General features: G+C 31.3%; 13 protein-coding genes across 18 annotated transcripts; 4 read left to right on the top strand and 9 right to left on the bottom strand.

The window, feature by feature from the left end:
* The first annotated feature begins 2,278 nt into the window (after positions 1–2,278).
* LOC137812748 (3-oxoacyl-[acyl-carrier-protein] synthase I, chloroplastic-like) lies at positions 2,279–5,929 on the top strand. Its single transcript, XM_068614933.1, has 8 exons — positions 2,279–2,890; positions 3,479–3,837; positions 4,230–4,661; positions 4,760–4,933; positions 5,095–5,208; positions 5,287–5,388; positions 5,504–5,570; positions 5,653–5,929. The coding sequence occupies exons 1-8, from the start codon at positions 2,719–2,721 to the stop codon at positions 5,718–5,720; spliced, it is 1,488 nt and encodes a 495-aa protein (XP_068471034.1). The 5' UTR covers positions 2,279–2,718; the 3' UTR covers positions 5,721–5,929.
* Positions 5,930–13,118: 7,189 nt separating this feature from the next.
* LOC137812749 (probable E3 ubiquitin-protein ligase RHA4A) lies at positions 13,119–15,102 on the bottom strand. The gene is made up of 3 exons (XM_068614934.1): positions 14,556–15,102; positions 14,171–14,256; positions 13,119–13,549 (listed from the first exon to the last, which is right to left on the bottom strand). The coding sequence occupies exons 1-3, from the start codon at positions 14,784–14,786 to the stop codon at positions 13,303–13,305; spliced, it is 564 nt and encodes a 187-aa protein (XP_068471035.1). The 5' UTR covers positions 14,787–15,102; the 3' UTR covers positions 13,119–13,302.
* Positions 15,103–17,624: 2,522 nt separating this feature from the next.
* LOC137812750 (small ribosomal subunit protein bS6c) lies at positions 17,625–19,338 on the bottom strand. The gene is made up of 2 exons (XM_068614935.1): positions 18,835–19,338; positions 17,625–18,052 (listed from the first exon to the last, which is right to left on the bottom strand). Exons 1-2 carry the CDS (start codon positions 19,237–19,239, stop codon positions 17,813–17,815), a joined length of 645 nt encoding a protein of 214 aa, XP_068471036.1. The 5' UTR covers positions 19,240–19,338; the 3' UTR covers positions 17,625–17,812.
* A 635-nt stretch (positions 19,339–19,973) lies between these two features.
* LOC137812751 (uncharacterized) lies at positions 19,974–31,548 on the bottom strand. Of its 4 annotated transcripts, none has more exons than XR_011081281.1 (14): positions 31,324–31,548; positions 30,957–31,155; positions 30,785–30,871; positions 30,400–30,474; positions 30,133–30,230; positions 29,447–29,690; positions 28,624–28,721; positions 28,073–28,307; positions 27,384–27,500; positions 26,436–26,498; positions 26,231–26,362; positions 26,028–26,083; positions 21,438–21,633; positions 19,974–20,096 (listed from the first exon to the last, which is right to left on the bottom strand). XR_011081281.1 is itself a non-coding variant. In XM_068614937.1 (13 exons), the coding sequence occupies exons 1-13, from the start codon at positions 31,426–31,428 to the stop codon at positions 21,490–21,492; spliced, it is 1,650 nt and encodes a 549-aa protein (XP_068471038.1). In that variant the 5' UTR covers positions 31,429–31,548; the 3' UTR covers positions 21,143–21,489. The 4 variants fall into 4 exon arrangements, 2 of the variants coding, with proteins under 2 accessions (XP_068471038.1, XP_068471037.1); XR_011081280.1 differs by lacking the exon at positions 19,974–20,096 and adding an exon at positions 20,561–20,725; XM_068614937.1 differs by lacking the exon at positions 19,974–20,096 and having other exon boundaries at positions 21,143–21,633; positions 26,028–26,080.
* A 1,827-nt stretch (positions 31,549–33,375) lies between these two features.
* LOC137809819 (proline dehydrogenase 2, mitochondrial-like) lies at positions 33,376–36,247 on the bottom strand. Its single transcript, XM_068610889.1, has 4 exons — positions 35,666–36,247; positions 34,240–34,885; positions 33,771–34,011; positions 33,376–33,671 (listed from the first exon to the last, which is right to left on the bottom strand). The coding sequence occupies exons 1-4, from the start codon at positions 36,155–36,157 to the stop codon at positions 33,626–33,628; spliced, it is 1,425 nt and encodes a 474-aa protein (XP_068466990.1). The 5' UTR covers positions 36,158–36,247; the 3' UTR covers positions 33,376–33,625.
* A 1,887-nt stretch (positions 36,248–38,134) lies between these two features.
* LOC137812752 (bidirectional sugar transporter SWEET4-like) lies at positions 38,135–41,695 on the bottom strand. Its single transcript, XM_068614938.1, has 5 exons — positions 41,416–41,695; positions 41,281–41,317; positions 39,432–39,810; positions 38,559–38,678; positions 38,135–38,464 (listed from the first exon to the last, which is right to left on the bottom strand). Exons 1-5 carry the CDS (start codon positions 41,459–41,461, stop codon positions 38,297–38,299), a joined length of 750 nt encoding a protein of 249 aa, XP_068471039.1. The 5' UTR covers positions 41,462–41,695; the 3' UTR covers positions 38,135–38,296.
* Positions 41,696–53,323: 11,628 nt separating this feature from the next.
* On the bottom strand, positions 53,324–56,562 carry LOC137812759 (protein KINESIN LIGHT CHAIN-RELATED 1). Its single transcript, XM_068614947.1, has 3 exons — positions 55,584–56,562; positions 54,239–55,147; positions 53,324–53,801 (listed from the first exon to the last, which is right to left on the bottom strand). Exons 1-3 carry the CDS (start codon positions 56,216–56,218, stop codon positions 53,567–53,569), a joined length of 1,779 nt encoding a protein of 592 aa, XP_068471048.1. The 5' UTR covers positions 56,219–56,562; the 3' UTR covers positions 53,324–53,566.
* Positions 56,563–67,131: 10,569 nt separating this feature from the next.
* On the bottom strand, positions 67,132–70,101 carry LOC137812760 (beta-amylase 1, chloroplastic-like). The gene is made up of 4 exons (XM_068614949.1): positions 69,378–70,101; positions 68,560–68,770; positions 68,340–68,453; positions 67,132–68,205 (listed from the first exon to the last, which is right to left on the bottom strand). The coding sequence occupies exons 1-4, from the start codon at positions 69,896–69,898 to the stop codon at positions 67,402–67,404; spliced, it is 1,650 nt and encodes a 549-aa protein (XP_068471050.1). The 5' UTR covers positions 69,899–70,101; the 3' UTR covers positions 67,132–67,401.
* A 2,085-nt stretch (positions 70,102–72,186) lies between these two features.
* Positions 72,187–76,522, bottom strand: LOC137812761 (importin subunit beta-1-like). Of its 2 annotated transcripts, XM_068614951.1 has the most exons (3): positions 76,372–76,522; positions 73,032–75,445; positions 72,187–72,929 (listed from the first exon to the last, which is right to left on the bottom strand). In XM_068614951.1, the coding sequence occupies exons 2-3, from the start codon at positions 75,443–75,445 to the stop codon at positions 72,731–72,733; spliced, it is 2,613 nt and encodes an 870-aa protein (XP_068471052.1). In that variant the 5' UTR covers positions 76,372–76,522; the 3' UTR covers positions 72,187–72,730. The 2 variants fall into 2 exon arrangements, with proteins under 2 accessions (XP_068471052.1, XP_068471051.1); XM_068614950.1 differs by lacking the exon at positions 76,372–76,522 and having other exon boundaries at positions 73,032–75,460.
* A 7,121-nt stretch (positions 76,523–83,643) lies between these two features.
* Positions 83,644–87,401, top strand: LOC137812762 (luminal-binding protein 5). Its single transcript, XM_068614952.1, has 8 exons — positions 83,644–83,907; positions 84,654–84,921; positions 85,001–85,215; positions 85,324–85,566; positions 85,687–86,166; positions 86,274–86,428; positions 86,533–86,615; positions 86,715–87,401. The coding sequence occupies exons 1-8, from the start codon at positions 83,853–83,855 to the stop codon at positions 87,214–87,216; spliced, it is 2,001 nt and encodes a 666-aa protein (XP_068471053.1). The 5' UTR covers positions 83,644–83,852; the 3' UTR covers positions 87,217–87,401.
* A 2,237-nt stretch (positions 87,402–89,638) lies between these two features.
* On the bottom strand, positions 89,639–97,382 carry LOC137812753 (glutamine-dependent NAD(+) synthetase). The gene is made up of 13 exons (XM_068614939.1): positions 96,873–97,382; positions 96,465–96,770; positions 95,513–95,736; positions 95,243–95,346; positions 95,007–95,141; positions 94,701–94,869; positions 94,134–94,269; positions 93,396–93,534; positions 92,960–93,136; positions 92,502–92,669; positions 91,254–91,349; positions 90,152–90,280; positions 89,639–90,037 (listed from the first exon to the last, which is right to left on the bottom strand). The coding sequence occupies exons 1-13, from the start codon at positions 97,064–97,066 to the stop codon at positions 89,819–89,821; spliced, it is 2,196 nt and encodes a 731-aa protein (XP_068471040.1). The 5' UTR covers positions 97,067–97,382; the 3' UTR covers positions 89,639–89,818.
* A 2,836-nt stretch (positions 97,383–100,218) lies between these two features.
* On the top strand, positions 100,219–104,008 carry LOC137812763 (luminal-binding protein 5-like). The gene is made up of 8 exons (XM_068614953.1): positions 100,219–100,463; positions 101,267–101,534; positions 101,614–101,828; positions 101,936–102,178; positions 102,299–102,778; positions 102,886–103,040; positions 103,145–103,227; positions 103,327–104,008. Exons 1-8 carry the CDS (start codon positions 100,409–100,411, stop codon positions 103,826–103,828), a joined length of 2,001 nt encoding a protein of 666 aa, XP_068471054.1. The 5' UTR covers positions 100,219–100,408; the 3' UTR covers positions 103,829–104,008.
* A 7,909-nt stretch (positions 104,009–111,917) lies between these two features.
* On the top strand, positions 111,918–117,933 carry LOC137812754 (trehalase). Of its 2 annotated transcripts, none has more exons than XM_068614942.1 (12): positions 111,918–112,106; positions 112,272–112,791; positions 112,925–113,044; positions 114,180–114,295; positions 114,409–114,509; positions 114,587–114,696; positions 114,956–115,028; positions 115,114–115,275; positions 115,367–115,454; positions 116,125–116,224; positions 116,304–116,517; positions 116,752–117,051. In XM_068614942.1, exons 2-12 carry the CDS (start codon positions 112,304–112,306, stop codon positions 116,833–116,835), a joined length of 1,656 nt encoding a protein of 551 aa, XP_068471043.1. In that variant the 5' UTR covers positions 111,918–112,106; positions 112,272–112,303; the 3' UTR covers positions 116,836–117,051. The 2 variants fall into 2 exon arrangements, with proteins under 2 accessions (XP_068471043.1, XP_068471042.1); XM_068614941.1 differs by lacking the exon at positions 111,918–112,106 and adding an exon at positions 117,679–117,933 and having other exon boundaries at positions 112,120–112,791; positions 116,752–116,853.
* Positions 117,934–122,560: the final 4,627 nt, after the last annotated feature.

Here is a 122,560-nt window from a genome sequence, read left to right on the forward strand (position 1 = left end):
TAAACAAGGTTTGAGTTGCATTTAATCCTAATAATCTTAAACTTCAATATTTTTAAAAAATGGTTTGAGTTGAGTGAGAGAGAAGGGTTAACTTCATTCGCAATGTTAATCACAGAAACATATTTGTCTTAGTGTTGTGTAAAGTTTAATAAAGGGGAGAAAAACCTTTCGGAAGGGATTCATCAACTACTATTTACTCTTTAACATCTATATTATATATATGTTACAGGTATTAAACGGGAAAATAAATTATGTATTGTTAGAATTAATAAATTTGTATTGTTGATAATTTTTTTTTTGTATTGTTTTAATAAATATGATAATTTTGTTCATTTTTTAAATAATATGTTTTTAATGGTAAGTGTATACAAATTTAACACTTACTCGCGGTAGATAAATTATCCATCTCTCCTAAAATGAATAAAAAACAATCCAACAACACAAATGAACACCTTATAAGAACACTAATTATAAGACGTAGAAAATAGTTCTAAATTAGAAGTGATATAATTAAAATAAAGTTAACTATTTTATTATTAAAGTAAAAAATTCATTAAATAAAAAAAAATCGAATAAGGTCTTGATATTTTATTATTAAATTAGAAGTGAATTACATCGATAGATTTCAATGATTTAAGAATTACTTGTATAATAATTTCATTAGTTTTTTTAACTCATATAAATCGAATAAGGATATCAAGACTTATAAACAAAGCACGTAATTCTTCAATTTAAGAACAGTTTAGAAATATCACACACCTTATAAAATAAATTAATAGTTTATTTGCTATATTGATGTTTATACTAAATCTAAATTTAGTCTTAAATTCATTTACGATTTTTGTAAATCTACAATTTTAGTCTCAATAAAATTTGAATTCTAAATTTAGCTTTTCAATTTTAAAAATTAAACAATTTCAATGGAGTGTTAATGTACTATCTAACTGCTAAAAATTATAATATATTTATTATAATAACATGCATTAAAATTTATTTTTAAACTTTATTATTAATATATCGTGCAAATAAATAACTGACACTGTTATTACTTATAGATATATAAGTTTTTATTAGTAATTAAATGACATATTAACATAGACTAAAAATTACTTAATTTATAAATTTAAATTATAAAATTACAATTAAATATTTATTGAAACTAAACGAGGATTTAACTTTAAATTTAATATGCATTACTTTTTTTTTATATCTATAACGAAAATATATTTTAAATATAACACGACAGCCATTTTTGTTCTTTAGTTATTTTGAGGTGAAAAAATTTCTATTATATGCTTCATATATTGACACTTGCTTTATAAAGTTTTACTTGTAATATTGATATATGTTCTTTTCGAGTAAGGAAGGATCCGTTTTAAACTGAAGTTATCAGTATTTTAGAAGTTTTACTCTGAATGTGTTATTGACATATCCTACAATTTTAAATTCCATATTCACGACATTTAAAATTTAAAAAGAAAATGAAAGATATTGAAATTAATACGAGATAAATTAAATTATTAAACATTTTTTTATTAGGATTTTTTAATACGAGAAATCCCTCGTGATCTAACATTTTTTTTAATTGTTCCTGCTCTAACAAATTTCATTTTTATTAATCTGATTGAGCTAAAAAAAAAGTCTTGAGAAGATAATTAATTGCCCAACAAATCTTGAAGATGATGTTTTTGAGTTCATCGAAAATTACAGTGAGCAATCTTTCGATAGTAATATTTATGCTCTTGATGAAAGACAGTAATATTTGTCATGCATCATATTTTTTTGGATTGATTTTCGTAATAATATAATATATTAAAAATTCGGATAATGTATAAACCACTTGAATCAGTATAAGACAAAGGGAAAAATAAAACTATTTTTTTTATCAGATTCAAGTAGTTTTATTTTTGATACTTTCACTATATGCACCATCTCTGTTCTTATTTACAAAACCCAAATTAAAATGACATTTATTTACTTTTTATAAGATTTAATCCATAGTGTCTTCTGTGTTAATTATTTTCAGAATAACATATTTTGAATTAAAGAGAAAAGAAGTACACTAGCAAACAATTAAAAGATAAATAAGAATTAAAAGTAAGAATAATGGAAAAATATATTTACCGTTATCAAGTAAATAAATTATTTTTCTTAATTTAATGAGTTAAATAACAAAATATTATAAATTATGAGTGACACTAGCATTTGTGTTGGTAGAAGAGTTTACATGTGTTGAGAAGGAACTATATGTAGTAAGTATTGAAGTTACACTAAAAAAGAGAGAGAGAGAAGAAAGTAGTGAAGTTACCATAAAAGTGTGTTTGATTCCAAAAAGGTCTCAATTCTGAGGGTTCACCTAAACCGAAGCCGCATGAGTAGTTAGGACAACAAACATGATCCACCAACAAAAGTGCCATGAACATCACTTTTCTTTATTGAAGGTCCAATGGGGTTGTTCAGGTAGTTAAGGGATTAAAAGAGAACACAACATTTTAGAAACAATCACTGTTTTTTTCGCCAAACCCATTGTTTACATACACACACAATCAAGGACAATAGAACAATGGCGGAGTAACCAAACCAAACGTTGGACAATGCTTGTTTTGTTTTATTTTAATTTATTTTTCTATCCCTTTTGCTCTTTCTTCCCCTGACAATCCAAAGTTCCTTCCTTTACTTTAAAACTCAACATCAAGAGAGAAAGAGAGAGAGAAAGAGATGGCAAGCATTGCTGGGACATGTCCTTTAGGAGCATTGCTCAGAAACAGTGTCCCAGAAAACAATAGGAAGATGTCTGTGGTACATTACGAGGGGCTTAGATTGCCACAACGAATGCAAATTCCTTCTTCACTTGCAACCAATCCAAGCCACTACATTTCAGCTTCTTCATGTAAGATCCTTGTACTTTAATACCAACTAGTTGCTTCAATGGTTGCACTGATCTTAGTTAACATATGACATTAAAACGCCTCTCCTTGTTTCTCGGGTTTCAGTTATTGTTTGTTTGAATCGGTTTCACTTTCACTTCATGTCATGTTCTTGCAGAGGTGTGTGTTGTGTGCCATGTTAGGGCTGCCAAAAAATTAGAATCTCATGCAGATTAGATTCTCAAATGCAGATCATATATCATAAGAGTTTTTCTGTATTCTCTTTTTGTCGGATGTATCATAGGAAATCAGACTTGGAATATGCATTCCTAAAGTCACTTTGGTTATATCAAATAATCATGATTTTTCACCAGAAATTTTTACTATTCATATTCTGACATATGTATCATTTATTAGGAAAACACCCAATAATAAAGGTGGATTTTTTCATGAAATCACTTAATTTATTCTCTAAACTGAATTACCCACTTCAGAATACCTAGATCCTAATATGTGATTGGTATCGTTTTCAATATTAGGAAGTAACCTATAATTTATTTCATGTAATCAATCCTTAATTGTTAATTGAAGCTTCACACTTGCAATTGCAGCTCCAAGATGCAGGACAATCAAGGCCATGGCTTCCCCAACCGTTGCAGCACCAAATAGAGAAAAGGATCCAAAAAAGAGGGTAGTTATAACAGGAATGGGTCTTGTTTCAGTCTTTGGCAGTGACATTGATGCCTTTTACAACAAACTCCTTGAGGGAGAAAGTGGGATAAGCCTTATAGATAGGTTTGATGCGTCAAGTTTCTCTGTCCGTTTTGGAGGTCAGATACGTGATTTCTCTTCAGAAGGTTACATTGATGGCAAAAATGATCGGCGCCTTGATGATTGCTGGAGGTATTGCATTGTTGCAGGCAAGAGGGCACTCAATGATGCCAACCTTGGACAACAAGTCCTTGACACTGTAAGTCACAGAATCGTTTGAAGTTGCAATGTGTAGTTGCCAAACTAACAAGGAAAATTCTGATTGTAACTTAATTTAGTTTGTCTGCATCTTTATTGTCAGTATCACTAACCATATTAGCAATAATTGACTTTTTGTGAGGAAAAAACTTAGATGTAGCTACTCAAAAAGGCTATTTCTCTTATCAGAATTAGAGTTTCTTCATGTTAATATGCATAATAAATGTTTGCATTAAAGGATCATGCAGATTATCAAGATGAAATTTATCTAATCGAAGAACAAGACAAACTGTATATTAGTTTTGTCCTTGTTGTAATCACTACTTTTCATTAAGGCAATGATTTAATTAGGAGGATTGATAACAAGCTATAGATTAATTTTCTTTCTATCAGATGGACAAAACAAGAATAGGAGTTCTGGTGGGAACAGGAATGGGAGGTTTGACGGCTTTCTCTTCTGGTGTGCAAGCTCTTATCCAGAAGGGATATAAGAAAATTACTCCATTTTTCATTCCCTACTCCATCACCAACATGGGTTCTGCTTTGTTGGCTATAGACACAGGCCTAATGGGTCCAAATTATTCCATTTCCACTGCTTGTGCAACAGCAAATTACTGCTTTTATGCGGCTGCTAATCACATTAGAAGAGGTGAAGCAGATATAATGGTGGTTGGTGGGACTGAGGCTGCAATCATGCCTACTGGTGTTGGAGGTTTCATTGCTTGCAGGGCTTTGTCTCAGAGGAATGAAGACCCCAAGAAGGCTTCACGACCATGGGACAAAGATCGTGATGGTTTTGTAATGGGTGAAGGCTCTGGTGTGCTGGTAGAAACCTTAAACCCAACATATGGCTAAACAAGTTTTTAGTTTTAACTGACTTTTGTTCACCTAATGAAAACTTGATTCTCTATCACTGAAAAAAGATAATGGAGAGCTTGGAGAGTGCAACCAAGAGGGGAGCCACCATAGTAGCAGAATATTTGGGAGGTGCCATAACATGTGATGCTCATCACATGACTGATCCAAGATCGGATGGACTAGGAGTTTCATCTTGCATAACCAAGAGTTTAGAAGATGCTGGAGTTTCTCCCGAAGAGGTAAGGAATAGAGATTCCTTTCAAGTAATCAGTATCAAAGCTGAACTCATACATGTAACATAAAATGTTCCTTTTGAAAACAGTTCAAAGATCAGACTCTCATGTTCAACTGTTTATGTAAATTAGATGGATTCTAATTGACTAATTTCTAAAATGTATAGGTGAACTATGTGAATGCTCATGCCACATCAACATTGGCTGGTGACCTGGCTGAAGTTAATGCAATCAAAAAGGTTTTTAAGGACACATCAGAGTTGAAAATGAATGCAACTAAGGTAAGAAACTTTTGCTTTTCTGCTGTTTTTTTATACTTCAAAATATTTCATAATCATTATATGTTCTAATCATTTCAGTCAATGATTGGTCATGGTCTTGGGGCTGCTGGCGGTTTGGAAGCCATAGCAACTATCAAAGCCATAACAACTGGTTGGGTGCATCCAACCATTAACCAAGATGTAACATTCTGAACCACAAATTCATCCTATTAATCAAACCAAATATGTTGTTACACTTGTAACTTTTGTTGATTCGCACAATATCTTAATTATGAGCATCTAACTTTTTCCGCAGAACTTGGAGCCTAGTGTTACAATTGACACTGTCCCTTACGTTAAGAAACAGCATGAAGTTAATGTTGGTATGTATGAACTCTTCGATTGAATAGAGTAACAATGTAAAATTCTATGTTTCTGATCTTTAACTGTACTTGCTTTCTGCAGGTATATCCAACTCATTTGGATTCGGTGGACACAATTCAGTAGTTGTCTTTGCCCCATTCAGACCATAAGTAGAATTGAAACTCAACTTGAGTATTTCTTTTTCTTTACACTTTTTGAGAACCAGTGATTTTTGGACACTAATTCATAAGAGTTATGGACAAAGCATAGTTGTTTTATATGTATTGGAATCATAGCAGGGGATATGACTGACTAGCCATTGTCAGATTGTGGTCAAATGTGATGAACCCTGAAGCCAATAAAATGTTATTTTCAGCAATTTTAGTGTTCTTTTGCTATAATTATATTAGAAGAAAAATTCAGCTTGATTTATGTGCTTAAGGGTGTTTGTTTTTCCCTTATTTGATCTTCCATTTTGTTTTTCTTTTCTCACCAAAAGAGACCAACCTTAGGCTCTCATTACTCAACCCCATGTTTCATACTGTGCGAGTTGGAGAAACTTCTCCTGTAAACTTTTAAAAGAAAATAAAACAAAATAAGTATCTCTAAATATTTAATCTCAATCTTTTACTTATTATCTTTTTGAAATACATTGTATATAAAAAGTACTCTTCAAAATTAAATAGAATAAAAAAAATCTCACTTTAATTAAAAAAAAATATCCCAAGACTTAAATATATGTAAAAAAGCAATTAATATAAATTAAAGATTTTACTAATGAATACACTTTCAATATATTAAGTACTCTAAGAGGCTAAATGAACTTTTATTACATAGAGTAGTAGGAAAAATATAGTCTAGGCAATGTTATACAACATAATACAATCAAAAGGAAAGATGAATGAAGATCTCATGATTGATTAGAGATAAAAACATTTAATACTATACATGTGGATTTAAACCTCATTTTATGAGTAAATTTTATAAGGTTAAATTAGTTTAAAGTTCATTTTTTAACATGGCATCAGAGTCACCATTTAGAGTCTATCCTATTGAGGGTTTGTTGGACTTATTAGTCTACTTGTTATCGGACCAATCATCCATACTTTACGAACTGATTTTATAAAATTGAGTTAGACTTAATGTTCACTTCTTAGTACTTTTAAGAAGAAAAAAAAAGATAAATGTGAGCAACTCTTCAATATTTATGCCACCAACAAATCAGTCAACAAAATCAATAGAACATGTACTCTGCTTATCGATGTCACAATTTTAATGTTATGCGTTTAATCCATTACTTAATGTTATGTGCTTAATCCATTACTTAATTAAAGAAAAGTTTGTATTGGGTTTTGACAATTTTTATTAAAGAAAAATTGAATTGAGTTCGATCAAGTAAGTTATACATTTTAAATTCTTCTTTTGCAAAAAAATTATAATTTAAAAATATTTTATCTAGATACTTTAGAATCTTTTTTTAAAAATAAACTATATTATTTAATATTTAAAAATAAATAAAACAATAAATAAAATTGGATAATAACTATATATTATTGGAAAATTTTAATCGAATTGAATTGAGTTAGATCAAGTTTATTCTAATAAAAAAAAAAACTAAGTGTAACATGTTAAGTAGGATTGGGTAATGTTGTTCTACTTAATTAACACCTATATCACCAATCACCTTCCACATACCACAGTCAATAAATGATTAAAGAAAGAGTTTCTTTATTAAATATTTACTTAAATGTAGTTTTGATATTGATTAAAATTAAATTTTGGTCGTCCTTTAATTTTGTAAAATCAAGCAATTATAGTTATGATTGAAAGGGCCATCCCAAATCTGCAATGGAGGCTATTTACTAGGTTTTGACTGAGACCAAATCCATGGGCCATAATTTATAAATGTACACGTAAGCAAGACCTATTTTTGTTCTCTCATTATTGTTATTCATGATGAAGACCATACTCTTGTCCACCTCCTAAGACTAATATCATCCTACTCCTCCTCATATCTTTAGAACTAATTAATTGATTAATTAATCATTGGTAATTGGTTCTATAATTAATATTAATCATCAATATGTTAGTATTACACTTTCAAAACAATTATTATAAAAAAAATAATTAATGTGTATGATGATTTATTATTAGATGATAATATATTTGTTAGTACATAAAAATCATTTAATAACAAATAATTTAAAGACAAAAAAAAATGCTTACTCACTACAGTTACTATAATGACTAAGTTAGATATTATTTTATAAATTAAAAAATGTTTGACGTCTAAAATAATTTTTATAACAAGAAAATCATTAAATAACAATTAAATTTAAAGATAAAAAATAATTAGTCACTATATTATCTAAATTGATACTATTTTATAGACTAGAAAATTATTGGTATCTAGAATGATTTTTGTTATTAATAAAAATTTATAAATTGATATCTAAATTAGCTATTAAGGTTTTAACTACTAATATTTTAGATTTTAAATTAATTTTTAAGAGACTAACAAAGACTAATTTAAAATATAAGGTATTAAGTATTTAATTTAGAAACTATTTTATAAAATTTTATTAATAATAAAATTACTTTATATATCAATATTTTTTTTAGTTTTTAGTTTATAAAATAGTCTTTAATTTAGTCAAATATTATGGTTTCAAAAAGATTAGTTTCTATTTAATAATTTTTTTATAGTGTTCTATTATTAAAAAAAAACTTATTTATAGTGGCTAAGATTTTAGCTACTACCTACTCTAAACTTTAAATTAAAAACTAATTTAGAATCTAAAATAATTTTACTTTTAAATGTTTTTAAAAATATTATAAAAAATGCCTTTAAAAGTATAAATGTATTTTCTCATAGTAGTTAGGTGTATTAATTACAATTCGAGGCAACTACATGTATAGCTTGAACAATTTTTTTTACCAACTTTAATAATGAACCCTATTTCTTTTCTCGACCCAATAATCAAAGTAGCTAGATCCTGTATAGAATGAACATCAGTTTCGTTTAATGAGAAAAGTTTTGTTGATAGCATGAATAATATAATAATATTTTTAAATTAAAAAAATATTAATTTATTAAGATATGAAGGGTATATTTTTACTTGTAGAGCATCCTATAATTGAATTGAATGAATGTGAAAGTTATGAAAACAATTTGGTAAAGCAAGGTTATTGAGTAGTTGGATTCTGGGCATTATTCAGTTCAATGAACGTAAATGCTTTCTGTCCTTATCTGCCTACACCCAATTCTTTTATCGTTATGGACTTGTTACCCAAGTTAGGTTACCAGAATTCACCTTTTTTCAGGGAATAATAACCTAAGAATGTGGTTGCCATGCATGCATGTATATGTTGTGTCTCTTTTGGAAATCATTGACTATTTTTGAATCACAGAAACTTCATTTGAGATTGAATTGAAGTATAGCCAAAGAGATAAGATATTGTATGCTATGATGTCTATAGTTTTGGAATTTAATTGGAGGCAGTAGCAATGGCAACCCTACTCAATGGTTCCCTTGCTTTATTCCAATGCCTTTTATTCCTTTTACCCAAACCTTTCTTTTTAGAGGAATGATATATTGATGTGTTCGGTATACGACCTCTAATTGATGATATAAAAAAAAATCTCTATTTCATATAAAAATTGAAATTTTAGACAAAGAAAGAATGTTGTATACTGAAACAAGAGTGTTAATGTATTATTTTTCTTCATTTTATGATTATCAAATGTTTTATAGTTTATTTTATACCTTTTATATATACTAATATCTATTATTTTTATGGTTTGTCTTTCGTTGTTTTGTGTTTGTCTTGTTATTTATCTAGTTTTCTTGATTGTGATAACATTTTAATGTGGGATTGCCTATTTATAACTATAATTTTGGATCTCAAGACATACGAATCGATGAATATAATTCAATAAAATCCAATTATCTGATAATTAAAGTTTTCATAATGATTATCTAATAATGTTAACTAATATTTGAAATATGATACCTAATGATTGAAAAGTAAATTAGTTGAGTGTTTATTTATATATACGGTGTTCGACCTCCCGATAATACATCTATCATACTTTTCGACCTCCCAATAATACATCTATCATACTTTAGTGAAAACAACCTTTTACCCAAAATTATAAAATCCCAAGGTTTAATCATTCATTTAATGTCAGATAAAAGTGAAGATAAACCGTTTTAGTATTCTTAGACATACAAATATTAAAAAGCATAATACTTCATTAAAGATGGTGAGTGATAAACATATATTTATTCACACTCACTAGCCTTAATCATAGATTATTGGACTATAATAAAAAATAAATTCATTGTTTTAATTAATATTCTTATAATTGAGTTTATTTGGGTCTTAATTATTATTTTTGGTAATTTTGTGTTTTTAGGGTAAATGATATGAAGTTGTCTACCTTTGTGAATGAACAAAATATGCAAAAGTTTAAGTTGCTTTAAGAAGTATGGAGGGGTAGTTATTGCTTCCAAAGCCTAAAACACAGTGTTGTCTTGGTCAACAAGGAATCAAGTAGTGTTGGTTTGTGTGGACGAGTAAGAGAGCAATCGTTGAAAAGTAGAGAAGAATATGAGAAAGTTTAGAGCATTTTTATAGTTGGAGAAATGGAACATGATTTGTCAGATAATATTATCTAAATGGTTACAACTTACACTTACATGTGTGTTCTTCTAATGTTCCTTTTCAACAGTCTTGAGCATAAAGGTAGATACTGTGGGAAGATTGTTTAGTTTTGTTTGGATGTTGTGGTGATATGTTAACACCATAAACAATAGAAAACAAATATTTCATAAATGAATAAAATAATATTTTGAATTTATTTTCATTTTAAATATTATAATATTATTATAATATGATGTTAATATATGTTTTTATGTGGTGTCAAGAAAATCTTTTCCATCACAGAAATGGGAGCCGAGAAAGTTTTGTTATATCATCATAATATAAGTAAATATTAACATGCATGCATTTATTTAAAAGAAAGTTGCATTTACTTGTGCAACTGCCCTGAACTAAAGCGAGTAATAAATTTGTTTGAAAATAAAAACATACATAATTCGTTAACATGTTAAGTATAATTAATTATTGTTTCACTAATAATCGATTGTGTAAATATTTTGAATAATCATCCACCTTTTATTTTAAAATTATTTTTTTTTTCTATTTATGGTTAACAATATATTTAAAAAATTAATATATAACTCAATATATTTATACATAAAATTACTGACCTTTCAAATACAGTATGCACACATCATATATATATATATATAATCCAAGAACATATTAATCATCTTTATTATATTTATATTTTTATATTTTTTTTGTCATATCAATCTAACTCACTATAAACTTACATACCATTTTCTACTCAAAACCATTCACTTCCTCTAAATCCAACACATTCCCACTTTTCACTCTGAACCTCACCTATAGGGTTTATCATTAAAAGTTGGATTTTGAAATGAAATTCCACTTCTCATGAATTAAATTTGAATGCATGTCATTTCAAATTGTTTTATTTTTAATTTGTATAAGTCAGATGTTTATTACATAACAAATATTCAATAATCAATTTTATTATTTTTTATTTAAAATATATTTTTAATACTTTAATCGTTATCCAAAGAGCTTATAAATACATATCAATCTCACTCAAATTTCACATTTACTTACAATCATAATTTTTTTTTCTTATCGACTTGAAAATATCTCCACGTGACAATCTCATGAATCATATGTTAAAGTGATAAATCAACTACTTAAACAAATAGTCTTCCTCCATCTCAAAAAAATTGTGCTCTTTTAAGAGACATTAATTGAAAAATAACTCAGATCTAATTCAATAATTAAATAAACTTAACCTTAACTATGAGAATTGAAAAATAAATATTATCAATTTTAGTTTGAAAAAAACCTTTACCAATATTTATAAAAAAATAATGTTAAAATTGTGGTACACAAACCTTCGTCAAGTTCTTTTTAGTTAAATCAATAACAACTTAACTAAAATTGTGTTAAAGAAAAATACGAATAGAATATATATTAATTAGAAAATTTTCAAATTCTTACATTCTAACTGAAATAAAAAATTACCTTATTTTAAATAATTCAATTATTTTCATAAAATTCTAAATTTTTAATTGTTTTACCTAAATAACATATTTTATCATAAAATATTTTAAACTTTTAATAAAAATAAATTATATTATTAAAATTCCTTATCCAAACTGATGGCTAATGCTAATATCTTGATCCTAAACATAAAATAGCCATCATTTGGAAAGTGGTTTCTTGGGATGAACCTAGCCCAATTGCAAGTAGATTTCACCAATTTTCTGCAATGGATTTACTCCAAACATGTTGAAGAATTTTGATGCTTGAGCTCTGTTACTTTGATCAAAATTAAAGCCTTTAAGAGGAATCAATGTATATAGTATCAAATTCTTCACACTTATGTCTACTTTGAACAATTTTCAGTCATTAGTGATACACTGAACCAAAACAAGAGATAAGGTCTACTACTTCCAACAAATCTTTGTCCTTCCCTACAAGTAATCAACTTATGAAAGAATATGAACATTATTCTTATCCCAAATATATTCTTTTAACAAGTGGATAATTAGTGATGTTTTTTATTGTTACATAATGAAACCATTCTTTTTAATTCAAAAGAAGTTTGTGTATGATTAAAAAAACATTAGTTTTTTCAAGTCAACTTTTGTTTTCCTATTAATTGTTTCAAATAAAAAAAAGTTAAGTGCAAATTATTCCATATATTTTTTAATTTGAATATAAGAATTGTTTTAAACAATTTAAATTAAATAAATTATTTAAAATACTCTTTTACTTAAAATATCTAAAAAATATATATTAAACTATTTAACTATATGTTTTTTACTTGTATAATTTTTTTATATCAAATAAAAGTTATTAGTTTGCTAACTTTACTGATAATTACTTTTAAAACTATATATGAAATAGTTTCTGTCTAATTATTAAGATAACAATCTTCTTAGTGCATTACAACAACAATAATAAAATTATAAACACAATCATTCAAATAATCTCTTTTTAGTAAGAATTATATATACACTAAAGAGGCAAAAGAAAGGTCTGCTTTCCTTTGAATCAATCATTTGATGTTGTTCTTAGGTGCACACAACTATTACCTTATTATTATATTATTCTTCTAACTTCTTCTCAACCAAATTCAGTGAGATACTTTCCCCACTTTCTTCCTAATAATGCACATCACCATGATTGTCTAATGTACGATCATTCAGGCTCCATTCAATGATAGGGTACTATTGCACATGAATGTTGTGCTTTCAAAAATGAAAATCACTGTCCTTAAGGAATCAAAACTATTGTGGTGGACTCTTATATAAGTATAATTTGTTCAAAGTTTATCAGAGGAGTATTAACAATTCAGATAAAGAAAAGCTCATATAGTTTATTTAATGATTAAATATGTTTCTTCTTTGTTTGGAAATTAGTTTTTTTCTTAGTAAAACTTTAAATTATATGAGTATTTTTAATAAAAAAAGCTATTAAAATAAATTATTGGTTTTGAATTTACAGGACTCTTGGCTCATGAGGGCCACTTGAATCTCTTCTTTCAATTCAAAAATATGATAATCTAACTAATACACCATTTTCTTGGAAAATGGTGGTATTTGTGTAATCACCAAGTTCATCTTGTTGTTACTGAGGCATTGAGATGATGTGTGATGAAGAGGTTGAAGTTCCACCTTGGTGTGGTGGGTCTGATACAATAGTTGGGGCTGGATTAAGGAACTTGGTAGAGGGAATGATGCAACATCTACAAAGTGGACACGTGGAGTTTGATTGCAACCAGTTGCATATGCAGCTTATATGAAACACATGCTTGCAGTAAGGAATTTGTAGCAGCTCTTCCTTCAGTTCAAATTCTCCAAGGCAAACACAACATCTGTTTTTTTTCAGAAAAAAAATTAGCAACCCTTTTGCCTTCAGTTTATGAATTGATATATAGTTATTAGAATATTGGCACAATCATATATCAACACAGGACAAGATTTCAGATGCATGAGAAAGCAAAACTTGCTAAAGTGTTAATCCACCACTTGCCCAGTAGAAATTCTCAAGCAGATGCAACCAATATCTATCTATTTTTGAAATTTGTCTTTTTTACTATTTATTTGAGTTATTCGTCTAGGAATTAGATACATATATTATTCTTCACACCTTTTACTTCTTTTTTACCGAATAACTTTTATGAAAATAATGGATGTCATGAAAGGTTCTAAGAACTTTGGAAACCGAATATTGTGCTAAAAAAGACTTCAGTTTTTGAAGAACAACAATCATTTGAGTATGATTTGAAAGATGGGAAATTGAAGTATTGCAAACTAACAATTTAGCTCTAAAGCACATACCCTGTGTAATAGATAGAGATTAAAGCACATGAAGCAAATTTCAAAACATGATGAAAAAGAAACGAATAACTACCATTCAAAGATAATGCAAACAAAAAGATGAGTTAATCTTAGGCATACGAAAGACCAAGAAGAATAGACAAGAAAAGGCTTACACTGAATCTCTTGTTCCAAAATCCTCATCAAACAAAATTCTTGGAAGTTTGTCAAGAAATTGTACTGTCAGATCTAATCGGCAAGGCTGTGATATAGTGGCTATTATTAGTTTTTCAATTCAATTACTGATAATAGATGCATGATGGTCAGTGCAGAAAGCAAGCAAGCAAGCCATTCATCTAAGTTTAGCTCTTAAAATTTGAGTTTTACCTTACTCAATCCAAAAACTAGTTCTCAAAAGTAAGAAGTGTGCATCATTTATATATTTCATTGCTCTCATATGCTAATCAATGTATGATTTCAACACTAGCCATAGCATCTAAATCCATGTAGTGTGTTATGCAGTTATGAGTTCAAATCACAGAAAAAGAAAATCCTACTTACTTGTGAAGGGTAAGGATAGGTAGTTTGAGGATTAGCAGTGGTGGTAAGTATGTGGAGAGGTGGTGATGAGAGAGATGCAGCTCTCTTTTTGAGGTAGAACAAGTAAAACAAGAGAACCAGAATGATGGAAAAGAGTATGGGAATGGAGAATATGAAGGCTTGGTAAAGTTTAAGTTGAAGTTGTTGTGGATACAAATGAGGAGAGGGGGTTGGAGTTTGTGGCACATCCATCACCAATTCACCACACCCTCTCTTCTTCCCTAACACTCACAACAAACCTTCTGCCACTGCACCATATTCAATACAGATACAAAAGTGTGGAACATGTTAATAGAAATTTGTTGAATAGGAATAGACAGAGAGGGTTGAAAATGTTAAGCAATAGCTTTAGTTGAGCATGCACTAGTTGTGATATGTTGATGGAAGGGTGGTTTGCAGTTCTAAGTGAATGGGGTTTGTTTGGTTCTTTTCTTTGTTTAGGTGGGAGAGAGATGCATAAAAAATAAATATTTGTTAGAATTGGTGAATGGGGTAAGGAAGATATATACCAAAATGTTTAAAAATTGTCTTTTTATAGTCATTGATAAAGTTGAGATGTTGCATTAGCAATTTACTGATATATAATTATTATGTGTGATGTGTGTGAAGATGATAATGGCATTAGTACATATTCCATGTTTTGCAGAGGTGGAACAGGCCCATATGATCCTCCACTACTACTCAGATATGGACCCCAATGTCATCTATACTTACAAGGTGTGCTTGGTTTACCATTTCAGACCTTCAAAATGTCATTTTATACATGTTGAAGAAACATGATTTTGAAAACAATGGTTACATATTTGATAAGGAAGAAGAAAAAGAAAATATATTCTAGTCTCAAATTTTTTTTAAGATTTTTGACTGTTTTATAAGATTGGCATAGACTTAAAAGTTCACTTGTTAATATCTAATATATCATGTATGACTAGATTTTTTTTTTTAATTTCCACAGAGTCCATCTATTCTAAAATAGGGATCTATCTCATCCTATGAATGAGCATAATGCATTTTGACTATGACTATGACACAATATGTGCACTCTTGTTGGTGGAACGTGATTAATTGAAGAAATTAAGTTATTTTCTATGAGTGGGTTTAGAATCAGATCTGAATGTGAAAATCACAGCAGATTCTCTCTGTTTCAGTGGATACAAAGAACTAATGTTGCTGCTTTATCATTTTAGTCATTTGCTTTAATTATCAAAACAAAGTGCAACCACTGATGTTGGTGATTATGTATACCCAGAAGTAGCATCTTAGAGATAAATGTCTGGTTCTTGAAGTGAAAAGAAAAACTTGCAAAAACATGAGTATGACCCACTTGAAACAAATGAACTTTTAACATGACATGACATTTCTTTTCCTAGTTAACACAACATCACTACTTCATACGATAAACGTTCGGTCGCATGTAATTCAACAACGTAATCACGAGATTTAGAACCAAAAAATTATGAAAGATTAGAAAGTAATAAGCATTCTACAGAATGCAGTGCTGCAAATTCTACGATTAGGTAATAATCAAATAAAAAGGAGACTAAACAAACCAGATCTTGGCCCATAATTGTGTTAAATAATAGGGTTGTCCTTCAATAATATCATGCTATTGTTGACTTTCTATCAACAATCTCATACAATACAGCACCACATTCGCATTGTAAAGCAATGGTAACTAGTAACTCCAAAAGGTTTTTGAATAAATTTCTTTGTAAGTATTTATAACTTTTTTTATAATTTACATTTAGTTTATCAACAAGTTCAAAAATAAAAATTTAGAAAAATTAAATGAGTCCTTCTACAGATTGACTTATGCAGAAATTAATAACTTTTGAAGAAGTTTATTTAATTATTTTCTCTGTAAATTTGTGCGAACATATCCTAAAATTTGATCACATGGCTTGCTGAATCACACTACACGGTCTTGCTAAGTTATTCTTCAATTTCTCATTGTGAACACTAACACTGCTACAGTAGAGGCTGAAGTGGAAAGGCTTAGTGTGTGAATCAGAACCAAGGAGTTGTGAGTGAATTTGGTGAAGAGACCTTTAAAAAAGTATGTGGTTGATGACAATGAATACAAATGGTTTGACAGAGGGTGCACATGGAATAGAGGAGAGGGGAGGAAAGTTTATTAAATAGTATCTTAAAATCTACAATGATTCAGAGCAAAAGTGTTGGAGTTATATATTGGGTAAAAATATACAATAGTAATATAAAGAGGAAAAAAACTATAAATTTAGGATGAACTTTATAAAATTAATCTAAAAAATAAGGTTTGCACTCACTTATATATTATAAAATATTTTAATTTCTAGTCGATGTGAGACCTATTATCGATCAAAAGATAGAAAACGGTGAATAGTTTGAAGAGAATATCTTTGGTTGGTAATCTTGGATGGGTCCTGTGGTGATAGTTAGGCATGGTAATTGCAGTAAAATTATACTTTATGTAAATGGAATGTGGGGGTTGGTTATACATACGTTGTTATTCTTGTTAGGTTTTGTATGTAGGAAAACACCACTAATCCAGCACTGCCATAAATATTTTTTATTAGAAAGTGAAAACATCACTTTCAACTAAAAATATCAAAACAATTCTTTAAGTGAGTGTTCTGTGGAGTGATGCTGATGCAATAGGATGTGGAAACTAGTATGAATTTCTTTGCTCTATATGCGTGTAGCTTTTGTTGAGTTATCCTGCTTATATTGTATGTTATGTTAGTGTTGATCCTCTCATTAACAAACTAAGATTTTGTTATAGAGAAATCTTGATTTAGTGCAAGACATAGGTTTGGTGTCCCTTTGGGTTCTAAAATAGGTGTTTGAACATCATGTGATGGTTTTATCGTATCTATTTGAGGTCAAGTAAAGTATTTGAGAATTTTTCTCCAAATTCAAATGTCTAAATCTCAAACTCGAATTCTATTCCTTTGAATGGTGCTACCAATAGACTTGAATACATTTTAGTTGGTAAAAAAATTTACAGCTTAATTGTGAACAATAGCAAAACTGCATTGGGCATGGTAATTCTGCAGACTGCAAGTGATAGATAGCACCTACATGATACATCTCTCTTTTAATAAAACTCAATCATGTTACAAAATTACTTGAAACCAAATGACACTGAAAAAGGAAAAACAATAACAAATGATAAATGCAACATTACTTTTTATAAACCATCTCTTTGAAGGAGCTACCTGAGACCTGAAAAGAAACTAATATTTCCTCTTCCTAACTTTGAAACTAATTGATCGGAAAACATTATCATCCGTTAACACTGTCTCCTCGAGAGGCTTTACGGATTCAGGCTTGGTGAAGTAGGTGAACAGCAGGTAGATGCCATCCAAATAGGTATTGGTCTCCCCAGCTTTGTTTTTCTTCTTGATGGCATATGCTAAGGGAATAACTCCTCTGTTAAAAACCTCTACATACATGCCACCTCCAGCAACAAGAATCTGCAAGGAAAATCATTGGAATAGAGTAAAGGAGACGCACAACAACACACTTATCAAACCAAGGTTATCAAATTGAGATTCAAATCATGAATCATAATTCTTATCAAACCATTTTCAAACATATAAAGTGTGCAGCCACTTAATCACAAGGCTCATAAACAAAATTGTTACTTATATCTGAGTTTGTAAAACCTCTATTTAAGAAATATGGAATTGAAGCAATAAAATAGCTGAAAAAGTGCATCCAATGAAGTAGTGAAATAATCAAAATAGGATAAGTTGAGAAATGTTCCTTCAGTTCCTTTACAATAAGCTTATATGAATTTTCAATTTCTTTCTCAAGAATTGGTGAAAGAAAACTAACCAAAACGTATAGTTGAATAGTGTGATTTGTATCAACTATAGGAAATTGTCGATGGTCGTTTGAAATACTAATGGAGAACTTAAGATTCTTAACAGCTATGCATCAAAAAAGAACAATCGGTTTATTATTCAAATTGAGCCACCCTGCATTTCACCCCAATAAATAACCAAAAACAACATCATACGAATTCACTGAGCAGATACAACTGTCACTGCTGCAGTCCCCCCCAAAATGAAGTATAAATCATTGAGCACAATCACATCCGGGTGTAATTTCCCAATCATAAACAGAAACAGAGTCGCGGCACACGAAACAAAAACAAATTGCAAACCTAACTATTATACATAATAAAGTTCAATTTGATTATCTTAATGCTTATCATATGTATGCAAAACAAGTAAAAGTCACAGAATTTAACCTCCTCGTACTTCTGGGTGAGTGCAAGTCGCTCATCCTCGGTCATGTCGGGCCTTAAAACCATCATTGTCTCGTACTGTCGAAGGCCGGGTGGGCAGGGGGGCTCCTCCTTTTCCTCGACGGCCGTGAAGCCGGTTCCGCCTGGTGAATTGGGGTCGTCTTCGGAGCCAAAACCCCCTTCGAAGAAGGAATCGGAGAAATCTAGGGTTTGGGCAGTGATGGAAAACTTAGAACCGCTTCCCTTTGGGTGAAAATGGTATCTTGATTCCGCAGAGAGAAATTTGGGACCACGAGAGAATGCGGCAATGGGAGAAGATGGAAAAGTGGAAGGAAGTTTGGAAGAAGAATGAGGAACATTGAGGGAAGAAGAAGAGAGAGGAACCGAAGTGAGTGCAGAAGAAGCCATTGCTTTGCCCTGCTAAGATTAGAGGGCTTTGCAGGTGAAGCTGTTCTATCCTATGCGGATAAGGCGAACTCAGCGCACACATGCGCACTCTAGAATTTCTGTTTATAAAGCTTTTTCTTTTCTTTTCTACTAAAGCTTCATAAAAAGAACTATTTTTATTTTAAATTACTCTAGTTAAAAGTAGATTTTGAAGAATTCAGTCATGAAAATAACATATTTTCTACTTGGTGAATTTTCTGGACATCCTTTACTTGAATCCTACTCTAATTTGTCAAATTGTAAGTATTAATAATTTTAATATCTGACAAAGTTATCACTTTAACAATGGAAAATGTCATTCATTTCAGTCATTTTCTACTTCATTTCTATTGTAATTTTGCACCAACGGAGAGTTTAATGAGTAACAAATTGTGAATTAGAGATTTGTTAAGGGTTTAAAATCACGAGTAATAATTTATTGATAACTCTAATTTTTTATATAACCACATTATTCTAAATATTATTATTTTTTATATATCCTTTTTATTATTTAATTATAAATTTATCTTTGTTATATATATTTATTTTTAAACTTATTATATCAATAATTATATACCACTCTAAGAATTGTGAAACTATTATTTTCATAAAATCACTAAACAGTTGAGATTAAAAGAATTAGAATGGGAATTTACTATCTCTTTGTAATTCCAGTAGGTTCTGTTTTGATTAATAAGTATTGATTTTGCTTTAGACCACTCAACAAAATCAGGCCTTAGTACAACTAAGCCTGAAACAGAATGCCAAAAAATGTTTAATAGAAGAATCCAAGTGGTTTTGAAATTTCTATACAACAACCAGTAAGTGTAAGGCCAGGCCTGCAATTAACAAAATAGAAGCTGAAGCTTGCATATATGAAAAAGTAAGGCTTGTTAAAATATATGGAAAGAATATTTTAATATAATTATACTAGATTTTAAATCCTTGCGTGGCATGTTCAAATTAATCTTTTTATAATTATACATATAAACTATTACATCTAATGATATGATTGCTAAAAAATAATGGGAAGTTTTGCTTTTCATATATTTTTAATTTCATAATGTTATGGTGAATTGGTACGAAAAATTATTTTATAAAGATGTTATTTGAAATAATTATATTTATCAATGTTTATAATATGTTTTTACTGTAATTGTTTGTTTTGAATGGAAAAAAGTTATTGTAATTTGATGGATATTTTAAGTCATGAAATATCATAATTATAACTTGTGAAAGATGAATAAAAATTTAGATCAAATGGTTAAATTTTATAAAATTATATGATTTAATCAAATGGCAATCAGATTAAAAATGTAGTTTTCCTCCCAAGAAGATAATCCTTGTGTTTGAGTGTCCCATTATAATTTGTTTACAAGTATCGTTGAATGATATAACTCTTTCTCACCACTCTTCCCTTCTCATAACTAAGGTCCACTGTTGCATTTGTGCACATTATATTTACCATCTGCTTCATGTGCAACAAAGTTAGATTTAGAAATAAGAACATCCATATTGGTTATGTCTTACATCATATTAAACATGACGTGGTTTGTTCAGGTTCTTTATTGGATAAGAACAGTGCAAATAATATTGAAGATTTGTTCCTTTTCATCTTACCTTCTTCATTTAATTACAATCTGAATAAACATCTGCATTTTTAATTTTAAAGTGTATTAAAATTTGTATATTACAACTAAATAGTATTACGTAAAAATAATAGTATGCACAGGGATTATTTTTCATTACAAAACAATAATTAAATATAGTAATTTGTCTTTCCCTATTTTTAGCTTTTTAAAACCTTTTGATCATTTTTAACTGATTCCGTCTCATCTTAAAAACAACTTAAAACCGAAAATGGACAAAATACATATTTTAACACTTTTATGCTAAAAGTGTGTTGAAATTTTATATTTACATTAGAACAACCAACTGACTTTATACTATGTTTAGGGTTCAACACATTCTTTCAGATTCAACATTCGAAATGAATATACTACATAAGAAAGCTATTATGTTCCAGATAAAGAACAGAACATATATAGTATATAACAAGGCACGTGCAAATGATAATAATGGCATCATGACATATCCAACACATTCCTTAAGAAAATACATACCCAACTACATGAGGATTGCAGCAAGAATATAGAAGATATCTAGGACGAGTGACTTACCAGAAGTAATGGGGAAATTAAGCGTAGCATGCCTTTAAGATTGCATTACTTGTTAAAATCCAAGGTCAAAACTTGGGATTGTTTCCCTTTCGCACGGAAACTCCTCATCGCTCTTTTCTTCATTGATTACGAGGCAAGATTCACAACCAAAATCTTTCTCAATCGTATTTGTCTGGGCATCCTTTTGAGAGTAGGACTACATATATAATTTGAAAACACAAAATTTGAGACAGATGAAGATTTCTCTTACATAAAATGTGGTCAACCGTGTTATATTTCAGGAAATTATAAGTAATATGTTTTAGTTAGCGCAGTTTTGACTGATTATGGAAATCTCATCCCATGAAATTAGAAATTCTAGCCTCTAAAGTAGAGTGGAGATATACTTTATGTTCTAAAATAGATGCATCTTTCACACTTATTTCGTCAAAATGCAATGAAATGAATTCATTTAATCGTAATTTTGCAAATATGCAATAAAAAAAATACCTACCAAAAAAAATGCAAACAAAGAATAGTTGATGAAATACATGCAGAACAGATCATACAAAATAATATTATAACAAAAACACAAACGTAACATTTACTGTATGTACTATACGTACCTGCCTTGGAACACCGAACATGTGTCTTTCTCTCCTCTCTTTTTCATATTCTCTTTTTTTTTTTTTTTAACTTTTCTCATTCCATATCTCATATCTCATCTATTTCAGTATTTGATAACACCTCACACTAACTAAAGAATTAGATCAAATTTTTAAATAAAGTAAATTCTTATTTACCGTAAAGAATTCTTTGTATTTTTTTAAGTCATTAGTCCTACTGGAATCATTCGAGATAAATAATTCTCTTACTTATTTTATTCTTAGATCTTTCAATAATCCGGTTGCTTGACTTTAGGTCAGAAAAATTACTTATGTTTTTTTATAGAATTTTAGAACAATTGATTTTTGATAAGAACATAATTTATTAATTGGATTATGCATCTTAAAGTATAGAGTTAGCTAATATAAGTTTAGATTATGGTTTGATGTAGGGTGGTCATCGATTCGATTGAATTTTTCAAAATCCAATTTAGATTCAATCCAAATTCAAATAAATGGATTGGATTTAAAATTCATATTCATTTTAACTAGATCAAATTTAAATAGAAGTTTCAATCCATTTTGTTAATTAGATTAAATCCACTTGTCAATTACACTAAATCTATTTTGATATGGACACAAACTAACTTGGCTCGAACCGGGCCTAAGCCGACTCAACTTGAACACGGACCAACTCGGTTCGACATCGGCCCGGGCCCGGATGACTCGACAATGGCCTGAGCCTGGATGATTCGACATCAGCCCGAGCCTGTTCGACTCGACATCGGCTCGGGCACGCTCAGCTCAACATTAGTTAGGGCCCAATCAACTCGAATTTAGCCAATGCCCAATCGACATCGGCTCGAGCCCGGACGACTCGACATCAACTTGGGCCCACTCAACTTGACATCGGCTCGACCCCGCTCCACTCGACATCAGCTCGGGCCCAATCAACTCGACATACACCCAGGCCCGCTCTGCTCGACATTGGCTCGGGCCCAGACTCAACAATGGCTCAGCTCGACATCAACCCAAGCTTGGACGATTCAACATGGGCTCGGGCCTAGACGACTAAACAATGGCCTGAGCCTGGATGATTCAACATCGACCTGGGTCCGCTCAGCTTGACATCAGTCTGGGCTCGCTCAGCTCAACATCAGCCAGAGCCCAATCGACTTGACATCGACCCGGGCCCGCTCCACTCAACATCGGCCCGAACGACTCGACATCAGCTCGGGCTCGCTCGGCTTGACATCGGCCCGCGCTCGCTCAACTCTACATTGACCAAGGCCAAATCGACTCGACATAAAACCAGGCCCGCTCCACTCAACATCAACCCAGGCCCGTTCGACTGCCATCAACCCGAGCCCAGGAGACTTGACATTGGCCCAGGCCCGGACAACTCAACAATGGCCCGAGCCAGGATGATTTGACATCACCCCAAGCCTGTTCGACTTGACATTGGCCCAGGCATGCTCGACATTAGATAGGGCCCAATCAACTTGACATCGACCCGGGCCCGCTCCAATCGACATCGGCTCGAGCTCGTACGACTCGACATCGGCCTGAACCCAGATGACTCGGCGACCGGCCTGGACGACTCGATAATGGCCTGGGCTCAGATGACTTGACATTGATCGGGCTCGCTCGACTTGACATCGCCTCGAGCCCAATCAAGTCGACATAGACCCAGGCCCACTCCGCTCGACAATGGCTCGAATCGACTCGGCCCGAACCCGGACGATTCAACATGGGCCCGAGACCAAACGACTCGACATGGGCTCGAGTCCAGACGACTCAACAATGGCCCAAGCCTAGATGATTCAACATCAACCTGGCTCGCTAGACTCAACATTAGCCAGGGCCCAATCGACTCGACATCGACTTGGGCCCGCTCCAATCAACATCGACTCGAGCCCTGACAACTCGACATTGGCCTGAACCCAAATGACTCGACAACTATTCGGGCCCAGACGACTAGACAATGGCCTGGGCCAAGAAGACTTGACATCGGCTCGGGCTCGCTCGATTTGACATAGACCTAAGCCTGCTCCGCTCGACATTGGCCCAGGCCCAGACTCAACAATGGCTTGGATCGACTCGACTCGACATCAACTCAAGCCCAAACGACACACCATGGGCTCGGGCCCAGACGACTCAACAATGGCCCAAGCCTGGATGATTCAACATCAACTTGGCTCGCTCTGCTTGACATCGGCCCGAGCCTGCTCGACTCACCATTAGCTAAGGCCCAATTGACTCGACATCGATCCGGGCCCACTCCACTCGACATCGGCTTGATCCCAGACGACTAGACATCGGCCCGAACCCGAACGACTCAACATTGGTCTTGGCCCGAACGACTCGACAATGGCTTGGGCTCAGGCGACTTGACATCGGCTCAGGCTCGCTCGACTTGACATCGACCCGGGCCAACTCAGCTCTACATTGGCCAGGGCCCAATCGGCTCTACATAGACCCAGGCCCGCTCCACTCAACATCGGCCCAGGCCCGTTCAGCTGACATCAACCCGGGCCTAGGAGACTTGACATTGTCTCAAGCTGCCTCGGCTCGACATTGGCTCAGGCCCAATCGACTCAACATTTGCCCGAGCCCGGGAGACTCGACATTGACCGGGCCCGCTCCACTCTACATCAACCTGGGCCCATTCGGCTTGACATCCGCCTGAGCCTGGGAGACTCAATATTGACTCAGGCTCGGTCGACTCAACATTGGCCCAGGCCCAATCGACTCGACATTAACTTGGGCTCGTTCGGCTCGACATCAGCTCGGGCTTGCTCTACTCGATATTGGCTTGGGCTTGTTTGACTTGACAACGACCCAGGCTCGGGAGACTCGACATTGGCTCGGGCCCATTCGGCTTGACATTGGCTCAGGCCCAATCAAATCAACATTGAATAGGGCCCGCTCCACTCAACAACAACCCGGGCCCGAGAGACTAGACATTGGCCCGGGCCCGTTCGATTGGACATCGCCCTGAGCCTTCTTAACTCGACATTGGCCTGGCCCGTTCGACTTGACATCAGCGCGATCAGCTCGGGCTTGCTTGACTCCATATTGGCCCAGGCCAGCTCGACTCGTCAATGACTCGGGAATGCTCGGCTCAAAATCAACTCGGACTCACTCGACTCGATATGGGCCCGGGACTGCTCAATTAGACATCAGCCCAGGCCCGCTCGACTCAACATCGGCTGGATTGTCTTGGCTTAACTTGGATCGGGCCAAGTCAAAATCCATCCCAAAATGCAATTTGGATAATCCAATAATGTATCCAATCTAAATGGATTGAATTTAAAATTCAAAAAATGGATTTGGATTTGAAATAAATCCATTTAAATGGATTAAAACTAATATGGATATGGATAATTATGAATTGGATTTTGTAATTTGGAATTTGAATGATTTATAGTGTATTAAAGAATAATGTTTAAACAAACCTTACTTTGGATTGATCATCTTGAACTATTTCCAAGTTGTATTATTATAAAAAAAATTAAAAATCCTTGAAAAAAATTCTCATCCAAACAAACATAGTTTTGCACTCAAATTTGTGTACAACACTATTTTCATTTAAGTTTAAATTATTTTCGCTCGAGCTAAAACAAAAAGATTTATTTTTCCTTTTATTTTTTCTCTTTAATTAATTGGATTCACTATCAATGATTTTATAAATGTAAAGTAAAATTGATTTGTGAAATGATTTAATAGATATATATTCTATGAATTTGAGTTCATATATTTAAAATAATGTATAAACCTCTTTGATTTGTTTAATAAAAAATTATACATATGTTGTAAGAGATCCTCTTACTTCAACTGATTTGTGAAATGATTTAAAAGATATATATTAAATGAATTTGAGATAAATATTAAGATAATGTATAAACCTCTGATTTGTTTAATAAAAATTGATACATAAGTCACATAGACTTACACAAAAATATTATCAATTTTTGTTCTTAGCAAACAAAGAGGGAGATTATACCTGGTGAGACAAGCTGACATTCTCGGTAGATTGGAAACTGTCACCACTACATGCTGCTGCAAAACCCATTTCAAGCAAAGTCAACCAAGAATTACAAATATCTCTATCTCAACAAGCAAAACAAGAACAACTATTAAGAAATATCTCCTAAAATCATAATTATTGCGCTAGAAATCCAATAATTCCATCAATTTTAGGCTTACCTCCAGACAACGTAATATCAAGGGATTTCGCAATCGCAGCTGATTCCTTATCCACAATATTTTGACATGATTTCGCAGCCATAGCTGATACCTTGTCCCCAATATTTTGACCCCTATTGGGCGATAGGCCTCCTGTAGAAATCCCATATAATCACGACATCAGACCGTAAGGGACATTTGTAGCTACTTCGGTTACATGTCTAACCTGTTACATAACTCTCCCGGGGCTTCAGGTTAGGATTCTGTAAAATGGACAGTATTTGATCCGCTGCAAAGTAGCAGAAATCAGTTGCATGAAGAAATGACGAAGTAATATATTAAAATCAGTAAACCCACGTCTCATCCTGGGCTATGTCATGACAGGGTCTTTTATGACCATTCAATTTTACATATATCAATAGGACGTCTTATTTATCTACTTAGCAAATGTCCACGCAATAGTATTAACTACTTATCTCTTCCCTCTATTGTTCCCATAATTCAAAGTTAGGGATGCCGATGCTAGTATACAATGATAGAAAAATTATCAATCAAGTACATTTGATGATTTGAAAGTCGTTGTTTGAATTAGAAATCTTGAATCAACTTAAACCTAATGTCGGATATTCTATTTATGAGGAAAACCATTATCATTATTTTACAAAAATATGTATAAATGCATGCAAATTTCATCTTATGATTAATTTTATAAGGTTGAGTTGGATTTAAAGTTTACTTTTTTAATATAGTATCACAGTCATATAAAATTTATCCTACCGAGATTGTTGGACTTATCAAGTCATACTCTATCGAGTCACTTTAGAATAATTTATTATATAGTCTCATACAAAAATTGACAGGTCTAAACATAAAACTGTGTTGGATATCTCACATCAACTAAAAAAACATTTCATGAACCTCATATTCCGAATTGATTTTATAAAATTGAATTAAACGTAAAATTCACTTAATTAATAAAAAAGAATTAACTTCATCCTAATGTATGTAGGATGTTCATATTTATGAAGAAAACCGTTATCGCTATTCTATAAAATGCTTGCAAATGAATAAAACTGAACCAGCTTCACATTGAAGACGGGAGGAAAAAGTAATGCAAATGAAGCATGAAGATGAGTGTTAACACTAAAGACTGCAGACAATTAATAAGTAATACCATCACGTAAAGGCTTGATTGGTGGGGTTATCCTATTTGATTTTATATCTTCTCGTTCGGTAATCCGACAGTCCATTCCAGATCCTTTCCCCGGACAAAGTTTACTCGGAGGTTGGCCTGCAATGCATAACCATAAACATTTGAAAAAGAGAAATCGACAGCTCATTCCGGATATGCTGTCTGCTTATTTTATAGGGGTCTGTTTATGAAATTTTGTTGTGATTCATTTTCAATTATTTCTCGATTCCTAGCTTCTTTATTGTCTTTACAATTTTACTTATGTGGAGTTTATAAGAACTTTGTGAAAATAGCTTACCACTCCCGTAAAGTCCCTCCACTCTTATTTCAATAAGATTCTTGGCATTAAAATAAGATCTTGTTGCAGTAAGTTGTATAGTCAAATAAGCACTGAATAAGTTATTCATCCAAACACTCATATATAAGCATAACGGAATTTCTTCTCCGCTCCTGAATCATCATTTTTCAATAATTAAACTTTGCAACAAACTTCTGATATAAACGGAAGTCGTAAACTCATAAAAATTTAAATCATGTATAAACTTAAAAGGCAAAAGCAAACTAAATGAGCAAGGATAATAATATCTTTAGATTCAAATGGCATGCACATAACTAAATAGTATAGAACTACACGGATTAAAAAATATACATTTAATTAGTCCAGGACTAACCTTTAGCAAAAGATGGATTGACGTTGTTGCAACCATTTTGTCCATGCCCTCTCCCGTCAACATTATTACCATTCCTTCTTTCACTTAACTTCGTTGGAGAGTGGTTACTTCCTTCAGGTTCTCCGACTTCAACAAAATATCTATCCAAATGTACCGATTCACCTCTCGTTATAATTTCATCTTTCTTTAGGAACCTGCGTTCTAAAGGTCTTTTGCTCAAGTCATACAGAACAACCTAAAAAGAGAACATTAAATTAGAGAAAGCATATTAATAATGTAACTCTATGTCACACACGCATAATGAAAGGGGGTGTTTAAGTAAACAGCTTAGCTAAGTGCCTAATTTTAAGCTTCTAATACATGAAAACTAATACAGAAATTTAACCATTAAACTCATTGAATTAATAAGAGCACATAGGAATAAAAAAAACCAAATAAACTCTATAGAAGATCATCCAAGGATTCAGATTCAAAGTAAAAGTGATACACACAGGACAGATCGAAGAGGTAAAAAATAAAATTGTAGCATGTGTAAAAAGCCGAAAATTAACCTGCTTCCCAAAGGATCCACAAGGTTCAATGTGTAAAAAACCATCATGATACTTCTTGTTTTTTTTAGTTAACTCGGAAGTGTATAGGACCTGCCATTCTAAATTGAAAGGAAACACATATACACAAGTGAAAACTAAATGAAGGTAAAAACAATGAAGATAATCAAAACAGAAAACATCTACAAACTCTGACATAATGGACTGCGGATGAAATTCATCATATTTTTCAAGAAAGAACGTGCTCATGATTCTATAATTGTTTTCAGTAAATTGATAGCAAATTATATAAGAAATAATTGTCAGGCATATATACATGTGAATGACATGCTGCACATCAGAGTTTATGAATTCTTACAACTGTTTGTTAAATTTATATTTGTTTTTCTTACAACTTCCTGTTCTGCTAATCAAAAGTATGAATTATGTAATCTATATTCAGTTAACCACTATATTAGATTAAAATGGTCTCATCCACTATATTAGATTAACATGGCCGACTAATAGAATAATTGCATTCAACAATGTGATTTTATTTGTAAATAATTATCAGCTTATTAGTGCGAATCATGTGAAGCATTGGCATGCACAGACTTCAGACTTTACATCTGCCTCTATCTCTTTTACCATTTCCTCCTTCAATTTTAAAACAGATATGATAGCAAAATTTATCTATAACCATTGGTTGAGATATAAAAGGCAAATGATATAAATAAGCATCCAATATTAAAAAATCAATAAATAAATAAACAGGAAAAGTAACCAATGTGTCAAATAATAGCAGGCCATATATAACCTTTTAATATCACAATAATTGTGTGTTTACCCCTTTTTCCAACAGTTTCATGGGTATCAGTGTGGAGATAAGTTTTCTGTCTGTCCATCTTCGTTCCCTTAAAATTAGTAAACTTGTCTCCTGGAGCTTTGGAATCTGGTGAGCAACCACCTTGATGCTCACCAATGTCAATCAAATATGAATCAAATGCAATTGTTTCACCGGGTTTTATTACATCATCTTTCTTAAGGAATCTGCTATCTAAGACTTTCTTACTTGTGTCAAACAGCATAATCTGAAAAAATATTCACACAAGGAGGTATTAAGCATTCATTAAAACAATTCTTACACGAGAGCAAGGTTTATATTTTAGGGACAATCACTCAGAAGGTTAACATATATCAAAAATATTCACACAAGGAATATATCTGTGCCTTTTGCCTGCAGAAACCATGTTCATTCAATAATTGCTCCATTCACTGTCCTTCATTGAATCTTGACTAAACTAATACGTGACCACTCAGGGATATTTATTTACTGTGTACTTTGACCAGCTTGTTTTTATTCAAAACAACTTGCAATCAAAATCTTATGAATTAATTGCTAAAAATCATATTATCAGAAAGATATCAAATGAAATGGGTTAGAAAGCGTATCTATTAAAATGACCTCACCAATCATACCCTCAGAAGAACTTAAATTGACTTTTTGATAAATGAAATATGTCTAAAGCTCACCTGTGACCCACAGGACCCACGAAGAACTAATCGTAAAAAACCATCATGGTACTTCTTTGCCTTTTGACTCACTTGTGTAGTGTATAGAACATGCCACTCTAATTGGAAATTGAAAATTTTAACATAGTTAGAAGATTAAAAATAATGCAAGTTGCTTACACAAAATTACAATGTATCTGGCTTTGAAAAAACTGCATTCCCATGTTGTACACAAGTATGAGAAATTGAAAGAGGAAGCAAAGCAGAATGAGCCCATTAAACACTAACCTTCGGTACCATGATTTTGTGCTTGCTGACTGATCTCTGGTGATTTATACTTAAGCAGTTCTCTCTTCTTAAACTCTGTAATTTTTACAACTATTATACATGAACAACTAAACCGTGCTGCAAACCATACAAGCAACTACAGCTAATAAACTATCGACATTACTTGAAGGTTGTAGCTCTCTAGATCAATGGCACAACATTGAATAAGCAAAAACACACAATGAGACTCAATAATTATAGGAATGAAGAATAAATGTCTCCTCTATTCCTTTACAATGTAGAAGCCAAATTGTGACAGTTTTAGTTTAAATTTAAAAGGATACTCTAAAGGCATAAACATACATTCACAAAGTGTTAGAGAGCTGATAATTTTGTCACTGTTTACCTCTGATAATTTTTTGTGACGGACTGAGAGGACTCCGCATACGTCCGACATTCTCCTTCTCATTCACTCTTGTATGTTTTGCACGATCTCGTAAACAAAGACATAAGCGCAGCAAATAAGATTAAGGACTTGAAATGCTTAACAAGAAAAATAATGTAATCAGAGTTCAAACCAGAAGGAGTCCTGAATCTTGAAAAACTCCTGTTTCTCCTATCAACATTCAAATCAGAATCAGGTTTTTTGTCTCCCTCCTGATCGCCTATGTCCACAAGGTAACCGTTGAAAACCAACGATTCACCAGAAATTACAGTTTCGTCATTTTTCAAGAGCCGACACTCCAACAACGTCTCGCACTCATCGTACAGAGCAACCTGCACAGCGATTGAGCGAAGAGATTACATATCCCTTCCAAAATCGATTTCCGTGTCCGCAGTTCGCGATAATTGCAATTGAACGAAATTAACATCACTGACCAATCCTATCCAACTTTTGCTTTCGAAAACTTTCGATAATTAACTGAGAAAGAGTGGATACAATACCTTGCTGGTGGAAATGTGGAGTTTCAGGAATCCATCTTGATACACCTTGCGTTTCTGTTTTATGTGTTTTGTGTAGGTCACCGTCCAACGTTTTGAGTCCTCCATTCATGCCGATGGACTGAGTCTAGATGCAAAGCACAGAGGAAAATGACGGTGTTTTACACTCTTTGTTCTCTAAAGACCCTAACCCCTTCAATCTTTCACTGCAAGAATTCGCGAAATGGGAGCGCGGGAACTCAGAGGATCTAACATCTATTTATACTTTTCAAAAATATATTAATCCTAAATTGTTTAATAATTAAATTAGTAGTTTATTTTTCATCTATCAATTCTGTAAATTTATTCAATACCGCCCTTTTTATTCAAAAATTATTTATATTTAGAATAAATATATCAAAAATCATAATTTCTCAAATTATTATAATTATCAAACTACATATTTGATCAATTAAAAATAAAATAAAAATTCGATAATATTTTACAAGGAAGAACAATGCCATTATTAACTTGAGTATCACAAGAGTTTTTTTTATGAGTAGATCTTTGTTTGATGCTTATATATCATCTATCAATGTTCATTTCTTCATAAATCACAATTAAAAAAATATTATACATTTTCCAATAACTCTTTCATAGATTCTCTACACTTTGAACAATTAAGAGATAGTGCAAGAATAAGATATTATCAACAGATTCAACATATCCACAACTATTAATAAGATATCAACAAAGTATGATGATTAACATGCTCAAAAAATTTACAAAATCAGACTCGCAGTAGTATTGTTGGAATCACTGATAATACCATTCGTTGAGTTTATAAACAAATATAAACTTTTTCTATAATTAAAAAGTATTATTTACATTTCAAATTGACAGTGTAATTTTTTTTAATGATATTTGCGGTGATTAAATTTTTCTAGTTATACGAAGGTGAAATTATATGAATATGAATACTAATATTTTAAATAAATGTAACGTTAATGGTTTGATAAAAAAATAAAAAGGTAATTTTCCTCCTTAGTCATGAATTTTATCCATTTAAGAAATAATTATGCGATCAAAACCAGGAATAATGGTTGGCCTTTTGTCTTCAATAAATGTCAACAGTTATTTTAACACATTAGTCAGGAAACTAAAAGTAGAAAAAAAATTATAAGAAACTGTTATTTCTAATTCATATTTATTTTAATTTTCAAATAAATAAAAAATTCCCACTTAATACAGTATTTTCTCAGTGAGAACTATAATCTGAATTTTGTGTTACTTAACCGCCTTCCATCCACGGGGATGACATTATTTCTTACAACCCAATTTGAAGTCTTTTGAGTAATGGTGTTGGGTTAAAATTAAATGAATAGACCAATTTGAATTAAAGTTATATTTAAAAATTAGTTTTTTTTAATATCTAGTATTTTCTTTAATTTAACACTTAACTAATTATAACGTTATAGGTTGGGCTGATTTAATAGATATGTAGACTTGTTGGAGATCGTCAGAGTAAATTTGACTTTTAGTTTTATTGGTTTATGCATGAGACTATGAGGTTGTAACATCATGGATCGAGCCCGATATTACATATAAACAGGTCGTCTATCGATATTCATATTTAAAAACATTAATGTTGTATCAGCATATCAAGGGATCATAATAACCCGTCTTAAATAGGAGACAACATTTATTACTGAATTAAGTCATTAATAAAACGAGATACCAGGGAAAGGAAAAAATACTTTCCTATATAAAAGAAAGAAAACAACTCATATGACAACAACACAAAAAGTACTTTCAACTCACATTTTACACTATAATTATTATATTTTATATTTTTACTGACTTGATCGTTGGAGTATCTTTTGCGGGTGAACACCTCATCTGAATGTTCTAAGTTTGAGATCTTCAATACTCTTGTCTGAAACATTACACGTAATCATTAATATCCCTCTATTGTATTTTTAATTTAAAAAATTAATCTTTGAACACGTGTTATTCAATACGAATTAAGTTGAAGTCTTTGACCAGGCGTTAATGGAACAAATGGAACCAACTCCATTTCAAGCTAGTCGGACAAACTTGTCCAACTCAAAAAAATATTCTTAATTTTTTTCTCAATTTTCCAACTTTGACACTTGACACTTTCCCAATTTATGCAAACGAGCATTGCTTAATTGCAAAAGCTCAGTTGCATTTCCAACAAAAATACCAATACAATGCAGATTTCATTTGACTGCACAATTCCATCAAATTATAAAACTTTCTAACTTGTACTAAGTCAATGAGTCCTGCGACATGGCTTCATGCATTAGAATTTAGAACATAAAGCTTTTAGTCTCCTTCCCAACTCCTTCCTGTTCATGAAGAAATGATCACTGTCGTTAGTTCAATATCAAAGAAAATATTTGTCATTTCACGGGTGTAGAGATTAATGAATAGAAGTTTTAGCTTACCTAGTCATTTGCCTATCAAAACCTGAAGCAGCCAAGACCCCTCTATTCTCTTCAGCCCTTCTAATGAGGTAAGGCATCACCATTTCTAGTGGCCCAAATGGCATATACTTGCTTACCTGAAACCCTGCATTGCTCAAACCGTAGGAAAGTGCATCTGACATTCCATATAGCTGTGCAAATTCTACCTTCTGGTTCACCTTTTCAACTCCCAATTCATGTGCTTTTGCCACAGCCAATTTGCCTGCACAGCATTGTCACAAACACTTGATGTGCTAAGTTTTCTTACATTATAGTTCAATTCTTTATTTTTATTCAGTTACAAATGGATCTGTAAAATAAATTTGTTTACTTTTATGATAATTATCTTCGGAGTCACAACAAATATTTTCTAATTAGTTGATGAAACTTTTATATATATTAAAATTGCATATAAATTTAACTTTATAGGTTATAAGAAATTGAATGATACCAGATTCAATATTGTGGGTTGCAAGAACAAGTGAACCAGGTCCATTGGCAACCTTCTGAAGGAGAAATGAAGAGCAATCATTGAAGGAATTGTGTGTGTCTTGAATGGTATTGTGAATTGGTGAGGCAAATCCAAAAGACTGGGCCAATTTACTCTCTGTGGACATGTAAGCACCCCTCACCAATTTGAACCCCATTGGAACTCCCATTTTTTGTGCTGCCTCTGTTGTCAGCAACAACCTCTCCTTGGCATCTTTCAAGTAAGTTTGAATGGTTCCAAAGACAATGGGGTTGTTATCCTTGTTGTACTTGATTGCAGAAGAGTATGTGAAGTAATCAATGGCTGGCTGAACAGTAGTGTGTTCAGCATCAACCAACAAAGGCATATTAGCTTCCTCACATTTTTGGCAAAGTTCAAGGAGTCTTTGGTTGGCAAGTTCAAGATCACTCTCTTCTCCTGGGGTTAGAGGCTCTGGTCTATTCTGTGTGTGGTACAAAGGGCTAGATTCTGCAAAAATTGGGAGGGAATCTTGCTTCCATGGCAAAACGAATGAAGGGTCTTTCTTTTGCCACCGTAGAAGATCACTAAGTCTTTCTAGCAATGCCATGGGGCATATTGCAGTGATTTTCAGAATAACAAAGCTCACCTATCGCATCCATCCGTAAATTAAACATTAGAAGGAATAAAGAAAAACCAATGAAAAAGACATTTATGTGTTACCTGAATATTGATTAGACCATAAATAATAAATGATTGTTTTAAGCAGTTTTTTTCAAGAGAGAAAGAAAAAGAAATGTAATTCAAGTAAATTTATCAATCACGAGTCTCCAGAAAAACATGGTTGCAGAGGGACTTATTACTTTACACGAATAAGGTGAGTCACAAATCGTGTTTTTATGGAAGATAATAGAAAAAAAAAAATCAATTGTATATTTTATCCTTGTCATGTAACTATTATTAATTCGTTAATTTCACTTTTAAATTTGTTTCTCACGCTTTTTAATATTACATTTTTCATTTTGTGACACATTCTAGTAGTAATTTAAATTTCAATGGAGTAGCTAGGTGACATAAGAAAAAAGTTATAAAAAAATAAAACAAAATGTGGTTTTTGAAAAAGTGTTACCAAAATAAAACAGGTCATCACTCCTTTATAAATTTAACAAATTTAAAGGAAAAACATGGTTTCATGATTTTAGAAAAAAAAATATATAGTAAAATTAAATTTGTAATTAAATTATATAAAAATATTAAAATAATATTATTATTGGTTGTAGACTCAACAACCTGCAATTCATAATATAATAAAAATTGTATTTTCGTCATTTTATGAAAAAAAAAATTGAACGTTTAGACAAAAATAAAATTGTAAACTAAATATATCACTTTTCATAAAAAAAGTTGGTTAAAAAATAAAGGAACTTACTGAGGATGGTGGAAGGGATTTGCTAAGATCAACATTGTGAAGGAAACCTTGAAGGTTCTTATCACACCCCTCATTGTCGTGAGCATCTTCAACCCCATAAGCCAGCATGCTACGCAGCCCCGTATCGTTCAGTGCTAGTATGCTCCTTCCGGCAGCCGCAGCATCCTCGCCGCCGCAAAAGTGGGCGTAGACCGTCTGCCGCATGGTGCTCATCATAACATCTTTCATCATTCCACTCTCAAACACCTTCGACTTCATCGCCCACATTCCCAAGTCCACCATGGACTCCACTGCCATTGCATGTTGTATAGCAGAGGATCGGAGCAACTGTTTCGTCGACACCAACCCAAACAGCTGCTCTGCGTCCTCTAAGCTTAGTGTCGACGACGACATAATGGCGGCGGAGAGGGAGCGGTGGCAAGTATTCAGGGGCCTCATTGTGGTGCTGCAACGAATGTTCTTGAGGATTCCACGAGACACGCGGAAGGCCATTTTTTATGATGTTGTTTTTTTGTTGGTGAAGAGATTAACGTCTTGTGTGTTTCTTTGTTGGGTTGTGTCTCTCTTCTTCTCAGGTGTGGAAATGATGGAAGAAGGAGTGTGGTGTTTTATAAGTGCCGTAACATGAGAAATTATGGGTCCGATTAAAGAAAACTACAACACTAAAACGATAAGTTGGGTAAGTTGCATGGTGTTCATGCGATAAGATTAGGGTAGTCAACTAGGTTTATGTTTTCATTTTTAGTAAACTAATAATTTCTTCTTTCAAAACCTTAAATAGTCAAATGCCAACAAGACTTGATCGATGTAATCACTCCTTCAAATATATGGAGTACTATAAATATATGTATTAACACATTTTCCACATTTTCTATTGTTAGTTAATTGACTTTTTTTGCTAGACATGTCATTGAAATAAAAAATTAGATAGATAATGAAAAAAATTGTGCATTAAAAAGGGTGTTAGAAAAATAATATATATATATATATATATATATATATGTGAAAAAAGAGTTTAGAAATACATGTTGTTAACTTTTCTGTGTTTCACATATTTAGTGCGTTTATATGAAGATTGGCTAATTCATATATATTCTAAGTTTGACTTCAACCAAGATTAAAAAAAAAATATGAGTGTTGTGATATTTTATATGATGATTTCAAATTATTGATTGTATTAATGCATATAAAAGTGAGACAAAACGCATCTTTATGACCTTAATTTAATGATTTAAAATAGGTCCTAATTTAAAACAAACTAGTTCAAAACTTAGAGAACTACAGTACAATAATTTTATAAAAAAATTATTAAAGATTTTATTTTACTTTAAATATGAAGATTACATGTTACATTGTTCTAAGCAACTCTTACAAGTTTTACAAACTTTATTCTACTAATGAAGTTTTGTGAAAGTAACTTTTACAGTTTTTTATTTAAACTTCAATTTTTATAACTTAAAAAATTAATTGAATTATTATGATATAATAATAATAATTTCATACTACTACTCTAAATATATATGATTGATGTTGAAAAAAAAATCTTAATATTTAAGATCATAACTTTGATACTTTTCACTATATCGCCTGAATATGTTTCAATTGAAATTTTTAATAAAATTTAAAATTCTTATATTGTTAGAATAGCAAATCTGTACCTAGAGAGATTATAATAATAATTATTATTATATTTATTGTAGGGTTTATATTTTGTTTCTATTGATAAGAATGTAAAATCTTTGTGTATAATTTTTTTAAGTCCAATTGAATTGGTGTGAAATAACTTTTTTACGCATACGTTTTTTCTTTATTTCGTTGTATGAATGTAATTGAGAAGGAAGAAAATAGAGATGATCAAATAACTTTTTCATGAATTAAAATTTAGATGAGTGGAAATTAAGCACGAAGGTAATTAAGTTTGTAGAACCCGCAATAAAATTAATTCATTCCCCTCATAAAGGCATGAAATAAGAGGGAAAGCATATAATTTTTCCTTTGTTGTAGTTAATTTCCTTTACTATTTATTTCATACACTACCAAAAACAATATATAGCGTCTCAAATAATCCTCATTATTGTCTAGTTATATTTTTTATGCTGAATTAGTACACATTTTTTAAGTCTACGCCCACTTAGTAAACAATGTCATGTTCACTCTTTGAATAACACACATAAATGTAAAAGTTCTATTTTGTAATTTTTACAGGAAATAAAATTAAAAAAGTCCTCTTAACTTAAACTATAACATTGTATTATAGCTTTCACAACAAATAATTGTTTTAAATTCATATATAAGCATTGTTACTTGTATCTGCTCTTTAAAGTTTTATTGAGAATGAAAAAACAGATTTTGGAAAGGGTGAAGGAGATGAAATATGTTGAAAATCTCACTTCGAACTTAATAGTATATAATTGGATTTAAAGTTTAATTATTAATATAAATGATAATTACTAATAAATTAAGAAGAGATTTAACATTTAAACTTTGTTGCAGTTGATGTATTTTGAATACAATTATAGGAGGTTGAATCGACTACAAGCAATGTTGAACTTGCATCTAACAAAACCTCTTATTGGGAGAGAACAGAGTGTAGAAAGGGATGATCTTAATAATGATCAGAATGAACGATGATCAATGATTTGGCTTGGATTGTTCGCTTCCATTACACACCGTCACATGTGACAAATTCACCTCTTTGTTCGCATTTCTTGCTGCTATCTGCCGCTGAGTGGACTTGTAATAGGTGGCGTACAGAACCAGTTGAGCCACCGCTAGCAATGTTCCAAGCCCATTTGGTATCTGAAAATCAACAACAATGCCAACAACTTACTATTCATTCCATTTAAAGTGATTATGTTAATAATTCAAATCATTGAAATTAATTTGTATCTACAGTGATGAACGGGTCGAAACGGATGAGAGCATAAGTGGTCCAAGCCACGCCATTCCCAAAAGAGGCCAGAGAGAAGTAAAAGGGCATGTACTCCACACTCTTAGTCTTGATCACCAGTTTCTGCACAAGTAGTGAACACAATTAACTATGTAACTAATTACCTTCAAAATTACTAATTGATTGGATATAAATCGGGTTTGAGTTAAATATTATAAATTTTTTTAATATCTAGTCGATGAGATCTCCAACGCACTTTCATGATGAGGTTATCACCTCTTGCATGAAATCAACCCACTATAATATCGGACTTAGTTTTTCGTGTATTGACCATTTGGTCTGTATGGAGATGATGTTATAAGTTGAGATGATGTCATAAGTTGTTGGTGGAAGAGTAAGAGGGAGTGTTGTAGGCGTTTTCTTAGTGGTCTTTAAGTAGTGACTTTTTTAGGCGGGGGTGGGGATGAGTCGTGAGGAATAAGTTATTGGTTGTGTGCTTTGTATATGGGTTAGATCACCTCTTAAGTGACCCACATTTATTTATTGTTTATTGCTGATAAAAAAATGAAATTATATATTATAGATGGTCTGATAGCGATCCGATAACGAGTGACCTACAAACAATCGTTAGGATAAGCTTGAAATGACTCTAATATCATATTAAGAAGTGAAATTTAAACCTAACTCAACCATTAATTTACTATATTAATTTCACACTCATTTATATATTATGAAATATTCTAATATCTAATGATATTTTCAACAAATATGAATATAGTATGTCCACGTGCAAACTTTTTCGATCCTTATGGATGCGTTCAAGATAAGGGTAACGTGAATTAATGCATGGAAAAGAAGAGAGAGAAAGAAAATTACCATGACTGATAAGGGTGAAGCATACATCATAACATTGAAGAGAATGGAAATGGTTCCAACAATTTCAGCGCGTTTCTTGATAGTGTGGACTTGAGTTAATGTGACAAAGGTGAGAACAGCAACAAAAGCGAGTTCCAACAAAAGCCAGAGGATAACCTTAAGCCTCTTTTTTCCATCGGAGTAGATCAAAAAGAGTGTGACAAATATGAGTTCAAGAACAGAACCAGAGCCATTAATGGTTACCACCAAAATGCTGTGTGGGTTCACCATGGGTAGACCATAGAGGGTCCAAACCATGCAGTTCAGTAGCGTAGCTAGGTATGGGATGGGTGAATACTGCTCCACTGATCCCTTCTTCCATATTTCGATAAAAGTTGGCCTGTATGAATTTCAAGAAGACAAACAAGTGTGTTCATATTTCGTACTAATAAATGTTCCAATGGACCCAAAATTATTTGGTTAACATACTGTAACAAGGTTAGATATCTGTTTTGTTTTGAGAAATATTCTGATTAAATGTGCATGAGAGAGAGAGAATAAAACCCAGTTTTTGTTTGCTCTTGGTTGAGGTTGAACTATAATTTATTTTTATCAGAAGCTAGAAAAGTTGATTGTAAATACAAAATATTAAAAACAGTTATTTTTTTTACAAGAATAGACAACTATAAATATAAATCATTAGGTAATATTTGAATGGTGAAGATAAAATAAAAATTTTAAAGAAATTTGTCAATCCTTATAATATGTCGGTATTTTAGGAAGAAAGGTAACTTTTTTGTCCTTTTATTGTTTTAGTTGCTATAATATATATAATAAATAAATAATTCCATTGAGCATAACTAAAAAATATATATTATAAAGACAACACACACGTGTATATATATATATATATATATATATATATATATAACTTTTTAATGATAGTATGATAATTGTAATTAACTTTTTGATGTATTAATACCTACTTGTTCCTATATAATATAATCATCGCTTTCTATTATTTAAATTAAAAATATTTTGTTTTCCTACTTTTGATATAAATTTTAAATAAATTACTTATAATATTCTCTTCAAATAGTATTCCATGTATAATAAAACTAAAAAGAACAAATTTTCCTTTAAAGGAAAAAGATGGAATATTTGTAAAGTCTAGATTATGGTCTTACTTTCTGGTATGCAATGTTTTTAGTTTTCATGTCATATACTGAATCATGTGAGTATGGTCAGCCTTGGGATTGTAACTATTCGGTGCACTTGCATTACCTTAATTATAAAAACATTATCTTATTTTAAATGTAAGAAACGGTGAGTAATATAAAAAAATTGTGTTTATCATTTTTATACATTTTTTATAAATAAAGGACACAGGTAGTACTTTTCATTAAAAATAATAAAAAAAGTTATGAAATGAACTAGCACTATATATTTTCTATAGAATTTGAACAATTTGGCATTCAAATGACAAACAAAAAACATAAATACTTTTTTTTACACCAAAATAAAAACTAATTAACATGAAAGGATCTCTTCCTTCCTTTATGAGATTAATAAAGGTCAAAGAGTTATTTTCTTCTCAGGAGAAGCAACTAGTTTTAGTGTGCAATTAAAATACTTTCCAGAGTCAAATCTTTAAAGGTAAAAAAGAATGTCCTCAGCCAGAAAGGTTCTTCAACGGAAAAAATGGCACAAAATAAATGATCAGAATAAATTTTCCTATTTAGAAAAACCCTAAGTAATTATATTTCACAGGCAACCACTGCATATTTTGGAAGGAGTAACGAAATACAGTTTTGTTTTATTTCACCAAAAAGTAAAGAAAAAGGGAAGAGAGAAAGATGAAGAAGCTTACAGTGGGGAGAGAAACATGGCACCAGAGATGATGTTTCCTGAAGTTAAGAAAAACAGGAAATAGAAAAAGATTGTTCAGAAGAGTGAAATGAAAAGAATAAGGAAGTTTAAAAGTGTTTAAAGTTGAAGCAGGAACCTATGATGCCAACCACTGTTCGAGCAATATCTGGTGGTGCTGTCATGGTTGGAATTAGCTGAGAGAATTGTAGGAGAAAGGGAATGGTATATAAAGAGAGAGATAAAGTGGCGTTTGGTTACTGAAACATGACTTGACGAATGAAGTGCAAGAAATGAATTAGGAGGAGTCGGTGAAAGAAGCTGAATATGTAAGTAAAATGAAATTAGGGTAATTGTATAAATGGAGTTTTGGTGGATGAACAAGTGCATGTATTGGATTGCCAAACTCCTCTCTTTCTACACCTGTAAGTTTTCTGCTCCTTAAATAGACCCCGAATGAGACAAGTTTCTCCACAATTTAATACCAGATAAATTCAACAATTTTTTTTTACATTTTTAATATTATATTAAAATATATATTTAAAAACTTTATTCTTTTAATATTTTCTTAATATAATATAAGAGTTATTTTAAATTTATTTTAATACAAAATTATTAAATTTATTAGATTATTTGTTATTAAATGGTTATCATATCACTTAAAAATATATAATTTTATGCATAAATTAGTAATTTTTGTTAAAAAATTTATCTGTCGATTTTGATTTTATAAGATTCAATTAAATTTAAAATTTACTTTTCAATAAATTAATTTAATTTTATAAAATTAACTTATAAAATTTATAGAACTAGTGACTGTTTTGCCTTTGCCTTCTTACCCATGTGAAATATATGGAACAAGGTTTTGTTTCAAAATAGACTATGATGAAAATACAAAAATATTAGTATACATGTAATGTAATGAATAAAAGAAATATAAATGTAATATTTTTAAACAATTAATGAGACAAAAAAGCATCTATCTTAGCATGGGCAAATATCTAACATTTCTTTAAAATGCGTAAGCATCTAGCTTGCCTCTACATAGCTACGGGTATTATTGTACTTATTTTTTATCAATTAAGAAGAATAAAAGTATAAATAAAAAAATAAAAAGTGTTTGTAAAGTCACAAAATTCTAGAAGTGACTGATATATTTTACGCATATAAATAATATACTAATTCTGTTGTATATTATAATATACAATATTATATTATTAATATTAAAATGGATATTACAGTGAACTTTACATTGTTTGGTTATATAATACCTTTCCTTCTTTACATCAAACATTATACAGAATAAAAAAATATTCTTTATTGCAAACATATTTTGTTATTTTTGCTGTGGTTCCTTAGATATCAATGGCACCCAGAGTCTTCTAAGTTGACGCTTTTAACATGATCACTACTCAGCCATCGCTACAGTGATAAAAGAAGGGACAAGAAATTCTTCTGTCATAACTCTAAAATAAACAAATATCATTAAATAAAAACAAAGTAATTTACTAAAGTACTAAATGCATTAATCTTTGAATGAAATACGATCATTTGGAATATGTTTTTAATACTTTTTAAAAAAAATTATTCAGTGAAATATATTGGCTTTATTCAATATAAGTAGGAGTACGTTTTTAATAATTCCACACTTTATTTTATAAAATAGTAATACGCTAAAAGTGGTAAATAGTAAAATGTTAATATTTATTTTGACGAAAATTTCATTCCCACGTATATGTATATATGATGATGTATTGTAAAATATTCAGAGATTTGAGAATAGAGGAAAAAATTTAATTTGTACTAAAAAAAAATCATTAAATATCAAATAGAAATCAATATTTAGATACCAAAATTAGTTATATAGTCTCTAAAATATCTCTAATTTAGTCACTATAACAATTAATTATTTTTTTTCTCTAAAATTGATTTCTATTTCATGATTTTAATGATAGTATCGTAGTGTTTAATTATATTAAATTTATCTAAACAATATTTTATAAACAATTATCTTTTTTAAGAACTCGAAATATGATTAAAAGAGAGTTATTACAAATAAAAACACTTTAAAGTTTATTAAATAAGATAAAATTAATTCATCACTTTTTTTTCTTTCATTTATTTCAAGTGTGTAAAATATTTTAAAATTAAGTAACATTAAGGATACGCTTGAAAAATTAAGATGGTAAAATAACATTATGCTAAACTTCTAAATGGATAAATAAATAAAAACAAAAAATAATTTTAAACGTGGACAGATAAGAAAAATAACCAGGAGTATTTATTATTAATTTAACACTAAACAACTCTTTATATATAATAGAAAAATTTATTAACTAATTTTGTAAATTTTAGGACCAATATTGAGTAAGATGATATGGTCATGTTGAAAAAAGACACATGTTTTTTTTTTATAAAATAAGAACTAAACATTATTATTAGTTGTATACCCTCACTAATTATATTTAATAAAATTTGTCTCTTTCTCTTTTCATCGTTATCACATTAATGTAAAATCCTTAATTTTTTTTACTATTTTTTTGTTGATGAATAATCAAAATACTTAGTCCTCTGTGATACCTAGGTTCACCACTATATTTGATAATTCCACAACCTTCAACTCATTTGGTGAATAAACTGTTGGACAATGAAATTTGCCAACTATTTGAGCTTAATTGCAATAATTAAACAGGAAAAAGTATGAATAATTTTGGAGATTGGTTAAGAAGACAATCGGAAATAGAAAGATACCTAATATAAAGTTTTATTTATGAAACAGAGAGACCCATTTGAAATAATTTGGAAATAACTTGTTTTCTTTTTTGCAATTTTTCACTAATGTATGTAAATCTCCGGGGTTAATTTTTAAACCTCATCAATTTGTAATTAGAGAGTGGTAATTAAGTAAAGTTCTTAAATAGATAGAAACAATTCAAACCTTTATAGAACATATTTTACTTCCTTTGTAATCAATCAATGATAGTGTTAAATTCGACAAAAAAGAGAAAAATATATTGGAACACCACAGAAAAGAAGAAAAAGTACAGGCCATATAATTAATTAAGAAGGAGAAATAGTAAGTTATAAGCATTAAAGTACCAAAAACCAACTTTAGATAAAGTCAAATAGCCATCACCAAATTCTTCATCACTATTAGTTGATTTTAGTTTCTAAAAAGTAACTAATTACTCAGTTGACTAATTAACTCAACTAAAATTAATTAATACAGCATTCACTCTATTCTTTTAATGGTTAAGTTTAATTTGTATAACTTGGATTTTCTATTATATTTAATTATTTATTACCATGATTAGTCTGTCACTGTACCAGTTTAAATTAAATATATTGCAAATTTTTAGCATATTAAAACTCGTTGATTTTGTAAATTGAGTTCTCAAGCATATATAAATGCATATATATGGTTATTATTATTTAAACATAGTATTAGACATTTATCACTGTTTCGATATGTTAACATAGTCTCAAATAGTTCGGAGTTGAGATTAATGTCAGTTTATATATTTTTTCTTCCTCCAATCCACCGAGACGTATTTTAAGAACAAAATCGTGATGAAGTATCAACTTCCAAAACGGACAATACCTCAAATAACACTCAACTGAGCAGACAATACCTCAAATGCCCTCAACTGAACAAACAATACCTCAAATGCACTGATTGACCTAGCGATAGTATCTTTCGAACTTGAGTGTAGAACCACAACAAAATTAGTTAGTTTGAAGAAGTGATATAGTTTTATTTTGGATACCTGAAAGTGAAAGCAACACCAGAGATTATGAAGAGCTGAATTTGATAGGTTCCACTAAGTGAATGCATTCATAGAGATAGATGTGTTTTTGCCTATAAAATAAAAGGGGAGGTGTGTGCGCCATGGCATTCATGCATAAGCTTGTGTTTGTGTTGATATAGTATCTGAAACTGACGTCTAATTCCACCTCTGCAAGTAGAAAATTCTCTTTCAACAATTCCACCTACAAACAGAAATTCCTTAGCCTCCACTAACCAAAGCATCGATTCTTCGAACCTTCTTGTCTACGAGGGTAGAGGGGATGAAAAAATTACTCTATTTTTAATTCTTTGATACACACAAAATTAAAACTGGAAGAAGACAAAAAGAGAATGAAGTCTATTCATCTCACTTTTTTTCTTCAAATTTACTGGATTTAAAGTAATTAAACGTTCTATATCGGTGAATTTTGTTAACAAGCGTCCAAATTAGACTTGAACTCTAAATGTCTTGTGCGTGTTCTTTCTACTCTCATTTTTGTTATGAACCTTGGTTATTTCCCACCACTTTCTCTTGTAGTGTTGTTTTTTTGACAATGATGGTTGCATGTTGTTTCACCATTAATTTTTTTCCTTTAGATAATGTACATACCTTGGTTGGGTATTAATGCTTTTCCCAATGGAAGAAGGCCATGGATCCGAGTACAAGCTATTTGGGAGTAAGTGTCTTAACCTATAACCTAATCTATATACTTCTTTAACTTTTGGTTTGGTTGAATGGACCACGCTATGAACTTTTTTTTGTTACAAATACTTTCTTTTGAATCATATCTTTTCTACTTGATTTTCTTTTTCAAGAAATTTCCTCGATCTTTTGAATATATGTTTCGGTATCTAATTTAGTCAATATAATAAAAATATATATATTTTGAAATTAGTTAAAATTTATTAATATTTTAAAAATAAGAGTAATATGAAAGTTAAGTTACAATTATTTTGCTTTCTCACCCCGTATTTCTAACTGTATAGAAGTTATGAATGTAATAGGATGTTGTGTTCTGATAATAGTGCTTAACCCATATAAAATTAGTGGTTTTTTTTTACTCTTTAAATAAATTATCACCACAAATAATATAGAAAAGTATTTTTTTTATTAAATTGTGCTGAAACAGACACCTATCCTTACATAACACACCTACCAGCCCAATTTGACAGCCAATGAAACACACTATGACAGAACTACACTTTGATAGAGCAATTGAAATAGGTAGAATGACTTGTAATACATTTACAATATAGTTGTAACATTATAAAAAAAGTGCATTATCTTCTTTACTCATTATAAAAAAGTGCATTGCCTTCTTTTTTTCAAAATGCAAAGGTGTCTAGAATGGGAATATTTGCACAATTTTATTGAATAATGTTATGTTAAATGCTTCTTCTTTGGATATGCAAACTGAATTATGCTTGAATTGTGAAATGTAAATATGTATTTAAGTGTCATTCATAAATATTTTTAGGAGTTTTTATGTAAGTGAATCATTTAAATGTGATAAAAATAAACGAATCATATTTGTTATTAAATGGGATGATGGATGGAGTTTATTATTTTTATTTCCTTGTGTTACCTATTTTATTTTATTTTATTTATTATGCTGTGTCATTTGGGTTAGGATGATCTTATTATGATCCAGAAGGTTCTCTTAATACCCAGTCCTGTAAACATCATTTTAATGTGTTTAGTCACCATCAATTTTGCTATCAAATACATTTTCAGATTAATTTTAACATTATGTTTCGAAAGTGAGTTATTTCAAAATTAAAATTTATTAAAATAAATTGTAGATCTTTCTCCAAGTTTTCTATTGACTTGCAGCTCAAACAAATAATATAAGTACAATTCTAGATATATGAAAAACTTTTATGATATTCACATCAAATTTGACTTTATATCTCTTCTTAATCAAATGATGATTGATATTAAGTAATTTATATTTTTAATATTATTATTATAAGGTTATAAAGTGAACTTTAAGTTTAATTCAATCGTAATTTATATGTTGAAGTTTACACTCATTTATATATTATAAAATATTTTTATTTTCAGTCGATATGAGATATTAATACTCTTCACATCAAGATTTTCTATATATTTATGCATTATGTGATATGACCTAATAATAAATTCAATAATTCTCTCTATGCTAAAATCTAGTTGATTTTAATATTAACTTAAAACTAACTCAATTTTACAAAAATACTCATAAATTATAACATCAAATATTATTATCTGACAAAATTGTTTTAAAACACACTCTGGATGCTTCTAAAAAGAGAATGGACAACTAATGTTGACATCAACAAGAATCTTAAACAATATTTTGATATGAAAATCAAAAGAACAATATAAATCAAATCAAAATTGAAGTCTCTCCTAACTATAAGGAAAGCAGCTGAAAAGGTGAATGTACTAACAAAATGGATGCATGAATGAATGATATTTGTGCTTATTCCCTTAAATTATTGCATCCGATTATGAAGGATTAGTATGAATAATAAGATAATTTTATTGTAAAAGAGGAAAAATAGAGGATGATTACATAGGTTAGTGAGAAAGATGTGAAAATGCAGAATCTATCTATTAGGCACATTGGGTGTCCCATCTAATTTATTTGATTTTGATTTTGATTTGGCTTTATTAGGTATTCTTTATCCAAACAAATAAAACCTAACTCTGTTATTAGGTATTCTCATATACACACACTCACATTCTCATTCCCATCAACAAAAATAGATGCGTTAATTCTTAATTCTATGCATAAAATCTAAAAGTGGGTTAAGAGTATATTCCAAAATAAATTACTATTTTCGTTACAATTCATTATAAAAACTAGTCAGTTTTTTTTTACAAAGACATATTTCAACGTTCAATTGTAGATGTTGCAAAATTCATTCAATTGTTTAAATACTTATATAGTGAAAAATGAATTTTATATATTAAATAAAAATATTCCTTTATATATTATATACAACAAGTAATGGTAAAAAAATCTTGATACTATCAATGCATAATAATTAGAGAGTTTAGTTTTCTGTAAATGAAAACATCTGTCTTCTATCAATCTATAGAAAATCAATCTGCCTAAGAAATAAAATAATTATCATAATAATTAATAAAATTATTGTTATCGTTAGATATTTGTTAGGTTGCATGTTTTGTCATTATATAACAACATTCAAAAATTTATCCAGTTATTATATTTTATATAATTTCTTATAATACTATAAAAAAATTATTAAATAATATAGTGATTAAATTAGAGAACATTTTATAGATTAAAAAAATTATTAATTTTTTTATTAATAAATAATTTCTAAATTTGTATTAATTAGTTAAAAAAAAAAATTCTACCAAATTTAATTAAAAAATAATCTAGAAATCAATAATATTTTTTATATCTAAAATAATTTATAATTTAGTCAATATAACAACTAATTAATTTTTATCTTTAAAATAAGTTTTTATTTAATAATTTTTTTCAGTTTAATTATTAAAATATTATATATATATATATATATATTTTGTAGGATATTTTTTATTTGCCTTACAATTAGATGCATAGCATATGAATGCTTTTTTTTCTGTCTTTATATTCAGAGTGCCTTTATTTTTAGCCTGAGAGCTTATTAATTAATTTATTATATTAAAAGTATTGGGTAAATTAATGTTAAATTACTAATTGATAGATGTAAAATAAATAATATAAAAGTTATGTGTTAATTAAATGTAATTTTTCTTTATTTTTAGAAATTTTAAATTTTTATTTTTTAGTTTAAAGTTTTGCTTTGTTGAATTTATTTTTCATAATTTTTATTATGTTTAATTTTCAAACACAATCGCGTATGAAAGATTAATTATTTTAATTTATAATGTTAATTTTTTAAAATTTAAAATACATAAAAATATTTAAAATAATATAACAAATATTAAAATAATACAATGATTGTTTCTATAAAATTAAAATCCATAGCAATAGGCAAAAATAAAATATTAATAAAAGGAAAAAAATACGAGTAATTAATTTAAATGAATTTAAAAAGTTGATGAGAACAAAAATTAAAACTGTATCATTAAAAAATAGAAAATGTGTATCCATTTTCAGAATTGATAAATTAAAAATTATTATTCTTAAGATAACATGCTTTAATTTAATACAAGTAATTTATCTCTAGAATACTGGTGTAAGAATATATTGAGTTTTACTTTAATTTAGAGATAAAATAAGTTAAAAAGTATTATACTAACCCAATAACGATATGGTGACAGACAAATAAAAGGGAGATAATGTTAGGTGAGATTGTCGGAGAAAAATAATTAAGGAAAAATTAGTGATTGCGATTTAACATGGACGAAAAATAAAAAATAAAATAAGCATTCGAGTTACTTTTCTAATTATTTATAATATTTTAAAAAAAGGCACATTTTATGTGCTTAATGCATGCACACAAAAATACAAGAGAAAATAATTAATATTGCGTAACTCAATCTTAAAAATGTTTTTATTTTTTTTATTGATGTGGAATTTTAACATATTTTCTAATATTATGTAAGACTATATATTTGTATCCGATAGCTATATAATAATAAATATGTTGATAAATTCAACAAATTTTTATTAAAATAGAGTTTATATGATTTTGATTATGACTTTTAAATCATCTCTGACTTTAAATTTAATTTAATTTTGTAAAACTGAATTATAAAATAATATTTATAATTATTTATATATTATAATAAAATATTATTAAAAGATAAAAGAAGACAAAATGAAATTGAATTTTTATCTAAGCATATATTATTTGAAGTTTGAAGTTCCGTAGTCCTTGAGAAAAGTTAACGTAGTAGTAACAACACAACAAAGCATATATAAGAATGTAAGAATATAATCTAACCCTTTATTTGTCAGAATAAAATAGAAAATTATAGGCACCACCAAGATTAATTATAATTTCATTACTTAATAATTGTGGCAGATTTTATTCCATTATATTTAATCATTTTACATATTTTATTCTCCATTTTTGTGTACAGCGACTGCCCCTTCGAATATTCTTCCATGAATTTCACTCTTTTTTTTTCTTTGACTTTGTGCTAAGTAAATAATTAACATGACCCCATAATTAACTCTTCTTAAGAAGTATTCAATTAATTAAAAAGAGAGAATAGTAGTCAAAACCAAAAATATGAATGTGATTCAATCTTGAAGGTGTGATTTAATTGTGTTTCTTTCTTAGTTTGTGTTTATTTATTGTTATGACTAATGATTTGTGGATGTTTCGTAATAAATAAAATATTTGTCTTAATTATTATGAATAAATTAGGTTTATGATTTCTTATATTTTTTGTAAAGAGGATGTGTGTGCTGATAAGTTTGATAATTTATAATTTATTTTTTTCATGTGATGACAAATGATTGATGTTACTTGATATGTAAAGTTACTTAATATGTCAAACTAACTGAAATATCAAGTTGAATAATGATGTTTAACATGAAATTTTTTATAAAAGAAGAAGAAGAAGCAATAAATACAAATTTTAGGAGATGAAATGTGATTTGGATACATGACATGATTATACCATAAGAAGATAAAAGGAAGAAAAAAATTAAAATATTTATTGCATCACATATATATAAATATTTTTCTTTCTTTTTATCAAAAGTTTTAGATTTTGTTAACACTAGGATTTAAGATTGGTATTAACAAAACTATTTCTCTTATAATGTATTCAAAATCGTCCAGGATTTGCCGCCACAGTGTAATTTAACGGCCAAAAAAACATTAATAATTTGTGATAAGATCGTAATGTTTTATAATATCTATACAATTTTTTTCTTGAAAAAGTCTTAATTTTAATTCACGTTTTAATCCTAGCTTTATTGTAATTGTAAAATGAAAAACATAGCAATATTAAATAAGTTTTTTAAGCCCAACTAGCTTCGTAATGTACAATTTTTTAAATAATACCCAACATTTGGGAGAAAAAAAATGACGAACTGAGTTTCATTAATTAATTAGTAATATTTATAAGTATCCTCATTGATGATTAATATTAATATTGTACTCTATGTATGTACGTATTTTATTTTGTATAAAACAAGTTGGAAGTGTAATTCATCTTTTTCATTAATCAATGGCATCGTGGTCTAACATGTTCACCACTCCTTGGTTCAATACTATAATATATGTCAATTGTTTTCTTCATGCAATGTTTTTGAACTTGTACCATGTTTTATGTAAAATGATAATTTTTGTTTTGTTTTTTAAATAAGAGAAATGTACAAATCAAAATACATTATGTATTTTATATTTCTAAATACATTAATGGTTTTAGATTCTGGAATCCCTCTTTCAAAATATATTTTTATAATTCCTTTTTTGAAATATATTTTTATAATTCCTTTTTTGAAATATATTTTTATAATTCCTTTTTTGAAATATATATATACGTCTCCAAATGAAATGTATTTTTTTATTTTAATATTTTTTTTTTAGAATGAGATTCTGGTTTTCTAATTATATTTCATAATAAATGGATTTTATTTTCCAGAATATACTTTTAATTCTGAAATGAAGAGAAAAATTTTAAAATTTAAAAGTTAATTGAGTGCAAGTAAAAATCATTGGGTACAATAAGTAATTGAATTAATCCATCTCAAAACATTTCGAGGTGTCCAAATACGAAAGTATAAACAGAATTCAATAGGATGAGGAGGCCTAATAAAATATTTGTTACATCATGAATACTATTTGATAGAGCAATGATGCCAACCCTTTTGAGGCAAAAATCTTGAGTAGAGAGAATTGCTTCAGATCTCATCTAACTTGTCTCTCTATTCTTCTTAAGATAACTTAGTAAATTTTTCAACTCAGAAGACATTTTCTACCTTAAATTTAAGATATTATTTCCTTAAAAAAAAGGGTAAAATAAAAGAGATCTTTCCCTCAATTGCTTATTAGGTAAACAGTGCAAACACAGTAATTATTGGTTAAAATGATAAAAGCTAAAGTCTTAGCTGCCTTTTGAATTTTAATTTAGCAGCCAATCCATTTTATATTTTTTAAATCATCCATTACAAAGCTAAAGAAAGTAGAGAAGTGTGCCCGAATTTGTTTCTTCAAATACAATTGATCCAAGACAAGTGTATTCCGGAGTCAAAATTGTTATGATAGACTAGTTTTTTTTCTTAAAATTTTATATTTCTGTGATTTATTTTGAGTTTAATTTTGATATATGTAAATATTTTAGAGCATCCACCTATAAAATTTACTCTAAATAGGTATATTAATTTATTTATTTTTATGAAAACCAATGTATTTCATTCATATAGCAATTTAGGATTTTGCGGAAAATTTTATAGTACGGGGTATATTTTATTTTAAATCTTGATATTGGTATGCATCATTCATAATCAAATACAATCACTAATCCGTTGGGCTCCTTGATAGTATAGAACTCCAACATACCTTAAATTTGTCTTTCAAATTTTCAGTGAATTAATTGTAAAAGTTAAACTGCCTACAATATATCGACATGTAAGGGATGGAAAAATTATTAACGTGATAATGTAATAAATAAGTATAATCTAAGACAGATTTTGATGGAAGAAAATAATTTTATTTTAAAATAATTTGTTTAACTCAAATAGTTAGAGGGGAAAAAAAGGATTTGAACTTCTTATCTCTCGTGTTTTTGTTCTTCAACATTATAAGAAACTGAGTTTGAAAAACTTTTGATATGATTAGACTGAATTATCCTTGAGTAAAACATCTTTTTATCTTTCCCTCCCTACATCTGTGAACAGTGCATGGTATCTTTTTTTTCCTTGCTCAGGAGAGAAATAAATGTTTGGTGGATGTTAAATAAAGCAGTCAAAGTAAAAAAAGAATCAAATTAAATAGAGAAAGGAAAAATACCTTCCTCTTTCGATCATTTTTATTGACACTTGACTTTTCTTGGCAAACTGATACTGTTCATAGGATCCCCATACATCCAAACTCAACCAAAAAAAAGTGTAATGACGCAACAAGAATCTAAAGAACCAGATCCAAATCACGGTTCATTTAAGTGGTCTTTCACATGTTGATGTAGTTCATAATCACCATAAATATAGCACGAGAATTTCGCCATGCCCATACTCCTAGATCAGGCACCGACATTGGCGTAACTCGGAAACAAAGAAGAAAGAGAAACAATTTTTCTAGTCCGCTTGCACAAAAAGATAAATAAAACACAATGGCATAAAAAAATATTCACTCGAATAAAAATTTGCTTTCAACATTTTCCGGAAACGGATGGAATTTGGTGGTACAACTAAAAAGATCACAACACAATTGATAGAGCAATTAACCAAAAGAAACAAATGCATGAACAAATATCAAGAAAGGGGAAGCTCCCTCCCAAATTACATATTCAACCCTATACAAGATATCCTATGTTACAGAATGTGCATTCAATATATATAATATTTGAGTAAAAATATGGTTAAATTCTAAACCCCAAACCAGGCCACCTCTTTGTTCCCTCCTTCTTGGTCCTCTTTGAACCAGGATCAATAAGGTTTTCCAGAGATTTTGCTTTTCTGTCCCGTGTCTTGCCTGCTTCTTTCAGAAGCTCAGCCAGACGACGCTTCTCATCTTCAAAATCAGGATTTGCTATTCCAAGCTTTTCCTCCCTCAACTTCAGGACATATTCTAAGATCTCAATCGCATCTCCCACTCTGAACAATGCAATGAAAATAGAATCTTACTTTAAACATAGAAGTGTTACAGCATTGTACAACATAAATAGACATTTGATTAGGTTATATACAGGAAGGCCTTGATTAGTTTATATACAGGAAGGAGCTGGAAAATACATATTGGGTTAGACAAACTATAAGATCAATGCTCTGGGGTGGCCAACCATCCAGTAGCATAGGTTATGGTGGAGGATTTATAGTAAAATTAAATTCAATACAGCTTTCAATCATGCAGTCCAACATATAACCACGGTAATAACTATACTAAGGTGGTCACTGTTAATCTTTAAGTAGAATCTTCTATTTTATGGCTGCTTCGTAAGAAACAAATACTATGAATGGAATCAGGGTACAAAGCAAAATAGGTACTAAATACGAGCCAAAAGTAAACAAGGATGATGAGAAAAGAATTTTACCTTCCCATAGCATCATATGTAGCTGCAAGATTGCTGTACACTCCAAGAGTATCTTGATGACAGGGGCCACACTCCTGTTCAAGAATTCCCCTAGCTTCTTCAAACAATTCAGCAGCCTCATCTATCTTGAACAGTTGAACACACGCCAACCCCATCTGGTTCAGAACAACTCCAAAGAAGGCACTCTTCCGCTCCCCACTGGCCCTGAGTTTAGCAACAGCACTCTCAAATGAGTTCCTTGAGTCTTCATACCTGCCAATCATGTAATACATCACTCCCATACGTGCCTCAATCCCTGCAATAGTGCTCTGCTGCCCTGGCTTATCATCCAACAACTTCATCGCCCGGCTTAACAGCTTCAGTGCCTCCTCTGGCTCATCCACAGATTCAAAAACTGCCGAAACCTCTGTCAAGCCACCAGCAATCTCCTCTGCAGTGGTACCTGGCACCGGCTTTGAGTAAATCCTGAGTGCATTCTCACAGTACGATTTCGACTCACGAAGCTTCCCAGTCCGGTGGTACAAATCAGCCAGACGCACAAAAACAGACGCAACAGAAGGGTGGTTCTCACCCTTGGCAGACTTAAACACAGTAAGTGCCTTCTGATACGAGAAAATGGCCTCATCAAAACGACAAAGTGACATGTAAATGTTCCCAATGCTAACATCAATCGACGCAACCTCACTATCCTGACCATTTGCAATCATAGCCATGCTAGCAAGCACAAGATGCTCCAATGCCGATTCATAATCTCCCTTCGCCTCGCAAATCAGAGCCATAAGCCTCCTATCGGCAGCTTCCTCAAGTGAAGCCGGTTCACTATGCACGCGATGAATCTCCAGAGTTCTCTTACACAGCTCATCCGCTTTGTCAAACTGCATCGCTTGCACATTCGCCTCCGCCAAGTATCTACCACGCACAACACCAACTCAAAAAAGAGTGGTTTTATTCACACAACAATTTAACAACACGACTTGTTTTTTCTCTACCTTCCTTCTTAACCTTATTAATTCCACACATACGTTTCTCTCTTTCTTGTTCAAAACCACCAATAAAACTTCTCATTCAAAAACACAATTATCCAACTACAATCAAGAAAAAATATAGACCCTAGTTTTATAGATGTTCTTATTTTTATCATTAAACAGAAATAGAATTTCGCTTCAGAAATCTGAATATCATTTTCATAATTTTTCACTATCAGGATTATAATTTCGCCTCATTAATTCGCATAGACAGTTAATGAATTGTTTTATTATTAAGAAAAACACCGAGACGAATCTCCAATAATTCTGAATCCCTGCATCTAGGTATTGCATCAAACAACGATAGATCGATACCGTACCGGCAAGTTTCACCGACGCGGGGATCAGTTTCGCCCAGGGCTTGGATCTGGATCTGGAGCCCCTGGTCGTAGCAGGAGATGGATCGGTCGACCTGGCCGAGCATGGAGAAGGTGTCGCCGAGCTGCATATACCCGGAGAAGGCAGCCAGGGCGTGATCAGCGCCGCGCGCGACGTCGGGGACCTGTATGGCGCGTTCGAGGACAGGAACGGCTTCCTCGAAGCGGGCGAGGCTGCAGTAGATGGCAGCGAGGACATGGAGGCTCATTGCGAGGTCGAGGCTGGGCTCGCCCTCGACGGCGCAGCGCTCGAAGGACTTGGAGGCCCGCACCGCGAAGTCGAGGGCCTTGGCGGGCCCGTCACCGGAGGCGATGGTGTCGCGTGCCAGTTTAAGTAGGAATGGGCCGAGATCGGGGTTGTCGAGAGAGGCATCGGAGAGAATCGGATTGGTAGGGGTTTCGGGAGTTTTCTTCTTGGAGGAACGAGAAGGTGATGGAGATGGTGGTTTTTTGGGAAGTGGAGACGGCGTTTTGTTGTTAGCGTTGTTCGCTTCGGATCTCTGCGTCGGAGTGTTTGGTACGGATATTCGGAGCGGTTGAGCTTCCGGTGGGGTTTTAACGGAAACAAGACCCGGCATGGTGGTGGAATTAGGATTCAGAGAGAGAGAGAAAGAGAGAGAGAAAGAGAGAGAGAGAATTGTTGAGTGTTTGGGTGGTGCGAGTGTGAAATTTGTATGGATTGGGCGAAGGATAAGAACTTGGCACCACTCTCAACAAGAATTGGGGAGAAGAAGCGTTGTTTGGGGTTGTGCAGATCAAATGTCTCTTCTATCTTCTGTTTTTCAAACTGTGTCTGTGTGTGAGCTGTGACAGAGGTTTCATTCTTTTCACTTTCACTTCTTTCTTCTTCTTCTTCTCCGTCTTTCTCACGGGTCACTTTGGTAATTCCATAACTCACCCTTCACCCAACGCACATCTTCTCAGATTATTAATTGTTAATTATTAATATTAATTACAGTAATCAATTGCTCACCACCGCATATTAAATTATATTACTTCAAAACTCTTTTGGAACGGGTCTAAAACAAGGTTACTTTTCTTTTCTTTTACTTAAATAATTTTTTTCTTATTTTTCTTGTTGATTTACTCTTCATCTTAGTGAACTTTGAATTTAAATGGTATCGGTAAAAATACTCTAAAGTTTAAGTATGATTTTGGTACTCGACACTAGGTATAATTAGTATTAGATGATGACATGTCTAATTCTTGAAATTTATGTCTATTTATATGATTATCATAGACTTTTAATTATTTGACCGGATTAAGAATTTGAATCGTGATTAAAAGTGTATTTTATATTTAGACGTGATGATTTTAATCATATCAATCGATATTAACTAGATACTTGAACCTCCGGTGTCATACAGATCCTAACCGGTAAAAAAACAAATTAAACTTTTAAATTAATAATTTCTTTTAAAATGTATATGGTGTGGAGGGTTGAGTAAAGTACTATGGATGTTAATTTTTTTTTGTAAACAACTTATTATATCCCTTGCTTAATTTGATTCTATAACTAATTTTTAATTAAAAAATTAGAAAACATTATGTCTAACTAAAATTTATATTAGAATTTACTCTAAATACTGGTTTAATATTTGGTCCCACGTAAACGTTATTATTCTGCATCCGTATTATTGGTCAAACAGAAAATTTTCATTTATTTTTTCCTTTTTTTGTCTTTCCTCTCATTTTCACATTTTCTAAATATGGTCCTGAAAATTATTATTCCTAAAAGTGTAACTGTACACATATCAGTTATGTCAAATATTAAATACGATGGTTTATTTGGTCGTAAAAACAACCGCGATGAAAAAGAAATACAAGTGGGGGAAATTTGAGAGTATGGGCACGAAATTTTTAACTTTTTTTAGTTATTTTTAGTACTGAATAATTTTATGTACCATAAAAGATAAAAATAATAATAGAATTCTGGTGTTTTGGTTGAATTAACTATTGAAGTCTTACTAAATACATATAGCATATTTTTTTTCCTTTATATTTTTTTCTAAGCTTTATCAATTATTAAGGGATATGTAGCCTAATATAATTGATAAATAACTTTATTATTAAGTATGTAATTTATCAATTTTTCGATCTCAGGTTTGTATAGATGAAAAAAATACAGATACTACGATATTTTTTTTGTAAATATTATTTATATATATAACTTACAGATATACATCCGTAAAAAATCTTAAAATTATTCAACATTTATTTTTGTCTATTTAAATTATAAATGATGAAATAATTCATTCATTCTTCATTTATTTAGTAATATAAAGCTAAAGTCATTTATGACAAAAATATATAAGGAATGAATTTAATTCGCCTATTTCATACCACTACTTTTTATAATTTAATCTCTTAAATGTACTTTTTCAAAAAGTATTTTAATTTAAAACTTTTTAAAAATATTTTTTAAAATATACTTTTTAACAATATATTATTTTGTGGATGAATGTTCAATCATGAAAAAAAAAAGGCTAATGGGTGGATTCAATGAAAATTTTATTGAAAAAAATCAATTTTTTATAATGAATCAATTTTTTCAATAACTATTTCTCATTTAATTATTTATAAATTAAAATAAAAATGATCTGATTTATTTGGTTTGTCTCCCGTAATTTAGATGGTACATGTTTGATGATGGAATAGTAAATTTTCTGTTTTTCACTCAACAATTTGTAGTATTCATAAAGTAAAAACAAAAACCAACCTTTGTAGCAGTGCAATAATAGAATTTGCAGTGTGCCATAGATGTTCTGACAATTTACATGATGAAGTAGGTGAAACTATTATTTGACCTATTTATTTCTTCCTCTACCTTGTGAAGAAATGTAGGAGAAGTCATAATTTGAATAATGAGTAAATATATAAAGGAAACAAAAAAGGAGATAATAATGTGAAGTTAATTATTGTTAATTAAAATATAATATTAATATTAATAAATAAAGATTTATACTTTTTTGTTATATTTTTTGTCACCCTTTCCTTGTATCTATGTCTTGTTCTGAATGTTGTGGGAAGCATTTCCAATGGAGGAGAATAATGATAAGGAGCATTTGGAAAACTGATAAAGATATTATTCCCAAAGTCAACTGAAGAAGATTAATGATTGGTTAGCATGATTTTAGTTTCTATCATGGATGCTGCCACTGTGTGCCTCCTCCACCTGTTAATATAAAGCTAAACCCAGGGTGGTTAATTATCTGCATATTATTTGTGGTAGTTAGAGATTGGATTTTGTGTAGGAACTTTTACAAAAAGATGGAGCATTTTTTCTTTTTTTTCTCTTAATTAAAATATGGTTGTTATGTAAGAAAGAAGTTGTGTATGGAAAAAAAAATTGCATTAAGATAACATGAAATTAATTATAATATATGAACTTCAGTGTCTTTGTTAATACATTTATAGCCTAATTGACACTCATATGACATTCATAAGAATGTATTGATTAAATGTTTAATTATATTTCTGACAATTTTAGCACGATTCTAATATTATTTTAAAAATAAAAAAATAGATTATTTTTTAAAAACTTAAATTTATTATATAAATTTTTAGTATGATTATAAAAATAAGGAACAAATTTTTTTAACTAACCATAAAAAAAATTTAGAAAAAAACACTAAAACATATATAATTATATAGTATATAGATCTGTGTCCCATATATTTTAGAGATTATATGTATTTTTGTGTTTGTATTTATATCGTATTAGTGTTAATGTTTGTGTATGTACTGCATATATTATAATAAATTTTGTTTAATATATTAAAAATAATAAATTTTGTTTAATATATTAAAAAATTGTGTTTTTTCATATGATAAGTAATTTTATTTTGATAAAAAAATAGTATTTTTTTTCTTAAAGAAAATAAAGTAAATTATATCTGTACAATTAACTTTTTTAAATTGATTATACTAAAATTGTATCACCTTCAAATATATTAAAAATATCATATCACATTAATATAACTTTTTCTATTCATAATTTAAAAAAAAATGTTTTGATAAAAAAAATCACTCACTTTCTTAAAAAAAATTATATCAAAATTATACTATTTATTTTTCTAATCTACAATTTTTTTTAAAAAAGCAATTTTATTTTGATAAAAGAAAAATCACCCCACTTTCTAGGAAAAAAAAATTGTGTTCAATTTTTCTGTTTTTCTCCCTTCATAGAGCAAGTAAGATATGTGGCATCTTGAGTTTATATATGGTTAGCACCATTTCTTAATTATTAGTGTGTTTGATCCTTGCACAGAGTAATGAACAGTAGATTAAAAGGCAAAAAAACATCAACAGTTCTTGCTCAACTAATAATATCTTGCAGATGAACTCTTTAGGTTGGAGTGTCAAAGTCAATTAATTAAATATAATATCTGTGAGCATAGCATAGTATTGAAGTAGGTGTTGTTATTGCAAAACATGCTTACTCTTATAGTAAAACTCAATGTCAATTGATTAGTGTAACACCAGTAATCTCATTAACAAAGAAAAAAAATGTAAAGATTGTCATAAAATATATTGATAATGAAAGCAAAATTGAGAGGTAGGGAACGTTGAGGGTCACATCATTGAAACCACTGCACTAGCTATGAAGTAGACTTCCTATCTTTGCCCCAATTCTATACTCATCATCATTGCATTTTTCAAGAAGAGGCAAGTACAAGATTAATTATTAGTTAAGTATTATCTATCTACTAATCTTTTCCATCTTATATAATGTTTTTAATACACTTAATCCAAGATAAACTAATGTTTTAGTGTTTATAATTATATATCTCTTATCCGGTTTAGCGGATAGAAAGATAACAACTTTTCGACTAAAATCACAATGTAACAATCTGATTAATTGGGATAATCTAGTTTTAATAATAAATTGCACCAACGTCATTAAGAAAAAAATCTAATAAAAAATTATAAATAAGACAAAAGTTTTATAATAAAAAATAATAACTTTTCAATTTTTAAACGCATAAACATCTCAGCATTCCAGTTGAATTGAGTGTTTTAAGTATCTTTACAAGTATCTCACTCTTCGAACTCAACAGACAGATAACAGAAGACCTAATAGAAAATTATAAATAAGATAGAAGTTTTATGATAAAAAATAATAACTTTTCAATTTTTAAATGCACAAACATCTCAGCATGCCAGTTGAATTGAGCGTTTTAAGTATCTTTATAGGTATCTCATCCGAACTCGACAAACAAATAACAGAAAAAGATATGACATTTCTAACATTGTGAGAAAAATATATATATAAAAAAAAGTATCATTTACATATAATTTACATAACAAATAACAAATTTTCAACCCAACATATAGGTAATTATTAAGATTTTACAAATAAGAGATATTATATGTTTTCTATAATGACTCTCATCTTTACTAGCCTGTGCTGTGGAATCACCTTTGATCCAGTTAAACACTTATTTATAAAGATTATCATTACACTTTATTACTCTTCACCCTCTTAGTTTTTTCTAAGCCTTTGAATAAAGTATAGTTAAATAGCATTTTTTTCCTCATTAACATATAGAGAACAAGAGTTGGGAGAGAGAAATTATCAATAATAAAGAAAAAACCAATGATTTGAAGTAGTATGCAATTATTTTAAAGATCCCATTAATAATTCATGTTTATCTTTATTTCGTTTTTATATATCATATCTACATTTTGCTTTTCTTTTTATCTCTTTTTCACTATTTGAAGTTTTCAAATCAATATTGTATTTTTTATTGTCTTTGGAATTAACTATTAGTCTCATTCACTCTACGCACCTCACCATCTCTTACATATCACACTGGATCTAAAAGACGAGACGAACATTATAATATTATTTTTTAATCTTTGAAATATGAGTAATTTTATTTGTGATCTCTCAAATTAAAACAAAAACTTTTTAGCCTCTTAAAATTGGAAAAAAAAATAGTTCCTAAATATTAAATAAACTTGAGGAATTAAAATGAGTTTTACAGGAATTATAGTTCAAGATTTGGCGTTTAAAATATAAATTTTAGAATTTAAACTTTAAGATTTAGAACATTATTCTAATCTTTAGAGATTAAAAACATAATTAAATCTTATTTTTGTTATCCTGTATCCAATATTTAATGTAAGAATTAATTTATATAAATGAGTCCAAACAATTAGTATTAAGTAAATAATTTAACCACATTTTACACATGTCATTAATCAAAACACACTACTACTTACCAATTAGAGTCTCACCAGAAAACACAGATTATGTCTGCTACATATAATAGCAGTGTAAGACGCTGTGAAAACCAAACAAGGTATATTCATCAACAACCAACAAAGATTAATTAGACCAGAAATGAAGAAAGAGCATAAAGTTTTAGATACAAATTGAAACAGTTGCTGGTATTTAAAGATATTAGAATATAGATATATTTCAGCACTTGATTTTAACACATTACAGAAATATAAAACTCATATTGCAGAAGGAAATCTTCTGCTATATATATATATATTGCTACATATATTTTCTCATATTAATTTCTTCTGCTTTCAGCAAGAAGAAATGTGAGCTGGCTTGAATTATTGGTTCCATTAAAATATATATATATATATATATATATATATAATTAGTATTAAAAGCAACTTAGCATAAGAGGTTAATTAAGTTCAACCGTGAGGCTTGGTTTTGCCTTGATCATTCCGTGGATTAGCACCATATTCTTTGTAGTCGTCAGTGTCAAGGTTCAAAACCTTTCTTCCTTTCATCTGAAAAGAAACCTTCAACAGAAAAGTGTGTTTAATTAATAATTAAAGTAATCACATATTTCCAAATACAGTTGTTTCATGACAGAGACACATATTTATCTGTCTGTCACCATGCATAGCCCTTTCTTTTTTATCTCTCTAATCACTGTCCTTTTGTGTAACTTAAGCACTAATTAAAAAATTATGAAACCTGTCATTATGGATTAATCAACCCTTTTACAAAGTACTTAACTGAGACTCTTGTTTTCTAGCCTCATTACAATAATTGAAAAAACTAAATGCATACTGTGAATACTTTACCTTGTTGGTTGGTGATTTTACTACATCTGCTCTCATGGTCATGCTGTTTACTCTAGCTGCAAAAAAGTTCACAAAAATGAATTTGGTTGGTTATGATTTATGATTTATTGTGGCAGCATATAATATATGTTTGTGCAGAACATGCTTACCTGGATACAGTTCAACAAAGAGCAAAAGGAAGATGATGATAATGGAGAATCTGAGCTTGGGATCCATAAAGTTGGATGCAGAGTTTGAACTTTGAATGATGACAGAAACTGAGAGATTTTTTTCTGTGAGAAAGTGAGAAATGAGAAGAGATGAATGAAGGGTTTTTCTTTTGAAGGGAGAGGGAGGTTAGAATGGGAAAAATGGGGTTGTAAGTTGTAACAAAAGTCAATAAAAGTAATCTCAAGATGCATGTGGATTGTGGCCTGTCATGTGAGCCATTCAACTGTTACAATAGACACAACATATTGCATATTGGCATGTGGGTAAAGTCAACTTTATTTACTGTCTCTTAACTTTATACTTTTATGGAACTCTTTTTCATCAATTTGATTTTGAACAATGGTTCAAGATCCCACATTTATAACAATATTTTACAAAATATAACTAGGTTTGAAACTTGTTTTATAAAGTTAAATTAGATTTAAAGTTTATTTTTAATAAAAATTATTATGATTATTTAAATTTATTTTAACTTCTTTTAGATCATGTAATGTAAAGTGAACCCAAAAAAATAATTCTCTTCATGTCTTGTGTACCATTTCTGACATGATTTTCTGCATCAACAATGAAGGTACCATGGGCAACTTTCACATCCTTTTCCAATGTAAGGATATACTTGAGTTGTAAATGCAAGTGGAAACATTGGTCAGAAAATCAATATATTCATATTAACATAGAAAAATATTTATTTCACTATTTATCCCTATAATAGTTTAGTGTTTACTGTTATAAAATTATTAAATAAAAATTAATTTAAAAAAAATAGTTACTATATTAATTAAATTAGATATTATTTTAAAGACTACAAAAATTATTGGTATCTAAAATATTTTAAGAAGTGAATTTTAAACTTAAATCAACCTTATAGAAGATGAGATTTGCATTCACTTATATATTCACAACTTCTATCAACTTGTGTGTAGAACTATGTAATGAGTGTATGATAAAGACTTGATAAACTCAACAAGTTCTCACTATGATAGATTCTAAAAGACTCTGATATTATATTAAGAAGTTAACTTTAAGCTTAACTTAACTTTATAAATTTGATTTATAAGATGAGATTTACACCCACTTATATACTATGAAATGTCATAATCTCTAGTCAAAGTGAGATATCCAACAAAACTGTTTATATTATTGATAAATTGGTATCTAATTAGCTTTAGCCAATTAGATAAATAACTTTATTAGATTAGCCACTTGAGTATTTATTAGTTAGTCAAAATTACTTTTTAAAGTTTATTATTATAGAAAGAATTGACTTTGACCTTAAAATAAAAAGTGTAAACAAACTTAATATATAGTTGTATTGAGACCTAATAAAAGTAATAACAAAGTGAGTCCTACCAAAAGTAACTCCCAAATTAGCACTTGACATGTGTGTTGCACTAGGTAGCTCTGCTTGGCTCATATTGAACCTTGTATTGTGTACTCAATAGGGATAGATTAAAAAGCTATATTGTCCAATCTAAATGTTTGTTACCGATAATAAGTAATCTCATTCAAGATTGTCAAAATACTTATGGACTGTTATGATGTGTTGTTTTCATGCTAGCTTTTTCCTTTTGAGTTGTGCCATTATAAGTTCTTTCCCCCACAAGACTTTCAATATTTAGTTACAAGTGCCACATTTTTTGGCATTTACAAAGTTGACTTAAAAATACAAATATTTCATACTATATAACTATTTCATATTATATAAGAAGTACATTTTTTACATTTATAAATTGATTTTATAAAATTAAGTTAAACTTAAATATAATTTATGTTAAGCTATATAAAATCTATTATCACAAGAATTTTATTTATTTATCAAATCACCCGCTATCGAACTACCAACTATATAACCTCATATACAAGTTGACAGTCTCAACAAATTGAATTAAACTTAAAATTTGCTTCTTAATACTTAATCATTCATACAAGTCTCTCTGAAAATCAATAAACCTTTCAATTAACTCTAAAACTTGGGATTAACTCTAAAACTTGGGAATGTGTAACTTTTATTTTAACTTGTAATTGTGTAGAATACTACTTTCTTTAATTTTATTTTTTTTAAAAAAATAGAATATTTGATCAGACTTTTCCAATCACAAACCATCAATTTTACAAACTAATCATGCCACATGAGAAAAATAAAAGGAATGATAAAATGAACAAGTTTATTAATTTGTAGAAAATCTATTTCCCACGTTTCATTGTAGCTAGTTTTTCTAGAGTCAAAATGATGAATGATTCCAAGGTCCAAATGAGGTGTCACGCACCAAATAGTACCCACAGACACTAAACCACAACGGCTAATATTGGAATTGGAGATATCAATATATCTAAATAGACACGTCCAAGAAAAAAAAGAAAGTTGACTATGGTTGTGACAATTCCCTCTGTGGCTGAAACCTACCAGAAATAATAATGCTTTTTTCTTTCTTTCATGCAGAGATGTGCAATATCATAAGAAAATGAGGGTGTTTTGGTTTCAAAGGGAACATGATTACTGAGTTGAATTAGGGTTGCTGAAAATCCAATACAATATTGATGGACCAACAATACCCATGGGATTTTGAGAACACATGCAACGCACTCTACTAAGGATGGTTGAATATTTTTTTCTTTTTCTTTTATAACTCAACTCTAATGTAAATCAATTATGATCAAGTTGAATTGCTAAATAAAAAATAAATCTAATTAAATTAAATTAAATGTCATTTAAGTTTAAACTAAATTATTAAATCTTTTAAATTGATTTAACCAATAACCCAAATTTAGTTTAAGCTTTACTTTGTGTTTTTTCATATCCAATATGAGTTTGTTAGCCTCGTTAACCATGTAAAACTAGTGAATGTGTCTGAGTTTAGTAAAAATGAAAAAAAATACCTAAACCCTAAATCATAAATCATACACAGATTTTCCAGTTTAAATGACCCAAAAAAACACTAAAACTGTCACACATGACCAATACTTCTAACTAACACAGAAAGAGTATTTTAAAAATTATTAGAGGTGCGGGTAGTAATTATAGAAAAATTATAAAGGTGCATGTAATAATCATAGAGGTGCAAGAAGCAAAAGCCTACTTTAATTTTTTTTTAAAAAAACTTAATCTCATTTGGCAAGAAAGTTCAAACAATATTTAATATTATTTTTCAATGATTATTTTATGAAAATTGTTTAAAAAATCGTTATTATTTATTAAATTTTTTCAATTGAGCAAGCTTGTAAGTATAGCAAATTAAAAAATTTAATACACCAGTAAACATTATTTAGCAACATATATGTATACGGGAAGGGAATTGTACCCTCCTTCTGGGGCAAGAGGAAAAAAAGTGATAATATAAATAATAATGTAAACATAAATGTGGGTCTTAAAAAATAATATACAAAACTACTACATTGGAAAAAAAACAACTATACAGCAACAAATAATCAATATAATTGAGACATATAAGACCATAAGCTCACAAAATGAGACTATGAATATTATTAAGAGAATCTCATAACTAGTTTAGGATGTAAAATCTTGTATTTTTAAAAATTTAAAAATTGCAGATGATCTTTAGTTTTCTAAAATAAAGTATATTTTATTCACTATTGATATATTATTTAATTATTAATAAAAATATTAAAATAATATATATAATGAAACTTATTGTTAAATCTTATTACTAATGCCTTGCACTAATTGTGATTATTATTACTTAAAATACATTTAACATCCATTAACATTTATATAATTTTGATTATTATCACTTAAAATAAATTTAACATCCATTAGCATTTATATAATTGTGATTATCATCACTTAAAATACATTTAACATCCATTAACATTTATATAACATATTAATCTAAAAAAAATCAAATATACAGTTAAGATTTTGTAAAGATCATTATTGCACTTTCGTGAAAGAAAAATAAAGCTTGATTTTTATAAAAAATAAATTTATGTTACAATACCTAATACCTTTATATAGCATAAACAGCACCAAATCCAAAATTGTCTATCTTGTACAAACACACCGACATATTTCAGATAAAATACAACTCACATAGATCTATGACTATTTACCATAGTCATTGTAACAAGATCAGCGTCAATGTGCACATGTTTGAAAGGAGATCAGTCAAACTGATATCAAGATGCATACTACAGCTATATAAAACCAGCATACCAAGAGTCCATCTCAAGAGAACAGAAAATTAGAAAGAAAAGGCTGTCAAAATTTCAGCAGGAACCAGTCTTAAATTATATCTGTTTGCTTGAAATACAGGTAGGTAAGTGTATAACATGCCACCCATCTAAAAAAAACTTGGAAGGCAATGTGATGTGTTTACCTTAGGGGAAGTAACTTCTTGCCGAAAAGCAATAAAAGAATCATGAAGAATCAGCAGTTACTACATATTTCACAACATTAGACCAGAGGTCATCAGATTTTCTTGCAATGATGGCAGTGATATTAAATAGGCCTAAAGAACAAAGGTCAAGATTGGTTTCAAGAGTACTGATATAGATGGTACAACAATCTCGCCTCCGCCATCACTGGTGCGGCCTTAAACCGTATGTCACCAACAGAATATAATCTGGCTCGGAAGATATTTCCATTAGACATTTGTCTTACAAAACGAGTAAACCGATCCCAATTTCGGGATTCAAACAATCTTTTGTCCATTCTTACAAAGTTGAACGAGAAAGGTCGCTTCTCTATCCCATTCGAGTAAAACTTTGACATCTTCAGCACCTGGGTGAATGCACCATCATCCAAATTAGTTGAAAAATTTTGACCTTCAAGTGATAGGTCACAGAGTCTAGCAGCCAACAAAAGCTGTCTAAGAAAACCTTCAGGGCTGCCATCTGGATTGATCTTCTGCATTATTGCATCTTGCATCTCAAAACAAGAGCAGCACATCGAGAATCCATACTTACTAAACATACGGGCAATGGGTAAGTATCCATCTCGGTTAAAAGTGTTATAATAACCAGCTGTTAACTCTGATGGATGGGATTGTGTGACATAGTGCCAGTGAATGGCAGCCAATTTTGCTGATATATGGACTTCTGTACCCCTAAATATAGTTTCAGCTTCTCTACAAATCCTTTCCCCATGCAGCAGCAACATGTCTGAGTACCATTCAAGGAAAAATTTACCATATGGTCTGTCCCAAGAACCACCATCATTTTTGAAAAAATCAGTATGCTCAGGATTGTGCATCAAACTTCCAGTACCAAATGGACCACCATTTCCCCATTCACGCATTCCAATATTTCTTGCAGAGGCATTCAGAGAAGCAAGCATATACTGGCAGGTGGCAAGCAAGACAAAACAAAAGTTAAACACAATACTAATCCCACTTTTAAGTCTCTCGTGAAACAGAACAACAATAACACTACACAAACAACAAACTAGTGCCTAAATCTGACTCTTCTGCCTACCTTGTCATAGCATTGAAATTCTCCAAGTTCACCAGACCATGCCAAATTTGGCTCTTCTAAAGAGGACAAAGGATACCTTAGTTCACCACCAGGACCCATGCCAATCTGTACACCCTGCAACACGAACAGAATGACATAAATATTTACAACAAGATCTGATAATAATATTTCGAATTTGAACCTTGGATTGTAACAAACCAAAATCATCATAGAACCTTACTGTAATGATAACACCAAGCAAAGCCCTGAAAGTGTCCCTAAAATCTCTCATAAAATCAGCATACACTTGAATAGGAGATCGTCCACACAGCACAGGAAGAATATCACATCCAAGGGAAATGTATTCAATATTTCTTCTTCCGAACCGGTCACAATATGCTAACTCTACATCTTTCTGTATCTCATCAAGCACCCATAGAGGAAGCGGTATCCTACACAAGGGGGACAAACTTCCAGAGTATGAGGCTCATGACTAGGAAACAATTCCTACCTACAAAAATAGTGATAATAATTCAAAATAAACCAAATCAACTGTACTTAGATCATCGCAAAACCCAGGTCAAATGTCAATACATATTGAATGAAAAAATTACACAACCATAGTTATTATTTTCACATGCTATTAAATCACATTAGAAGAAAAAAGAATTTGTAGTTGGACATTGACTCAACTGCAAAAACTAACTTTAAGCTAAAGGTTGTTTCCTGATTATATACACTATTTTAATCCTATCACTACTCAAAGTGAAAGTTCTCAGACACTCCCTCACAGGACAAGACATAATGTTTAGACATTTTGAGCTTGAAGTTTGTAGCACTGATAACTGTTGTAGGTGATCCAATAAGTCCAACAACAATATCAGGACAGGTTTTGACATCATCTAAGAATTTGTCAAAACAACAACATCCATATATTCATATATCATCTTAATATTTGAGTATGAAACTAATTCGGTCACAAAAAGCTAACTTATAAAGTATAAATTATCCTCAGGTTGTAACAGTTTCGGTCATTTTATAGCTAACGTCCCCACATACCAATTGGGATCATCAGGTCCTGCGCCATGCTGATGAAAGGAGAGAACAGCTCGAACCTTGAGGCCACACTTGCATGCCATAGCGACAAGTTCCTCGTACCCTCTCCAATCGTAAACCCTAGGTTTGTTCTTCTCAACCAAGCCCCACCAAATCTCGACCACGACACCTTCAACGCCGGCCGTGGCGAGCGCCTTGAGCGAGAACATCATCGCCTTAGGCCTCAAGACTCGGCCTCCCTCCCGGCTGACGGAATTCACCGGCATCGTGACGAACACCGGCGAGCCGCTGCGGCGGCGCTGCGCCGATAAGTCGTGGTGCAGCTCGTAGGAAACATCACCGCCGTTGTCCGGCGAGAGGAAGCCGCCGGCGCCGGGAGACTTAGAGGAGTTGAAGCATGAGGAAACGGTGAAACGACGGCGGAAGGTGACACGGCAGGGGAAGCGAGTGAGGCGAGTGAAATCGGAGCGAGTGGAGACGAAGGAAGGGGAGAAACTGGCAGTGGATTGAGAGAGGATGGCCATTGATTGGGAATTGAAGCTTTAGGGTTTGAAAGAAAGTGAGAGTGTGTTGTTGTGAGTGAGAGTCACATAGAGAAGAGAGGAAACACAGTGATGAGGTGAGGAATGCATACTACACTCTACTCTTCAACAACCAGGATGTGGAGGAGAGATTATATGTCATTTTTTTCACTTTTTCATTTTCAAAATTACTTTTTCTTTCTTTTTCTTCATTCTTCAACATCTTCAAATAAATAATAATAATAATAATAATAGTTAACATTAACAAATTGTATTATATCTTCAAAAATAATTTTAAGTTATGGGCACTTGACATAAATAAAGGCACCTTGGACATCTTTTTATTATAGTTAAATTCTTATTTAATAAATTAGATTAATTAGTGTGACATTTAGTAGAGAGTGAATTTTTAATGCATAATCTATTCAATTTTTAGATTTTTTTATTAAATATTAATGGATTTTAATAGGATCATTTCCAGATTTTAAATATGTGAATCAATATATCAGAGTCCTCTTCCATTTTATTTACTATACTAAAATTAAAATTAGTGTTTAGTCTTTTATAAGAACAAGTTTAAAATTAATAGTTTAATGAGTAGTAATTGCCATGTATTATTATAGACAGAAAAAACTTCAGGAATTATGCACTTTTTGTATTACCATGTTATCAAAAAAAATTCTATAAGATATTTTTCCTTTATATGTTTATAAAACGTTTGATGCACTATAAAAAATCATTGAAATATACAACTAAGCACACACAAAGTAAATAAATGTTATCCAACTATGTCTTTAGTGAAACTTGTAAAAATATAGATAATAAAAAATTCAAATAAAAATATGCTTATTGTATTAATATATTTTTCTATCAAGTTATTGCATGCAATAAAAATGATAGAGATTAAAAGTATATAAAAAATAGCAGGGACGGGTGAGTTTTTAATTCTTATAATTATAGCTAATTTCAATTTTAGTTTATGGTATTTTAAATAAATTAGTCTTTAAATTTTTTTAAATATGTAACATCAAGTATTCGTCCAACTCAATGAGAATCGGTTAATCGTCAGAAAAGTTAAATTCATATTATGTGTGATTATTAGCTTATTAATCTAATAGTACAGCAAAACTAAGTTTATCTAATAATTATAAAATATAAAATATATTTTCAAAAAATAAGAAATTAAAATTAAAATATATTATATATAATATTAGTATTTTTGTTACTTGATTTAATGTCATTCAATTAAAATATAAGTATTTTTGTTTCTTAAAATGTTTAGGAATTTTTTTTAATGTCATTCAATTAGCAAGAAATAGACAGGTCATTATCATATGCAAGTAATAAGTAGTAATTTTGAATCAAGACTCAATCATTAATTTTATTTTAGAAAACAGTGTACTACAAAATAATACACCACTAATTTTTTTTCTTGAGATAAGGGTTTGGGTCAGAGAAAAAGACACCTAAAGCTTAATCATAATAAGTTACGTGTATAGACTTGTCTGTTTGTTACTAATATAACAATTAGCTTATATTAATCTACTTTACAAAATTCCTTTTTAAAAATAACAAGTAGTTGTCACTAAAACACCTAGTTATTTTTCTGAACTATTATTTCTCTTAACCAAAACACCTAATTTTTTGCTGAAGGATACCAGCAAATTTAACATGTCAAATTATATCGTGAACATTTGATTATCGAGTAGAATTCTTGTAAATCCATCCAAATAAAATGTCCCTTTTACTTAGATTTTTTCTTAGAAGATTCAAACAATTATGCTTAATGATTGAAATGTTTGTTAGATGCTGCCTGTGCAAAACGAAAATCGGGACAAAACTAGCCAATTCCTCTCTTTTTTACCAAATAAAACTATCACAAATCAGAGATTAAATATCATTGAAATGACAAAACAAAATTGTTTAAACCAACGGCTAATCATATAACTAAAATTAAAAAAGTATTATAAGAACAATTAGTTTATCATTTATCGTATTATACACACTCATTCCACAACATCCTAATAAGAAACTAAAATGACATTTGTCTTCTTCAAGCACTTAGTTACAATACGAATCAGAACTGCCTGAACCAACTTGATAGAAGCATATGAAAACACTTAATAACTAATACTGACCCATAAAAAACCATGCACATGTGTGGAGGCAGTGTATATACGAAACTGTGATCTCAATCTCAATACGTTGGTGACACGTTCATTCGTAGATGCCATGCGGCGACATTAATAATATAAATGTAAAAAACTCAGGAATCAAAACTTTGAAGCGGGTGACAAAAAATTATTTGAATAATTTCAAGGAACCGCTAAAATATGTTGCATTACCTATCCCAAACAGATGGATGGACTAAGATGATTGTTTCAACTCTACAGCCAATAAAAGTAAAAGGAAAAGGAAAAGATAAAAAAAAAAAAGTAAAGGACATAATATCTAGACCACCATAGACTCCAAAACACATGCAACTCCAATATTGATGGTATTGGCAGACATCTATCTCTTTTCTTGCTCCTCCTCCCCCATTTAGACTTCCTGTTTCTCCTCCTGTACGTAAAAACCTAGTCTTCTCTGCCAAGGTAGCAGAAAGACTGGTCATCACCCACCGACTTCCACCATAGCAATGCAGAACAATAAATTTAAAAAAGTAAAAATGAAAACGCAGACTCCATGTTGCTGACATGTAATGCAGAAAGCCATAGGACCGAACACCTGTGCCCAAAAATGGTGATGACCCGACTCATGGTATGCAGTTGAGACCCCCACGCAACAAATGCAGATGATGTATGCAAGAAGAACTAGAAAGCCTTAGTAACATCCTCAAAATGAAATTGCTCGACTAATTGCCAACTTGGCCCATTCCGCAGATTCCTTAATCAAATGATCATCAGATGATAAACACTCTTTGAGGAAGTCTTTGCTGGACACAGACTGCTGAATCAAGTGGCCAGCATTACTACCCAAAGTATCAGCTAAATCTCCAAGCACACCAATTGCTGTCTTCGTAACAACATCATCCCTGAAAAGACAAGAAGCACCAATAAATAAATAACAGTTTATAAAATTGAAGATGCAAAATTCACAAATCGGACAGGAACAGAATATGCAGAAATTTACTCACATGTCTTTCTCAATGTACAAACTATCCAAGAATTGCAGCACATGGGGAGCATAAGGCATCAAAAGCTGGGTCTTCGGGGAACCTTTAAACCCTTGGAAGATCCCTGAGTATGCCTCTAGGATTCCATTTCTCAAAGAATTTGTGTATTCTGTCATATCGTCATCAGCATTGGCTGTATGAGCAGAGAGCTCTGCAGCACTTTGAAGCATAGGCATTGCATATAACAGGTACTTCTCAAAGTTTTCTCCAATTGCCAATGCAATGTCTCCAAAACACGAAAAGATAGGAGGCTTAACAGACCTGTGCAGCTGATTGCTGGACAAATCCTTAAGAAGTTGGGTCATTATCCCATCACAATAAGGCAGTATTTTCTCCTCCAAAGCTCTGCATACATCACCAACCACACCCACTGTGATAGCACAAACCTGGTAGTCCTCAAAATTTTGAAGACCCATTTCCAAATACTTGTAAAATTCTGTCATGTATTTTGCAAAATCAGCTCCAGTTGCATAGGCCAAAGCTCCAATAGCAAGCATGGCCTCCTCATGAGCTGTTGCACTTCGTGAAGCAAAAACTCTCAAAAACAAACCCATTATTTGGTCAGCATACTGCATGAAATGATATTTCGTTGGTTCTGAAGATCCCAACTTCTGTATGATAACCTGCAAGCAACCGCATAGAAGTCCTTGTAATTCATTCTGCCTCTCGTCGGATGACAACTTCTGATTCTCAAGAGTCTGATGGAGCTCCAACATGATGACAGGAACAAGCTGTACTACCATTGGAGCTGTTTCATCATTAGAACACCTCACCACTTCATTTAAGGCTTCATAGGCTGCTGTTCTAAGGCGAGATTCTCCAGCATCCTCTCTGTGAGTTACATTGAGGAGAGCTTGAACAATTTCCTGAAAGAAAGGGGTCAAAGGAGAGGATGAAGATCCGGCATCCTCATAGCCTTGGGCAAGAAAATAAAGAGCACCACAAGCCTTCTCGGCAACATTTGGAACATCCTTCATACTCTGAACCAGCACAGTAATGATCTGTTGGCAGTTAGCAGGAGTGATAATGGGAGTATCAAGAGCCGATCCATGCAAAAATTCAAACATCCGTCCAAGAGTCCATGCAGTTGTGTCTTTCACATGATTATTTGGATCCTTCATCAATGCAGAGAGCATGAAATTCAAAGCCATATTAACCAGCGGCACTAGTTTATCAGGGGATGGACCTTCTAAAATAGAGCCAAAGGCATAAGTTGCAGCTTCCCGTTGCCTCCAATCTGGTTTGGTTATATTCTCTTCAATAAAGGGCATGACCAAAGTTACAATATCATCACCCACTGTTCGTGCAACTAATCCCAAACATGTACCTCCAGCCATAGCAATGTTCCACGCTCCTTCATCCTGATCTTGGTCTTCTTCTTGCTTCAGAAGTGTCTCCAATAACATGGGGACCAAAAATGAAAGCGCCTGTTTAATAAAATAAAAGCAGGGAACATCTGAATCCCCACTAAAATCACCTCCATATTCTTCTAATATGTCAATTTCTTCATCACATATTGAACTCCAAAATTCAATGGCCTGAAGTGCAACAGGCTCTTCATCTTCCTTCACAGCCTTGGCAGTGATATTGAAGATATCTTGGATGTAGTGAGCCAACTTCTCATAGTATGTTGAAGAAATGGCTACCAAGCACTCAAATGCTGCTCGTCTAATCTTCAATTCAGGTGATTGGGTGGCCTCACAAACAATTCTCATGATATAATCCCGCTCCATGTCATTAGAAAAATTTGCCTGAGCAAAACCCAAAGCATTATACAATGCTTTTATGGCAGCAAGCCTGACATCATTGTTTTCTTCAGTTGAATTCATTCCCTGAACAACTGCAGTGAGTATCTTATTTACATGTTCCTGGTCTACTACATCCGGGGAAACTTCTTCACAAATGTACCCAAGGGTCTCAAGAGTTGCCTGCCTAGTAGGAGCAGGAAGCTGGTGAACATTCGACAAAAGGGATCCTATCAATTCTGGCCACTGTTTATGAGGCAGCTCAATGCCGGCAACCTTAGCAATAACTTGTGATGCAGTTGATCGAGCCTCAAGAGAAGGAGAAGAAAGTGTCCTCAACAAGAATGCCTTAATCTGGGCTTTCAAAGTTGGGTCCAACGCCAACCATCTTTGCACAAATTCTATTTTCCTGTGCTGCTCTTTGGCGTCCAGAGCATTCTTGAGAATTAAACCTGCTAGCTTCCGACTCTCTGCAGGTTTGTCATCATTTGCCAATTCCCCAGCAAGAGAAAACAAGAAACTTGGAAGGTTTTGTTCCTGAAACTGTTTCAAGTTTTCCTCTGCTTGTTTCCTTAATGCACCATCGACAGCTTGCGCATTTAAAAGGATCTGAGTCACCTCCATGGCCATCTGAAGATAAAACATAAATAAAGGATCTAAGACTAAATACAATACTAATGAAAGAAAAAAAAAGGCAAATTATGTATTCGAATTCAATACTCATTGCAGAGGGTGTAACACAAAGAACAATGCAAAGACTAATAGAGAGGGTACAGCATCAATAGAAAAGATTAACAAAACCATGCGAAAAAACATATTTTTAATGGTACAGTATTTTTTTCATCAGAAAACAAAGCAATGTACAGTGTGCAACAAAATTTAAGAAGGGTTTCTGAGAGAGATATAAATATTAAAAGATAGGAACTATACAATGTATGAGTTTTGGCTATGAGATGTGGCCATAATGCAGACAAAACTACACTCCTAAAGCATAACCTCATAATCTCAATCCAGGCTTATAAAACCATGTTCTCAGCTGACAAGAAATTGACCTAACCCTCTCATAAACCTTAAGTCACCACATAAAGAGAACACAGCAATAATAATGTAAACAATAAGAAATAACCCCAGCAAGATGTAACAAACCGAAACGACAACATTTGAAAATGGAGAACAAAACATTAGTAGTTCAGAAAACACTCTTAACACATTAAAACACCACTTGCAGAAGTCCCAACAGATCGAAAATGCGAAAAGATAATAACCCCACATCCATTTTCCACATTTCCCAACAGTAAAACTAAAAAAATGCATCAAGAATCCCGATTCGAATAAAAATCAGTTCAAATAACGCCCAGACAGAAAACAACACTGACAAAGAAAGTTAAAGAACTGGTTCTGATCGCTAAGCAAAGCAAAACAAAGGAAACCCTAAATACGGTTAATGAAGTGAAGACACAAATAAACTATTGCCAGGGATCAGCAGTGATGTAAAGAACCACAAAGTTCTAATTGGGGATTAGCGAGTAAGAGAAAATGGAGAAAGGATAACTGACCTAGAACGAGTTGGCGAGTTGAATCGGCGATAGAGAGTGAGGTGAACGAGTTGACACAAGTTTAAAGGAGAGAGTGAGGGAAGGAGCGCGGCGACTCTGAAACCCTAGCAGAGTGTGGGAAAAAGCAGAGACGCCAATGTTTTAAGTTTTTTGGGTGTTCAATACTTGCTTTTTTATATTCGCTGTACGACACACTTGGAGAGACGTGAGGCAATATCAGCCGCTGATTCAAATAGGGCTGATCTGGACGCTACGATCTTCTCATCAACGGCTCTATTTTGAAATGCCTGCATGATCTGATTTTTTATCTGGGTCACGCGACATCCCCGCGCGTGTGTTCTCCCTCCTGTTTTAAATCAATGGCATATGATGTCTATTCTTTATTAAGCGCACTGTCAATGGTGTCGGCTTTGCACTCACCCGATTATGAGAGTATTATAACCTCTATCATCATAGCTTATTTTATCAAATTAAATATACATGCTATATATATCATTATTATAATTTTTATACATAAACTATTTAATTTTATAATTTATATGATCTTATATAGTTTTTTTGGTTAAATTTATAATAAATTTATTTATTTTTTACACAGTAAATTCAATTTCTTAAATATCTATTTTATTTTGATATATTTTTTATTTTTTATTAGACCTAATCATTTCTAATATGTAAACTAACATAATTTATATATTGCAATAGAAAATTAATAATTTAAACAAAAATAAGTATACCTTTTACTTTTTAGTTATTATAGGATTTTTTTATGGTTTTAATATATGTTTATATATATAAGGAGTTGTTTATGTGTTTTAATATAGGTGTGTCAAATAAATTAAAATATAATAATTCAACTTATTTTTTGTTTAAGTTTTAATTCTGTTAATCACTTGTGTAAAGTTTACATAGTTGTATTGGTGATGTTTATAATTGACAGTGGAAATATAAATTCTTACATAGTAAGAACACTTTGACTTTTGTTTATTGGGTTCTAACCAAAAAAAAAATTAAAAAGGGTTAACTTTTCCACTTCCTTCTCTCCAAACTAAAAAACAAGCTCTCTATTTTCATTTGGTGATTTAAATATGTATATAACATCAATATTGAGTGTTATTTTTGGTAAGTTATTTCTCTTTCTTTTAAATTTTCTTATATTCTTCTATGAAATAGATGTTTTAATTTTATTAAAATTGTATCTTCTTACATGAAAAATTTAACTAGAACAAAAAAATAGTTATGTTTTAAAATTCAATTTAAATATGTAAATATTCAATTAGTATTATTTCTATATGTTTTGACCTAGTATGTTAAATTAATAAATTATAAGTGATCTTGGTTTTAATTTAATGGAGTAAAATTTATGTCATTTTTAAGTATTTGTTTCTTTTATTCTTGAATTGCGATTTTTAATAGTGTTTTATTTGGTAATAACTTGCGTAAATATAATCCTAGTCAAATTTTGTAAATACTTCATGATAAATTTTCAAATCATATTATTTGAATAAAAAATTCTCAGTTTAAGTAAAGAGTATGAGATAATTTATTTGAGTTTTCTCTGCGTTTCTTGAAGTTCAGACGGTTATGATTGTTGAGTTTTATTATGTTATACATGTTTTGAAGGAAGCTCAAAATATGAGACTTACTAATGTCTGGCTGAAATGTGATTCTGCTTTGGTTTGTGTTGTGTTTACTGCTAGAACAATGTTCCATGGATGCTTCGTAATCAATGGAATATTTATCTTAATTACTGTGAGAAAATAAGATTTAGAGTTACAATATTTTTCGTGAAAGGGATGTGTGTGCTGATAAGTTGGCTAATTTATGAATAAGTATGTTCTTAAAATTCTTTATGAATAAGTATAGTCTATCAATATATCGTTTATATCGTTTTTGTTAACATATGAGTTTTGGTATAATACCCCATTTTTTTTTCTTTTTAATAATATTTTTTTTTTCATGCGATGACAAATGATTGTTGTTACTTGAGGTGTTATCATAGCTGAAATGTCAAATTGCATAATAATGCCTAACATGAAAGTTTTTTATTTAAAAAAAAAATGTCTAAATGTGCAAATCACATTACTCTGAAACTTCTATACAAGATTGGTTGTTGATTTTTTATTTGACAAATTAGTACATATATTGTGGATGTCTTTACCTTATGTCATCAATAGTCTTTTATAGTAATCAATCTTACATCTAGTTGATTGTAGTATTGAAATTGTGTTTTTTATCATTTTTTCCAGTTTTGTCGTGTCTTTTATTCGGTTTGTTCTAGCCTTTTTTTGTATTGATATTTTTTTTATTTTGTCTTTAAATTTCTTAAAGTTTTATATTACGTGATATCTGTATAATTGTTATGATTTAATTTGACACCTTGATTCAAGTAATTGATCTATTATTTTATCACTGTTACAAAAATGTGAGATTTTTTTTTTTAGATATCCCACCTTATGTAATCCTTAAAGTTAAGATATATATGTATGACACCTACAATATTTTTTCTTATTTTTATGTTAATTTTTAACTACTGTGTTGTTTAAGTTTGTTTGTTTTTTTGACATTTTGTAGGAAAAGTGTAAAGATCTTCTCATACTCTTGTTTCTCCATGCCGCCAAATATAAGGTGAAAGTAAACAGTAGAAAGGAAAAATTTACATAAGGGATATACATTTGGAAGATGAATGACAATATCCAAAAGTTCTTCTAAATATGGAAAACTATGATATAAATGAGGAAGGACACCAACAAAATTACGAGTTCATAAAAGGTGTGAAACACTAGTATTCATTATTATGAATAGGTTAAACAAAAATGTTCATTGATAATTTTATTTATAAATAATTAACAATGCATCTTGAATGGAAAATAAAAGTGAATCAAAAATTTCATTTTTTTAGATTTGTTGAGAATTATAAGATCTAAGAAACATGAAATAGTTTGAGAAGTGTGTCATTATTTGGTGTCACTAAACTTGGATGGATATTAGACTAAATAAGAGGTCACTGTGATTTATTGGGTGAAACTTAAAAAATACATGGACTTTAAATTTGTTCCTTATTACTATGAAGAAAAAAAAAAATTTGAAGCTCGAACAACTTCAACAAAGAGACGAATGTGCAAATGTTTATTTAAGAGACCTACAAAGTCTTGAAACTTAATATTCACAAAGATAATGATGTTAACGTGACTAGATTTAAGACTGATCTTAATAGAAATATTTAGTATATATTAAAGTCATACGAGTATGATTTTTTCATAGAGTTTTATTTATACACAAAATAAAGTGAAATCCCAACTTAGAATAAAATATTTTTTTTTATAAAGTACTCATAATGATAACTCGATGAACATATTTTTATTCACACGTAATAGTTTTAGTCATAAATTATTGGACTATAATAATAAATAAACAAAATCAATTTTTTTCTAAATTTTTTAAAGAGATTACTCATCATGGTAGTTTTAGGAAACATAAGCATTCTCAATCTTTTATTTTCTATACTTCTTTCTCGTAACACTTCTTTTGTGCTACTAATTGTTCTACTAAGAGAATTATGATCTTATGAAAATGACACGAAATTAAGTATTATTTTTTTTCTTCAAAATTTCCATTTTATATTTCTTACAATGATGCAATATCTTGAAGGATGATTTATTAATGGTTTGAGTCAAAATCATTTAAATAACTTTTGTGGATAAAATTATTTTCATACAATGTGTTCATTGATATTATAACCACGATAATGAAAGTACTTATTTCTTTATGTATCGGTAACTATAGTTAAAATATTTTGTGTAATATTGTACACCTAGTCACTTATTATTATGAAAATTATATCAATTTGATATGTCATAATGGTATTTCCAATATTTATTATTTTAAGAACATGTTTTGTTATCAAATAAGATATACCGATAGAAAGAAAATAAAAAAAAAATTAAGAAAATAAAAAAAAATGTTTTTTTGAAAATTAAAGAAAATTCCAAATCATTAAATAAATTGTTATTAAGACAATATTTACATTATTTTCAAAACAAATCTTTAGATTTGAAACATCAATCATGTAAGGTTGAGAAAGAAGTTGGAAATAGATAAAAGATTCAAAGTACCTCATGAAATATTTCAAACCACACTAGGGTGCCCATTTTAGTTTTTGTGAATCTTTAGCCAATACTAAGAACTTTTTACCCATTAGTTGGCATGATGAATAAGAATATAAAATAAACATTGATATTTCATAAATAATTTTTTTAAAAGTTAAAAAAAAAACTTTATTAGAAGATATTTATTTGCAACACACACTTGTTTCAATAATGAGAAATTAGAAAGAAAAACATAAAAATTTGTGCAATAGAACATATTTTAAAGTCATTTTTTAATAAAATAGAAAAGCACTCATTTTTAGTCCTACCATACTAAGTAATTTGTTATTCTTTCATATACGTTTCTAAAATTCGAAAATGAATTCTCTTTAAACATGAAGTTGGTAAGTGCATGAATTAGAATAGTTTTTTAAAAAATAAACTACATTATTTATATTTCTGTAATATAAACAAATTATTATAATTTTTTAATATTACTATATTTAAAATCAATCAACATCAAAACACTAAATGAATAACATTTAAAATTAAAATATAATCATTCCATCAATTTGTTCTTATTTTCCTTCTAGAATCTTTTTCACTTATTGAGTTTTTTTTTATTCTAGATTTTGTTGTCTTGAATGTTTTATATTCTCTGTTTGGGTTTTTATTTTTAAAAAAATATAAGGGACAAATCAAAGGTAAATGTGGTGTATTCTCTCTCTCTATATATATATTATACCTTGTTCAGTAACTTTTCTAGCACTGGTCAAAAGCTATCATGATGTTCTTGATTATTTTTTAACTTCAAATGGTGAACTGCATTAAACAATATAAAGAACTTAATACTTCAATTTTATATTTTTTCATCATCTATATTTTTTTTATTTATAGGAATTTGTTCTAATTCTACATATTTTTTTTTTATCAAAATCATATAAATAAGTAAAATAAAATTTGTTATTATTAAATATTTATTGCACTTACGTAGCAAATACTTTTATAAGTACACGGAGAACTAAAATTCAAACACTAAAAAAAGTTGTTCTTAAAAAAAAAAATCACCATCAAATAGTAACTTGTTTAACAGGAAAATATACTTTCTTAAGCTTTTTACCAGAACATAGAACATGTTTTGTAACACATAATTATAGACTTTCTCTTTTTTATTTAAGGCAGATTAAAAGTGTAAGAGGACAATAAGCAAAAGTTAGCTTTCTTTTATCTTCCCTTCAAACCGATTTTCCATTATAACCATTTTTCTTTATACTTATTTTATTTATTTATTTTACCTTTATTTAATATATTTATTTTACTAATACAATAGAGTATTTTTTTATTTTATATAAATTGTTTAAAAAATAAAATAATTTTTTAAATTAATATTAATATACAATTTTATATAATTTCCTATATTTTATTTAATTTCTTATTTTTAAAGCAATAAGAATAAAAGAGAAATCATAATCTTACACATTTTTACACTAAATTTTATATATAAAATAAAATAATTTTAATTTTCGATCACTACATTTTATTTTTTTATTTTTTAATTTTAACTTCTTTAAAATGATTTTTATATATGTTACAATTCTATCATATAAAAATTAATAAAAAAAACATCCATACAGCGCAACGACCGTGCCTGTATTTTTACCAGTAAACATAAAGGAAAAGGTAAACAACTTCTCTATCTACAGTAATATTTTTACTAGTGATATTTTTATTAGTATATAAGTTATCACTATTTAGATTAAACATATCCTTAATCATTAACATAATTTATATTGTTTTTAGTTGATACTAAAAATTTAATTTATGTTTACTGTGTGCGTTTGTGTTTTTGAATATTTGATATCTAATAATTATTTTTTAAGATTATAAACTACAAGAACACTTTAGAATTATATCAAAATAATATATATTAAAAGATACACTAAACCTGTGTATAATTAAGATTTAGTTATTTTTAATCCTTTATTTCTAAGATATTTAGTTGGATATAGATACAATATTTTTTTACTTACCTTTAAAAATTTACAATGAAACCTTAATATACTTTTGAAATAAAAAAAATTATATCAAAATTCCACTAACATGTGAATTTGAAATTCATATAAAAAAATATTTCAATTATCTTTGTTAGCCATCCAATTGAAAAAAATGATACATATAAAAATAACTAATAAAAATTTAGAACAAATAAATTAAAATTACAATATTATTGGTATAATTAGAAAAATAAATATAATCGAATCATATGTTATTTACATATGCGGTATCACATAACCTTTAATAAAAAAAAAAAATCCATATTTATAAAAATCTTGATTAAATTGATAAGTGGGTTTGGTTGAAATAGGAACCAATTCATTCTAATGTTTTTAATTAGATTTCAATTAAACTGTCAAATCGATTATGACCAAAAAATGAATGGATTAAAGGGTCCAATCCATTGACCAAAAAAATAAGTTTTTTTTGTTATAGATTTCTTTAAGATATTTGTAATTACTAATATATATTTTATTTGTTATTGTTGAACTTAATTCATATGTATTAAATTTGTTGGTTTTATGTATGGCATGATTTTGTTGTATGATATTACTTATGAGATTTAAATTTTATAAATTTATTTATATTATTTTTTATCAATTTTCTTTCGTGTCTTATATTTTTATGTAAAAAACTAAAATAATATTATTTTATTTAATCAATTCAGATGAGCATTAAAACTAAATATTTTAGCGTCTGTTCCAGTCCTGATAACTAAAAAAAATCACATACTAATGCCTTAACACTAATTTGAAATTAGTATAAAAAATCAAATTTCATTTTAATTTTAAAAAAGATTATTACAGCTATACTATTTTAAAATTAAATTTAACTAAATACTATTTTATACTATTTAAACTTCACAAAATAAGCAGATGAATTAAATAGTAAATAAATACACAAAATATGTTTAGCACTAACAACAACAACAACTTAATGTAATATGAGTAATAAGACAATAATTAACAGCGATAGTAGATGGAAGAATATACTAGAGGTTAACGAGGTCATCAAGATGGACGGCGGAGATATTCCCAACACAAGAACGAATGCTATTGGCTGGAGCAAGCAATTCCCGAATCCTGATTGGTCCACGTCATCATCTATGACATGTTTTAGCGTCAAGCTTAGTTAGGTTCAGGAAAAGACCAGGCTTCGCTAGAGTCACCATTCATCACACACTACATAAAAGGCTCGTCGCCCTCGTGCCATTTCCAAACACCAAAACCATTTAAACGCTCTTTCACCTTCAATTTCGACTCGAACATTCCAACTGAAATCGTTATTTTTCTTCAGAGGAAGAGAAAGAGAGAGGAAGAGTGAGTGTGAGAGACAGCAATGGCTGGCTCGTTGGCAAGCCGTTCTCTGATTGTTCTTGCCATTGTAACCTTCGGTAATCTTCATGACCTAATTCTAGATCTGATTATTTTATTTTATTTTTCTAGCTTTTTAGCTGTTTTTGTTTCAGTGTGGAAGTGAAAGCAATGCAATAGATCTCGCTTTGTTTTAATTTTTTTTGGTTTTGTTTTGCATGATTTGCTGCGTTAACTGTTACCTACAGCCAGATCAGATCAGTGAGTGTAGTGAGATCTTAAACAGTAGTTGTTTGTGATTTTGTAAATCGTTCTGTGGATTAATTCTGCAGTTCTGCATTTCAGTGACGTTTTGCGTTGAGAAGCCACGTGTTAGTAATGTAGTTTGCCTTTATCTGCATCTGAGAATTTTGTTAAAAGTTATTTGTTATCGTCGCCATCGTATTCTTTTTTTTTAGTTTGTTGATAGAGATTTTTATTATAAAGCCAAGTGATTAGTAGTCCCATGGCAAGAAGTTTTGTTTTGCCGCGTTGCTTAAGAATTTTGCTGTCTTGTGTATTTTCAAAGTGTTGCCGGTTTCGTATTTTTTTGTATTTGGATTTGAATACGACAACATCATGTAGTTTCCCTCCGTAGATAGTTAAATACGTTAGGAGACTAAAGTAAGGAGCCGTTATGGTAGTTTTGTTAAGGGATTCATATATTATTGTATTGTATAGTTTATTTTGCTGAATTTGACTCTGTTTAACGGGCATGTCATTACGATGAGTTTCAGTGTCGTAAAAAATGTAATTATGTAATTAACATTGAAAAATTTCTACATAGGATGTGTATTTGCAATTTCCATTGCAAAGGAGGAAGCTACAAAGTTGGGGACGGTCATTGGGATTGATCTTGGAACAACCTATTCTTGTGTTGGTGTTTATAGGAATGGCCATGTCGAAATCATAGCCAATGACCAAGGTAACCGTATCACTCCATCGTGGGTTGCCTTCACTGACAGTGAGAGACTCATTGGGGAGGCTGCCAAGAATCAGGCAGCTGTCAACCCCGAAAGGACCATCTTCGATGTTAAAAGACTTATTGGAAGAAAGTAAGACATTGTCAAGATTTTGATTCAGGTCTATAAAATTTGTTGAGAAAAAAGGTGTCTGACTCCTATCATTTGTCAGGTTTCAAGATAAGGAAGTTCAAAGAGACATGAAGCTCGTTCCTTACAAAATTGTCAACAAGGATGGAAAACCTTACATTGAGGTAAAAATTAAGGATGGTGAGACCAAGGTGTTCAGCCCTGAGGAAGTCAGTGCCATGATTCTGACAAAGATGAAGGAAACCGCGGAAGCATTCCTTGGGAAGAAAATTAATGATGCTGTGGTCACTGTCCCAGGTACGTGGAACAAATCATGATATCACTCCTGTAATGTTGATTATTTATCAATTCATCCTGTTTTTGTTTTCATTATAATTTATGACCTTTGTTCTTTCAAATACACAGCTTACTTCAATGATGCTCAGAGGCAGGCCACCAAGGACGCTGGTGTCATTGCTGGTCTGAATGTTGCTAGAATTATCAACGAACCCACTGCTGCTGCCATTGCATATGGATTGGACAAGAAAGGTGGCGAGAAGAACATTCTAGTCTTTGATCTTGGGGGCGGGACATTTGATGTCAGTATCTTGACAATTGATAATGGTGTTTTTGAGGTTCTTGCAACAAATGGAGATACTCATCTTGGAGGTAATTTTTTTAATGAGTCTTAATATGACGAAATTATTATGTAGAAGAAAGATTATTATTTCCACGAAGTTTTCCTCTGATGTTATCGCTTGCCATGCCATGTGTACTTCCCCTTACCAGGTGAGGACTTTGATCATAGAATAATGGAGTACTTCATTAAATTGATCAAGAAGAAGCATTCAAAGGATATTAGCAAGGACAACAGAGCACTTGGCAAGCTGAGGAGAGAGGCCGAGCGTGCGAAGAGAGCTCTCAGCAGCCAGCACCAGGTCCGCGTGGAAATTGAATCACTTTTTGATGGTGTTGATTTCTCTGAGCCACTCACCCGAGCTCGGTTTGAGGAGTTGAACAATGACTTGTTCCGGAAGACAATGGGACCAGTGAAGAAGGCCATGGAAGATGCTGGATTACAGAAGAGTCAGATTGATGAGATTGTTCTTGTTGGTGGAAGCACAAGGATTCCGAAGGTTCAACAGCTTTTGAAGGACTACTTTGAAGGAAAGGAGCCAAACAAGGGTGTGAACCCTGATGAAGCAGTTGCCTATGGTGCTGCAGTGCAAGGAAGCATTTTGAGCGGAGAGGGCGGTGAAGAAACCAAAGGTACTCTTATTTTTTCATTACTTGTGAGAAGTCAGAAATATTATTCATACAACAAGTAGATTGCTTAGCATTACACACTCTAATTGCTTTTGGAACTGTGGATCCAGATATCCTTCTCCTGGATGTGGCACCCCTCACCCTTGGAATTGAAACTGTTGGTGGAGTGATGACAAAGTTGATTCCCAGAAACACTGTTATCCCTACCAAGAAATCTCAGGTGTTTACCACCTACCAGGACCAGCAGACCACCGTCTCCATTCAGGTACGCTTCCATTGTTGGACTGCATTAAAGTGCATGATGCTCGTTTTTGTTCTGAATCCAAAATGCATGTCTCAAATATTTAATTCCTTTTTCTTAATACGTAGGTTTTCGAAGGTGAGAGGAGTCTGACAAAGGACTGCCGTCTGCTTGGGAAGTTTGATCTGTCAGGAATTCCTCCAGCTCCAAGGTTAGTTTCATGCTTTCACGATCATGGATGGTGTGCTCTCCAAATGTTGCTTCAATTGATATATGTAACTAACTTGTATGTTATGTGGTAATTGAAAAGGGGTACTCCTCAAATTGAAGTGACGTTTGAAGTTGACGCAAATGGCATTCTGAATGTGAAAGCGGAAGACAAAGGCACTGGGAAATCAGAAAAGATCACGATTACAAATGAGAAGGGACGTCTGAGCCAGGAGGAAATCGAGAGAATGGTTCGTGAGGCTGAGGAGTTTGCGGAGGAAGACAAAAAGGTGAAGGAGAGAATTGATGCTCGTAACAGTCTTGAAACCTACGTCTACAACATGAAAAACCAGATCAGTGACAAGGACAAACTGGCTGACAAGTTGGAGTCAGATGAAAAGGAGAAAATAGAGAGTGCAGTGAAGGAAGCATTGGAATGGCTGGATGATAACCAGAGTGTTGAGAAAGAAGAATATGAGGAGAAGCTCAAGGAGGTCGAAGCCGTTTGCAACCCAATCATCAGTGCTGTCTATCAGAGATCAGGAGGAGCCCCAGGTGGTGCTGACTCAGCCGAGGACGACGATGATTCTCACGACGAGCTCTAGAGATGTTGTTTTGCTTTAGATATGATGAGAAACAATAGATTAGTCGGAGTCCCTTAATTTTATGAAGGGGAGTTAAGAAATTCCCCTGCGCTTGCTTTTTTGGTGGCGATGATAAGATACTTGTGAAATTACTTGTACTTTCCCTTTTTTTCTTCTATTTTTACGACGAATCTTTTTCAGCTGTATGAGCCTGTTTAATTCCTGTTCTTTCTTGTGTTTGTTTTTGTCACGTTCCTCCCCGTTCCTGTGTCGCGTCTTTGACAACAAAGTGCTCGCTCATACTTAGTCTTTGTTTGAAATATCTTTTAATCTTAATTATAATATTTAATTCTTGAAAGTTAATAAAGGTGATATTTTTTAAAGATATTATAATGCCATTTTACGAAAATTCATGGCTATCTTGAATTTGTCATTGAATCTTTTCCTCTAGCTTGGACAAAGGGTGCTATTATTTAGTAGGATCAGAAAATGAAATGTATATTTGGTTTCTAATACTCTTCCAGCTCTTTTTGTATGTTTACTATTAACTGCATTAATACGTCGTTTCAATTATTTTACATGACAATAAATTGATTTGGTCGATTATGTTAATGCATGTTTGATCAGCATTGTAAGGAAATTGGACGTGAATGTTAGTTCATGGAGGACTTTTCTTACTCCGCCTCTATCCTTTCTATCCTTCTTATGTCACATTCAAATTTTAATTTAGAGAATTACATAATTTAGAATGGTATTCTGAATTATATAATTTGTTCTGAATTATATAATTTGGAAGTCTGAATTCGATAGGAGCTTCTGGATTACGTAATTCAAACACATTTGAAAAAAGTTTTTTGGATTTTGTAATTCAGAGGCTAAAAAAGACTTTCGAATTATGTAATTCTGAAGCTAATTAGTATCATGCATATCAGAAAATAGTTTTAAATTATATAATTCGAAAACTAATTACGAATGTGAAAAATGATTTCCAGATTACATAATCCGAAATATTACATAAAAATATTTTATATTTTTAGAAATACAAAAATTTATACATATGGAGGTTAGGTGCATGAAGAAACAGTCTTCGTGGAGTGCATAATGAGGTTTAAATGAGTAGAAGTTAAGGATTTATGGTTATAAAATTAATCGATTTATGTTTTTGAGAAAAATGAGGGTTAAATTTTACATTTCCATGTATACATCAAAATTTACTTCTCTAGATCTTGTTTGTGTTTGATTTGTTTTACCACAATTTTTCACAAATTCTATGTCCCAATCCATGACTGATTTTACCTCACTTCTCACAGGCGACTTAGAGATTTGTTAATGACATGATGACTTGAATATCTATATAATGATTTTTCTTTACAATTATTTATTGTTATTTTTTCTTTCTACTTTTATAACAATCTTTTATTTTATTAAATTATTCGAGACATTTCGTAATTTCATATAAAACAATTTTTAAATTTTTCAAATTGATTTAAAAAACAGTTTTTAATTCCTTTTTACTTGATTCATATTGAATTTGAATATGTTCATATAAAACAATTTTTAAATTTTTCAAATTGATTTAAAAAACATTTTTTAATTCCTTTTTACTTGATTCATATTGAATTTGAATATGTTCACTGCAAAAACTCATATCCATCCTACTTCTCACTTTCTTTTCTATACCCTACTTTCCATTTTTTTTTTCTTTCCTTTCCTCTTTTTAGAAAACTATTGGTCATTTTTAAAATTTCATTCTTATTTAAAATTCAATCACAGTGATTTTATTATAAGTAACAAACATAAAAAAATTTGTAAGTTTGTGTAAAAGAAATTTTCTTTTCTATACCCTACTTTCCATTTTCTTTTTTCTTTCCTTTCCTCTTTTTAGAAAATTATTGGTATTTTTAAAATTTTATTCTTATTTAAAATTCAATCACAGTGATTTTATTATAAGTAACAAACATAAAAAAAATTTGTAAGTTTGTGTAAGAAGTTTTTTTAGAAGTTTCTTTATTACTACATGATTTTGACAATAACTAATGGAATAAACAAAATTTTTCAAAAAAATGTAATTATAGTTGTTACTGTGTAGATGTACAATGAGATTTAAAAAGAAAAATAAAATAAAATAAAATAGTGTATATTTATTATTATAATTTCACTTAATGATTACTATTATGTTGGTTATATTCCATTCACAATATATCCATATGTGTACTTAGATAACTTATATATCCGTATATCTATATGTGTACTTATATAACTTATGTGTCTTCTCATTCTCATGTATATTTATATTTATTAAAATATATTATAATAATATTAATATTATTTATTTAAATTTTACATGCGTCATACCTGGGTTGCCGCTAGTTTATTAAAATGTGATCATCATCCCTTTGTAGTTTTTTTTTAATAAATACATTTATGATTTTACGCCATACTATACTTAAAAATATCTTCCTCCCATCAATCATCATTTTCCTCTAATTCGGTGAGGAAACATGATTACTAAAAAATATTTTTACACTGACAGAATAAAAGCTAGGTTGAAAAAGTAAATGAATTTCATCAATCCTGCTTGAGAATAATTTATTTATTTTATTAGGGGAGGGGTTGACTATGATCAAAATCCAGCTTTTGGATTTCCCGAACCAGCTGCAGCGACTCCCATCCCACCAACGCCATTTGACGTAGCTGCCACTGTGTCCTGAGCTGCATAATCTTTAATATCTTTAACATCCAATTCACTCACAAGTTCATCAATTTTCCTAAATTGATATGGCCATCTTGCATTGTAGAGAAACTGGCGAAGATCAAACCTATTATCCTCTGGTGAATAACTCTGCAAATTGATTGAAAGATTAACTTTCATTAGCCAACAAAAGATACAAGAATCAGCCAAAATCATAGGAAGCTCGGGGAGCTATCCTGATTTGAAGTGATAGTAACTGCATACCTCAGCATGGTAGGAAGGTGTCAAGACAGTCATTTTATGTCGATTGATAGAATGATGCTTGAAGAAGTATTTTACTTTTTCAGCTACTTGTGATGGAGTCAATTTTGCACCCCATCTGTAGCATAGATTCTACACCAGTAAATTACAAAACAAGTTATGATTGGCAGTGAAATTAGACAAAGTATAAATTGAAAAATTTATTCAGACAGCTAGCTTCAGATGCCAAAACTTTACTTCGCTTGGGTACACAATATCAAGTACAGTAATTATTCTTTCTGGTAAGGTTTTGAAAACGTGGTAGTTTACAAATCAATCAAGTAGGACTTGAGATACATGGAATAGATTTCTTCTGGCAATTCTTTAACTTAAATATCGTGCACTGGTTTTTGTTTTTTCATTATCTGACCTCCTGAAGTAAAGTAGCAACCAATGGTATGCTTTGACCTTTTATTAAAGATAGAGATTCCTTTTATTACTACAACCATATATGAAATTTGTCAAAAGGCTACTAAAGAGCTGGATCCTATCTAACGCTGATATTAACTGCACTTGTCCTTCAGGAGAAAAAAATGCCTGTTTGGAAGAGTCTATTAGATTAGGGTTGACTACGATTTTATTCTTTTCATGAAACCTTTTGCAAATAAAAGTTCACATCAAGAAATCGTCTATGATTTTAATAAGAGCAAACAATGTTTGCGTTAGGTTGTTTAAAAACAAGATCCTGCATTGTACTTTGATGCAAGTACAGTCAAAGGTGTGACAGCAAAAGTTAGTGTCTTCCCTTCCAAAGGAACATATCCAAGTCAAAAAGTTTCCGATCACAAAATAGTTTAGGTGCGCCTTGTAGAATAATGAAACTAGTTGCACTATCAAATGACTTGCAAAATTAGCTATAGGTCTGCAACTAGTAGGGTTTGACTTTTCTTAGCTTTGTGTTATTCCCTATTAGTTCTGGCCCAATAGGTATTACATTACAGGATGGTTACGCATATCCTACTACCACCTGTTTGATCTATTATGTTCAACAATTATCATATGGCAGAAAAAGAAAATGAAAGGTTAAAGACATAATCAAGACAGAATGGAGAAGCATGGGATAAACCTGGAACATGGAAACTGGACCACATCGGAAAATTTTCCGTAGTCTTCCATAAACTGATAGTTCCTCGTAAGTCATTCCCATATCGACTTCATCAAGCTGATCAACAAAGAATGAAGTATCTAAATATATATTTTTAAAACTTGATCATAAACAATTTACTAATGCATATAGTTAAAACCAAGTGCATCAAAAGAAAGACATAAAAGAGTCAAATATCCAACAAGCAAAAACTAATAGAGCACTGCTGAAGTCAAATACCCAAGGCTTTTCTTGCCCTGTTTTGAGGCTTTAAGATTTCCTTAATGTTAATTTTGCTAACATTTTGAAAGAAATATAAACTCCACAATATTTTCTTTTATAAAAATTACAGATAATGACAGAAAAACCAATTACTCATTAAGAGAGAAATCAACAGAAAATCTTGTGCCTGACCAGAAAAAAAAGCCTTATCCTCGTTTAGATGTTACGTCTATTCATTTTTCTAAGTACTATGGTATAAACCTTCAAGTTACTCCTTGAGATTGTATGGATTGGACATTTTTGTCCTTGAAATATTAAAAAAAAAAACCTCTGTTAGTCAATTGACTTTGTAAAAAACCATTTATTTTAGTCATATTCCCCCTTATTTCTTTGTCATTTTCCACTATACAAGACTAAATTTTGCAAATTTACGAACATGCAAAGGGTTTGTAAAGTTTCAGGGGCTCAAATGCCCAACCCATACAAACTCAAGAACTAATTTAAGGCTTTACTCAAGTACTCTGCCTTGTTCCAGGTTGGAGATTATTGCATTTAAAAAAAATCAATTTCATTTCTTTGTTTTCTTCCTCTCTTGTATTTCCCTGGCTTACCACAGATTTTTATTTGTGATTGGATCAAGATTTGGACACTGGAATTTTCTATTGTTTCTATTGCATTATGAGGCTCTACAACACAATTCTGGTGTACAAACAAACCAATAACGTAACGGCCAACTTCTCTGTATAAAGTCAATATATTTGCACAGCATCCTTATGATCTGAGGTTTAACCACTTACTGCAACTAAAATATCTTTTGACCTGTCTGGGGTATTATTGACAATATTCGCTCACTCTTGTGCAAAAAATAAAATTTGAATTTTGCATTTTTATTGTTACCTTTGGTCAACTTTAAACAAAATTCCTACATTTCTATGCATTTACAATTTAAACAACAAAATCAAAATGTGATTCAAGATTAGTCTTAAATGGTGTAACATAACAGAATACCTGAGTGTAATTAGAACGTTGAGGTTCCAGTTCAGCTGTGGGTGGAGCTGCTTCAATATCTGTCAAAGATGAGTAACCAAGGTGGATGGCCGCCCATCGCAGGAATACCCGAAGGTCCTGCTTACTTATACTACCAATAGGATTTATATCTGCTGAGCTGCAATCATACTGTAAAAAGATATAAGCTGTGATAAAAAGGGCGAAATGGACAACAGATATGAGAGTGGAGAAAATATTTGAGAAACAAAGGTCTATTTTAAGAAATATTTTATGAATAATTACAAAATCACCTCAGTTCCCTGTTTTCAAAGATTCAAGTGTTATTATAATATTTTTGTACATTTCTAAGTACTCGGGAAAAAAACTTCAAATTTTGTAATTAGGGTAAAGAACAACATTTTCTTCAACCAAACTAACCCTAATAAAGAAAGGTGTAACCCAAAGCTGAATAGAGGTACCTTGGTCAAGTAACCGCGTAATCCTTCATCCACATTAGAGCTCCCCAATACAAGATAAAATCCAGGTTTGCTATGAACCCAAGGCAAAAGTGACGCTAACATGAAAGCTAGCACCATTCTGATTCGAGCCTGAATGTTCTGCAAGCTTAAATTCTCAACATTAGATCCACCATCAACCTGTAGAAACAAAACCACTATGAGGCTACCATGAAATAGAAACATAAAATATATAAGATGCTTCAATCTTTACTAGAAAAGTGGATTCCCCATAAAGATGCCACACAATTACTTTAATAGCCTGACATCCTGATATGGAGATATATTACAATATAAACATACTTTTGTGGACAAACATAACGTGAGTGACAGCTTTATAGATTACACGTTCTAGCAGTTGTCAATTATGATTGAGAGAACTCCTTCCCGCTTCATTTACCTTGTACTGTGGTCGTTTTCCTGTAAGTGTCTGGAATAATGACAAAAATGCAGACACAACTACATCAATGCTAACGTCAAGATGCCATGAACCAATTTCATCAGCCAGCACCTTGGCTCGGGACTTTGTCATTTCTGAACTGAAACAAAAGAAATTTTAGTCATCCATCACGTCTGAGTGATACGAACTGATTGATGCAATGAAATGATTTCTCAGTGTAGGCAAAGTGAAAAACAAATTCTAGCACTCAAGGGCTTTAGTCTTCCGGTATTTATGTTTAACACTGCACAACAGTGTAACTACTATTTTGATTGCTAGTAGTTCCAAATGTCCTCTCAGTCTCATAAGAGAGCACATGGGATTTAATAAATACTAGCATTAGATCAGGTATCCAGGATTACAGAAAGCAAGTATACACATTCCAATTTTCAAGATAGTTATAGTGGTTTTAGAAAGGGAAATCTATGAGCATACTGGTCAAAGTTATTTATGCTATATCATATTATGTTTCAATGACAAAAATACCCAACTTTTGTTCAAAACCACCAATATGTGAATTTAATCGGGGATTTTGAAAACACAATTGAGTGAAATAAATTAGAACCAAAACCATAAATAATGGTCCAAAAATTATAAAAAAAATAAAATGAGGGGCACCTCTTATACAAATGTGGATAGAAACTTTCGGAGATACAGCTAAACATTCTATAACAATAAAATTGGAAGGAAATTTATTACCTGTTTTCAGATCCCATAAACACAGTATAGAATATTCTTTTAGCAAATTCTCTGCTGTCTGTTGGATACTGGCCATCCTTATAGTTTCCTATTCGTATTGCATCAGCTTTAACTTGCTCATCCCCATTTGCAATTTCTGCAGGCAAATATGACGCATTAGCCAGTGATATCCAAACTACAAATATCATTGTCTTTTCCACCTTTGCCACATGAAAATATGACCCGTTAGCCAGTGATATCCAAACTACAAATGTCACATGTCCTTCTCGGTTTTATTATTGGCCACCATATTTGCAGGATTTCGAGAAGGAACTATGAATACTCACGTCTACTTTTGCAGCTAGTTCAGCTTTTCATCAAATATATATTACCTCTTAATCCTTCCCTGAGATCTTTATAAAGTTCATGCTGATCATAAGCTAGATTAGTGTTCACCTTAAGTATTTCTATATTCCTAAATAAGCAGGATGGTAAAGGCAGTAGTGTTGCTTCCAAATACTGTCACAGGTATCTGAAATAGAAAGTACACATAAATATAACCACACTTCTCCTTACACTTGAACTTACCTTTCACAACCAGCTGGCACATGCACCCAACAATTGCAGCAACAGAGGAACTGTCTGCTCCGCCAGAAAGTGGAAGCAGAAAACCAGATGCTCCACTTCTCCTTAAGTAGTCCCACAACCAGCAACCAGGTCCAAATGCTATTTCCTCCTCAGGAGTGTGGTACTTTATCTGTAATGAATAAATCATAATCAACTTAGCAGCTTGGATGTCTGGGTGATTGCAGCAGTAATGTGGTGAAATAAGAATCCAAGATGTCATAAATTTTAACTATCTTCAAATTTGCAACTAAATGAAAATAAACTAACCTTAAGTGGGAAAGAAATGCATGTTTTAAGGTTAAAAGGACGACAGAGACTGTAAGGTACTTCCACTGAAGGAACCTTCGTTTTACAACTTGCTTGCTCTTGGAAGCTACTTAAAGATCCTCTAAGGCTCGCAACCTACCAATGGACAAAATGCTAAAGGAATCAAATCCAACGTCAGTTATTGATAGTCTTAATGATTCTGTACATTGATATATGGAATACCATGCAATACATACCACATCCAGATCTATCTGAGCAACCACGACCTCAACATCCTTCAAAGAAAATTGAGAACCCTGAGCAACAATGTCTCCATTAACCACAACACATGCACAGCCATCTGTTGCAAAGACGGTAAATTGTAGACACACAGAAAAAAAAACTTAAATGAAATCTGAACAAGCTAAATGGAAGTTAAAATGTCCTTATACAGACTTCCAGAATATGCAATGGGCACAAATGTGAAAACTACAAATATCATTCTATTAAGAAAAAGGTTTTTCTACCATAGTAAAGGCGACTTCCATCACAGCCTTGTTGATTACTATACATGTAAACCCCTCCGCGAGTATGAGTGGCGCCTATAAAAGCATGAACACGAACATCAAGCTTTCTAAGTTGGTGGTGACTTCCACTTGCATTCATAATCACTTCAACCCCGTTCAATGCAAGCTCAGAATGAGGAGGATCTGAAGTAAAAAGCTCTTCACAGACTTCAGCAGCTATAGCTCTGAGAATGGGAAAATGATTCATATTTAGCAATTGATAAACATCTGCCTAAATCTTGCAAGCACTCAATAAACAAAACAAATACATGCAAACACGCAACACAATAGTTTAAACACAATAATTCTCAGGTGCATGAAGGAATGGAAAGGTAAATAAATAAACTAATCACTGCATGAATGCAACACTGATGGGTATGTCAACAGTAAAATACAAGAGAATAAACCGTATTTGTTAATAGTATGTTAAGTACACATAAAATAAATAAAGCCTATAATTTGTTTAATTTAAGGACTGATCATTAACCAACGATTTATCATAACTTCGGAACCATATATATGATTTTACTGGAAGTGGAAAGGACAAAACTTTTTTAGGTGCTATAGTATCTATCAGTCAAGACACAAGGATTAATTTCTCCAGGCATTAAAAATCATTTAAAGGATTAAGCTCTTCCTACATGTTTTTTTATACCTGAGGATCAAATCCCTGACCACATGTTTAAGAGATAAGATTATATATCAACTATCTCACTCCATGTTGGTGACACAGCTTCTATGTAACAACAAAAAATGAAACAGAAAACTAAATGAGTAAACAGTGTATACAATGACAATGAAAAGGGTTTTTACAGTTTCACCAGATCAATTTAGACTTTTACAATAATCACCTTAAAGAAAGATATAACAGTAGAGTGCAAGGATACTAAACTCAAACTTATTTATAACTTACGTGTCTTGAAACTGCATGAACCCATAACCGAATGGAACCGACTTCTGGCCTAAAGCCTGAGAAATTTCAAAGGGCAACTGAAAATCCACAAGCTGATCCCTTTGCTTCCAAGCCGTGAACCATCGAAGTTCTCTGTAATTGCCATCATTGGCAAGACACATCTTCGGTCGTACCATAAGAATCTTCCGATTCAAACAGAAAACCTGACAATTGTATCGCTCCGAACCTTTGATAATCGGCATGCCGAAGCTACACAAAATGCCATCAGTCCAATCTCCAAGCAGCAAATCTTTCAAGCACTCCCATCTGCAGACAACGAAGCCAATTCACAGTTTCCTCAGAATCAAAACACCTAACACATTCCTTCGTGAAACACACACCGCGAGAGAAAAAAACAAAGGCACATACGAATGGTTAACAGTGTCGAGTTCCAAGAAGTGGTCTTCGCAGCCATAACCAGGAATCTCGAGTTCAGGACCGAGCCTAACGGAGGCGCCGGCTTCTTTTGCCTTGGCTATGGATTCCTTGATTTGCTTTGCGTTGCAATCGAAATCCATCGCCCATTGATTGAGATTGCATGTTGCAACCTTCAAGAGCCTCATCGCGTAACAGAAGCGTTATTGGTTCGCAATTTGGGGTTCCTCAATGCCACAGATTACAATTGTAACGAAAACCACAAAGGGCTTTTTAACTTGTATTCTGTGCTTAGAACTTAGCTTCGATTCCACGAAGCTATTGTGAAGATTATGGCTTCTTTTCGTTGTTCTCTTCTACACCCTTGGACGGGTTTTTTTTCTCGCTTCCCTCTTCGCACGTAATACACTTCAAGAACTCACTTTTCTACTCAATTTCACTTCCAACCTAATCATGTTTAAAAATTTCTGATTAAAATTTGTAACTAACTATTTCATTTATGATGCTCGAAAACACAGACATACGAGATTTGTACGTATGTCATGTATTGATGGATGGAGTGTTTAAATAAAAAATATATATATTAAATTTTTAACAATTTTAACATGGTTATAATAAAATTTTATAAAGAAATATATTAATTTTTAAAAATTTAAATTTATTATACAAATTTTTATTACAATTATAAAAATAAAATATAAATTCTTATGAATATAAAAAAAATTAAATATATTTATACATAATATTTATTGTGAATTTATATAATATATAAATCTGTATTTTAAATTTTAAAGATTATACACACGTTAATTTGTGTCCGTTTATACATGTGACTGTAGTATATGTCCGTATTACAAATTCTTGTAAAAATTTATTAAAATTTTAATTCGAATTTTCAAGTCTTAAATATATAATTTATTTTTATTTTAATCAATTAATAAATTATAATATTTTAGTTTAAGTCTTGAAAACATATTTATTTATGTTTTGTCTAGTTATTATATTGACCCGCTCAATTGTTTGTCAATAGAGATAATATTTATCATTTCTAACACGTGTTTTAAATTAATAAATACGTAAACCACGGAACCATGAAAATAATAAGGAGTTCAAATAAAATGTTTAATTCGTTAAATATCTAATATGGAAAAATGGATATTTATTGAATACTCATATCAAATTTGTCATCGATTATAATTTAATAGCTTTAGATTGTTCATTCCTTTTTAATGTGATGTGGTAAGATAAACGTTCTACTTTCTGTAGTAGGACACTTTATCTTTCTAATTATGTTTGGTAATATAAACTGCAAAACTAAGAAAATATTAATTAAGGTAATAAACGATGTTTTAAATTAAGATAACTAGTTTTTCTATGTATGTAATTTTGATTAAGTAATATATTTATTATTTTAGTACATATATAAATTATTGTTATTTTATTCTTATTTAATAATCTATTTTTAAAATGTAAACTTTTCACCCTATTAACATTTTATGTTGTTTTGTGTTTTTCTAAAGTTTATTGATTTTGTATTTTTTAAATAATCTAATCAAAGTAAAAGAATTCTTCTTTGAAATTTATCTTTATTTTTTCTTTATTTTTGTACGTTATTTACATTTTTAAATAATTTGTCTTACATTGTTTAGGAATCAAAAACAAAAAACAATACAATATCCTCTCTTAATCCTTTGAGATACTTTTTAAAAATAAAATTATGATGAAAACTTCAAAATGAACAATATTTCAAAAAATGAAGTAATTAACTTTAATGATGTTATCTCAATGAATTTGAAGTTGAAATATTCGATGTTTTGTGTGAGAATGAAAAAGTAATTTAAAAATTAATCATCGTTCTTTGAGCTCTCGAATAGGAGGAATAAAAAAATGGTTCGCAATATGCACCCTCATTTCCTTTATACTTCTACTAAAAAACTTGTTTCAATACTTCCAATAATCTCACATTAGTTACGAGTCGATGTTAGAGACAATTTAAATACACCATCCTCTCTTAATTTCTCAATATACCTTTTAAAAACAAATGATGATAGAATTTTAAACTACAAAGTAAACAATACTTTAAATGATAATTATTAACTTTTGATCAGGAACTTATTTAAATGATAATTATTAACTTTTGATCGGGAACTTATTTCACTACGTCCAATAATTCTACATCTTTTAAAAACAAAAACACAATAGAATTCAAATTTTAAAACTAACAATTAGATATAATCTTAAATATTTAATCTCAATGTCAGGACAATTTTTTATTATAAATTATAGTATAATTAACTTGCATAAGGGTTAGGAATATGTATCAATATGGAGTTAGCCATTTATGTTGATAAATAATTAACCCTATTTTTAAAATCTAGACAATTTGCAAGTCCAACATATGTTAAATTCGCATATTTTACCAGCTTATTTTGTTATGTAAACTTCAAATTACGTTTTACAAAATAAAGTTACATAACTAACTAACTAATTGTATATCTTGGTTTAATAGATTTAACCTTAATAAATAAAAGGAAAGATAAATAAATTATTTGTAGTTTATAATTTTTTTCATTTTTATTACTATTCATATATATTAATTCGTTTCTTTATCCTCGAGTTTTGGAAGAAAAAATACAAGCACAAAAACATTATTTATTCCCAGACCAAAATTAATTGTCTCTTTTAACATACTGATTTCAGGGGTTCTTTCTGCTTGTGCATTTATAACTTGCATAAGAACTTATCCTTTAGAAGACCAAATGTCCATTTACAAATGTAAAAATAGTATATAAAAATGATTTCATAATCGGTTAAACAAGTCAAATATCTCATTGGTGTTGAAAGCTGTTCAATGAGAAGACACAAGTTTGTTTTTTTTTTTTTATCTCACTTTGAATATTTTAATTATTTATTGCTTCATATTTAAAAAAAAAATATTATTTTACTCTTGATATATGTTATAATGAAAACCTCACAATCAAATGAGGAAATAAAAAAGTTGAAATAAATAAAAATAAAAGAACATGGTGATAAAATAAAAAGAAACTTAAATCATATAATATAATTGTGGTGGTAATAATTAAATAACAAGATGTGCATTTAAGTGAATTTATTACTAGATTTAGTTATTTGTAGGTAGGGGAACATTTATTCCTCAACAGTAAAACATACGCTTTATATTTTAATAAATTAATATTTTATTTTTAATTTAAAAATATTATTATATTATTATAAGAAATGTATGTTATTTATTGTTTATGTTTATAGGGTTAAGAAAACTTTTTTTCTTATTTTTTGTCTTGAATTTTCTTTATGAAATAATAATGAGAAGGTGTGAGGTGTTTCCAAGCAAAAGGACCATTTTTATTGGCCAAACCATCCTTTCAGGACTCGCAATTGGTCCACGTCACCACGTGTGACATGCTCGAACTTTCTAATGAGATCTATAAATATATGGGACTGATGCAAACCCTGGCTGTGAACTGAACAGAACTGCAATTCATCGACGAAGGAGAAGAAAACTTGACGCCATGGCTCGCTCGTTTTCACGCGGGTCTCTGCTTCCGCTCGCCATTGTTCTGTTAGGTATCAATCAAATCTCATTGCTTTCTCTGCCTCGTTTTAATGTAGCAAGATCCATCTCACTGCGATTTCTTCCAATTTCTTTGTGATTGTTTGTTTGGATCCTATTTTCATGGATCTGATGAGATCATAAACATTCTTATCACTGCATTGGAATTTATGTGTTTTGAAGTTTCTCTCTAAACTCGTTATTAGTCACATTTAGTGAATATAATCAACAGTGGAGTTGATAATGGTTACTCGTTGTTTTGATTTGTGTCATTGTTGTTACCTTTATTTTATTTCCCCAACTTCGCAACAACGATGCTGCATAAAAAAATAAAATTTCCGCATGTTTCGTGTAATAGTACATTAATTACGATGCATGCTTATTAATTTAGTTTCTTGTATTGTATTGCAATCTGCAATCAGATATCTAATAACTCCCATCCTTGATCGCATATTACTCGTCATTTCTCATGATGCGTGATTCTTATTTACTACTGATTGTGTTTCTCATGATGCAAATCGCAACATTTTTTTTGCCTTTTATGATTCTCGATGTCACTCCGAATGATTGATTTCTTCCTTTTAGAACGGGCTTGCCTTCTTCACCAAAGTTAGTTAGAGTAATTAAGTAATCTTGTTGATGAGGAAATCAGTTAGTGATATTTCATCGCATTCATGATTTGGTGTGCTTGTGTATGTAATGTAAACTTTTTATATTGTTATGAATGACTGGGAATACTTACTTTACGCGGTTCAGTTTGTCATCAATTAACTAGTTTGTGTTACCTTGTAATTAACTTCGAGAGATTTCATTGCAGGATGTCTATTTGCAATTTCTATTGCAAAGGAGGAAGCTACCAAGTTGGGGACGGTCATTGGGATTGATCTTGGAACGACCTATTCTTGTGTTGGTGTTTATAGGAATGGCCATGTCGAAATCATAGCCAATGACCAAGGTAACCGTATCACTCCATCGTGGGTTGCCTTCACCGACAGTGAGAGACTCATTGGGGAGGCTGCCAAGAATCAGGCAGCTGTCAACCCCGAAAGGACCATCTTCGATGTTAAAAGACTTATTGGAAGAAAGTAAGACATTGTCAAGATTTTGATTCGGGTGTATACAATTTGTTGAGAAAAAAGGTGTCTGACTCCTATCATTTGTCAGGTTTCAAGATAAGGAAGTTCAAAGAGACATGAAGCTCGTTCCTTACAAAATTGTCAACAAGGATGGAAAACCTTACATAGAGGTAAAAATTAAGGATGGTGAGACCAAGGTGTTCAGCCCTGAGGAAGTCAGTGCCATGATTCTGACAAAGATGAAGGAAACCGCGGAAGCATTCCTTGGGAAGAAAATCAATGATGCTGTGGTCACTGTCCCAGGTACGTGGAACAAATCATGATATCACTCCTGTAATGTTGATTATTTTCAATTCGTCCTGTTTTTGTTTTCATTATAATTTATGACCTTTGTTCTTTCAAATACACAGCTTACTTCAATGATGCTCAGAGGCAGGCCACCAAGGACGCTGGTGTCATTGCTGGTCTGAATGTTGCTAGAATTATCAACGAACCCACTGCTGCTGCCATTGCATATGGATTGGACAAGAAAGGTGGCGAGAAGAACATTCTAGTCTTTGATCTTGGGGGCGGGACATTTGATGTCAGTATCTTGACAATTGATAATGGTGTTTTTGAGGTTCTTGCAACAAATGGAGATACTCATCTTGGAGGTAATTTTTTTAATGAGTCTTAATATGACGAAATTATTATGTAGAAGAAAGATTATTATTTCCACGAAGTTTTCCTCTGATGTTATCGCTTGCCATGCCATGTGTACTTCCCCTTACCAGGTGAGGACTTTGATCATAGAATAATGGAGTACTTCATTAAATTGATCAAGAAGAAGCATTCAAAGGATATTAGCAAGGACAACAGAGCACTTGGCAAGCTGAGGAGAGAGGCCGAGCGTGCGAAGAGAGCTCTCAGCAGCCAGCACCAGGTCCGCGTGGAAATTGAATCACTTTTTGATGGTGTTGATTTCTCTGAGCCACTCACCCGAGCTCGGTTTGAGGAGTTGAACAATGACTTGTTCCGGAAGACAATGGGACCAGTGAAGAAGGCCATGGAAGATGCTGGATTACAGAAAAGCCAGATTGATGAGATTGTTCTTGTTGGTGGAAGCACAAGGATTCCGAAGGTTCAACAGCTTTTGAAGGACTACTTTGAAGGAAAGGAGCCAAACAAGGGTGTGAACCCTGATGAAGCAGTTGCCTATGGTGCTGCAGTGCAAGGAAGCATTTTGAGCGGAGAGGGCGGTGAAGAAACCAAAGGTACTCTTATTTTTTCATTACTTGTGAGAAGTCAGAAATATTATTCATACAACAAGTAGATTGCTTAGCATTACACACTCTAATTGCTTTTGGAACTGTGGATCCAGATATCCTTCTCCTGGATGTGGCACCCCTCACCCTTGGAATTGAAACTGTTGGTGGAGTGATGACAAAGTTGATTCCCAGAAACACTGTTATCCCTACCAAGAAATCTCAGGTGTTTACCACCTACCAGGACCAGCAGACCACCGTCTCCATTCAGGTACGCTTCCATTGTTGGACTGCATTAAAGTGCATGATGCTCGTTTTTGTTCTGAATCCAAAATGCATGTCTCAAATATTTAATTCCTTTTTCTTAATACGTAGGTTTTCGAAGGTGAGAGGAGTCTGACAAAGGACTGCCGTCTGCTTGGGAAGTTTGATCTGTCAGGAATTCCTCCAGCTCCAAGGTTAGTTTCATGCTTTCACGATCATGGATGGTGTGCTCTCCAAATGTTGCTTCAATTGATATATGTAACTAACTTGTATGTTATGTGGTAATTGAAAAGGGGTACTCCTCAAATTGAAGTGACGTTTGAAGTTGACGCAAATGGCATTCTGAATGTGAAAGCGGAAGACAAAGGCACTGGGAAATCAGAAAAGATCACGATTACAAATGAGAAGGGACGTCTGAGCCAGGAGGAAATCGAGAGAATGGTTCGTGAGGCTGAGGAGTTTGCGGAGGAAGACAAAAAGGTGAAGGAGAGAATTGATGCTCGTAACAGTCTTGAAACCTACGTCTACAACATGAAAAACCAGATCAGTGACAAGGACAAACTGGCTGACAAGTTGGAGTCAGATGAAAAGGAGAAAATAGAGAGTGCAGTGAAGGAAGCATTGGAATGGCTGGATGATAACCAGAGTGTTGAGAAAGAAGAATATGAGGAGAAGCTCAAGGAGGTCGAAGCCGTTTGCAATCCAATCATCAGTGCTGTCTATCAGAGATCAGGAGGAGCCCCAGGTGGTAGTGATTCAGCCGAGGACGACGATGATTCTCACGACGAGCTCTAGAGATGTTGGCTATAACTTGGCTTGTGTCTGTTGATTAAGCAGTAGCATGGAAAGATTGAGTAGTAGAGTAGGTTAATTGGAGTCTTAAAATTTTTATAACAGGTTAAAGTTGAGAGTCTCCCAGCTCTTGTATTTTTGGTGTCCAAACTACATTAAAGATAAATATTTTAATTTGTTTTAGGAGTTTTCCAATCATAATTATTGATCTCCCATGCTGTATGCGTCAAATGGCATAAGCCATACTGCAATCAATATCTGTCACTTTAATATAATTCCTTTCGCCAGACAGATGTCAAATAGTAAAATTTATAGCTAAAATTAATATAAACATTAAATGTCCTCTAATTGCATGTTTGGGTGCACGGTGAAATAGTAATCAACACGTTTTTTCCAAGTACATCATGTGATTGCTTCAAATTGTGAACTTTGAACTTAGATAAAACTTTCAACCTGACACTGTTGAATTCAATTCATCACCTATGAACAAAATACACAGAAGAATGAATAAAAATAGAAAGGAATGATTCTCAAAAGTTTATTAGTGATATAAATGACAACCAGCTTCAATTTTATTCATGAATGCGAAGGAAAAGATCTACATACAATCCATGAGTTTATACATTTCAATCACATGGATCAGGATTGTAGTGTGATATATGTGGAGATTGGTTGGTGAGGATCAAACAATAAAGATTAAGAAGATCTAGCCAAAATAAGACACTGTTATTAAATTTTAAGTAAATTGGAGTAAAGATCCACAACAACAAAACATTAATAAAAGTAATTTTAAAGTACTGAATTTGCATAATAAAAAGAAGGATTTGGTGGATAGTATGACAATAAATAAGGGATTTAACAGTGATAGTAAAATAGGGCCAAAACAAATCAAGTAATATTTGTCATTTTTTTAATTAAGATTCACTCACAAATCTTAATTAAGTAATAAATAATTTATTTAATTTTACATCTAAAAAGAACTAACCTAGTATCTACAAGAGTGACACTTCTTCAAGAAGACATAATAAAAAATATTTTATGGTGGCAATCTATGGCTGTACATGGGCCTCAAAGCAAGTAGAGTATGCCTTCTTTTTAAGTGCAAAATTCCTAAATAACACATGCATCCACAAATTCTATCCCTATAATCATCTTATTACAAGACAATCAAGTTCAATCCTCCCATACCAATACAAGACCCCACAATATAAATACAACTAAAGTTGTTCTATCAATGATCAATTGACAAAAAACATTAAAAATATAAATGATATAATGATATCTCGATAGTGTGAAGAACTTGTATTGAAAAAAATGGTTATATTAAAGTTATGAATTAATTTCAACCAATACCAATCACAATTATCTTAATTGATTCAAATACATTTATATATATATATATATATATATATATATATTATTCATAATAATTTTGATTAATATTATAATATAATTTTATAAATTAAATAATCCCAAAATTGAACTATATTCCATTGGAAAACATGAATAAAGATACTACTGCTTACGTGGAAAATTTAAGAATATTAATGTAATGTAAACATGAGCTAAAAAAAACTATGGGCCAGGGTGGCCGTAAGCCCATAGCAAAATTGGCATCTGACCAATAATAGAAAAAGGATTAATTAATGAACTAATTACTGGATTATGCAACACAATTAGCAAAGCGAGAAAAAACAACGAAAGCAGGGGCAACGCGGTCATTTCCGATACCGGCCTCTTTCTCACCCTTTCTTTCTCCTAAAACCAAAACACGGTTTCCGTTGGAAGAAGAAAAGAGAAAAAGAAAAAAAAACACAGAAAGAAAGAAATTGAGATCTGATTCGGCGGCGACGATGGAGAACAACGGATCCGATCGGATGATTGACCAGGTGGCCATGTGGCTCGGCTCCACCGTCTCTTCCGCCTTCTTTTCTTCCTTGGAACGCTTTTCTTGTGTCAACGTCGCCACCTCCGACCCCGACAACGACGACGATGACGACGATTACTACTCCACCACTGCCACCACTCCCACCGCCTCCACCACCCCCGCAGCCAGCAACTCCACTCCCCCCTCCGTCTCGGTTAACGCCGAAGAAACAAACGACGTCTCCAACCTCCCTGTTTGAGGCCATACGACGTCGTCGCTGCTGCTGCTCTGTATAGACCTTTTTCCTTTTCCTCTTTTCGCGTGTGTGTTGTTATGTAAGGAATTCCGTTTTTCGTTTCTTCATTTTTTTTAAAAAAAAATGTGATGCCATTTTATGCCTGTCTACATATATAATTATTTAATTATTACATGCTTATATATTTCTATTAATTATATTATTTATTTATATCTATTCATTCTATCTGATTGCTGTGATATGTTATTGTCGCTATTTCAATTAAGCTTGGTTGATGTTTTTTGTATTTTGATTTGGGCAATTCTTTGAATTAATCATTGGAAATATCGTGTTAGTTATGGATTTAATTTGAATTTACTCGCAAGCGAAGCGTGTAGTTGTTGCAGTACTGTTTCAGAGCTCAGTTTTCATTACGAGTTTTCTAGCTAGGCCTAGGTCCTGATTCATTTATTTCGTTGTGGTGGTCCATTGTGGGTTGAGCCTTGGTACATTGCTAAGAACAACTCACAGAAATGTTAGTACACTGGAGGCAATGATTTCAATTTTCTAAAAACACGAGATGACATGTGATGAAACATTATTGCTGTGTTCAGTGAAATAGTTAATTTATTGGATGAATAGGGCAAAATAGACATGTATCCCATTTGCCCTTGGCTTCCACATATCGAATAAAATGTAAACACTAAAGGAAATAAATAAAGTTTAAGATGAGGTTTAGTGTAGCTGGTTTTAAAGCAGGTATTGGAATACACGTATGTATCACTTGATGCTTATCTAATAAGGTGATCACAAATTCTAGTTTTGGGGTGTCAAATGACTGGTATTATTTTGCATACCCAACATTTTGTTCTTCTGGGAAAACTCGTGTGAAGGATTTTTTTTTTTAAATTATAGCCTAAAGAAGTTATTTTATCCTATGTCACTGTTCGTGCAAAATTTAGAATGACTACAATAGTATGCTGGGATAGAAAACGAAATGGAAGGAAGTGTAGCAGCTCTTATGTAGATTTATTTCTGGGGATTGTTGTACATGGGATTGTGTTATACCTCCAAAATCTGATACGCAATACAGACACAATAATTTACCAGGAAATTCAATTTTTTTTAGTTCATAAATATCTGCTATCAACATTAGGAGTGAGACTAGGATAGAGCAAATCAACATTTTACGTATCTTTATTTTAAATGTAAAATAATTGTAGAATACAAAAAGGTTGTTACTGTTAAATGTTTGATAATACCTGCTATCCTATATAACAAAAATTAAGGAATTTAGTTAGTAGTATTACACTTCTTAATTTATATTTTTCTAAATTATCTCTGGAACTGTTTAGATTTCATTTTTTTTGTATCTCTTTCAGTCTAATTAACTAGTGTATCTCCTCTTTAGTTAGAGCATTTTTGTAGACAAAAAAATTGTTGGACATGAGGGATCTTATAAAGAAAGATCAAGACAAACTTCCCTTCCGATAAAAAGACCAGAAGTAGTATAAAATAATGATTTCTCAACTGTCATTGGTTTAGTCTGCAAAATTTATAAAGTCTATACGAGAAGATCTGTCTTGGAAGTAGAATTATCGATTTTAGAGTAGATTTAGCTTTAAAATATGCTCGAGGAGGATTAGATTTTCTGCTTGGTTAATTCTTTTTAAAATTGATTCCCTGTCCGTATTCTAACTCTAGGAAAAGGTGATTAAGTTGGATTGCCTTGTAAAGGATGTTGGATATGCGAAATAAATATCTCTAATATCTGTAATGGAGACTGGTATAACAATATGTTTTAAGCATAGAACATGCAATGTGAGAGTGAGACTAATTTGAGCTTATGCTGTACCCTTTTCTTTCTAGGTTCATCTTTCTCCTCTTTCCCACTCAACTCTTTACTTGTGCTTGTGTGTGGATGGATCACTCTATCCTATCGGATGTATTGCTTTGTAGTTGGAAACAATAACTTACAGAATGAAAAAAATTATAGTAGATCAACATTGTCATATTCACTGGCTAGGTGAAAAAGCTTTCTTCAATTGTTGCTTTTGGTGATAATCCAGACCTGCTGGTTCTTTGCCCATAATCGCTGCAGTGTTATAACCAATTTATTTTCGTCAGAATAATACAAAAACACAACATGAACAGTAGTACAGTCAATGCTGTTTTGAGTATTTTACCGATTTTACTGCTCTGCATTCTCCTTCCAACATAGAAGCATGACTATGCATCGACGAATTATGTAAAGCTTTGCTCTCTTCTCCTTCAAAATTCTACCCTTTGGTGCCTGAAACTTGTCTTGCTTTTCTGTGGACGTGGAAATATCCATGATCTGGTTTCTCTTTTTCCCAACTATTCCTGTTAGAATTCTTCTCTTGCGTCAAGGAATGTCTCTCGGTAGAAGTCTGTCTGTAGGAGTTACTCAGATTTTGTTTGAGTGTGCTTTCAGTTTGAAGTCACTAAAAGTGGTGAAAGTAAAGGCAAATAGTTATTAGTAATTGGAGTTAGCTTTCTGCGGTCAAACATAGAGCAGATTTTCTGCTTTAAGTCGTGGTCTTGGGCTTCTCTGGTCTAACGTCCGGAATCCCGGGACTGCTGTCTTCTCTGCTCTGCCTCCCCATTTACTGCCAAAAGACAAAGAAACTGCCTCTAATTTCTATTGGATAAGTATAAATGCTTTATGATTTCACTCACTGAGCCTTTCTCTTCATCATTATCTTGTTAAGCTCAAAGAGACTAATGTGTCGGCCTTTATTGTCACTCAGATATTATTATTTCAAGACTTGATTATCGTTTTGGTTCTTTCTATTATCGTCATTTCTTGGGATTCATTTCGTACTCTCCTAATTCTACAATTTTGATTCTCTACTGTTTTGATTATGTAACTGTTTACGACGCATTGTCGTCAATAGTCTGTCCAGCTGTTAAGTCAACATTTATTTAAATGTTGAATGTGCAATTAACGTTGTTTAAAATTAAGTAGATGAAATAAATATGAACACTAAATGAGATTTCAACACTAACTTGCAATTTCCAATTCCTTTTACTAAGAAAACGAGGGGCTTGATGCTAATTTATATAATAAACTCATATGCCTAAGTGGGACTAACCTTTGATAACATTTAGATAAAAACTCATTTTGTTTAAAAAAAATAGTCAACCTAATTTTTTAAAGCTAAAACACCACCTTCAAGCCATTACATGTGAAATTTATTTGTCAAACTCATTCCACGCTTAGCTATAACATTTGCAGCCTGATTTAATTCGTGTAAGATATGTATGGATATCATGGATAGTCTCAAGTTCTTGTGACTGTGAGTTTTAGAGGGAACAACTTATGCCATGAAAGAGAATATTGTATAAATATCGTATAATATTATGCTTTATAAAGTAGAGAAATTTTGGCATTTGGTTATGAAATTAAAATAGATAAAGGGAGAGTCACAGAGATTCTCGTGTCACCAATTTCAAAGTATATACAATGCAGAGTTTTGATCAAATATAAAAATTTGCAATTGGATGACAACGCAGAGAAATTTCACGTTGTCAATTATTAAGTCTTTGTATTTTATTTATTTTTGTAACATATTTTTAAGATAAAATGCCCCTGATTTTGATCATTTCGTTAAATTTGTCTTTTAAAGACTGCATTTTATGATACTAAGGAAAGAAAAATCAATCAAAGAAATTGATTCTATTTTTTCTATTAATTTTAATCACAGACAATGATGAAAAGAAAATAGAATTCAAAAGTGATCTTTAAATAAGAATTAAAAAACGAATTAAAACATATAAAAAGTAGTAATTCTCAAGTAAGAAAGTATTGTTTTTTAGTTACATCAACACTGTTATTTTTTTAATATTCTTTACAGTTGCATATCTCTCTTTTTTCAAATTACATTAAGATCTCCTATTTATTTTAAAATTATTAAACTGTCTCCAGTGTGAGGAAATCTAACATGATGTGAATAATAAACACGGAAATAAATTATTATGTTATCCTTTGGAATTTTCTCTAATTACACTTACATCTCCGACTTTCAATGAGGTGTGTAAAGTGAAGAAAAACAAAAACAAAAAAAATGACAGCGTCGTGTTTTTAAAACATTTGTCTAGAATTTAAAAAATGTTGGGATCCTAGTGTAATTTCAAAAATATCAGGGGTTGCCAGAGTAATTTACTCTAAACAGATCAAGAGCCAGAGAAATGATACCCCCACCAGTAACAAGATTGCAAAAAAGTGGCGGGTACATGTGTAATTACAATAAACTTCAAGGGGTCTTGATGTAATTAACTTTTTTTTTCCTTGTGAGTGATCTTTTCTCCGACTTTTTTAGGAGGTTAAAATTGTTATTTATCATTCTTTATCTCACTTTCTAGAAGTTTACGAGCGTAGAGAAAAAAAGAGGTCACTTTTGTTTTTTAATGATTTCTGGAGTTCTCTTTTTTTTTTGTGTATTTATCTTGATATTTTGTAAAGTAATTTTTTTTTCACGATTGAGTGTGTTTTATTAATTTTATAAACATCTTATTCAGATGATAATTAAAAGTTGGTTTCTTTATATTTGATTTCAATTCTTGATGATGTATTACAAGAATTAGTCACACTTAAAATAATTATTTTTATTTGTACATTAAATAAAAAATTATTGTATAAATGACATCTGGAATTGAATCCTGTCAACTTTTAAGCTATAAATAAGTGTTGAATACACACTAACTAATTGGACTAGTTTCAATGAAAATATTTTATCTAATTACAGTTTTTTTTCCTTATGAGTAGTTAAACTGGATATTTTTATTTGTACATTTTGAATATATTTGTTAAAATAAATAAATTCATAGCATTTTCTTCTCACATTAGTAATGATAATGTATACGATTTAGATAAATACCAGGTATTTGTCCTTGTATACATATTTGAAAATAAAATATTATTTTTTCTTATAGCCTTCTTTATAAAAATGTCTAGTGATTATTCTCACAATTAATGACTTGAGTTCTTAAATTCTTGTATTTAAAGTTATAAGTTATATTTTAGTTAAATAAATTACCATAATTTAAATTCACATATGCATTTTAAAAACTTTCACACTAATCTAAGTGTACAATTTTATTATACAAATTATTTTCATCAATTTTTTTTTCAATTTCATCTTATTTGCGTTTTTCTCGAATCCTTGTTGAAGTCATTATACATGCAATTTTTTTTTAAGTAATTAACTTGAAAATGAATGTGATTATCAATCCCAACTAAAAATCAATAGAAGGAGGTTTATAAGTGTTCTCGAACGGGGTTGAAACCAAGAGAACGACTATCTTTTTTCTTGGTCGGTCGGTTTACCTCTCATCTCTTTTTTTCGAAATGGTCTCCTCACTCTCCTCATGAACTAAACTTGAATGGTACTTGTATAAAACACTCCGACCCTCAAGTGAAATTTTGATATCTAGTGTTCGATATTATTACTAACCATGCCTTAATCTCAAAATTTGTGTCTATTTATATGATTATCATGAATCTTCTACTATTTAGTCACATTAAAATTTTAAATCATGATTAAAAATATATTTTCTAAAATTTTCCTATTAATTAGATTTGTCAATATTCCGTTTAAACAATAATAAATTTAATCGTATAATCGATCGTAAACTCTAAATCATAAATCATTCAACCCAAACCAAAAAAATCTGCAAAATAAATTTCAATTTAGTTTGCGAAGTTTCTTTCTCATTAATATTCAATTTGATGCATGCATCTGATAAAAAGGATTATACAATTTCAATTTGAAGGATGAAATTCATTATTCTCTCTTTAAATCACTCTTCCATACCAATATTGAAGGATAAAAGTTCTTATTGTTCCTTTAGAAGTTATTCTTCCATTCATGTCCATTCTTTCTCTTTCAGTAGTTATAAAAATGTTTTAAGCTCTGACAAGAAATATATTTTAGTACTGAAGGAATATGGCGGAACATGAATCCCTTGAAAAAGGAATATCAAAAGCTAATAAAAAGAGCAAAAGGAAATGTCACACTCTTCGTAATCCCTTGAAGGAATACGGTGGAACATGAATATAAAAAGCTAACAAAAAGAGCAAAAGGAAAGGCCACACACACTCTTCGTAATCCCTAGCATCAATCGCCGGCTTCGCAGATTTTGTTTTCTTCTTCGTCGTAATCATTCCTTCATTCTTTCTTCTTCTCTTTCATCAATTCATTGCCACATTTTCTCCCAAAATAAAAAAAGAAAAATGCCTGAAAAATTTTCATTCCACGCTCACAAACTGCACATTCTCACATGGCTTATTCATCTCTCACTAACACTTCTCACTGTAACAGCAACTTCATCATCATCATCATCACGCTGTGGCATGGCCGTCACGCCCTCCACCTCGCTCCTCTCCTTCCTCCAACGCCTCCAACAAACCGCCTTCGAGGCCTTCGGCGCTTCCGATTTCGATCCCAAGACCTACGTCGACATGCCTCTCAAGTTCGAACTGTCCGTCACCGAGGACGCGTTCCAGAAGCTTCCGCGCAACGCCCACGGGATCGTCGCGGTTGAAGATTTAAAGCGTTTTCTAGAAGCCTACTTGGGAGGTGCAGGGGACGATCTGGTGTACCTGCAACCACACGATTTCGTTCGCGAACCGGAGGGTTTCTTGCCCAAAGTCAAAAACCCTCAGGTGCGGGCCTGGGCCTTGCAGGTCCATTCGCTTTGGAAAAACTTGAGCCGGAAAGTATCCGCTGCGGTGCAGGCGCACCCGGACTTGCATACGCTGCTCCCTCTCCCCGGTTCAGTTGTCATTCCCGGTTCGCGTTTTCGCGAGGTTTATTACTGGGATTCCTATTGGGTAATTAGGTCCGTTAATTTTATTTTTTTGTTTGTTCGTGCACTACGTTATTACTACTGGGCCTGGTCCTGGATCTGTCCTTGGGCCTGGTCCTGGTCCTGGATCTGTCCCTTCTTACTGGGTTTAACTTTTGGGCTTCAGGGGCCTGATCGCCAGTAAAATGTACGATACTGCCACTGCTATTGTAACCAACCTCATTTCCTTGGTAGAGCAATATGGATTTGTTCTTAATGGTGCTAGAGCGTACTACACTAACAGGAGGTACTCTCTACACTAATTGAATTGATTTTTTTATTTATTATTGTTATATTTACTGAATTTTATTAATTATTTCTTGTAAATTGGAAATCGTGCAATAATTTATTTGTCATTTTGGGTATGATTTTTTTTATCTTTTATTGTATCTTGATGAATAAAAGTTGGTTATATAGTTTTAGATTTTTACACTGTACATGGACGTGTGGCATGAATGAAGACGTGAAGTATGTGCTATTAAATTTTTCTGGAGAGGACAAAGATGTAGTGTCTATATCTTTTGTTATATATGGTGCCTATGCTGTTTTCATTTCACTATATTGTAATGTATGTAAGTTTCACCCCTAAAATTAGTATTTAATGTCTTTTGTGTTTCCAATATAAATATTTTCCTTTTCAATATAACAAACTTTCTATGTTTGTATTCTCATCGCGTATTTGTGGACAATTGGACATGCATGAAAATCTTTATAACTTACTAATAAATTTAACTCTCGTTATTGGCTTGTGTGGCAATTGCAAACTTCTATCAACTCTTACCAATTTACTATGTTTAAAAGGCGAGAAGTTGCCAATGTGAAATTAATGACCTGTGGTATGAAATAGAATCATCTTAATAGTATTTTACTAATTCTCTTGCTTACTAAATGAATAAAGTATGGCACACTTTTCACGTTTATATTATATTGCATGTATTTATATTTTTTAACAACGTATTAGGAGGATTTATAAGAAGTGTATTGCTACTCATGTCTCAACTTGGACCTTTCCTTTTTTAGTTTTTGCTGTATGCTTATGATTTATCTACACGCATTTTCTTACAACGTTAATAATTTTGATCCTTTTATTGAATTAGATGCTAATCCATCTTTGCACCTAAAAAAGATCAATTTTTTCTTCTAGTTGTATAATTTAGAACAACCTCACGAGTAGGTTTCGAACGGATATTGTAGCATGATTTTGCCCTCGTCATTTTACCTTCATATCATGTCATCCTCATTCATATCTGTTGATAGAAGAAAATGCCATTCTCATTGATATCAGCATGCACCGCTCCTTTTGAAATAAAAGGAATTTATTGTATATGATTCTGCCCTTTCAAACTGATAAGGTAAGTATAAACTTTACAATGATTTTATAGCCAGCCTCCCCTTTTAAGCGCTATGGTTTATGAGATATACTGTACCACCGGTGACGTGGAATTAGTTAAAAGATCTCTACCTGCACTACTCAAAGAGTATGAATTTTGGAATTCAGGTATCAATTACTCTACAACTTTTGCCTCGATAACTTTATTATCTGCGGTTGGATGATATTTGTACATGTACCTTCTATTTTAGGTTACGTTTACCTTTTGCTTCATCTTGTAGAGATACATAAGGTGACCATTTTGGATGCTCAAGGTTGCCCTCACACTTTAAATCGCTATAATGCAATGTGGGACAAACCCAGGCCAGAATCATCCACAAAGGTGTGTGTGGTTTGTTAACAACTGTGGTATTACTGAAATGGGACTTAAACTATAACTTTGGGTAATTCATGCCATAGGACAAGGCATTTGCTTCCAATTTCTCGAGTGTTTCAGAAAAACAGCAGTTTTACCGTGAGTTGGCATCAACTGCTGAATCGGGATGGGATTTCAGCACTAGATGGATGAGGTACTATTTTACATACGCTAAGATTTTCGACACCTAAAAAGGATAAAATATGAAAATCATGTGAATATCTGCCCAGGCATTCGGATACACATAAAGTAACTCACGATGTTCATTAGGGGCTCCCAAGCCTAAGCAAGACGCTTTCAATCAAATGATTACCTTCCTCAGAAAAACACACATCGACTTAGTTCTAACATTTTCCCTTGTTTAAAAGTCAACAATACTACAGTTCAATACAATCGTGTACCTTTTGATGCAGAAACCCGCCTAATTTCACAACAGTGGCTACAACTTCTGTAATACCTGTTGATTTAAATGCATTTCTACTCGGGGTAAGTCTCAGACAAATGACTAAAAGAAGATCTGAAATCAGTGTCTGTTGTAACCTTATCAATTCTGTGATGCCCATTGGTTCAGATGGAACTTAATATTGCCTTCTTTGCAAAAGTTGCTGGAGATAATAGCACTGCTGAAAGGTTCCTGGAAAATTCTGATCTTAGAAAGAAGGCAATGAACTCGGTTTTCTGGAATGCAAACATGAAACAATGGCTTGACTTCTGGCTCGAAAATACATGTGAGGTATTTCTTGGAACCACTAGTATTAATCTACCAATAGATGAGCTGTCTTAGCCTTCTGTAGTTATTCTGACTGTCTATTTGATACTTTCAGGAGGTTCATGTTTGGAAAAACGGGCACCAGAATCAAAATGTGTTTGCTTCCAATTTTATTCCTTTGTGGATGAATCCATTTTATTCAGGTATGATTGATATGTTACAATATCAACTTTACAAACGACTAATGAGTAAATTTACGTAAACAGTTGTTGCAATCATTGTGGTATCCGTTAAGCATCCTTCTTGTTTGCTAATCATAAAGCTAGAACTTCATGCGCACTAGGTTACCTTGAATACACACATTTATGCATGAAGTACTAGCAACTTAAAGATCATTTTCGGAAGTGTAACAATTACACCATTATAGACTTCGATTTTCGTTGTTCAATTATAGGTTAACAAGTGGCCTTACTGGTCTCGAATGCCAAATTTTAAAGTAACTGCATATTTTTAAGTACTTACATTGAATAGTTGGCCTTCAAACATATCGGTAGATTGCTAAACTGGTTTAGAGTAGCATGTGATTTTATGAAATATTGCTAAAAGTCTATTAAGCAGTGTGACAGTTTATTTTCCTTTGTGTCATACAGTACTTTAAATAAGGATGGGACTCCTATTGTATGCACTACAAATTTCTACTTTCAAGACTGTTTTTGCTTTGACGTCAAACTAGCACAACCGATAACTAATATTTATTTGAACTTGGGTGATATTGATCACTATGATGAGTTTACCTTTGTCTGTGAAACATAGAAAAAAAAACATTTTTCTGCATTTTAAGTTGATTACTAAATATGTTTATTTTTTGTCAAGACACTTCACTTGTGGGTAGTGTTGTTGAAAGTCTCAAAACTTCCGGCCTTGTCCGTGCTGCTGGAGTTGCAACTTCTTTGACTGATTCAGGACAACAGTGGTAAGTGATAAGCAGGGTGAGGGTGGGGAAGACAGGTGAAATGTTTCACTTATCAATGATCCTTACATACTTGCAATAGGGACTTTCCAAATGGGTGGGCGCCGCTTCAACACATGCTAGTGGAAGGCCTTCTAAAATCTGGGTTGCAAGAAGCAAGGTCATTGGCTGAAGAAATTGCCATCGGATGGGTCACAACCAATTATATTGTTTACAAGAAAACGGGTTCAATGCATGAAAAGTTTAACGTGGAGCATTGTGGAGAATTTGGAGGTGGAGGTGAATATGTGCCCCAGGTATCACTACTCTTCAACATTATTCTTTTTGGTCTAGGGAAACGTTTGAAAAAAATATATTCTGACTTGATTGACTAGAAGAAATTTGACTAATGACTTCTTCAGTATGGATTTCTTATTTTAGAGAACATCGAAAAAATTGTTATTTGACTTACTTCAGAGAGGAATTAAATAAATGACATCTCTACCATCTTCGTTTTCCACATCAATTTGACTGGTTGTATTGCAATGCAGACTGGTTTTGGCTGGTCAAATGGTGTTGTGTTGGCATTCTTAGAGGAGTTTGGATGGCCTGAAGATCGGAACATTGAATGCTGATGGTTCAGAAATTGAAAGGTGGACAATAAGTTATGTTATAATAAAATATTAATTTATCTATGTATAAAGTGAATAGTGTCAAAAGTATGGTTTTATTTACTTATATAAGATATTTGCAAGAGGAGAGTGAAGAAAACTGGGTGAATAAAACTACATTTTAGCTCTAAATTTTGTTAGTTTGGTTCAATTTTTTAATATAAAAGTAGTTGACTGAAATTATAGAGTTCGATTTTATGATTAAATATTAACAACCCTAATTACAAAAATGTATTGGGCTTGATATCGTTTGTTGCAATAATCTCAACATTATGCAGATTGTTTCTTCCTACTCTTCCATATCTTCTTCTCTCACCTCCATACAAAACATGAAAATACATTTTTATTCCTCGTGCCACCTTCATAGAGTAGCTTTCGGATTATATAATCCAAAAGCGCATTTGAAAAAAGACTTCCAGATCACATAATCTGGAAGCTAAAAAAGACTTTCAGATTATGTAATCCAGAAAGTAATCATGCATCTGAAAAAAGGCTTTCAGATTATGTAATCCGGAAGCTAATTACAAATTTGAAAAATAACTTTCAAATTACATAATCTGGAATATTACAAAGGGGTATTTTTGAAAAATTTATGGAGGTGAAAGAAGAAGGTATGGAGGTGCAGGAAGAAACAGTCCATTATGCATATTGGTTGGATTCAGATTTGGCTGATTCTCCCTGCACCCGATCATTTGTGATTGGCACCCAATTGTAAACAAGAAAAAGACTAAACTACCCTTAATTAACATTGACATTTGGTTAGTGAGAGATATGTACCCAACGTTTTCCTCTTCTTCATTTCTGCAGTGAACCTTACGTCGCAGACAGCACCTTCGATGGAGCACCACCGTCGCAGGCAGAGCAGGACCTCTGAGGCAGCGAAACCCAGGAGCGAACGTCGGAGAAGGAAGCATCGTCGGAGAAGACAAAGTAAATGTTGCAGATCAATTTATTCAAAATTCATGTATGCCTGCGGATATATTCATCCGGAACTCATGTGTGCCTACCGAATATATTTATCCGAAATTCAACTTTGTATACCGGATATATTTATCCGGAATTGATGGTTTGAGTTATGGATATTTTTATCCATAATACATTGTTTGACCTGCGGATAGTTTTTTCCGGAAGTTGGGACAAATGGAAACCTGCGAATGGTTTTGTTCGTAGTGAATACAATAGTTTCGGATGCCTACTTCCGTAATACAAAGTCCAGACTTTTGGAAGACGATATCTGGGATCGCTTCAGTTTGAACGAAAACAAAGGGGTTGCATAAAGTTTGGAGTGATATGAAGAATATAGAAGCAGAAGGAACTGGCCAATAGTGCCAATGCAGTGTATAGTTTTAAAGAACACGGGGATAATGTTTTTGGGTTTTGGACTGTGTAGGCTACCAAAGGGGTTGCATATTGTCCGACCACAACCACACTAAAAACACTTCTTCTGCAATGAAGTTACTCTGCACCTCACCATTCAACGTTTTCAAAAGTGAAGAAGACAATTCCATGCATTCCGAATATTTTCATCCGTAGTACATTCCATGCCTTCCGGATATTTTTATCCGTAACACATTCCATGCATTCTGGATATTTTCATTCGTAGCACATTCCATGCATTCCGAATATTTTCATCCGTAGCACATTCCATACCTTCCAGATATTTTCATCCGTAGCACATTGCCTTCCGGATATTTTCATCTGTAGCACATTCACCATTCAATATTTTCAAAAGTAAAGAAGACAAGGGCATAATAGGATTTTTTTAAAAATGTCGGGTGCCAGTCACAATTGATCGGGTGCAGGAAGCAATTGCCTTCAGATTTTCTCTCCTTCTTTTCAAGTTTCCTCTCCTTAAGTTTGTATTTTGTAAGGTCTATCCTTCTCTTCCGTCGTTACACCTCCCTTCCCCTTTTAACATTCCCTTTTTTTAAGTGTGATGAAACTTAGTTTCATTGTAAACATATAAGAGGTTTTCCTTGTCCATCTTGACAACACTATGCTAAAATATAGAGCCAAAACTAATTTCTATATACATGATTTTAACAATATATTAAATGAAATTAATTTTTTTTAAAAGCATTTCTGTAAAATAACATACATGGCGTGGGAAGATAAGAAAGAGTTCAGACAAACATGGGCCTAATGTTTAATGCTATGCAGCAAATTCTTCCTCCACCCAACTTTTTTTGTACCTGCAATCTATATACTTTAAAATTTCCTAAAATGCTCTTTATTCTAGAAGTGATGAAAATCTAAAATTAGAAATGGAAAAGCAAATATGGAATAGATTATTATAAAGAATTTAAAAATTAAAAAAATTCTGAACTGTAAAAATTATGTTCAATTTAAAAATTTAAATAAAAATATTTTTGTTACAAAGTGGATTTAAGCCTAATTCAACTCCATAAAATCAACTCATAGAGTTGAGATTTACATCCACTTATATACAATGAAAGACTCTAATATCTAGTCGATGTGGGATATTTCTATGTATTTCTTTTATTTAAAGATATTTCACGTTAAAATTAGGTCGAAGTTGAAATTTAATTGGGGGAAGTAATTGCCATGCCCATCATCAAACCTCGGAACTCATGGGCTTGGCGTTTTACCTAACAGATCTGAAGTCACAACCCTTTTTTGTAAAAGATCGTAACAAATAAATAAATAAATAAATAAGCAAAGAAGGAATCAAATTTGAAGAGGTTCGAGAATCTCTTCTTCCATCTATTAGGAAATTTATTATTCCGTGAGGATAAAAACAATCTGGTGATACTATATTTACAAAACACAAATGTGATGTGTGTGATGTACTAGTATTTAATATTTAGTAGTTGTCAGAACTCTGGTGGTAATTTATATTTTATTGAACGGTTCAGGTTTTTTTATTTCTCTGTAGGTGCTACTTTGAATCTGCAGGAACCAACTTCATTGGTTGGTTAATGTATAGCGTGTCCCCAGTTTGGCACTAGTTTCATTTCATTTTTTTCAATCCAAGATATGAAATCTTCAATAAGGTTATTTGTTGTGTCAAATTGCTTACTTTTTAATGTTTGGGTTCACGAGTCAGAAAAACTTCATTTGCGTTTCTGGCATGTGTCACCAACCATTCTCTCTTTCCTTTTACTTTTTTGGCATATGTTGGTGGAGATTTGCCTCAACCTTAACTCACCAATCAACAAATGTCAGCTATTATTCTGTAATCAATAAAGGAATAGACTATGGATTAAACAAAATTGGTGGATGGATGATTAGTCTCACTAAAACATTTTATAGTTTATTTATGCTGATTAAGAAAATTCAAAAACTTATTCCTAAAACCAAGGATGCGGGTCCTCCAAGATTCGACTCAAAACCCATGAAAGAGTGGCAATCATTGAAGAATTCTTGCATTCAAATGACACCACTCAATAATGAAAACAAGCCAAATGTGTTGTTTATGGTGCCTTTTATTATTATACATTTAGCCACCCTAGAATGAATGAGTGAGTGGGAAGTAATTGCACCAAATACCACAATTTAATATGTGATTTACTTAATGGATTTTGCTTCTCCTCACTCGAGTCCCACAATTGATTGGTCAAATCAAGATGGCTACAAATCACTAATCACCCAAACTAGTGCATAAGGGAAAGATAGATATATTTGGTTCATGATTGTGCCATATTAAACAATGCACATAAAATCTAGGGTTTGATAGTATGGGTTGTGTTTATATGCAGGAGACAAATCAAGAAGAAAACCACTTTTAGGCACAACTAAACTAGTTCTAACCGAGGTACGATTATGCCTCCCTCAGTCCATTACTCCTTTTTATCTATCATAAACTATGTTGCAATCCATGTGCTTCAATCTATAAGCATTTTTTTTACCCATTACGTTTTAAAAGTAATTTTATTCACATCAACTACTACTGGTTAAGATATTTCATTTTTTATAACTGGATGTAAACTCCATTTTATAAATCGATTTTATAAAATTGAGTTAGATTTAAAGTTCACTTTTTAGTATGATATTAGAGTCATTTAAAGTTTATAATATCGAGAGTTTGTTGGGTTTATTATGTCACCCGCTATCGAACCGATATCGGACCACCCATAACATATATTTCCACGTACAAGTTGGTAATCTCAGCGTGATGAGATGCGTTAAAAATCTCACATCAATGATATTAGGATATTTCAAACCTTATTTATAAATCACTTTTATGAAATTGAGTTAAATTTAAAGTTTACTTCTTATTATCATATTCATATAATGGATATTACCAAAATTATTGATTATACTTTTACCTTATAGTTTTTAAGTCAATTCATAGTGCATCCTTTCGTAAATATATATAATGGGTCCTTTTAGTTCACAATTATTTGGAATCACATGAGTCTTTGAATTCATTGTATCAGCAGAATCCAGGTCTCATGTTTTCATTGCACACAATGATGATAGACAAACGTTAAATGCATGCTTTGGTGTTGCTCAATTTATATCCATAGTCAAGTCAGTCTGCAAAACAATTCTATTTTAAGTGAGATCACTATGATTCATGTTACATATGAACTCGATCTATTAAACACCTTTAACTCTATTTTTTAATTCTACCACCTTTTTCTATTCAAAATATTTTAATTTGTTTAGCGTTTATGATATGTATTTATATTCATTCTTTTTATACACTCTTTTTTATTAGTCTTCTATTTTTTTAGTATTAGATTTTATTTTGTTTATATAAGAAATGTTGTACACTCTTGGACACATTTTTTTTTCTAATATGTTTCAATCATTGGTTAAAATTTATTAAAAACACAAATCATAACTATGACACCATAAATAAGAATTAAGACTTACAAAATGGTATAATTTTTAAATTCCACAATATAAAAAACACTCATAAAACATAAACAAATTATTAATAAGAAAATATCGAGGTATTGGTAAAGATATCACATAATATAAAACCAATATTAATGACATAAATAATAAAGACATATATATTTATTTTCTAAGAACATTTTCGTTAGAGGTGATACGAATATTATAAAACTTTTTATTGAATTTTATTGACATTATATAACATTTAACACTGAGTTTTAAAAAAGATCTCCATAAAATTTTATTAGACTTATTAATTAGAAAAATTACAAAATCAGTAAAATATATTAGTGTCAATAAGCTTCATTGAAATACCACTTATTATGTCATTGTTAATATTGTTGTGGAAGCATTGTGACCACCATATAAATATATACTTTTGAATTAATTTTAATATGATCTCTTTTTAATTGCCTGTAATTAAAAGAAAATGAAACACTTACAATAAAAAAACACGTTTGTTTATAGTTCATTTCGAAATAAATATGGTGCATAATCTATTTTCAAAAGATTAACTATATGAAGACTATAAAACTTGCTTCGTTTAAATAACTAGACTTGATTAAAAAATACAATTAAAAAATTCTTTATTAGAAAGATAATGGAGGAGTAGTGATTTAAATACAATTAATGTTTAGCATAGAAAAAGATAATTAGTATTTGAACAATAACGATTGACCAATAAAGGTTGAATTGGGAGAATATGGTGAAATCGAGGATTGACCAGTGTTTTTTAAAGTCTCACATGTTCATATTAATAATGCAACTTTAGATTTTCTTTTATATTTAATAAATATTTACTCGTGTTTTGTAGTAATCAAGA

This window comes from Phaseolus vulgaris, chromosome 2, assembly GCF_000499845.2.
Source record: "Phaseolus vulgaris cultivar G19833 chromosome 2, P. vulgaris v2.0, whole genome shotgun sequence".
NCBI lineage: Eukaryota > Viridiplantae > Streptophyta > Magnoliopsida > Fabales > Fabaceae > Phaseolus > Phaseolus vulgaris.

Coding starts and splice junctions, on each gene's coding strand:
- LOC137812748 (XM_068614933.1), top strand. CDS start 2,719: ATGGCAAGCATTGCTGGGACATGTCCTTTAGGAGCATTGCTCAGAAAC. Junction 5,389..5,503: donor ATCCAACCATTAACCAAGAT/GTAACATTCTGA, acceptor CTTTTTCCGCAG/AACTTGGAGCCTAGTGTTAC. Junction 5,571..5,652: donor ACAGCATGAAGTTAATGTTG/GTATGTATGAAC, acceptor TGCTTTCTGCAG/GTATATCCAACTCATTTGGA.
- LOC137812749 (XM_068614934.1), bottom strand. CDS start 14,786: ATGGATGTGCCACAAACTCCAACCCCCTCTCCTCATTTGTATCCACAA. Junction 14,257..14,555: donor CCTATCCTTACCCTTCACAA/GTAAGTAGGATT, acceptor ACTATATCACAG/CCTTGCCGATTAGATCTGAC. Junction 13,550..14,170: donor TTTGGAACAAGAGATTCAGT/GTAAGCCTTTTC, acceptor GAAAAAAAACAG/ATGTTGTGTTTGCCTTGGAG.
- LOC137812750 (XM_068614935.1), bottom strand. CDS start 19,239: ATGGCTTCTTCTGCACTCACTTCGGTTCCTCTCTCTTCTTCTTCCCTC. Junction 18,053..18,834: donor TCACCCAGAAGTACGAGGAG/GTTAAATTCTGT, acceptor TTTTCCTTGCAG/ATTCTTGTTGCTGGAGGTGG.
- LOC137812751 (XM_068614936.1), bottom strand. CDS start 31,428: ATGGAGGACTCAAAACGTTGGACGGTGACCTACACAAAACACATAAAA. Junction 28,308..28,623: donor GTGGATCCTTTGGGAAGCAG/GTTAATTTTCGG, acceptor TTCTCTTTTTAG/GTTGTTCTGTATGACTTGAG. Junction 27,501..28,072: donor CAATCCATCTTTTGCTAAAG/GTTAGTCCTGGA, acceptor TATGCATTGCAG/GCCAACCTCCGAGTAAACTT.
- LOC137809819 (XM_068610889.1), bottom strand. CDS start 36,157: ATGGCCTTCCGCGTGTCTCGTGGAATCCTCAAGAACATTCGTTGCAGC. Junction 34,886..35,665: donor AATCCCTTCCACCATCCTCA/GTAAGTTCCTTT, acceptor TGGATGCGATAG/GTGAGCTTTGTTATTCTGAA. Junction 33,672..33,770: donor TTTGATAGGCAAATGACTAG/GTAAGCTAAAAC, acceptor CTTCATGAACAG/GAAGGAGTTGGGAAGGAGAC.
- LOC137812752 (XM_068614938.1), bottom strand. CDS start 41,461: ATGACAGCACCACCAGATATTGCTCGAACAGTGGTTGGCATCATAG. Junction 39,811..41,280: donor GCCATGTTTCTCTCCCCACT/GTAAGCTTCTTC, acceptor AAATTCATACAG/GCCAACTTTTATCGAAATAT. Junction 38,465..38,558: donor GTTTCGACCCGTTCATCACT/GTAGATACAAAT, acceptor GTTGATTTTCAG/ATACCAAATGGGCTTGGAAC.
- LOC137812759 (XM_068614947.1), bottom strand. CDS start 56,218: ATGCCGGGTCTTGTTTCCGTTAAAACCCCACCGGAAGCTCAACCGCTC. Junction 55,148..55,583: donor CGCGTCGGTGAAACTTGCCG/GTACGGTATCGA, acceptor TGTGCGTGGTAG/ATACTTGGCGGAGGCGAATG. Junction 53,802..54,238: donor ACATATGATGCTATGGGAAG/GTAAAATTCTTT, acceptor TGCATTGTTCAG/AGTGGGAGATGCGATTGAGA.
- LOC137812760 (XM_068614949.1), bottom strand. CDS start 69,898: ATGGCCATCCTCTCTCAATCCACTGCCAGTTTCTCCCCTTCCTTCGTC. Junction 68,771..69,377: donor GGACCTGATGATCCCAATTG/GTATGTGGGGAC, acceptor CCCCTTGTGTAG/GATACCGCTTCCTCTATGGG. Junction 68,206..68,339: donor AATTTCAATGCTATGACAAG/GTAGGCAGAAGA, acceptor GCCACCTGCCAG/TATATGCTTGCTTCTCTGAA.
- LOC137812761 (XM_068614950.1), bottom strand. CDS start 75,460: ATGTTTTATCTTCAGATGGCCATGGAGGTGACTCAGATCCTTTTAAAT. Junction 72,930..73,031: donor TTGTACATTGAGAAAGACAT/GTGAGTAAATTT, acceptor TTGTCTTTTCAG/GGATGATGTTGTTACGAAGA.
- LOC137812762 (XM_068614952.1), top strand. CDS start 83,853: ATGGCTGGCTCGTTGGCAAGCCGTTCTCTGATTGTTCTTGCCATTGTA. Junction 85,567..85,686: donor TGGAGATACTCATCTTGGAG/GTAATTTTTTTA, acceptor TCCCCTTACCAG/GTGAGGACTTTGATCATAGA. Junction 86,429..86,532: donor AGACCACCGTCTCCATTCAG/GTACGCTTCCAT, acceptor CTTAATACGTAG/GTTTTCGAAGGTGAGAGGAG.
- LOC137812753 (XM_068614939.1), bottom strand. CDS start 97,066: ATGAGGCTCTTGAAGGTTGCAACATGCAATCTCAATCAATGGGCGATG. Junction 95,142..95,242: donor CTCAGATAGATCTGGATGTG/GTATGTATTGCA, acceptor GTCCATTGGTAG/GTTGCGAGCCTTAGAGGATC. Junction 91,350..92,501: donor AACGTTCTAATTACACTCAG/GTATTCTGTTAT, acceptor TTTGTTGATCAG/CTTGATGAAGTCGATATGGG.
- LOC137812763 (XM_068614953.1), top strand. CDS start 100,409: ATGGCTCGCTCGTTTTCACGCGGGTCTCTGCTTCCGCTCGCCATTGTT. Junction 101,829..101,935: donor TGCTGTGGTCACTGTCCCAG/GTACGTGGAACA, acceptor TCAAATACACAG/CTTACTTCAATGATGCTCAG. Junction 103,228..103,326: donor GGAATTCCTCCAGCTCCAAG/GTTAGTTTCATG, acceptor GTAATTGAAAAG/GGGTACTCCTCAAATTGAAG.
- LOC137812754 (XM_068614941.1), top strand. CDS start 112,184: ATGCCTGAAAAATTTTCATTCCACGCTCACAAACTGCACATTCTCACA. Junction 112,792..112,924: donor GATTCCTATTGGGTAATTAG/GTCCGTTAATTT, acceptor TTTGGGCTTCAG/GGGCCTGATCGCCAGTAAAA. Junction 114,510..114,586: donor GGCCAGAATCATCCACAAAG/GTGTGTGTGGTT, acceptor TTCATGCCATAG/GACAAGGCATTTGCTTCCAA.